Genomic DNA, 144,179 nt, shown 5'->3' with positions numbered 1-144,179 from the left:
AGCAAAAAGACAAAAAAAAAAAAAAGAAAGAAAAAAGTCCATCCATTTGGTGTTGTTGATACACATAACATGGATAAATCTCAAAAATATTATTCTGAGTGAAAGAAGCCAGATGAAAGAAAGTACACACACAAAAGATGATTGATTCCACTTATCTGAAATTCTAGAACAGGCACAACACATTTGCAGTGATGGAGAGCTGATGAATAGTTGTCTGAGGCAGCAGTGGGGGTAGAGAGAGGGGGGAATAACTGCAAAGGGGTATCTAGGAAATTTGGGGTAATGGCACAGATTTCTGTCTTGGTTGCAGCAGTGGTTACCCTGGTGGATCACCTGTGTTAACAACTGTCAACACTCGTAGTACTGTGCATTTATAAAATAGGTGCATTTTATTATATGTAAATGATACTTCATTCAAGTTGATTTTATTTTATTTATTATTTATTTATTTATTTATCCTTTTCAGGACCACACCTGAGGCATATGGAGGTTCCCAGGCTAGGGGTCTAATTGGAGCTGTAGCCACCGGCCTACATCATAGCCACAGCAACACAGGATCTGAGCCGTGTCTTTGACCTACACCACAGCTCACAGCAATGCTGGATTCTTAACCTACTGAGCGAGGCCAGAGATCGAACCTGCACCCCCATGGATCCTTGTTGGGTGTGTTAACCACTGAGCCAAGAAGGGAACTCCTTTAGTTGATTTTAAAAAATAAAGTGTACCAGTTTGGACAATAAATTGCATGGCTTCTGTAGCTATTTGTGGAGAGATTCGGCACTGCCATCTGATGCTGTGCCCCCCAGGAGCCCCCTCCTGCTCTCCTTGCCCTGCCTCCATCCCTTGGCGGGCACTTTGCAGTCCCTGGACACACATGCCTCCTGGTCCACACTCTGTAGTTGGTGGCCAGGGGACATGTGCAGGTGGTGGAGGCCCCCCCCCCCCCGCCGAATGATTGGGGGAAGATCATTGTCCTTGCGGCCAAAAGGGTCGAACTTAAGGGGGGTGGCCCTCCAAGGAGATCTATAGGCCAAGCTCTCCCCAGGAGTGACCAGCTCACGTGCTGTTGCTGCCCACTCACCTCAGGGCTGTGGGCATCACCATACCACTTTCTTCACACCATGGCCCGCTGGAGGCACGCCCACTAGAAAGCTCTGGCCTTGGGAATGTCACTATGCCAGTCCCTAAGGCTTACTCATGAGGCAGAAAGGAGGAAGATATTATGGAAAGGAAATAAACCAACATCCACTTCTGGCCCCAGAAAGAAGATAAAGAGTGGGAGGGGGAAGGAGGAGAGAAAGAACAGTCAGAAACATGGGTCTTAAGGAGTTCCTGTTGTGGCACAGCGGAAATGAATCTGACTAGGAACCATGAGGTTGCGGGTTCAATCCCTGGCCTCAATCAGTGGGTTAAGGATCCAGCGTTGCCATGAGCTCTGGTGTAGGTTGCAGATGCGGCTTGGATCTGGTGTGGCATAGGCTGTGGCGTAGGCTGGTGGCTGTAGCTTCAATTAGACCCCTAGCCTGGGAACCTCCATAAGCCGCAGGTGCAGCCCTAAAAAGACAAAAAGACAAAAAAAAAAAAAAGGTCTTGAGTCCCTTTTCTAGACTTTGGTTTAAAGCAATTGCCGGCACACTTTTCTTCCCTTTTTTTTTTTTTTTAAAAAAAATTATAGTTGATTGACAATGTTGTGCCAATTTCTACTGTATAGCAAAGTGACTCAGTCATACATTTATACACATTCTTTTTGAAAATATTATTTTCTATCATGGTCTATTTCAGGAGATGGGCTATAGTTCCCTGAGCTGTACAGTAGGACCTTATTGCTTATGCATTCTAAATTGAGTAGTTTGCATCTACTAACCCCAAACTCTCCACCTATCCCACTCCCTCTCCCTCAGCAACCACAAGTCTGTTCCCCCTGTTTGTGAGTCTGTTTCTGTTTTGTAGATAGGTTCATTTGTGCTATTTTTTTTTGTTTTTTTTTTAGGGTCCCACCTGCGGCATATGGATGTTTCCAGGATAGGGGTCTAATCGGAGCTACAGCTGCCAGCCTATGCCAGAGCCACAGCAACATGGGATCCGAGTCGCATCTGCAACCTACATCACAGCCCATGGCAATGCTGGATCCTTAACCCACTGAGCAAGGCTGGGGATTGAACCCGCAACCTCATGGTTCCTAGTCGGATTTGTTTCCACTGCGCCACGACCGGAATTCCATGTGCCATGTTTTAGATTCCACCTATAAGTGATATCATATGGTACTTGTCTCTCCTTTTGACTGACTTGACTTGGTGTGATAATCTTTAGCTGCACCAGCACACTTTGCTGTAAAGGGCTAGATGGTAAATGTTTTAGGCTTTCCGGTTGTCCCATTTCTGTTGCAGCTACTAAGCTCTGCATTGCAGTTCAAAAGCACCCATGGATAGGGAGTTCCCATCGTGGCTCAGTAGTTAACGAATCCAACTAGTAACCATAAGGTTGTGGCTTTGATCCCTGGACTTGCGCAGTGGGTTAACGATCCGGCGTTGCCGTGAGCTGTGGTGTAGGTCACAGACGGGCTCAGATCCTGCGTTGCTGTGGCTGTGGTATAGGCCGGTGGCTACAGCTCTGATTAGACCCCTAGCCTGGGCACTTCCATATGCCGCAGAAGTGGCCCTAGACATGGCAAAAAGACAAAAAAAAAAAAAAAAAGCATCCATGGACAATACAGAAGTGAATGACTCTAGTTGTATTCCAGTACAACTTTATCTGTGGATGCTGACTGCTGACATTTGAATTCACGTAATTTTCTTTTTCTTTTTCTTTTTTGTCTTTTTAGAGCCACACCTGTGGCATAAGGAGGTTCCCAGGCCAGGGGTTGAATTGGAGCTGTAGCTGCTGGCCCACACCACAGCCACAGTAATGTGGGATCTGAGCCTTGTCTATGACCTACACCACAGCTCATGGCAATGCCGGATCCTTAACTCACTGAGCAAGGCCGGGGATGGGACCTGCATCCTCATGAATACCAGTCGGATTTGTTAATCACTGAGCCATGATGGGAACTCCGAATTCATGTAATTTTCATGTGTCACAAAATATGATGCTTCTTGTGCTTTTTTCCAACCACTTAAAATGTAAAAAACATTCTTAGCTCACGGGGCCTTACAAAACAGACGGTGGGCTGGATTTGGCTGGTCAGGCACAGCTTGCCATCTGCTGATTTAGAGAGATGTGTTTATTGCGGGGTACTGAGGGTACAGGGCTTCTGGAAAGGGGTGGCCCTTGGTTGCAACATATTTAAAGAGGCCATGCATGACCTTTAGCTTTACCAAGATGTTTTCAGTTCCTGTTTGTTTTGCACGTAACTCAGAAATTCTCACTGCCCCTGAAGGAGCAAATATATTTTAACTTTGTTCCCCATCCGGAATATACAAATGTGTTATCTGACTTTCAGTCATTTGATTTTGACCTTCAAATAGGTCTTCAGAAATCATGTGGCATGACATATATAAAATAATAAAAGGGGGCCATGAATTGACATAAAAATGTGTTAAGAACCAAAGATTCTGAGTAACCAAATTCTCCTTTGTGGTCTATAAACAGGTGTGTATCTGATTGAATAAAGTCCAGAATGGGGCCCTCTTCAGGTACCATGGTAGGGAACTAATTCGACCCTGGACTGAGAGTCCATTGCAGTCACTCCCCCTGGTACTCAAAGCAGGCCGGTCAGGTACGCTGTGTCCCTGTGGGAAGGACTGGAAGAGGGCCTGTTTCTGGGCATGCGTGATGCCTGACACATGTGTGTCTTAGTTCAGCCTGCATTCAGGTGTGTCCACAGCCAACTCTGCTTTTTGCTTCCTGTCTCCTCCCTCTTGGGCCCCATGGCTCCCTCTCTTTCTGCACCCCTGGATCCTTTCTTCCCGTACTCCCTTCTCCTCCTCCTTGTCATACGCACAGTCATTTTGGTTTTGTTCTGGGGTATTTTTCTGACATCAGGAATTGGTCCCCCAGGGTGGTACTATGGCACACGTGTGGTCCTCCCGCCCTGCCCCTTGTTGGGGGCTCGCCTATGCTCACTAATTGTGAATTGAGCCGGGGATGTGGGGAAGTGGCAGGTTGGCTCAGGAATAGTGAAGCTGGCTAGCATCCCTGGCTCCCTTCATTTGCTCCCCAGTTGGAAGCCAGCCTTCTGATCTGCTCCCAGGATGGTGTGGCCATCAGAGGGCTGGCCGTCCTGACCTCTTCTCTGTTCCCTTCCCTCACTCTTTTGTTCTTTCCATCATGAGCTGTCTTCTCTGCATAGTCAACAGATCCTAATTGTGGGTTCTGAGGCCTGCCTCCCCTCAGGGGCTGTGTTGGGCTGTGCGAGTCCCTCCAGGACCTAGAACAGGGCCAAGTGCAGAGTGAGCCTTGATAATATTTATTGGCTGGAATTGAATCCACAGTTCACTTGTGGGATCTGTCCAGTCTGGTGGGAACCTGGGTGTTTTAGCCAGCCCCTGCTACCTGTCCTCAAGGGACCTCAGCCATTGAGGATGCCTGTGGGTTACTGTACCCCAGAACACCCTGCCATGACTACTAACAGGGCATCTGGGGTGAGGAATGCTGGGGACCCAGGAGGGGGCCCTGTAACACCACAGGTGGAGGGGGAAGGAGACGGGGATGGGGACAATGTCAGGGCCACACAAAGGGACTCCGGGAGTTCCTGTTGTGGCTCAGCAGTAATGAACCTGCCTAGTATCCATGAGAATGTGGGTTCGATCCCTGGCCTTGCTCAGTAGGTTGAGGATCCGGTGTTGCCGTGAGCTGTGGTTCAGGTGGCAGACGCAGCTTGGATCTGGCATTGCTGTGGCTGTGGCTCTGGCTGTGGTGCAGGCTGGCAGCTATAGCTCCAATTGGACCACTAGCCCAGGAACTTCCATATGCTGCAAGTGCAGCCCTAAAAAAGCAAAAAAAAAAAAAAGGTACTCTGGCAGGAACATTGCCATGGGGTAGGACAGAGAGAGTAACAAACAAAGTGGGAGGAGGCTGAAGGGTGGTGGTGGTGAGATCCGTGCCCTGGCCTTGGTCCTGGGTTTCCTGCTGGGGCCCTGCCCTGCTGGGGAGAGAAGCTGGGAACCTCTTTCCCAGGGAGAACCATGCTAAGCAGGCAGCAGCGGGAGAGCTCCCCCAGCATTTCTAGGGTCTAAGTATGGAGGCTGGAGACCCAGGCTCCCACCTCTTCTGGGATCTTACGGGAAGGAGTTTCAACACTCAGATTTCCTTTGCAGAGGGCTCCAGGGAATAATTGCTATGGGAAAGGGCAGTTTTGGGTGGCAGGAAGGGGATTTCTCTGAGGCCCAGTGTTTTGTGGATTGGGTGAGGCACCTGGGAGGTCTTGGAAGATTGGTGGGTGGAGCCACACAGCTTGGCCCACTGAGGTGGCAGGCACCATGCCAGCTTGCGTTGTGGCTGCTGCTTTCATCTTTCCTTCACAAAGGATGATAAAAGGAGACTTTCTGGCAGCAGGATCTCCATGGACACCAAGGGGAAGTTTCACGGCTAGAGTGTGGAAGGGGGTGGATGGGCTTGTCAAGCCATGTAGACTGTAAGAAAGAACTGCGCCAAACGACGAGGTGGGACTCAGGAGGGGGTGTCCAACTCGGCCTGGGGGTGGAGCTCTTGGGAACACCTTCTCAGAGCAAATGGCACTTTTGCAGAAATGGCTGGGAGGCAGGAGGATGGTAATTTCTTTTTCTTTTATTTTCTTCTTTTTTGGGCCTCACCTGAGGCATATGGAGTATGAGATAGAGGCTCAAACAAGGCCCCTGGGTGTGACCATTTTTGGAGTGGCCGCCCCCAGGGTCAGAGAGTCAGACTGTAGATGTCTGGTGGGTGCAGGCCATCCCGAAGGAATGTGGGGGGGCCGGCTCCCACTTAACACCTGTGTTTGCTCTGGACTCACAGCTTCTAAGACAGCAGTGTATTTACCAGTTTATGCCCTGGGAATCCTGGCCCCCGTTCAGGTGTCGGAGGAGATTAATAGCATCAAGATTTGACTTCCTTCTAGGAATGGATGATTTGGGGATGTTGGTTCCTGTGTCAGCAGAGTGGAGATTGGGTTTGTTGAAGTTGGTGTTTTTTTTTTGAGTAGTTTTTTTTTTTTTTTTCTTTTTAGGGCCACACCTGCAGCACATGGAGGTTCCTGGGCTAGGGGTCAAATCGGAGCTACAGCTGCCGACCTATACCACAGCCACAGCAATACCAGATCTGAGCCGCGTCTGCCACATACACCACAGCTCAGGGCAACGCTGGATCCTTAACCTACTGAGCGAGACCAGGGATCGAACCCGAAACCCTATGGTTCCTAGTCGGATTCACCTCCTCCACGCTACAACAGGAACTCCCTTGAGTAGTATTTTTTGTTTTATTTTATGGCCGCACCTGTGGCATATGGAAGTTCCCAGGCTAGGGGTCAAATCAGAGCTGCAGCTGCTGGCCTGCGCCACAGCCACAGCAATGCAGGATCCTAGCCATATCTACAACCTATGCCATAGCTTGTGACAATGCTGAATCTTTAACCTACTGAGTGAGGCTAGGGAGCGAACTCTCATCCTCATAGAGACTATGTCAGGTTCTTAACCCGCTGAGCACAATGGGAACTCCAGCTTTGAGAAATTTTAGAGAATGGTAGTAACTGGCAATCTTTTAAGAGTTCCTGTTCTGGACATCTCAAAGTGGGATGCATGATGCTGTGCTGAGGGTAAGTCAAGTTAGAACAACTATGGACCATCTTCCTAGAGCATCAATTTGATGTGGATTATTTGTGGGGAATACCACTCCCACTTATGTCTATGAAAACAAATATATGTATAGGAATAGTATGCAAAATTTGCAGAAATGTATAAGTGAAGAGGGAGCCCTGATAGAAATCTCAAATTTCAAAAGCATATTCGTGGAGTTCCTGTTGTGGCTCAGAGGAAACGAATCTAAGTAGTATCCATGAGGACGCAGGTTTGATCCCTGGTCTCACTAAATGGGTTAAAGATCCAGTATTTCATGAGCTGTGGTGTAGATCACAGATGCAGCTTGGATCTGGCCTTGCTGTGGCTGTGGCTGTGGCCAGCAGCTGTAGCTTCGATTCGACCCCTAGCCTGGGAATTTCCATATGCTGTGGATGAGGCCCTAAAAAGCAAAAACAAACAAACAAACAAAAACAAAAGAGCATATTCAGGCTGTCCTCCCAGACCCTTGAGATTTGCCTCTGCTCTGGGTGCTGTCACTCTCTCCACATTTTACAAAGGACGTTTTACAAACTAAGTCCAGAGAGGTGGGTCAGTGACTTGCCTAAGTGATAGCACAGAATGAGAAGTAGGGGTGGGGGAGTTCCCTTCGTGGCTCAGCCATTGACAAACCTGACTAGGATCCATGAGGACGAGGGTTTGATCCCTGGCCTTGCTCAGTTGTTTAAGGATCTGGTGTTGCCTTGAGCTGTGATGTAGGTCGCAGATGCAGCTCAGATCCCGCATTGCTGTGACTGTGGTGTAGGACGGCAGCTGTAGCTCCGATTTGACCCCTAGCCTGGGAACCTCCATATGTTGCAGATGTGGCTCTAAAAAGCTAAAAAAAAAAAAAAAAAAAGAAGAAGAAGAAGTAGGGGTGGGACTGGAATCCACGCAGCCAGACTCTGCATTTAGCACGCTGTGTGCTGCATGAAAGTCAATCTCCAGTGTCATGTTTTAGTATTTTGGTTTCGGTTGTACCATGGGAACCCCCAAATCCTACATGTCAAAGTAGCCTTTCAGCATGTTGGAGGGAATGTAGGGCAGTGGAAAGAAGCCAGGACTGCAAGTCAAGAATTTTATCCTCCAGCAGTTCTCTCAACAATTAAGCTCTGTGACTTTAGGAAAATTGTTCCACTCCCCGGTGCTTGGTCTTCCTTACCTGTAAAATGTGATGACTGTACAAGATACTCTCTAGCAACCTGGCCTTTCACGAAATGGGACACTGCTAGAGCAATGCCGCTGGGTTCTTCCTGGCCATTCTAGAGCCTCTGAGGGAGAGGCAGCTTGCAGCCTGGTTGGCCACTTCTGCCTCACAGTGACCAAGGAAAGCTGCGGATGGGGCTTGGACGGGGTCTGGAAACTCAATCTTCTATAGGATGTCCTCTACCTTCATCTGGGGAGCATGCAGCTGTCCTGGTAAAGGTGCTTGTGTGAGGGCTGGGCAGTCTCACAGTACAGGAGAGGAAGAACTAACTGCCTGGTGCTGGCTTTAGGCTGCCACCCTAAAGCTGTCCCCATATCCTGGTTCATTAGCATCTTTCATCTTTGCTGCTTTATCTCTTCTCATCTTGACTGGCTTCCTCTGCTGGCACACAGCCAGCCTGGCTGCCAGCCCAGCAGGGGTGCTACTCACAGTTCCTTGGTCTGTTCCAGAGAGAGAGAGCTATAAGCTTGGCTGGCTGCTGAGCTGGGGAGGGTGTCAGGAGCCTCACCAACCGGTATGCAAATTTTAGTCAACGCCCCTATTTCAGTCTAGCCTCACCTTTATCTTCCCCGTCCTGGGATCTCTCATCCATGAGTCTCTCTGTTTTTTCATTTCCCCATCCCGGGGATCTTATCCTCGAGTCTCTCTGTTGTTTTTTTTTTCTTTTTAGGGCCACACCTGCAGCATATGGAGGTTCCCAGCTAGGGGTCTATTGGAGCTACACATGCCAACCTATGCCACAGCCACAGCAATGCAGGATCCAAGCCGTGTCTGTAACCCACATCTCAGCTCACGGCAATGCCAGATCCCCAACCCAATGAGCCAGGTCAGGGATCGAACCCCGCAACCTCATGGTTCCTAGTCAGATTCGTTTCTGCTGTGCCACAACGGGAACTCCATCCTTGAGTCTCTCTGGATCAATTGTTGCCAGGACAAAAATCACATATTTCCCAGCAGGATGGCTTCCTGGCAGGGCAGGCTTAGGGAGGGGCTCTGGGAGAGCCTGGTCATCCTTTCTCCCTCTCTCCTCCCGTTTTCAACCCCATTTCTCACCTTGGCTCAAATTCAGGAGCCTTGCTAGGGTTCAGTGATTGGAACCAGCTTCCTTCGTCTTGGCACCCTCACCAACACCCCCCCCCCGCCCCCCCGTCTTTGCAGGCACTCTGGCTTCAGCTTTCCCTGCTTTGCTTAGTTAACATTATCCAGGTTCTTACCTCTTTCAAGGTTTTATTAACTTCTCTTGTCCTCCGTCACCTTCATGCCATTCTCTTTGTTCATGTGGGCTCATGATGTTTTGTTCCCTCTCTTTTACTTTAGCAGGTGTCAGGAGCTACATGTGTGTTTCAGCCACCTTCCCCCAACCCCCAAGCTTAATGGAAGTCCCAGTCACCATTCTAGACATTCTTTTTTTTTTTTTGGCTTTTTGTCTTTTTGTCTTTTCTAGGGCCGCACCCACGTCATACGGAGGTTCCCAGGCTAGAGGTCTAATTGGAGCTGTAGCCCCTGGCCTACACCACAGCCACAGCAACGTGGGATCCGAGCCACATCTACAACCCACACCACAGCTCACGGTGTTACAGCAGCTGCCCAGCAGCCCCACGCCACAGTGTATCAGCTCTAGTGACAGCCCTGCAGCTCTGTGGCTGCAGTGCATCAGCTCTTTTACCCGGCGAGAAACCAGTGAGCACTCAGAGAGTTGGAGAACTCAGATGTATTACGCAGGCGGGCTCAGAGGAGATCCCTCTTAGGAGTCTGAGCCCCGAAGAAGGGTTTCACAAGGTTTTTACGGGCTACCTCTTCCGGGTCCAAGCTTAGCTGGTCAGACCGGAGTGAGATCAGGCAAGGTAGTAGATGTGGGAGCAAGCTTACAGAAGCAGATGTGTGGGGGAGGGATGGTTAGGGGCAGTTGGCTGGACTTTGCTTAGTCTCATGGCCAGGGTCTCTCCTTTCTACCTTTTTATAGGGACATTTTCTCCTACATCGGCAACACAAGATCCTTAGCCCACTGAGCAAAGCCAGGGATAGAACCTGCAACCTCATGGTTCCTAGTTGGATTTGTTAACCACTGAGCCACAAAAGGAACTCCTTTTTCTTTTTTTCATTTTCATTCTAGACATTCTTTCATCTCCACCCATCCTCTGAAACTCTTCTTCTCAAGGACACACATTATTGCCAAGTCCAAAGGTCACTTCCTTGCCCTCGTAGTATTGTCTCTCAGCAGCATTCCACAAACGTGACCCCTCCCTTCTTCTTGAACAACTGGCTGCTTTTGACCTTCATGATAAGCCATTCTTCTGACTTGTCTGTTTCATTCCCTGGCTATCTTCATTTGCTTTTGCTAATTCTTCCTCTTCTGAGAATCCCCATGGACTCTTTCTTCAGTCCTCTCTTCTCTCCTACTCTTTCCCCAGTGGGTCTCATCTAGTCCTGGGGCTTTAAGTATCTCCTCAAAGCCAGTCCTCCTATCCCTATCTCCAGCTCCAGTATCCCCTGAACTCCAACTTAATGGACATCTCCCTTTGGAAGCCTCACAGGTATCAAACTAGAACTATTTATTTATTGCTTTTTAGGGATGCACCCGTGGCTTATGGAGGTTCCCAGGCTAGGGGTCTAATTGGAGTGACAGATGCCAGCCTACACCACAGCCACAGCAATACCAAATCTGAGCCGCATCTGTGACCTACACCATAGCTCACGGCAACGCTGGATCCTTAACCCACTGAGCGAGGCCATGGATTGAACCCGCAACTTCATGGTTCCTAGGCGGATTCGTTTACACTCTGCCACGATGGGAACTCCACAAACTAGAACTCTTGATGTTCCCCCAAACCTCTTCCTTCTCGATCTTCTCCGCCTGAGTAAATGACATGCCCACATTTTTTGAAGACCAAAACTCCAGATCATGCTTCACTCTGTCCTTTCTTCCTCTGCTCCCATTTACTACATCAGCAAGCCCTGTCAGTGCCTCCACAATGTACTTTTGTGTCCACTTCTTTCCAGCTCCACTGCAACTACCCTGTCAAGGCTGCCATCACGTCTTGCTTGGACTGTGCCAATTACCTCCTGATTGTTTTTCCTGCTTCCATCATTATTCCCCATGTCCCTTGAGTCACTTTCCGTACAGTAGCCAAAATGATTCCATTAAAAAATGTCTATCACTGGAGTTCCCATTGTGGCTCAGTGGAAACGAATCCCACAATATCCATGAGAACGCAGGTTTGATCCCTGGCCTCGATCAGTGGGTTAAGGATCTGGTGTTGCCGTGAGCTGTGGTGTAGGTCGCAGATGTGGCTCAGATCCCTCGTTGTTGTGGTGTAGGCTGGCAGCTAAAGCTCCAATTTGAGGCCTCGCCTGGGACCCTCCATATGCTGCAGGTTCAGCCCTAAAAAGATGAGACAACAACAACAACAACCAAAAGTCTATCAGGTCCTGAATCATGTAAAGCAGGAATTAAGAAAATACAGCCTGGCTAAACCGCTGGCTAAATCTGGCCTGCCACTTGTTTTTACATTAATCTTAAACCAAGACTGGTGCTAAAATCTTGCAAAAAAACCAAACAAACAACAACAACAACAACAAAAAATAAAAATCAAAGGAATAATAGTTTTTCATGTCACATTCAAATTGTATGAAATTCACATTTTAGTATTTATAACTGAAGTCATATTGGAACACAACTACAGGCAGTCATTTATGTATTATCTACAGCTGCCTCTGCACTACAAGGGCAGATTGTGATAGAGACCGTAAAGCCTCAAAGCCTGAAATATCTGGGTCTTTATGGAAAAAGTGTTCTGACTCCGACCCAATCACAAGCAGAGTTCAAAACTTTGAACATTTAAAATTTGGTGATGGGGAGTTCCTGTCATGGCTCAGCAGAAAACGAATCTGACTAGCATCCATGAGGACACAGGTTCTATCCTGGCCTCATTCAGTGGGTTAGGATCCAGTGTTTCCATGAGCTGTAGTGTAAGTCAGATCTCACATTGCTGTGGCTATGGCATAGGCCAGTGACTACAGCTCCAATTTGACCCCTAGCCTGGGAACCTCTATATGCCGAAAGTATGGCCCTAAAAAGACAAAAAAAAAAAAAAAAAAGAAAGAAAGAAAAAAGGTGATGGGAGTATATGAACAGCACACATTTTCCTTGTGAGAATTAAGGAATTATTCAAACTGTTTCATTAGGAGAAACTCCTTGGATTGGGCTAAATCTACAATAATTCTAAATAAAAAAGAAACCAGATTCTTTCATCTCATTTGAAATCTAAGAGCCAATATGCACTAATTACCAAAAGTTATTTAAAAGTTCCATCAAAACCAGACTTATTAAATGGATTGGAGTGAATAACTTCCTAACCTACCTTCTCTTTTCTTTCTTCCTTTCTTTCTTGCTACTTTTCTTCTTTCCTTCCTTCCTTCCTTCCTCTTTCTTTCTTTCTTTCTTTCTTTCTTTCTTTCTTTTTCTTTCTTTCTTTCTTTCTTTCTCTTTCTTTCTTTTCTTTCTTTTCTTTCTTTTCTTTCTTTTCTTTCTTTCCCTTGCTCGCATGCTTGCTTGCTTTTTAGGGCTACACTTGCGGCATAAGGAAGTTTCCAGGCTAGGGGTCTAATCAGAGATGCAGCTGCTGGCCTATACCACAGCCACAGCAACTCGGGATCCAAGCTGTGTCTGTGAGCTATACCACAGCTCATGGCAACACTGGATCTTTAACCCACTTAGTGAGGCCAGGGATAAAATCTGCATCCTCATGGATACTAGTCGGATTAGTTTCTGCTGCACCACAATAGGAGTTTACCTGTCTTGTAAGCACACTCTTAATTTAGAAATCAGCTGTACATTAGCAAATAAAATATGGAAGAGAGTTTGTACTAAAAAAAAAAAAAATGTCAGGTTATGCCATTGCCTTGTTTAAGGTTCTCCAGTGATTTCCCATTGCCTTTAACATAAAACCCAAGCTTCTGGAGTTCCTGTCGTGGCACAGTGGTTAACAAATCCGACTAGCATCCATGAAGATGCAGGCTCGATCCCTGGCCTCGCTCAGGGGGTTAAGGATCTGGCGTTGCCGTGAGCTGTGGTGTACGTCGAAGACGCGGCTTGGATCCCGAGTTGCTGTGACTGTGGTGTAGGCCCATGGCTATAGCTCTGATTAGACCCCTAGCCTGGGAACCTCCATATGCCGAGGGTGTGGCCCTAGAAAAGACAAACAAAACAAAACAAAACAAAAAAACCCCAAACCCCAAGCTTCTTACTGTGGCCTCTGCACTTCTGCAAACACCTTCTACCACCCTCGTTTTATAGGCTTCAGCCACATTGGCCTCTCTGTTGCTCTTTCATTTCTGCTCCAGGACCTTTACACTTGCTGTTCCTTCTGTCCAGGATGGTCATTGCAGCCACAACTCCTTCTTATTCACGTGTAAGCTCATATTTACATCTTCCTAATCTATTTTACCTAGAATAGGCAGCCTTTCTCCCATATCACTCTCTAGAACATCATTTTGTTTTGTTTGTGTTTGAAAAAACTCATAGCAAGTATAACTGGGTCACTTTGTTGTACAGCAGAAGTGATCACAACCTTGTAAATCAACTATACCTCAATAAAACTTTTAGAAATGAAAGAAAAATAAACTCATAGCAAGTATCATTATTCAAAATTATCTTCTTTACTTGTTTATTTTTTGTCTTTTGTCTTTTTAGGGCCTGACCTGCAACATATGTTTTTATTTTATTATTTTATTTTTTTTAATTTTTTTTTGGCCTTTTCTGGGGCTGCTCCCATGGCATATGGAGGCTCCCAGGCTAGGGGTCCAATCGGAGCCATAGCCGCCAATCTACGCCAGAGCTGCAGCAATGTGGGATCCGAGCCGTGTCTGCAAACTACACCACAGCTCATGGCACTGCTGGATCCTTAACCCACTGATCAAGGCCAGGGATTGAACCTGCAACCTCATGGTTCCTCGTCATTGGGGTTCGTTAACCACTGAACCCCAACGGGAACTCCTCACTTGCAACATACGGAGATTCCCAGGCTGCCGGCCTGCAACGCAGGATCCGAGCTGAATCTGTGACCTACACCACAGCTATTGGCAACTCCAGATCCTTAACCCCGTGAGTGAGGCCAGGGATTGAGCCTGCATGCTTATGGATCCTAGTTGGATTTGCTTCCACTGCACCATGATGGGAACTGCCCCCCTACCCCTTTTTGTATCTCCACTTATATGGTTTGAAATACAGGAGGTGCTCAATAAATAAAACCAAGCAGGGCCAGTTCCCAGAGAAGGAAATGCAGGCAGAACAGGTACCTCTAAACATGTCTTGAACATTTGCTTCCTTTTCTCACTCTAGACCAGAGTGTTACATGAAGTCTGGCAATGTTATAAGGAGTCAGCCAGCAGAACTGACAAGAAGGTGAGGAGGCGGGCTCAGTGGCACAGCTCTGCAAAGATCTGCAAAGATTTTGCTGTGTTCCTCCACCCCCAGCAGCTCAGTTTTCCTTGGTGACCTTCTGTAACTTTCCATGCAACTTTCTTTCGAAGCTTTTGGTGGGTAAATTTCCACATGGTTAGTCAGCTCCGTCAATTGCAACTGTGAGGAATGGGATGCAGAAAGGCTGAGGTGGTCCTGAGACTATGGGGGGACATATCATGGTGTTCGCACCTGAAACAGATTCCCAGTTGAACTTTGTGTAGGAGAGCTAGAAGTCTGATACACAGGATGCTTCTCTGCAGCCCTTTTTAAAAGGAATGGTTCAAAGAAGCCCCCCCCCCCGCCTTTTGATAGAATGTCATATTTTTATTAAAATTCAGATCTTTTGCCTCAATGTTAAAACTGCAGCTCGGAGGAGGTGTGGGGGCACAAATGCCCACCCCCTCCAAGAGTGTGTAGCCTGGGAAATTACTATTTAGAAGTTTCCTTTCCTGGGGAGTTCCGTCATGGCTCAGTGGAAATGAACCTGACTAGGATCCATGAGGATGCAGGCTCGATCCGCGGCCTCGCTCAGTGGGTTAAAGTGGCTCAGATCTGGTGTTGCTGTGGCTGTGGTGTAGGCCAACAGCTCTAGCTCCAATTCGACCCCTAGTCTGGGAACCTCCATATGCCGTGAGTGGGTCCCTGAGAAAAAAAAAAAGACAGAAAAAAAAAAGTTTCCTTTCCTTTGTGTTGCTGTACAGTTATTGATATTTTTGAATTTAGGGGGGCAAGCATAAAAATAGCAACAAATGTATTTATAAAAGAAGAGAGGGAGAGAGAACATTTTCACTTTTTGAAGAGGGCAAAGCGGGAACGAGAGCCTTGAGCGCGTTTCCTTTGTGAGTGACTTGAGGCTCTAGGGGCAGGGGTCCCAGCAGAAAGGCTGAGGTGGTCCTGAGGGGCACTTCTAGAACTAGGAAAGCAGTGGGTCTGACTTTTGGAAACTCTGCCCCCTCTTCTGCTGCCCACAGTCCAGGGCAGCCTCTACCCAAGGGGAGCTGAGGAGCAGCAGCTGCCCATGAGGGCTTCGCAGCCCTGAACATCCCCCCAAGGCCAGTCCATCTCCCACCCCTCCAACTCCCACCCCTGCCTCACCTGCTGTTCTGGGGCTGTGACCACGCTCCTTCAGGTACTCGGGGGAGAAGAATGCTCAGTCAGCTTGCAAGACCGGGCATCTCTCGGCAACACATTCTTATTGACTTAGCACAACTGCTGGCACGTTCCCTGGTCACATTCTCAGCGATCTGCATACTTGTCTGTTGGGCTCCTTCATGTCTGACCCAGTTCTCCATCCGGACCTTAATTAATTAATTTGTTAATTAATCCACGTGCTTGTGTAATAGCTGGCACACCCACATGGTGATGAGGCCTGTTCCGGCTTGTTCTGCAGGTATCTAAGGATGTAGATGGGGGAGGCGGGGAGAGCTGTTACCTGGTCTGTTTAATCTGAGTACCAGGACCTGAGCAGCTGACTACGTGTTGGAAGCTATCAGATCAAGGTGTCTTTCTGTGATGGTAGGTGTCTTATTACCATCCCCTGAGAAGGGCTTTCCTTGAAAGTCTAGAAAGACAATGATGACACAAATGTTATTCTGGAAGGACTGAACTGACATTAGGGATGAGAACTGTACAAGTGGACTGAAGCAAATGTCTAGACACAAGTAATCACACAGAAGATAAAGCATTGTTCAGTTATTGATGCTAGTTCCTCTTCACCACAGCCAGCTGGGGCTGAGGAATCAGCTCTGTCAGGATTCTGTCGACTTTCCTTTCTTTCTTTTTTTTTTTTTTCCTCCTGGTCTTTTTGTCCTTTTAGGGCCACACCTGCGGCATATGAAGGTTCCCAGGCTAGGGGTCTAATCGGAGCTACAGCTGCCAGCCTACACCACAGCCACAGCAATGCCAGATCTGAGCCACATCTGTGACCTACACCACAGCTCAGGGCAACACCGGATCCTTAACCCACTGAGCGAGGCCAGGGATTGAACCCGCAACCTCCTGGCTCCTAGTCAGATTCGTTCCCGCTGAGCCACGAAGGGAACTCTGGCTTTCCCTTTTTTTGTTGTTTTATCCCTGTGTTAGTTCTTAATCCTCTTCTTGGTCTCAAGCCGTCTGTGTCCCACATTGGCTATCCTGAAATGATTTATTTTCTTAGAATGTGGTTTAGTATCAACAGTGGAGAATTCCCAGTCTTTCCACCAGCAGTTGCTCCAAGTTCACAGTAAATGAGCTAATCTTCAGTCGCCATTCTTTCAAAGAGGTTTAATTTCATCCAGTGTGTCTGCCTGTGCATGGACTTCTTAAGATACTAGGGATGGCCTTTGGACCACAGGGTCAACATGACATTAAAACAGGCTCTAGGAGTTCCCATTGTGGCACAGAGGAAACGAATCTGACTAGGAACCACGAGGTTTTGGGTTTGATCCCCGGCCTTGTTCAGTGGGTTAAGGATCTGGTGTTGCCGTGAGCTGTGGTGTAGGTCGCAGACTTGGCTTGGTTCCTGAGTTGCTGTGGCTGGCAGCTGTAGCTCTGATTTGACCCCTAGCCTGGGAACGTCCATATGCCTTGGGCGTGGCCCTAAAAAGACAAAAAACAAAACAAAACAAAACAAAAAACTCAGAAAACAGGCTCTAATGTCCTCTGGTTTACAACTTATTTTTTTGGTGGTGGTTGTTTTTTTGTTTTTTAGCAGTCACACCTGCAGCATATGGACGTTCCTGGGCTCAGGGTTGAATCAGAGCCACAGCAACACCAGATCCCAGCTGCATTTGTGACGTACACTGCAGCTTGCAGGAACACTGGATCCTTAATCTACATCCTTATGGACACTATGTTGGGTTCTTACCTGCTGAACCACCTCGGGTTGACAACTGTCACCTGGTTGACAACTTTGGATCTTAACCCCTTCTGATAGCCCCACACACTGTGTTCTAGCTTGCCCTTGATCCCTCCTGTTCCTGACCTGGCATTTTTTTCATCTTTAAATGCACGTTGTCTTTTGTATCTGATATTTGGTCCATACTGCTGGCTCCACTCTGCCTATAGCCACCTGGGTAAAATCTCTTTCTGGTCTTGCTCCCGAAGTTCCTCCCTGGCTCAGACCTGTCTAGGCAGCTTCTGTCGGCCTTGTCCCGTTGAAAAGCAGCAACTAGAAACATCTGAGGGTCTTTGCCAGCTTCATCTGTGCCTCATGTTGGGCCAGGCCTTGAGCATGGGCTGTTGACAATGGTGGATGCTGACTTACAAAAGGCTCCTTAGTGCCCAGTCATGGAATCCCACCTCCTGGTCTCCTACCATTAAACATCTTCCATCTGCAGCCACTCGGGGTTTTAGTGTTTAACCACATATATGGGCCACAAATTTATATTATCCCCCCGAGAGTACCCTTTTAGTAATGAATAGTACTTACATTTGTTCAAGTATTTAATCTTTTTTGTTTATTTTATTTTTTATTAAAATATAGTTGATTTACAGTGTTGTGCCAATTTCTGCTACACAGCAAAGTGACTCAGTGATATATATATATATATATATATATATATATACCCTTCTCTCCCTTCCTCCGTCCTTCCTTCTTTCCTTCTTCCTTCCTTCCTTCCTTCCTTCCTTCCTTCCTTCCTTCCTTCCTTCCTTCCTTCCTTTCTTTCTTTCTTTCTTTCTTTCTCTCTTTCTCTCTTTCTTTCTATTTCTTTATTTTACTTTCTTTGCTTTTTGGGCCATGCCCGTGGCATATGGAAGTTCCCAGGCTAGGGGTCAAATTGGCGCTGCAGCTGCTGGCCTATGCCACAGTCATAGCAATGTGAGATCCAAGCTGGGACTGCAGCCTATACCACAGCCCACGGTGATGCCGGATACCCGACCCACCAAGTGAGGCCAGGGATCGAACCCTCATCCTCGTGGATCCTAGTTGGATTTGTTACCACTGAGCCAAGACGGGAACTCCCACACATTCTTTTGAAGTATAGTATCCCAGGAGACTATACAGTATATAGTAGGATCCCTGCTCTATACAGTAGGACCTCATTGCTTATCTATGCTAAATGTAATAGTTTTTCTGCTAACACCAAACTCCCAGTCCATCCCGCTTCCACCCACTCCTTGCCAACCATAAGTCTGTTCTCTATGTCTGTGAGTCTGTTTCTGTTTTATTTATTTTTATTTTTTATTTTTATTTTTTGTCTTTTTGCTATTTCTTGGGCCGCTCCCGCGGCATATGGAGATTCCCAGGCTAGGGGTCTAATCAGAGCTGCAGCCACCGGCCCACGCCAAAGCCACAGCAATGCAGGATCCAAGCTGAGTCTGCAACCTACACCACAGCTTACAGCAACGCCGGATCGTCAACCCACTGAGCAAGGGCAGGGACCGAACCTGCAACCTCATGGTTCCTAGTCGGATTCGTTAACCACTGCACCACAACAGGAACTCCTGTTTCTGTTTTATAGATAGATTCATTTGTGGCATATATTAGATTCCATATGTAACAGATATCATATGGTATTTGTCTTTCTCTGTATGATTTATTTCACTTAGTATGATAATCTCTAAGCCATCCATGTTGCTACAAATGGCATTATTTCATTCTTTTTTATGGCTGAGTAATATTCTACTGTATATATGCACTATATTTTCTTTATCCATTCATCATTTGATGGACACTTGGATTGTTACTATGTCTTGGCTTTTGTAAAAAAGTGGTGCAGTGAACTTTGAGGCACATATATCTTTTTGAGTTTTTATCTTTTCTGGATATATGCCCAAGAGTAGGGTTGCTGGATCACATAGGAACTCTATTTTTAGTTTTTAAGGGAACCTCCATACTGTTTTTCATAATGGCTGCACCAGACTTGTGGCTCACAACATAGTGGCTGCACCAATTTACATTCCCACTAGCGGTGTAGGAGAGTTCCCTTTACTCCACACTGTCTCTAGCATTTAGTATTTGTAGACTTTTTAGTGATGGCCGCCATTCTGACTGGCGTGAGGCGATACCTCATTGTAGTTTGATTTGCATTTCTCTCTTAATTAGTGATGTTGAGCATCTTTTCATGTGCTTATTGGCCATCTATAATATCTTCTTTGGAGAAATATCTGTTTAGGTCTTCCGCCCAATTTTTTTTTTTTTTTTGGTCTTTTTGCCTTTTCTAGGGCTGCTCCTGTGGCATATGGAGGTTCCCAGGCTAGAGGTCTAATCAGAGCTGTAGCCACTGGCCTACACCAGAGCCACAGCAATGCGGGATCCAAGCCACGACTGCAACCTACACCACAGCTCACCGCAACGCCGGATCCTTAACCCACTGAGCAAGGCCAGGGATCGAACCCGAAACCTCATGGTTCCCAGTCAGATTCGTTAACCACTGCGCCACAACAGGAACTCCCTTCTGCCCATTTTTGATTGCATTTTAAAAAAATATTATAGCTCCTCTTTTATAAATACTAAATGCTACAAATTATGGAGCACTTCCCATATACTAGCACTATACATATTATCTCATAAAAATTCTGTGAGGTGCTGTGATTATTGAGGTTCTTTAGACTGTAAACAGCAGAAACCAATCCTGCTAGCTAAGTAAAGAAGAGATATATTGAAAGGATAATAGGGTATCTCATGGGATAGGAAGGGGCTTGAATAATCAAAATTTGAAAGGGTAGAAATCCATTCTTGCTTAGTTTTATAGGCTCCTTAGAAGGTAGATTTGGGCATAAATCTGGGCAGGCCTAGTGGCTCCTAATTCCTGCTATTTCTTTGTTCAAAATACCACATGCCTTTGAGGGAGAATCTGATTGGGTCAGGCATTTATTCCTGGGCCAATCAGGTTGAAGGGCACAACCACTGGGGGCCCTCAACTTTTTCTAAGTGCTGTTCTCAGAGAAGGGGAATCACTGTGAACCAGTTAGCTAGCTACGCATCGCAAACACAGTTGAATCAGACAAGATCTTGGCACTCAAAAGTGAGTAACTTGGAGTTCCCGTTGTGGCTCAGTGGTTAGTGAATCTGACTAGGAACCACGAGGTTGCGGGTTCGATCCCTGGCCTCGCTCAGTGGGTTAAGGATCCGGCGTTGCCATGAGCTGTGGTGTAGGTTGCAGACGCGCTGGGACCCCACGTTGCTGTGGCTCTGGCGTAGGCCGGTGGCTACAGCTCCGATTAGACCCCTAGTCTGGGAATCTCCGTATGCTGAGGGAGCGGCCCAAGAAATTGCAAAAAGACAAAAAACAAAACAAAACAAAAAAACAAAAGTGAGCAACTGAAGAGCATGAATAAGGGGATTAAATGGGGAGAGTTTAAGGAAAGGCATGTTAGAGTATCTTGGGGCTCATGGCAGTGGGCCGTGCCAGGCCTGAAGAGGAAAGAGGAAGTAGTGGGGATTTTTTGTGTTTTTTGTTTGTTTGTTTTTTTTTCTTTTTTAGGGCCGCACCTGTGGCATATGGAGGTTCCCAGGCTAGGGGTCTAATCAGAGCTACAGCTGCTGGCCTACACCATAGCTCATGGCAACGCCGGACCTTAACCCACTGAGTGAGGCCAGGGATCAAACCTGCAACCTCATGGTTCCTTGTCAGATTCATTTCTGCTGCGCCACGATGGGAAATCCAGAGGAAGTAGTAGTTTTTGAAACCCCTGGAGAAAGCTATAAGAAGATTGTCTGAAAAGTAACTGCGGTTTTTTGGAGAGGGTCAACAGCTGACCCTTAATGGCCCAGCAGTGTGGGGTCTATGGAAATAAATTCCAAGATTTTGTTCTTCTCCTACCTGCCCATTTCTTGGACACTACTGGAAGCCAGAGAGCGATGGAGTCCATTGATTATGGTTCTTAGAGGCCAGTCTCCCAGGACTCTGGCCCGAGCATGTAGGGAAGGCTGGAGAGTAGACATGGAAGGGCAGAGAGAAGACAGCCAACACAATAATATCAATTTCAGCTCATAGATGAAGACTCTCAGGTTGGGGAGTTAGTGACTGGTTTAGAATCACACAGTTCTCGGAGTTCCCATTGTGGTGCAACAGAAACGAATCCGACTAGGAACCATGAGGTTGTGGGTTCGATCCCTGGCCTCGTTCAGTGGGGTTAAGGATCTGGCGTTGCCGTGAGCCATGGTGTATGTTGCAGACTCGGCTCGGATCTGGAGTTGCTGTGGCTGTGGTGTAGTCTGGCAGCAACAGCTCCGATTAGACCCCCAGCCTGGGAACCTCCATATTCTGCGAGTGCGGCCCTAAAAAGACAAAAATAAAATAAAATAAAATAAAAAATCACACAGTTCATTCAAGGTCAGAGTTGGGGTTTGAACTCAATCAGTCTGACTCCAGAACCTGTGCTTTTAACCACAGGGCTCTCAGACGAAGATCCTGAATTCAAACGCCAGACAGACCACACATAGCTCAGGTGAGGCCTTTATCTCTCTGGTCTCCTTGCAACATCGCCCCTCAGCTGCAACCACAAGAGCCCATGGTTCAGCCCCCAGAGTGGTGGTGACAGATGCCCACTTGCTGGTTTCCCTGCAGTCCTTCCTCCTGGGCTTTGCAGAACCCTGTGGTTTGGAATATCAGAGGCAGGCAAAGTCAAGTCCAAGTTTCTTGACCCCATGCAGGCAGCTCCACTCTCCTGTGGGTAGGAGTATGATCAGGCTGTAAATCACACTCCAATTAAGGCTCTTTTCCTCCTCTCTAAGTCCTCAGGGGAGCATTCTCAGGCTCGGACCATGCACTTTCGAGAGCTAATACCGTTATCAGATGCCCATTTCGCTCCTATAAATAGGCCCATTAGCACCTCTTCTGTCCGGCCTTGCACTTTTCTGCCACTTCTTAGACTCCCCACCCACCAAGACAATCACATATCCAATCAGGCATGCAGAGGAAAATATCATTAATGGCAATAAGATTCGCTGTATGGTTTCATTTCCCTTCCCATTATTTTCTAGCTCTTTAAGAAGAGGTAACATCTGCTATACCCTTGCCATGACAGGCACTGTGCTGTTTTTACATGGATTGTCTCATTTTATCTTGAATCTAAACCTAGGAGCTAGCTAGGTACTACTTAATCCCAACTTTAGGATGAGGAACTAAAACTTACAGGGGTGAAATATGGAGCTGGAGGTGACAGAATAATTACTAAGTAGTAGATCCAAGATTTGAACCCAGGCAGCCTGGCTCCAGAGCCCATTGCACTTTAATCATGTTGCTTCCTCCTGTTCTGAATGGCCTGTATTCATAAAATAGTGGACTCTAATCCTCCTTTTCCAACTTTAGAGGTGGAATTCTAGAATGTTTAGGGGACAGAGATGTGGTGGAGATTACTAGTGACTGCCAAATATCAATGTGTTCCTACAAAGTTTCTATGTTGCAGTTGAGTTGGAGACCTGTGACTAAGTGTGGCCCTTTAGGTATGGCAGGAGTGGCGTATGCCATTTTCAAACCTGGCAATATACCCCTTGCATTATCAGCTACTCTCTTTCTTATCAGTTGTTCCAGAGGTTAAGAACTTCGAGAGAGCTAAATTGCCATAGGTAAGGAACTTCTGCTTGGAGAGGGCAGTGCAGAAGAGTTGCCGAGGTGGACAGTGACATAGTGAGAAATAAACCTCTGCTGGGTTAGACACTTAAGAGTTTGGGGTTTATTTATTGCCACAGTACAGCTTATCATACTCTGATTAATATAAATTTCATATTTCTACAGATATTGGTACCTCTAAGTATGGCATTGCCCTAACAGCTTAATTATCTGGTGGCATGCTAAGCAGAAAACTAATGTTGGAGAATAGACATACCTCAGTGTTGTAGTGCTGAAATAGTATTAATTTATCTAACTTGGGAGGTAGAACCCATGTTCATTTATGTGATATCTCTAGAACACTAGTAATGTATGTTGGCTACTGTTGGCTGCGGTTGTCAAGATATTACAAGAAAAAGATGAGCTCAGATTAGAATTGGCCAGAGATTGGCAGAATGAATAAAAACCGATCAAACAAAGAAACAAATATCCATGACCCAACTATATGCTGTCTGCAAGAGACATATGTTAGATTCAAAGACAGATATAGGTTGAAAGTAAAAGGACAGAAGAAGATATATCATGCAAATAGTAACCAACAGAAACTGGAATGGCTATACTAATATCAGACAAAATAGTCTTTAAGACAAAAATTGTTTCTGGAAACAGAGAAGAATATTTTCATTTCTTTTATTATTAGAAAAGAATCAATCCATCGAGAAGATATAGCGTTATAGACACATATGCCTCTGACAAAAGAGCCCCAAAATACATGATGCAAAAAATGAGAATTGTAGACAGAAACAGACAGTTTAACAGGAAAAGTTGAAGACTTCAGTATCTTACTTTCGGTAATACATGGAACACACAGATAATACTGGACAGACAGATGATCAATAGGAAAATAGAGATTTGAACAACAATGTAAGAAAACTAGACCTAACAGAGAGCAGTAGAACTCTGCACTTAACAATGGCAGAATATATATTCTTCTCAAGTGCACATGGGACATTCTCTAGGATGGACCATATGTCAAGCTATAAAGCAAATCTCAAAAAATTTAAGAAGTTTATAATAATATATGTTCTCTGACCACAATAGAATGAAACTTGAAAGCTGTAACAGAAAGAAATTCACAAACATGTTGAAACAAAACATATATCTTCCAAATAACCAATGGATCAATGAAGGAATCCCAAGGGAAATTAGAAAATAATTTGAGGTGAATGAAAATGAAAAATGGGCAAAGGCTCTGATAGACATTTCTCCAAATAAGATGTATAAATGGCTAATAAGCACAAAAGGATGTTCAACATTATTAGTCATTAGGGAAATGCAAATAAAACCATGAGATACAGCTCCCCTCCCACTAACTTGGCTATAATCAAATAGAGGCAAACAAGTGATGGTGGGGATATGGAGAAATTGGAACCCTCATGCATTGCTGGTGAGAATGTCACATGGGATGGCCTTTTTGGAAAAGCATTTGACAGTCTCTCAAAGTCTTAAACATAGAGCTCCTGTATGACCCACATATTCCACCCTAGATATCCAAGAGGAATGAAAACATCCATCCACCCAAAACCTTGTTCACAGTGTTCATGGCAGCATTATCCATAATAGCTCCAAAGTGGAAACAGTCCACACACACAAACAGATGAATAGATAAACAAAATATAGTATATCTATTCAAGGGAATATTATTCGGCCATAAAAAATGAAATACTGATTCATATACATTGTGGATGAACCTGGAAAACATTTTGCTAAGTGAAAGAAACCAGACACAAAAGACCAGATATTGTATGATTCCATTTACCTGAGATATCCAGGATAGGCAAACCTAGCACATCAGAAAGCAGATGAACGGTTTCTATGGGATAGAGGGAACAGGAAATGGGGAGGGACTGCTAACAGTTACAGGGTTCTTTTTGGATGATGAAAATATTCTGAAATTAGACAGTGGTGATGGTTGTACAACTTTGCGGTTTGCACAACCAAAAAACACTGAATTGTGTATCTTAAAAGGGTGACTGTTATGCTGTGAAAATGATGTATCAATTTAGACTAAAAAAGCAAGCGATTGGCTATTTTGCCAATTTACTTAAATAGAATAGACAAATCCAGAATAGTGAAGCCTGCAGAATTAGAAAATCTGAGTGCTTCTAGTTCCCAAATAGTAAAGGATGGGAGTTTAAAAGGCTGTGTGCTTCTAAGGTCCAAGAAAATGTCTCAGGTGATTTAAGTGAATTGTGGAAAATATCTGAATAAAGGGGTGTTCTTTGATTTCAGCTAGCTTTAAGGAAATAACTCTCACATTGAAGGGAATGTGTGTGCGTGTGTGTGTGTGTGTGTGTGTGTTGTGTGCGCGTGTGTTGGGGTCCGTGGGATGGAGGGGGGTGGGGAGCCCAAGAAGGCAAAAGAATAAAACAAACTTGAAAACCATGTCTTCCAAAAGGAACACTGAGTGTGAATATTGGCAAATGGATGGGTCTGGATGCAAATAGGTTAGAAACTTAACAAATGTTTGAGGAAACTGCATTGTCAAAGAAACCACAAGCCTGTGTAAAAAGCTTAAGTCTTTTAGTTAAGCCTTAAAACAACCTCTGGCAGGAAGTTGCCTAGCCCCTAAGGGAGCACTCCTCACAACTTCCTCTTTAGATGTGGCCAAAGAGAATAAGGGTCTAGGAGGAAGAGTTCAGGAGGTGGTGGCTACGATCACAAAGAACTGTGGAGGGGAGAGTTCCTGCCCCAGGCTAGGAACCACCCATACTCATGCCTGTCCATTGGTACTTCAGCATTATAATACCAGGTACTCAGCAGTGTTATACCAGTGGATTCAGCAGGGTCATACCAGTGCATCTGTGGCACAGACTACAGTGGGTCTCTCAGTCTTCCCTTTTCTGAATGGGAAAAGTTATCCTGATGTTATCCTCTTCCTGCTGCATCACTGCATGTTTGTATATTGGTGTGGGTCTGAGACAGACATCTTGCCTTTTTAGCTCATGGTCTAGAAGAAGTCACATTTATTCCTGATGGAGAAGATTATCAAATGCAATGACAGATTGGATTTTGCATTGTTGTCCACGAGGAGCAGTTGAAGGTGTTCTATTTGTGGGAAGAAGGGAACAAGGGATATTTAATGACCAGAAGAGGACACTGTGGTGGAGACTGTTATTGTTTATCACATAGGCTTGCCATGTGCTCCTCTAAATTTTTCAGCCCATGATGATGGCCAGTAATCTTTCTTTCTTGTAATATCTTTCTATACCCAGGTATCAAAGTTTTGAAAGTCTTACCAAATGAGTCTGGATGTTTCTCCTCTTCTATTCTCTGGATGCATTTGTTTAGATCAGTATTATTTATACCTTAAACTTTTGTGACTCTGTTTGGGCTTGCAGTTTTCTTTGTGGAAGAGTTTTTTGTTTGTTTTGTTTTGTTTTCAGGGCTGCACTTGTGGAGTATGGAAGTTCCTGGCTAGGGGTCTAAACAGAGCTACAGCTGCTGGCCTACACCCCAGCCACAGCAATGTGGGGTCCCAGCCACATCTGTGACCTACAACACAGCTCATGGCAACACCAGAAACTTAAACCACTGGGCGAGGCCAGGGATTGAGCCTGCAACCTCCTGGATACTAGTCTGGTTTGTTTCTGCTGAGCCACCATGGGAACTCCTGTGGAAGAATTTTAATGTCAGATTCAATTTCTTTGATAGATATAGGACGATTTGTATTTTCTATTTCTTCTTGTGGCAATTTTGGTGAATTGTATTTTAATGAACTTGACTATTTCACCTAAAATTTCCAATTTATTGGTGTAAATATGGGTACATAGAAGGCCAATTTTTTGGCATAAAGTTGTTATAATAGTTTCTCATTATCCTTTTGATGTATGTAAGATCTGTGTGCTGTCCCATTTTTTATACCTGATTTTGGTATTTGTATTCTCTCTCTCTCTCGTTTTTTCCCCTCTCTAGGTCTGCCTTGACGGAGGTTTATTAATTGTATCACTCTATTCAAAGAATGCATTTTGACTGTTGATTTGATCTATTGCATGTCTTTTTTCTAGTTTGTTGATTTCTGCTCTTATTTTTATTCCTCCCTTCTATTTTTTTTTGGGGGGGGCGGTTAATTTGCTGTTTTTTTCCTAAAAATTTTGAGTTGAACACTTAGATCATTGGTGTTCAACCATTCTTATTTTTAAACATATGCATGTAATGGTATAGGTTTTCTTCTAGGCATAGCTTCAGTAGTGCTATTGGCCACACTTGACCTTCCACACATGAAGTAGTGAAAGACTCCTAGATGGTCAAAGTGGTGGGTGGAAGCTACATGAATCTCTGAGTCACTATTTGGAGGAAAGCCATGCAGGAGAGCTGCCTGATCTGCACTGGCTGTGATGTAAGCAAGACACATAACTTTTGGGAGTTCCTGTTGTGGCACAGTGGAAACAAATCTGACTAGTATCCACGAGCATGTGGGTTTGACCCCTGCCCTCGCCCAGTGGGTCAGGGATCTGGCTTGCTGTAGCTGTGGTATATTGTAGATGTGGCTTGGATCCTGCATTGTTGTGGCTGTGATGTAGGCCGGCAACTGTAGCTCTGATTAGACCCCTAGCCTGGGAACTTCCACATGCTTGAGGGCAACCCTATAAAGCAAAAAGGAAAAAAAAAAAAAGAAAAAAAATAAACAGAACTTTAATGTGTTGAACTTCTGAGTTTTGCTTGTTTGTTTTGAGTAGGCCTGCCACAGCCTAACTTAACTAGGACAAGAGGGCTTGTCTTACCTCAGGTCCTGTATTGACCTATATGGCTAAAGACCTCTTCTCCCTTATTTTCCCAAATATCAATATTTTGAGATTATTGTTATAAGAGGTTTTAACTGAAGATATGAGGGTAATTGAGGGGTAGTACATCACTGCACAGGAAAACAACTTTACATTGAATATGCCTTCCCCTCATCCCATAGGAAAATTTTCTTTTTCTTTTTCCTTGTTTCTTTCTTTCTTTCTTTCTTTCTTTCTTTCTTTCTTTCTTTCTTTCTTTCTTTCTTTCTTTCTTTCTTTTTTGGCCTTTTTAGAGCCATACCTGTGGCATATGGAGGTTCCCAGGCTAGGGGTTAAATCAGAGCTGCAGCCACTGGCCTATGCTGCAGAAACAGCAACACCAGATCTCAGCCACATCTGTGACCTACATCCCAGCTCATGGTAACGCTGGATCCTTAATCCACTGAGTGAGGCCAGGGATCGAACTTGCATCCTTATGGATTCTAGTCAGATTCATTTCCACTGAGCCACAATGGGAACTCCTCCATAGAAAATTTTTCATTGCTTCCCTTTTGGGTTTGCTCCTGCCCCACAGCTAAGTTTTTGGGTTTCCTTCTCTGTTTAAACTCTTCCCTCACAGTTCATATTTGCTTTTCTCCCCATTGCTTATATCCCAGAGCACTTCAGAATTCTCCAGCTTTTACATATTGATTTTCTTTACCTTGGATAAAATCAAATTCCTAGTCATGGTGTCTTTGCTACGGGCCAAATCACACCCCAACGTCTGATGCAGAAATGGGGCTGTGGGCAGCCTATTGGAGAATCCATGTGTGCCTTCCAAGCTAAGAGGTTTTTCCCAGAACCTAGAGTTGTATTTAAAATTTTTTTCCTGCCACTTTTTTTTTCTATGCTCGAGTTTTATTTCTTATATGTCTCACACAGTGGAAAGTATGTTCTGTGTCATACTTTTCTATCATAAGCATTTACCATATTACTGTATGATCTTGGTAAGCATCTTTGGACATGCACATCTTCTTCCTATTTAAAAACACAATGATCGATCCCAAGGTATATAAGCAGCTCAAGCTGCTCCCCGAAATCCTACCCCCTGGACAGAGAGCATCCAATACTTTGGGTTGCATGACTTCAGCTGCTGACGGCTGGACTGAAAGAAGAATATCTGGAAAGTCTGTGCACAGACTGCTTGGACAGAGCTGTCCCTTATCAAACTGTAACAGAGCCATGGTCCTGGTGGGTCAGCCCGGTGTCCTGGAAATCAGGACAGCCAGGCTCAGATGCATCTGGGTGTGTCTGGAGTGTTTGTGGCGAGGGGGTCCGGCAGCAGTCTGCTCTCCAAACCATCCAGGAACCTCTTGGGGAAGGGTCCAGCTTGCACACATTGCTCGTGTTGCTCTGGCCCATCCGCAGAAGGTGGGGCTCTAATGGAAAGTGAATAACAACAGGGCCATTTCACTGATTTCTGTGGAAGTATTGGGCCACCTTGCTTTGTGTTCCCTGTAATAGTGACCTACGAAGGACAGGAAGGGGATGGTGGGAGGGACCCTTCCCTCTGGTGGTAGGTAACCCTGGGAACAGAATGGATACAGCTGCCTTAGCTGTTGTGGACCAAACTACGTTGGTCTGGAAAAGGAGCGTTGGAAGACCTCCATGTCAGGGGGCCATAACAATTGGCCATGACTTCAGTGTTCAGCCTGACTGGGTATGAGTCATCAGCTAACAAAAAGGCCAGAGGTCAGAAGGATGGCAGAAGGCCAAGACAGTGACTTGTAGCACTGTTCTCAGATCCTCAGCTGAGGAAGAGAGAGAAGCTAGAGGGCCAGGTGGGCAGACAGGTGCCTGCAGCCATTGGGTTCTGTGGGCCAGGTTAGAGATGGGAAAACCCTATGCAGAAGGGTAACCCCTGCATAGGGGCTTAGTGAGGGGTCTGGTGATATAGGCTGAACCTGTGAGGAAAAGGGCCTACAAGGACCAAAAGAGTTGGCTGGGGAATAGGAGACAAGGAAGATTGCTGGAATCTGGCATTACTGGAAGCCTGTAGTAAAAAAGAGCAATGTAGGAGTTCCCGTCATGGCGCAGTGGTTAACAAATCCGACTAGGAACCATGAGGTTGCGGGTTCGATCCCTGCCCTTGCTCAGTGGGTTAAGGACCTGGCATTGCCATGAGCTGTGGTGTAGGTCGCAGATGCGGCTTGGATCTGGCGTTGCTATGGCTCTGGTGCAGGCCTGTGGCTACAACTCCAATTCGACCCCTAGCCTGGGAACCTCCATATGCCACGGGAGCAGCCCTAGAAAAGGCAAAAAGACCAAAAAAAAAAAAGCAATGTAGATGCTCTTTTGCCTTTTTCTCCTTTGGGCCCCAGGAGGTGACACCCTGATGCTACTAGCACTTGAGTATCATTATAGATCCTGGTGGCTCTCAACATTCTTCCCACATCTTTGTAAATAGTCCCTCTATTAAGTTATCTATTCAGTCAATGATCTCAGCCTGTCCTTCTATTAAATTATCTACTATTATCTATGTCCCTAATAGTCCCTCTATTAAGTTATCTGTTAAATCAGTTATCCTAGGAGTTCCTATTGTGGCACAGTGGAAATGAACCTCACTACTATCCATCAGGATGTGGGTTCGATTCCTGGCTTCACTTAGTGGGTTAAGGATCTGACATTGCTGTGAGCTCTGGTATAGGTGGCAGACATGATTTGGATCCCGTGTTGCTGTGGCTGTGGTGTAGGCCGGCAGCTGCAGTTCTGATTCAACCTCTAGCATGGGAACTTCCATATGCCGCAGGCACGGCCCTAAAAAAAGATAAATAAATAAATAAATAATCCTAATATGGGTGTAGCATCTGTTTGGTTCTGGGACCCTCCCTACTGATACAGAAGCCATTCTGTTGCTGGCTCTGGGGAGGCACCCTAGAACTCTGGCTCTCAGCCACCAGTTCTGGAGATGAAAGATACAGTCAGGGGTTTAAATGGTGGAAGCCTGCAGGGAAAGTGTGTGAGGAAAAGCACAAAAGGACATAGACTGACTTCTGGACATACTCCAGAGATTCCTGGTAAGAATGGAATTTGGCTGTGCCTGTAGACCTAACTCCTAGGAATGGGTAGCAATCAGACAGACCTGATTTGAAGCGAGGGCTGGGATGGTGGTTTTAGGAGGCAGGACTGTCAATATCACCCATATCTGTGTGTGTGTGTGTGTGTGTGTGTGTGTGTCTTGTTAGTGCTGTGTTCTGTTAAATTATGAGCAGCATATGGAAGTTCCCAGGCTAGAGGTCGAATTGGAGCGACAGTGCCGGCCAACGCCACAGCTACAGCAACTCAGGATCTGAGCCACGTCTGTGACCTACAGCACAGCTCACGGAAATGCTGGCTCCTTAACCCGCTGAGCAAGGCCAGGGATCGAACCGGCATCCTTGTGGATCCTAGTCGGGTTCATTAACTGCTGAGCCATGAAGGGAACTCTTAGTATCACCCATATCTTATTCCACTTTCTCATTAGAGAAGGGCTGAGCAGAAGTCCAGACACTTGGAGGAGAATGAATGGTTAAAGTAAGAGCCCCCTGAAGCAGGAGCAAGGTTGGGAGGGCCAGGCCATGGCCCTGGAGTGCCCGGACAGGGTCTGGCCCCTCGGGAACTTTTGGCAGAAGGAATAAAGATGCTTACAAAACAGCGTGAAGAGGACATTCCTCTCCAGTGACTTCCAGGCTATACTCACATGGAAGGAATGTTTGAGAGAGACAGAACTGGACACATTCAGAAAACACGAGGGTTTGGGGAGGGTGGGCATGAGGGATTTTCAAACAGGTTTATTGTAAATTTAATAAATGCTGGAAAAGTGACAGGCTTTTGGAAAAGTTAATTTGAAAACATCACCACTCTGGAGCACTAAATCTGGTTTTACTTAGCCAGGCCATGCGGCACTTCCTTGAGTAAAATTAGGAATTTCTACACATTGGACATTGTGTTTTTCTTGTGTAAACTTAACAGAATGTCCAATCAGGAATATGTGACAAAAATAAAATGGGGGAGAAAATGACTCAGATATTGTTCCCCTAAATTCTCCCAGGGCTCTGCACATGCTGTTTCCAAGGTCAGAACCTTCTTCTCCTTCCTCATACTTGGAAGGGGGTCAGGCTTCCTCACTATGTTCTGATACAGCTGTACTCTTCCTTCCAGCCCTGTTGAAGTAATGTGTTCGGGTGGTCATCTGATTAATGGCCTGTCTTCCTAAATGGCTGTCACCTCCATGAAGGCTAGAAACTGTTCTGCTGACCCCTGTTGCTCTAGGACCTATGCCTGACCCGTGCTAGATACTCAATAGCTATTTCATGAGTATGGCCACCTGGAAGACTTTTAGAGCATGTCTAGCCTGGCTTCCCAAGTAAGGGAGGGTGAATCACAGTATATAATTCTGCTAATCTTGGATCTCTATTGCCTGCATTGCTCTGTAAAGACCCTTTTTCTGACACCACACTAGCAGGGTGGGCACGTGGTACCAGGTACCTGCTCACATTGGGACTTCACGAGGAAGGGTAGTGAAGACCCAAGTCAGATAGAATCCTGCCCTCCCATCATGAAAGACACACAACTGCTTTGATTTCCCTGAAATTGCCACAAGGTTTAGCCTTAACCGAGAGGTTTTGGATCTCAGGAGTGGTTGCTGCGACTATGCAAATACCACAGTGCACCGACCCTGACTTGGAGAAGTTGGGAGGTGTGAGGATATCGAAACTGCACTGTGTTGTAGTTTCCCCTGCTTTCTTAGAGGTGAGATTTTTAGGTCTGGTGTAATCAGGTGAATCACAAAATCTATGGCAGTTATATTTGGAAGTTACAGAGCTGCTCAGTGGGGCCAGTGGAAGATAAGTGGTGATATGATATGGCAGCTTCGTTAAAAGACATTTGGGACCTACTGTATAGCCCAGGGTACTGTATTCAATATCTTGTAATAACCTATAATGGAAAAGAGTCTGAAATGTATATATATATTCTTATATATATGTATATCTGAATCACTTTGCTGTACACCTGAAATTAACTCAGCATTGTAAATAAACTATATCTTAAAAAAATTGTGTATGGAAAAAAAGTTTTTTAATTTAATATGTTGTATAAAAGAAGACATTTAGGAGTTCCCGTTGTGGCACAGGGAAACAAATCTGACTAGGAATCATGAGGTTGCGGGTTCGACCCCTGACCTTGCTCAGTGAATTAAGGATCTGGCATTGCCGTGAGCTGTGGCGTAGGTTGCAGACGCAGCTCGGATCTGGTGTTGCTGTGGCTCTTGAGAAGGCTGGCAGCAACAGCTCCTATTAAACCCCTAGCCTGGGAACCTCCATATGCTGCAGGTGGGGCCCTAAAAAGACAAAAAAAAAAAGGCATTTAGCATATGGCCCTCTCCCTTTTAGTCTTCATTCCTTCCTTTCTTTTGTCCTTTTTTTGGGTTCTAAGAACAGTTAACATGAGATCTCCCCTCCTAACTGACTTTTTTTTTTTTTGTCTTTTTGTCTTTTCTAGGGCCTCTCCCGCGGTATATGGAGGTTCCCAGGCTAGGGGTCGAATCGGAGCCGTAGTCGCCGGCCTGTGCCAGAGCCACAGCAACACGGGATCCGAGCTGCGTCTGCGACCTACACCACAGCTCATGGCAACGCCGGGTCCTTAACCCACTGAGCAAAGCCAGGGATCAAACCCACAACCTCATGGTTCCTAACCATGCGCCACAATGGGAACTCCCTCCTGACTTTTAAGTATGTAAAACGGTATTGTTATCTGGGGAACAATGTTGAAGAGCAGATCCCTAGAACTTACTCATCTTGCATAACTGAAGTTTTACCTTTATTGATGAGCAACTTCTCATTTCCCCCTCTCCCCAGCCCCTGGCGACACCATTCTATTCTTTGCTTCTGTGAGTTTGACTATTTTAGATAACTTGTATAAGAGGAATGAAAGGAGTAATGGTCCTTCTGTGACTGGCTGACTTTGCTTAGCATCATGTCCTAAGGTTCATCCATGTTTTCATATATTGCAGGGTTTCCTGATTTTTTAAGGCTGAATGGGATTCCTTGAATGGATGTTTAACATTTTCTTTGTTCATCTATCAATGAACATGTGGGCGGCATTCCCATCTTGGCTGCCGTGAATAGCGCTGCGGTGAACACAGAGTGCTAATACCTCTGAGATCCTGATTTCAGTTCTTTTGGATAACTACACAGAAGTGGAGTTGCTAGATCATATGATAATACACCTCACTAACAAAAAAACAAAAACAGAAACACCAAACGAACCAACCCTAATAACTCGATTTAAAAATGGCCTAAAGGAGTTTCTGTTGAGGCTTAGCAGGTTACGAATCCGACTAGTATTCATGAGGATGTGGGTTTGGTCCCCGGCCTTGCCCTGTGGGTTAAAGGATCTGGCATTGCCATAATGAGCTGTGGTGTAGGTTGAAGACGCGGCTTGGATTTGGTGTTGCTGTGGCTGTGGTGAAGGCTGGCAGCTGCGGCTCCAATTCAACCCCTAGTCCAGGAACTTCCATATGCTGCAGGTGCAACCTTGGAAAAAAGGAAAAAAAAAGAAAAAAGAGAGAAAGAAAGAAAAATGGTGTAAAGACTTGAATAGACACTTCTTTAAAGAAGATATACATATGGCCAACAGGTATGTGAAAAGATGCTCAATATCACTGATTATCAGGGAAATGCAAGTCAAAACCACAGTGAGATATTATTTCACAAGGCTACTCTCATGTCTGTCCATTAAAAAGATAACGCAGCAAGTTGCAGCTAGTATCCTGGAGCATAAATCACAGCACACTGAGTTATGCCTTCATCAACTCAAGTTTCATCGTTGAATGAGCAGCGCTTTGGAAATGAAGTCATTTACTATACGAATGCTCTTTCGTATAACCTTAAAGACAACAGGTGTCATAAAGATGTGGAGAAATTAGAACCCCTCTATACACTGTTAGGGGTACAGCAAAATGAGCATCTGTTGTAAAAAATAGTATGGAGGTTCCTCTAAAAATCAAAAATAGAAGTACCTTCTAGTCTTTCTCCTTGCTTCCTTCATGAAACATGTAATGACTGAAGATCTCGCTATAGGCTTTTTTTTTTTTTTTTTTTTTCCCAAAGGAAAGGGGATGGCCAATTCCCACAAGGATGAGGGCAGGTAGGGTGGTAGCTGGAAGGAGTTAGAGGGTTGGTGAAGGACCTGTGGTTCCCAACTCTAGATTATTTACTGGAAGAAAGAGAAAGACATTTTTCTCTTATTGGTCTCATTGTTATTTTACGTCTCTCTTACCCTCAGCTGACTCTAATTCTGACTAATACATTTGAGAATATTAAGTTATTGGTAAACCACAAGCTTTTGCTATGTTTATTTAGAAAGGATCTGCCACATGTCACTGGAAATTGATCTGGCTCAGTGGGGGTTGTCTGGAATGTGACTGTAGATAGGAACTATGTAGATGGGCCAGGGACAGGGGGTTTCCTTTTGGGGACAGTTGGATGGATACCAGGTGATGGATACCAGTGACTTCCAACTGATTAGTTTCTCTTTCTCAAAAACTTACCCTTTAGACACCTCGTGAGCTGTGGGGACTTTTACCCACCCTGAGCTGTTTGGGGCTCATCCAGTGATCTCTCTAAGATATCTGAGGATTCCTAGGTGGAGCTTCTGCATCATAGTGACCTTGGGATGCTCATTCCTTGTTCTGTGCCGATCCCCCTCCTCTGGCAGCAGATCTCCTTTCTCTCCTGGGTCCTTCCTGCATGGAACATGACCCTTCTTTGTTCCCTCAGAGCACCTCTTAAACCACTTTGCCTGAAGGTTTGGAGGGAGTTAGATACTTGACAAAGAGCCATTTGCCCTGGGCTTCACACTTAATGGTGCAAAGAAACGGTGGAATTGTGAAATAACAGGTTTTAAAAAAAATCAATTTTTTAGTTCTTTTTAACAATGTTCTAACGTATAGAATGTAAAAAAAAAATTTTTTTTTGGTCTTTTTAGGGCAACACCTGCGGCTAGGGGTCCAATTGGAGCTACAGCTGCCGGCCTATGCCACAGCCACAGCAACTCCAGATCCAAGCTGCGTCTGCGACCTACACCACAGCTCATGGCAACTCCAGATCCTTAACCCACTGAGCGAGGCCAGGGATTGAACCCTCAACTTCATGGTTCCTAGTTGGATTTGTTTCCACTGCACCACGACGAGAACTCCTAGTGAAGTAGAATTGATTTACAGTGTTAATTTCTGCTGTACAGCAAAGTGATTCAGTTATACATATATATATACATTCTTTTTCATATTCTTTTCCTTTATGGTTTGTCATAGGATATTGAATATAGTATCCTGTGCTCAACAGTAGGACTTTGTTGTTAATCCACTCTGTATATAACAGTTTACATCTGCTAATTCCAAACTCCTGATTCTTCTCTCCCCCACTCCCCTCCCCCTTGGCAACCACAAGTCTGTTCTCTATGTCTGTGAGTCTGTTTCTATCTCATATATTCATTTGTGTTGTATTTTAGATTCCATGTTTAAGTGATATCACATGGTATTTGTCTTTCTCTTTCTGACTTAAATTCACTTGGTATGAGAATCTCTAGGTTCATCCATGCTGCTGCAAATGGCATTATTTCATTCTCTTTATGGCTGAGTAATATTTCATTGCATATATGTACCATATCTTCTTTATCCAGTCATCTGTCCATGGACATTTAGGTTGTTCCCATGTCTTGGGTGTTGTGAATAGTGCTGGCATGAACATAGGGATGCATGTTTTTGTTTTTGTTTTTTTGTTTTGTTTTGTTTTGTTTTGTTTTTGTTTTTTTGTTTTTTTGTTTTTGCTGTTTAAGGGTGAACCCATGGCATGAGGAAGTTCCCAGGCTAGGGTTAAATTGGAGCTGTAGCTGCCGGCCTATGCCACAGCCACAGCAATTTTAGATCTGAGCCATGTCTCCAACCTATACCACAGCTCATGGCAATGCCCGATCCTTGACCCACTGAGAGAAGCCAGGGATCAAACCCACATCCTCATGGATACTAGTCAGGTTTGTAAACTGCTGAACCACAACAGGAACTCCTGGGTGCATGTATCTTTTTGATTTTGAGTTTTCTCTGGATATAGAGTGGGATAGCTGAATCATACAGCAACTCTATTTTTAGTTTTTTAAGGAACTTCCATATTGTTCTCCATAGTGGTTGTACCAATTTACATTCCCACCAACAGTGCAGGAGAGTTCCCTTTGTCCACATCCTCTCCAGCATTTGTTATTTGGAATCTTTTTAATGCTAGCCATTCTGACTGGTGTGAGGTGATACCTTATTTTAGTTTGATTTGCATTTCTCTAATAATTAGCGATGATGAGCATCTTTTCATATGTCTGTTGGTCATCCATATGCCTTTTTTTTTTGAGAAATGTCTATTTAGATCTTCTGCCCATTTTTCACCAAATCAAAGTCTTATTCAGAGTCCTCCTTCCACCCAGACATGTCATTATCCTCAGTGAGATCATAGTTAGGCTCTTTCTTAAATAGTAGGAATTCAGGAACTGGAAAAGTGCCTCTGTTTCTCTCTGATACAATCTAAGCTGCTCCCACTCCTCCACATGTCCCCAGCAGAATCCACAGAGCCCAGATGTCCCCAGTAGAATCCACAGTGCTGAGCATGGATTGGGTGTTGACAATACTGCCAGGACTGATGACAGCCAGCCTTCTAGAGTCTGACATTCATCTGGGAAGCAGACACTGAGACAGGACAGCTGCAGGCTCTTGTTTCTGTTTCAGCCTTTGACCTTATTGTTCATTGAATGGTTGGGTGGGCATTTTTTTTTTTTTTCTTTTTAGGGCCTTACCTGCAGCATATGGAAATTCCCAGGCTAGAGGTCAAATTGGAGCTACAGCTGCCAGCTTATGCCACAGCCACAGCAATGTGGGATCCGAGCCATATCTGCGACCTACACCACAGCTCACAGCAATGCCGGATCCCCGACCTGCTGAGCAAGGCCAGGGATCAAACCTGCATCCTCATGGAAACTAGTGGGGTTTGTTTCTGCTGCACCACAACAGGCATTCCTGGGTGAGTGATTCTGAATCAGGAATTGGGAAGAGGATGGCCTGGGATTGGGAATACTAAGAGCTGCACTCTGGAGGGATCTCGGATATGAGTATGGCTTAAGGTGTGTGTGTGTGTGTGTGTATGTGTGTGTGTGTGTAGGGGGAAACAGGGGAAGACTGCATCTCTAGGACACTAGGAGACAGAGATCACAACCTCATTTGAGGGTCTACTCTCCCCACCTCCCTGCCCCCCTCCCAAATAATTCTGGAAGGCTACACTTACGCTAGAATTTGCCATCTGAATTTCAAGTTATAAAGTGAGAGATGAAGGAAGTTGGGGACAGATGATTTGGGGGTGTTCGGATAGTGAGTTCACTGGGCCAAGCATTTGAGGCTGTGATTCCATCTCCAGCTGCAGAGTCTCAACAGATGGTATGATGATTAGGCTGATGGTAGTGTTTGGAGAGTATGAAAAACACACACGGGGGAATGAGCTGGGGGTAAGACTGGAGCAATAGCTGAGCCTTGTCTTGTACCGCATCCTGGGGGGAAGGCAGGGACAACAGGCCATTCTCAGGTGGGGCAGAGGGCTGCCAGTTCCCAGACTTCAATTTAGTTACAGAGACGGTGTCCCCAACAGCAGGCAGGCATGTCCTGAGAGGGTGTTCTGTGTTCACGTGCTGTGGGTCCCAAGTCTGGAATACCCACCTATCAACCCTCTTCACTCCAGTCCAGAGAGGAGTGACCGAGGGACTCTAAGCCCCAGGTCCCCAGTCACCCCAAGACTCTAAACCAGTCCCACTCCTGAGCTCTCTCCCACTCCAGGCCTGGGCACATGGACCAGACATCCCCCACTTGCTGTCCCAACAGCTCCATTTCCAATCCTGAGTGTGCATGCTATGGGTTGTGGGCCTAGCTCTCACTCATGCTTATTTGCAAATTGCTCAGGGTTGTCTCTCTTCTTTCTAGAAACCATTTCAGGAAGAATGAACTGGCTGTCAGCTCTAAGGGGGCCCATTGTTGGGCTTTAGCTTGCTTAGGGCTGGTTGACCACACAGAAGTTTAAAATTCCTGGGGAGGGAATTGAACCTCCAGCTGGAGTGGAGAGGCAGGTGTGGAGAGAGGGCGGAGGGGGGTAACCCCATTATCTTGCAGCATCAGTGGGAGGCACGATACCCTTCCATACCCAAAGCCAGGAACACTGCACTCTTCTTCCAGACCCCAGGCACTCCTGATTTTGCCCCATTGTCAGACCATATGCCAGGACTTCGGTCCACTCAATTAGTAGAAGGCCCCAGAACACTTTGGTTTGAAAACAGGATGTATTGGCTGAGGCTCTGCTAAAGCACTCTCAGAAGCCGAGCCCTTCTTTCTTTGTCTCCTGGGGGCAGATCTTGGCTCAGAAGACAGTAAAAGAAGACAGAATGGATTAGCAATGAGGTCCTGCTGTGTAGCCCTGAGAACTCATGATGGAGCATGATAATTGGAGAAAAAAGAATGTATACATGTATGTATCACTGGAACACCATGCTGTACAGTAGAAAAAAATTGTTTTTGGGAAATAACAATAAAAAAATAAAAAAAGAAATAAAAAAAAGAGAGAAATTGGAGGCTGCCACACCCCTATCTCGGATGTGCTTGCATGCACGCGTGCAAGCGCATTGTGAGACACTTACCCAGAGAAGAGTGTTAGTAGAGAAATGGAGTACAGAACCCAGACCTCCCTGGGCTTCCAAAAATACTTAAAAAACCCCTATCCCCCAGGGATATTAGGAGTCAGAGAGCTCTTGGAGGTAACTGGTGGCTCATGCTCTCCCAAGTGTTCAGGTCTGAATGACTGGAGGGAAGAGCAGGTTGGAGGAGAGGAGGAGAGGACTCAGGATGTCCACTCCTGACGGCAGAAGTCTGGAGAAGAGACAAGTGCGGCTGCTGGGGGATGGGGTTGGGGGATGGGGGGGTGTGTTGGCAGAAACTAGTTGGTATATACATTAAACTGAAGCGATGGGAGGGATGAATTAAATTAGTGGCCTTCCAAGTGGGGTGTGTAGGATGGATGATCCACTGGGATATAAAAGAAAAATTTAGGAGTTCCTGTAGTGGCTCAGTGGTTAACGAATCCGACTGGTATCTATGAGGGTGTGGGTTCAATCCCTGGCCTCACTCAATAGGTTAAGAATCCAGAGTTGCCATGAGCTGTGGTGTAGGTCACAGACAGGCTCGGATCCGGCATTGCTGTGGATGCGGTATAGGCAGGCAGCTACAGCTCCATTTTGACCCCTAGCCTGGGAACCTCCATATGCGGCAGGTGCGGCCCTAAAAAAGTCATGTTTGTACCGTGCTCAATTAGGTGTGCAAGAGCATGATGTTCAAAAAAAATGTACATACCTCAATTAAAAAAATATGAAACGAAACATTACAACCGTAACATCAACTGATAGCAGAACACTGTTCCAAATATATTAATGAAAAAGTTTGAAATATCTGGAGAATTACCAAAATGTGTTGGAGACAGGAAGTGAGCAAATGCTGTTGGAAAAATGGCACCAGAAGACTTGCCCAATGCAGGATTGCCACAAATTATCAATTTGTAAAAAATGCAATATTTGCTAAGTGCACTGATGGGAAGCACAATAAAATAAGGTATGTCTGTGTTTACGTTTTAAAAGTTAAGAATCACCAGTATTTATGGTGTGTTTTGATGAGGCACCCTTTCTCAATGCTTTTGTCAGGTCTCCATGTTATGCGTCATAGTGGTGGTGCCTTCAGGGAAGAGAGTGGTTTCTCCCACACAGTGATAGTGGCACCTTCACTGGTCCAGTTACTTTCAAGGGGATTGTAAGGTACGATGAATTGCTTGTATCCCAGGCGGTAGATAGATATATTATCTGTTCATTTAACTAATTCTCATAAAAAGTACAAGTGGCTTGAAACAACTCCTGCAGAGAAGTTCACAGATCGAAAATACAACTGGCTTTCTGAATCTGTGGATTCTGCACCAGCCAATTCAACCAACTGCAGATGGAAACTATTTTGTAAACATTTCCAGAAAGTTCCAAAAAGCAGAATGTGAATTTTCAGTGTGCCTGGCAACTATTTATACAGCATTTCTATTGTATTAGGCGTTATGCATAATCTAGAGATGATTTAAAGTGAAAGGGAAGATGTGTATAGGTTATACACAGACACTATATGTATATAAGTTTTCTATAAGGGACTTGAGCATCCGTAGATTTTAGTATCTGCAGGGGTCCTGGAAAAGACACTGTGATATGAATAGTGCCAGCAAACACAAACTCAAAAACGGCAGAGCCAACAATTTCCTACTATTCAAATGAGATCCATTATGATGATATCTCTGACATGAAATTCTACCAGAAAAAAAGTTCAAATTGATAAAAGAGACCAGTCAAAATATGGACTTACATCACTATAGTTAACAATCAACCTAAGGCTCATATTGGGTCTTGACGTGTTAGCTAATAATGATATAAACATGGGATCACAATTAGTAAGACATGTACATTCCACATGGCCAGAGCACGCAGACAAACCTCTGCAGTTTTTCCAAGTTACACAATACTTAGCTGTGTGTTTTTATGAACCATTATTGAATGTAATAAACATGTTTTTGAAATCTCTTTTGAGTCAAATCTTTTACTTAATAGTAAAAGGCAAAATGTCTATCAATATCATTGGAAAAAACATGCTGTTCTCTTTGCTGTGGTTAAAGTGACTGAACTGGTGCAAGAGAGAAGATGACCCCATATAAAAAAAAATGCATTCTGTTGAAAGACACACAGACAACCTTGTCAAAAACTTGAAAATATTTTAGAACACGTGTTGTGTTGTAGAGGTTGGCTATATGGTTGAATGCCAGTTGCCATATTTTTCAATGATGGCATTCATAAAGAAGTACTTGTGATCTACTACGGAAAAGATGTGTTTATTTCAAAAATTTTTATTGAGGTATAGTTGATTTACAATGTTGTATTAGCTTCAGATTTACAGCAAAGTGAATCAGTTATACATATACATATATCCATTCTTTTTTTCCCATATAGGTTATTACAGAATATTGAGTAGAATTCCCTGTGCTGAACAGTCGATCCTTGTTAGCCACCTATTTTATATATAGTATTATATATATACTCTCATCCTCCCAATTTATCTCTCTGCTCAACAGTTTCCCCTTTGGTAACCCTAAGTTTGATTTCAAAATCTGTTAAGTTTGTTTCTGTTTTATAAAGAAGATCTTTTGCATCACTCTAAAAATTATATTTCAGAGTTCCCATCATGGCTCAGCAGAAACGAATTCGACTAGTATCCATGAGGATGTGGATTCAATCCCTGGCCTCACTTAGTGGGTTAAGCATCCAGCATTGTTGTGGCTGTGGTGTAGGCCAGCAGCTGCAGCCCTGATTTGACCCCCTAGCCTAGGAACCTCCATGTGCCAAGGGTGTGGCCCTGAAAAGCAATAAAATAAAATAATAAAAAAGAAAAATTATATTCTACATATGGGAGATCATGTGATACTTGTTTGTCTGACTTACTTAATATGATCATCTCTAGGTCCATCAAGAAAAGATGTGTTTATAATGTGAATGATATATTTAGTACAACAAATTGTGGTTTTTATGTGTGGTTTCCACACACTGATGGAGTGGCTGCTCAGACTGGAATGCAAGGCTGGGAGCTGAGGGAAGGAGGGACTCCATATGAAACTCATCAATTGCTTCATTCGCAAATTACAACAACGAAGAAATTGAAGTTAGAAGGGCACAAAATGTTACAGGATGTGAATAATATGGTTAATCTGAAAAAAATCAAATGGAATCTTCACAATAATTTGCAATAAGATGTGGAATGAGACCATGAAAATCGTTTGTCTTACTCAAGGTTTACTGATTATCTCTAGGCAAAAAATTTAAAAAGTTGTGGCATTTAAAGATGTATTTCTTTAACAAAAGGACAAAGACTTCTTTTTGTGAACATGGATCTTTTATTTTTTTATTAAAGTATAGTTGATTAACAATGTTGGGCCATTCTACTGTACAGCAAAGTGACCCAGTCATATATATATATATATATATATATATACACACACACACACACACATATATACACATATATATGTAATTCCCTTTCTATATTCCTTCATGGTCTATCCCAAGAGATTGGACATAGTTCCCTGTGCTATACAGTAGGACCTCGATGCATATTCATTGTAAATGTAATAGTTTGCATCTACTAACACCAAACTCCCAGTCCATCCTACACCCTCCCGCTTCCCCTTTGGCAGCCACAAGTCTGTTCTCTATGTCTGTGAGAAAAGGACAAGTATTTCAAATTTACTGACTTCTCATGTGCTGGCTTGTGACTATCCACTGTATCCTTTCTGGTAAAAGTGATATTTTAGCAATGAATATAACTGTGCCTTAAAATAATCATGTTATTGGGAAAGCACTTTGGAAAATTGATGTTTGGAACTGTCTCCCTGATCATGCAATTTTAATGCCAAAATGAAGTGTGTCGTTGTCAACTATATAGACTGTCATATCCATAGTCTTCAAAATTAAGAAGTATACTTTTAACCCATTTTATGTTCTTCCAAAAGAGGAGTTTCTGGAGTTTAAAAAAAAAGAAAATTCCGTTGTTAAAAATATCCACAGGAACAAGTGATGAAAATGAAACAGCTCATAAAATACTGACCAACTTCAACTGGTTTTGCTTCCTTAAATAGGTTGTTGAAACAGCACCAGCTGAAACTGGTTTTGCCTCCTTAAATAGGCTGATTGATCATACCTTTGAGTTATTTTCCAGAGACAGCAGTGCACATGTGCAAGATGGGAAACCATGTCTCCAGGATGACCCCCAACCAAGAATTTTCAGTCTATGGAACTCAAGGAGTCTTTGGAGACCTTAATGAAGGGAAAGGTGAAGTCCTTCTATAAGGAAAATCTGGCTTCCAGTAGCATGAATAGGCTATATAGTCTCTTTCGAAACCAGCCAATCGGAAGTTCCCATTGTGGCTCAGCAGAAGTGAATCTGGCTAGCATCCATGAGGATGCAGGTTTGATCCCTGGCCTCAATCAGTGGGTTAAGGATCTGGTTAATTTTGCCATGAGCTGTGGTGGAGGTCGCAGATGCCGCTTGGATCTGGTGTGGCTGTGGTGTAGGCCAGCGGCTACAGCTCGGATTCGACCGCTAGCCTGGGAACCTCCATATGCTGCAGGGGCGGCCCTAAAAAGCCAAAAAAAAAAAAAAAAAGAAGACCAGCCAATCAGCCTCCAGGTTTGGAACTCCCCTAACCCCTTAAATTTCACCCCAACCCTGGATCGAGGAGACAGATTTGAGAGCTTTGTCTCATGTCTCTTTGCTGGTCAACCTTGCAATCAAGCTCTTTCTTTTTCACAAAACTGGTGCCATAGTATTGGCTTCTATGGACATTAGGCTCCAGCCCTTGCTTGTTAACAAAAACATGAGAAACATGGGCTTCATGGACAAAGAAGAGTTGTCTGGGGGAATTTCACATCTACGAAACTGGTAGATGGGATCGAAGTGGTGAGAACTGTGGTTTAATGAATGTGGTCAAAAATAGAATTTTTTTTTGCAAAGAAAATTCTTCTATTTGGGTCTATTTTGTGATTTTTTTTTTTGCAATAACAGCCATTAGGACTATTGACATTCACCGACCTTAAAAGCCTACTTTCTAGTCCCATAAAATGTTAAACTAAGAATTATTAAAACCGTATTTAATCATGTTGCTCTCACTAAACTGATTTTTGCTAATAACTTTAAAATGAAAAACAGTATAATGTACTATTCATTAAAAATGGAGTAATTTAAAGTTTCATCTTTACCAAATCCTTTAACGGCTTTTAGTGTCCTTGATACAGTTTATTTATACAGTTACATGTGCATATAACTTATAAGTAAAATTTTTTTTTTTTTGGTCTTTTTAGGGCCGCACCCGTGGCATGTGGAGGTTCCCAGGCTAAGGGTCTAAGCGGAGCTACAGCTGCTGGTCTACGCCACAGCCACAGCAATGCAGGATCCGAGCTGCGTCTGCAACCTACACCACAGCTCACAGCAATGCTGATCGTTAACCCACTGAGCGAGGCCAGGGATTGAACTTGTAACCTCATGGTTCTTGTCAAATTCGTTTCCGCTGTGCCACGACGGGAAATCCTATAAGTAAGTTGTAAACATCAGGCTAAGATATACAGAAAGGATAAAACTTGGTGCATGAATGAGACCATGTGAAAGCAGTTGGCACTGTCAAGACCCTAATGAATAGTTTCATTTCCCCCTTAACGATTAACTTGGTGTGAGAGATGAAAAGGAGAAAGACTTGAGCGTGGCTCCAAGGAGGTGGTGGGGCTATTGCCCAGAAGACTGGAAATATTACTCAACCAAACTTGGGTCCACTAGCCAATCTACTGACGCGGGGTTGTGGTGAAAGGAAGTGCCACGTTTTTAGCAGGATGCCAAGCAAGGAGTAGCCATGGCCACAGAAAGCGCTAAAGACCTGAACTCCCCAAATGGATTTCAGGGAAGGGTTTTTAAAGATGGAGAGCGTCACAGGGCGCCTGATCAGCTCGTGGACATTGTTCTGACTGGTTGGTGGTGAGGTAATTGGGAGTCAAAATCTGGTTTCAATTGTCTGGGGTCTGCATGCACCTGGTGGGGGTTTCATTCCCTGTGAAATAGCTCACGGATCTTGCTCAAAGTATCATCTCTAGCCCTTGAGGAGAAACTAAAGATCCCTGATTTTGTTTTCTAGCTAAACTATTATTACTTTTGTCATATTTGACTGTTTTGGTTCTGCATTTTCCTCACTTCTCTGATTAAATTTCTTCTTTGGAACTCAAGAAAGGCCTAGGAGGCTAAAATTTTTCTATAAACAAGAGGCAGGTGGAGGACATGGTGGGGGAGGTGTGTCCTAGGAAGGCCCCAGAGGGTCTGTGCTCCTTATAGAAACACAGGAACAAGAGCAGGTTTTGGTACATTCCAGAAGGAAGTTCGGAGTTGGAGTTCCAACACGTTTCCTGGGCCGCTAGTGGAGATGTGTCCAGGAAGTTGGATAGACCAACTGCAGCTCTGAGCATTCTGGGATGGAAAGGAGGTTCAAGCCATGGCAGTGGGTGAGATGCCCAGAGGAGGCAGGCAGAATGAGAAAAGAGGCAAGCAGCCCAGCTGTGGAATCCCAGGGAACAACACCGTTAAGCAAAGCCAGGCCCTGGAAGCCAAGAAGCTGCAGTCATTAAGGTATGTAGAAAATTTGGAGAGAGAGAGGGGGGCGGCTGGCGCCAACTCTGGAAACTCCGTACCCCAAGGGTTCCAGCAAGGAAGGTGTGGTCAGCAGGTTCAAACGCTGGGGAGAGGTGAATAAGGGGGAGGCTACAAGGCACCTACTCTCTTTCGGCAACTAGGAGGTCAGTCCGGACTTGGAGGGGCGGGTGTATAAGCCAGAGCAGAGGGTTGGAGGAGGGAGAGTGTGTGTGCGCGCGTGTATTGGGAGGAGCAGGAAGGTGACCCAGGAGCCCAGACGGACGCCTGGGAGAAAACCAATGCTTGCGGGTCTGTTCAGCTCCAGGGAGTAAGTCACCTGTTTAGGGGCCGTGACCCCAGAATCTCTCCTTGGGACACGTCCTGGCGGGGGAAGAGGTTCAGGAAGATCCGAACACTGTGGGGAGTGCCCTCTCGGGGCCGGAGGATTGGCCGCGGAGGCGAGGTCCGAGGAGCCGGGGTGAACCTGACCCCCGGCTGAAGCCGGCGCGCTTCCGGCCGAGGACACGGCGGCCGCCGCGTCCCTGGCGCTCGCAAGTTTCCTGCTGGCCGAGCGGCCGGAGCTTCAGGTAGCCGCGGCCGGGCCTGGTGGGCAGGCGTTGGGCAGGACAGACCTGCGCGGCGGCGGCGGCGGCGGCCCGCGCCCCTCTGCTGTCGGATCCTCTCCTCTCTGCGCTGCGCCCAGGTAGGGCACCGGCTGAGGCGGCGCGCGGCCCTCTTTCTCCTCCTCCCGCCGGGCGGGCCCAGGAGCTCCGGGCTGCGACGCCGCAGCACCGCGCCCTGGGAGCGCTGGTCCCCGCCCTTGCGGCGGGGCGCACAGCGGGCTCCCGCCCAGCGCCCGCCAGGGGCAAGGCCCGGCCCCGGGCGGGCGCGGGCCGGCGGCAGTGCGGGGCAGCCCTTCCGCGGTGCTTGCCTTGCGCTCTGCCCCGCACCGCCACCTGCGCTCCAGCCTGCGGGCCGCCCCTTTTGGCCCACGGCATGGCCCTGTCCCCTGAACCCGGTGAGTGAGTGCGATGCGGTGCTGCTGACCTTGGACCCATGCCCCGCGGCCCCTGGGTGGCCCAGGAGGGGAGTCGCAGCGCCCCGGGTCAGAACCTCGGCCCTGGGCTTCCCTGCCCTCTGAGGCAGCAGCTCTGACCCCAGGCTCCTTCCCTGCCTGGGCCTTGGCCTGTGCCTGTCCAAGTCCCTGTAGTGGCCTGGGCTCCAGAGGCCTCAGGTGAGCTCGTCGCATCTCAGCTCCCTGGCGACCTGCCTTGGATTTGAAAGGCTTAGAGAAATGAAGGCACCTGGGACTTGCTGCCACTTAAGCGCCCAGACTGGTTTCTGGGTGCTTGAGAACTGGCGGGGTGCCAGTGGCTGAGGTGGACTTCCACCTGGAGGCAGGGTGATGGACAGGATGGTAGGGTGATGGGGTCACTGGAGGCCTTCATCTTTACCTCTCTGGCTCTTTGCCACCAAGGGAGGTAGGTGTATTGCCTCTGGCAGTCTGTTCTCTGCCCTTGAACTTCCTGGTAGCTGCTTTGCCAGTGGAGCAGCTTTGCCAGTGGAGCAGCTAAATGGCTCCAGTTGGCTGGCAGAGGCCTCCAGGGTGAGTTTTGAGAAGCCATGGAGTAAGAGAGGCTTGCTAACTAGAGTGTCATTTTCCCTGTTAGGTCCTTGTATGTGGCTGGAAGCTTGGTGATGACAAATTAGCAAAGGAGCTGGATGAAGAAAGCTGGACTCACTAGGAGGAGTTTTAGTGTAGTCCTGGGCCCTTGTTGGTTATCCCTCTGGATGTGGTGACCAACATTTGGCCATCTTTAAGGGGGCAATTGGCTGCAGCTGGAACCCTCAGAGGAACAATTCCACCCCTGGCTGTGAAGCATCAATGCTGAGTGGCAGTCAAGCTGCAGAGCCAGGTAGAAGAGCCCCTCTCAGTGCTCACCTTCCAGAGTGTTGACTGCAGGTTTGGGGTAGTTAGCCTGACTGGGCTGCAATGCTGGCAGCAAATCTGAGGGGTTGGCTTGCTCTGAAGATGCTGGTACAGGGCTGCCCTGAGAATCATGGGACTTGCATGGGTGGGTTGCTGGGAGACTCTTGGACCTCTGAGTCACCACCACCTCCTCCTCCTGAGATCCTCAATAAGGAGTGAGGGGCTCTGTTTACCTTGTCTTCACACTAGGTGAATCACTCTTCAGGTAGCTTTGAAATCAACCCCAGGTCTTGAAAATATCATGGACAGATAAAATGTAGCCTTAGGGTTAAGCAGGGAGAATATCTTTTCTCCCTGAAAGATACTCATTGGCCTTTGCAGGTTCTTTATATATATATAAAATGTATATAAAAATATATTTTTAAATTCTCAGTTATGATTTATTTTTTCCGCTGTACAGCATGGGGACCAAGTTACACATACAGGTATACATACTTTTTCCTTCCATTGTTGTCTTGCGATGTAAATATCTAGACATAGTTCTCAATGCTACACAGCAGGATCTCATTGTAAATCCATTCCAAGAGCAATAGTTTGCGTCTGTTAACCCCAAGCTCCCGATCCCTCCCACTCCCTTCCCTGCCCCCCCCCAACCCTGGGCAGCCACAAGTCTATTCTCCAAGTCCATGATTTTCTTTTCTGTGGAAAGGTTCATTTGTGCTGTATATTAGATTCCAGTTGTAAGTGATATCATATGGTATTTGTCTTTCTCTTTCTGACTTATTTCACTCAGTATGAGAGTCTCTAGTTCCATCCATGTTGCTGCAAATGGCATTATGTCATTCTTTTTTATGGCTGAATAGTATTCTTCCCCCCAAATATTAATCTTTTGTTTCATTTGTGTGCTGGCTGCACGTCTAGGACGGAAGACCATGGCTTTGAGCTTGGATCTAGGAGGGGTTAGGGCCTGAGAGGATGGACTCATGGCTGGAGTGCTGGCCATGCAAAGTCAGCATCGAGGCTATTTTTCCTGATCTGGGGTTCACATTTGAACATGGTTTCCTTCTCCTTGCCCCCAAATAGGAGTTGAAAGAGTTCTTGGAACATAATAGTGCTCAGTAAATAATGCTGAATGGAAGGATTTGGTGTCTTGAATGAGATGTCATGTTCATTTTCCCAGATGGACTTTCTCGTACCTGGTATCAGGATGACGATGATGTTAAGACATAATACTTATAAAGCATATATTTATTAGTGCTTAGAATTAGTGCTATTCTAAGCACTAATTATAATATGCATACTATAATAAGCATGCATGCTAATTTAATTGTCATGGCAACCAGTGAAGTCAATACTGTTACCATCCACATTTTATAGGGAATAAAACTGAGCCAGTGAAATTAATGACTTGCCCAAGGCCATTCAACTTAGTGGTGGGACAGGATTCAAACCTGGGTAGTCTGGCTTGAGTCCATATTCTTAACCACACACTGTACTGGCTCTTGACATTGATGTAGGTAGATTCATCCCTTAGCTCATCCACTCATGCATTATGTTATGCATTCATTCATTTAAGAAATATTTCTTGGAGTTCCTATTGTGGCTTAGCAGTGAAGAACCCGACTAGTATCCGTGAGGTTGCGGGTTCGATCCCTGGCCTTGCTCAGTGGGTTAGGGATCCGGCATTGCCATGAGCTGTGCTGTAGGTTGCACACGAGACTCGGATCTGGCGTTGCTGTGGCTGTTGTGTAGTCCGTCAGCTATAGCTCTGATTTGACCCCTAGCCTGGGAACTTACATATGCTGCAGGTGTGGCCCCCCGCCAAAAGACAAAAATAAAAGCCACAGAAAAACCCAAATATTTCCTGGTGCCCAGTATATTCTGGGCATGGGGATACAATAGTGAATGAGATGGGCAAAGTGTGTCATGGGAGTGGTATTTAGTAGGCAAAGCCTCTGTGCCCAGCCCCTCTGAGTCATGCACTCCTCAGAAATGAGAAACAAAGTGGACCCCTATAGGAAAGCCCACAGGATCCTTTTGGGGAGGGAAGAGTGGTATCTTTTTAGATGAGATGTAATTTGATTCCAGCCTTTCCTGTTTGTTGGGGTTTTGTAAGGGAGTCTTAAGTGATCAAAGTGGATGAGGATGAAGTCTGGTTTTCTGGGCAGGAGATGCAGGCCTGGGCCTGGTTATCATAGATTGTCTGTTTTTAAGTCTATTTTAAAAAATTGAGATATAGTTGATGTGCAGTATTATATAAGTTACAGGTGTACAACATAGTGATTCCCAATTTTTAAAGGTTATACTCCATTTATAGTTATTATAAAATATTGGCTATATTCCCTGTGTTGTACAATACGTCCTTGTAGCTTTTTTATATTATACATAATAGTTTGTACCTCTTAATCTCCTACTCATATCTTGTCCCTCCTCCTTCCTGTTCTCCCCTGGTAACCACCAATCTGCCCTCTCTATCTGTGGGTGTTTTTCCCTTTTGTTATATTCATTAGTTTGTTGCATTTTTAAGATTCCACATGTAAGTGATATTGTACAGAATTTGTCTTTCCCTATCTTATTCCACTTATTCCTACCCTCCAATTCCACCCAGGTTGTTGTAACTGGCAAAATTTCATTTTATTTTTTATTTTTGTCCTTCTAGGGTGCACCCGCAGCATATGGAGATTCCCAGGCTAGGGGTCCAATAGGAGCTGTTGCCACTGGCCTACACCATAGCCACAGCAATGCAGGATCCCAGCCACGTCTGTGACCTACACCACAGCTCACGGCCACGCCGGATCCTTAACCCACTGGGTGAGGCCAGGGATCGAACCTGCGTCCTCATGGATACTAGTTGAGTTCGTTAACCACTGAGCCATGAGGGAACTCCTCATTCTTTTTTGACTGAGTAGTCCTCCATTGTGTGTATATGGAGTGTACATACACACTGGATAGCTTCTTCATTCATTCCTCTGTTGGTAGACACTTAGATTGCTTCTGTAGCTTGGCAATTATAAATAATGCTGTTATGAACATTGAGGTGCATGTATCTTTCTGAATTAGTGTTTTCGTTTCTTTCCGATATATACCCAGAGTGTTGGGTCGTATGGTAGTTCTACTTTTAGCTTTTTGAGAAACTGCCGTACCATTTTCCACACTGGCTGCACCAATTTACATTCCCACCAACAGTGCACAAGGGTTCCTTTTTCTCCACATCATCACCAACATTTGTTATTTGTGGTCTTTTTGGTGACAGCCATTCTGACAAGTGTGAGGTGATATCTCATTGTGGTTTTAATTTGGATTTCTCTGATAATGATGTTGAGTGTCTTTTCATGTGCCTGTTGGCCATTTGTATGTCTTCTTTGGACAAATATCTATTCAGGTCTATTCAGACTTTTTTTTTGGGGGGGGGGTCTTTTTAGGGCTGCACCCATGGCATATGGAGGTTCTCAGGGTAGGGGTCGAATCAGAGCTGTAGCCGCTGGCCTACACCACAGCCACGGCAGCGTGAGGTCTGAGCCGTGTCTGTGACCTGCACCTCAGCTCAGGGCAAGGCTGGATCCTTAACCCACTGATCGAGGCCAGGGATCAAACCTGTGTCCTTGTGGATGCTGGTCAGATTCGTTTCCGCTGAGCCACAATGGGAACTCCTCCACACCCATTTTTAAATTGAGTTGTTTGTTTTTGATGTTGAGTTGTATGAGCTGTTTATATATTTAGGATATTAGCCCCTTATTGGTCATATCATTAGCAACTATTTTCTTCCATTCAGTGGAATCATAGATTGTCTTAATGCTTCTCCAAAAGGGAAATAAGGCTTTGCGTCTGAGACGAGTGTTCCTCAGTCCAAGAAGACATTTAAGCCATATGTAGGTGCCAAGTGGAGCTGTTAGGTCCTGAGCAAAGTTTGCCCCCCCAGGTCAGAGCTACAGTTGCCTTCTAAGTGGCTACTGTCCTGGAGGGTCTCGCAACTCTCCAGGGGGACCCTTGGCCACTGTCCCAACCTGTGTCATCTTAGTGGGGCTGCTGTCCATCTCTGTCTGGAGTGGATCTCACACCCAGAGCTGGGCCCCAGGAGGGCAGCTTTCTCCAAGCTGGAAAATGAAGTCTCAAAGTGGAAGGCATTTTCCAAAGCCTATGCCACAGGATATTAATAGGTCTTTTTTCTTATGGCGGCAGTGGTGGGAGGGTCACATCAATGTGTTGGGTTAAACAAAGTCAGGCAGCTTTCCTGACTGGAGGACTTCTCAGATGTCTAGAACCTGCTAATAGGATTGTGTGTGAAGCCTCATAAAGGACTCTGGCATGCAGTGTTGTCCAAGCCTTCTGACGTTTCAGGTTCTACAGCCTACACTTTGGAAATACTTGTTTAGATCAAGGCTTTCCATGGTCTGTTTAAAGGTGCAGAATAAGATTCCCTGATGCGTGGGAGTTCCCTTCATGGCTCAGCAGTGAACCCCACTAGGATCCATGAGGATTCGGGTTCAATCGCTGGCCTTGCTCAGTAGGTCGGAGATCCAGCGTTGCTGTGGCTATGGTGTAGCCTGGCAGCTATAGCTTCGATTGGACCCCTAGCCTGGGAACTTCCATGTGCCATGGGTGTAGCTCTAAAAATCAGAAAAAAAAAAAAAAAGACTCCCTGATATGCTGGGTCCAAGTTGGTTCTTGGATGGGCTAGCATGCTCACACTGCAGCCTCATCATAGCTCCTCCACTTCCCACCCCCCCAACCCCCCGCTAGCAGAGGGAATAAGTTGCCTCTCTTCCCTTTGGCAGCATTGTACTAAGCACTCAGATTTTTTTTTCCCTCTGTTTTAAGGCCGTTTAATTATTTAATGAATACACATTACCATCCCTCTAGGTTGCCTGTAGTCTGCTGGTCACACTGTTTATGAAACAGCTGTGAGGACAGGTGGGTCGTAATCTCTGGGTAGCTAAAGCCCAGCAGCGGCTGGAGGATCGTGTGTCAACCCTGTAATCCTGCTCTGTGGGCACAGGAATTATTATGTGGGCTCAGGAAGGCACAACCTCACGATTGGATGTGAGGAGGTGACTCAGGCCCAAGTCAGGGCTGGAGCTGGCCTCCTGGTAAACAACTGGCCCCATCCTTTCTGGGCGCTTCTCCCCCGGATTTCAACAGCACCACAGAAATAGCCCTGTTGCTCAGGGTTATTTCCCAGACCCACGCCGCTGGTCTAAGTCCCTGGGAGGCCGTGCGTCTGCTGTGAACTTCCCCACAAAGGACCGTCCTTCTCCTAAAGGGCAGATGAAGAGTGGAGCTTTGTGCCCTGTGATGCTGTCGTGATCACCCTGACTGCGCTGTGGGTTCCTTGAGGCAGGGAGAGCGGCAGCTGCTGGTGGCAGGGGTGGCCGCGTCCAGCCAGCTTTCAGGGAGCTTCTCTGTCCGAGCTGGAGGCCCACGTGGGAGCCGTGGGAGCCGTGGGAGCCGGGACTGACAGTAAGGAGGGGAGGCTGGGGTGGGTAGGCGGGTCAGGTGGGAGGCACCTCTTTTCCTGGGGGTGGGTGGGCAAGTGGGCACGCGTGCTCTGGCAGAACTGGTCCGGCTGCCCTGTCACTTGTGATGTGCAGCTCCTTTCAGGAAAGAAAGGAAGGAATGGGGCAGGGTGTGCCAGCTCCTCATCCTCATTTGCCCCTGTGCTGAGCCCTCCCTGCCGCTGAGGTTCTGTCCCTTCCAGTTCAGAGGCCCTCCTTCTTTTAGATGTGGGGGGAGGGGCTCGTGTTGGCTACTGGCCCAGAGGTGCCCAGCCAGCCCTGGGGTGCCCTCGGGAGGATTGCTTTGGGGGCTCTCTGAGGAGACCTGGGCAGGCTGTGTGTGTATAGACGAATCCCCCTGGTGAGAAGAGCCCAGTCACTGAGCTGAGCTTGAAGTGCCGTTCAACATAGAAGCAGCACGGGTGATGGTATCACAGTTACTATTCAGCTTTCAGGAGAGGTCTAGACGATCGAGGGAGGCCGTGGCTTATCGTCTGTGGTTGGTCAGGAAGGCTGAATGCACTGTGGCATTGGGCAGCAGCAGCTTCGGTTTCCTGCTCCGAAGAGGGCTGTGAATGGGGCCAGGACGCTGCCTTCTGGACACAGCAGCTGTGATAACTGGCATTACCTGGGCCCTTTTGCACTGTTGGAAATTTTCCACTTCCATTTCACATTCATGAAAGAATTTCCAGCCCAGACTCTTCCTGCTCTTGCTCAGGGCTGCTCACAGATATGCAAAATAGAGACCTCCCACCTCTGCAGCAGCTGCAGACAGGACCCAGCTAGCTGCACTTAGACTGACTCAGCGCAGCTCCCTGGCAGCACGCACACCTGGCATGAGTGCATCGCCTGGGTGGCATCCTCAGGATCAGCCATGGAGACACCAGCGCCAGGCTCAGGTCTGTGTCGTGGGTTCTGATCGTGGGAGTCTGGTGAGGAGAAGAATGGCTTCATTTGTGTAAGGAAGGAATTTAAGAGGCCCCCTGTGTTCCCTTTCTGGAGGGGCCGTGATGCCATAAGAAAGTTCCTGTTTGTTGAAATTGGTGGCATTTTTACAGCTCTCTAACTTGGGGACACTTTTCCTCCAAGCTCACTGGAGGGTATTAGATATAACAACAGCATAAGCTGTATTCCCAGCCAGTGCCGGCAGAGTCACAGTGAAGCCTCCCAAGCGTGCTGGCTTCAGTGACAAGTGGTTGAAAGCCAGGCCCGAACAGGCAGGACAAGAGCTAATGCAGAAATGGCCTTTGCATTCTCTTTGGACTGGCCCCTCTCTCTCTGGTGTGGGTTAGATGGGAGAGGACGCTTACTGCCAAAATCTAGAAGGTAGAGGTTTGATTAGTTTTCCTTTTTTTCTCTTTTTATAACTTCAGTCTAATTCATTTTCTTCCTACCATCTTTGTTTTTTGTCTTTTTTTTTGTCTTTTTGTCTTTTTTGCCTTTTCTAGGGCTGCTCCCATGCATATGGGGGTTCCCAGGCTAGGGGTCGCATCGGAGCTGTAGCTGCTGGCCTATGCCAGAGCCACAGCAATGCCAGTTCTGAGCCACATCTTCGACCTACACTACAGCTCACGGCAACGCTGGATCCTTAACCTACTGAGCAAGGCCAGGGATTGAACCCGCAACCTCATGGTTCCTAGTGGGATTCGATAACCACTGAGCCATAGACAGGATCTCCTTGTCTTTTTTTTTTTTTTTTTTTAAGGGTCGCACCAGTGGCATATAGGTGTTCTCAGGCTCGGGGTCCAATTGGAGCTGTAGCTGTTGGCCTCCACCACAGCCACAGCAACTAGGGATCCAAGCCGAGTCTGTGACCGACACCACAGCTCATGGCAATGCTAGATCCTTAACTCACTGATCGAGACCGGGGATCGAACCTGTGTCCTCATGGATGTTAGTCAGATACGTTTCCCCTGACCCATGACAGGAACGCCCTCATCTTTTGTTTTTTTGTGCAAATGACATTATGATAGCATTAATGATCAGATGTTGCCTCTTACACACGCAGTCCTGCCATCTGGTCATTTGAGTGTGTGTCTCCTGCAGCCCTCACCCATAAGGGGGTGCAAATGTGTATCAAATGCGTATCATTATAATCAAGTCTTGGGTACAGTTTCACGTATTAGTTTTTTTTCACTTTTATTTCACAATATATTTTTTATGTGATTGCACTGTCCTCGTAAGTATAATTTTGGTTGCTTAATTTTTTTTTTTCAAGTGAGTATATTCTCATTTGGACATTTTACTGCTATTTATATAAACAGTGCAGGGAAACACCTTTGCACTTTTCCTTCCTTCAGATTTTTTTCTGAGAAGCATTTTCTAGCAGTGGGTTTACTCTCTGAGATGCCCGAATGTTATGGGATGTGCTGCTCCTTGCCTGGGGCCTGTTGGGAGTCTACTTCGGAAATGCAATGTGAGATTTTGAGGTTGTACTTGACCATGGCCTTAGAGCTGGCGGGGGGTGGTGGGTTGGGTCCAGTTTTGTTTTTTCCTTATGGCTCCTCTTGGGTCTTGTTCTTTGTCTTTCTCTCCATGTCTTTCCCCTGTCCCCTTCTTCTCTGGCCTCTGCTCTGATGGTTTCCAGCTTCCCTTTCTCTCTGTTATCAGGATGTGGAAATCTCCACAGTCAGCTCTTCCTCTTCATCTTTGCAAGACAGGCCTTTGCTGTCTTGGTCTCCGCTACCACTGACCAGCACTGTTGCGTGCAGGGCTGTCTCTCTCCTCCCAGCTCCCTCCCACTCAAGCCCCTGAGGGTGGGGCGGGGAGAGGGGGAGGAGAGGAAATTGGTTTCACAGTCTAGGGCCCCACAGGGGTACTTTGCCTGCCTGCTTTCCTCCTTCCTGGCTGTGTCATGGGCTGCAGAGAAGACCAGAGCAGCAAGTCTCCCCAGGCACCAGAAACCTCTGGTGGTTATGGTGGAATTATGGTGGATAGAACTGAGAGGGCCTTGGAGACCCCTTAGTCCAATCGCTTTGTCTCAAAGGCAAGAATATTGTGAGGTGCAGAGAATGGCTGTCCCAAGGTTGCCCAGGGAGTCCTGCCTCCCCTGTAACTGTTTCCTCTTCCTGCCAGATGGCAGCTGGGCACTGTCTCACCTTCATCCTCCTCTATCAGGCTGACCAAACTGCTTTTCTCTTTATTTAAAAAATTTTTTGTCTTTTTGTCCTTTTAGGGCCGCACCTGCGGCATATGGAGGTTCCCAGGCTAGGGGTCCAATCGGAGCTGTAGCTGCTGGTCGACACCACAGCCACAGCAACACCAGATCTGGGCCACGTCTGCAACCCACACCACAGCTCACGGCAAACCTGGATCCTTAACCCACTGAGCGAGGCCAGGGATCGAACCTGCAACCTCATGGTTCCTAGTCAGATTCGTTAACCACTGACTGAGCCACGATGGGAACTCCCACTTTTCTCTTTAAACCCTGCTGAAAGAAACCATGGTAATGGACTGTCAGGAAACTCCTCTTCCAGAGCCATTTCTGGGGAAGACGGCTTGTGGAAAGGATGCTGTATTGGTTCTTTCCATAAGTGTGATGCTGGGGACAATGAGGAGACCTGCCCTAATTCTCAAATGGGCAAAGAGAAGCAGCACAATATAGCAATTCAGAGGACAGATGTGGGAACCAGGTGCCTGCATTGACCCTGTGCAAGTTATCTTTCTGTGCCTTCATTTTCTTACCTGTAAAATGGGAATAGTGGGGTTAACTGAGTTAATATTGTTGACTGAAAAAAAATGCACAACCTGATGGAGTTCCCATCGTGGCTCAGCAGTTAATGAATCCGACTAGTATCCATGAGGACACAGGGTTGATCCCTGGCCTCGCTCAGTGGGTTAAGGATCCAACGTTGCTGTGAGCTGTGGTGTAGGTCACAGACACAGCTTGGATCCTGAGTCACTTTGGCTGTGGCATAGGCTGACAGCTGCAGCTCTGACTCTACCCCTAGCCTGGGAACCTCCATATGCCGTGGGTGAGGCCCTAAAAAAAAAGACAAAAGACAAAAAAAAAAGAAAAGCACAACCTGAAAGTTGGGACTTAAGTTTTATTTGGGACAAAATTAGGACTTACGCCTGGGAGACAGCATCTCAGGTAGCCTTAAAAAACTGCTCTGAAGAGGCCAGGGGGTTAGCTAGGATATATAGGAGGTTTTGCAACAAAAGGCACCTAGTAGGAACAAAAGAGGCCTGGGCTCCCGGAAATCATTCCTTTGATATGCACCTCGCTATCAAGGCCAGAATCCTGAGTTTCACAGCCTGTAAGACTCACCTGTTCTCAGGCTCTCGCCCTTGGAGGTGACCCTTGGAGGTGACCGCATTCACAGAGGACCATGACGTTCTTTGTTTTATCCTTAACTACTGCCCGGGCTGTAATAGATCTGAAATACTGCCCCAAGGTGGAAAAGGGGGAATCTCAGGATATGATAAAGGTGAGGGGGAGGTGTGTGCAGCCAGGCACATATATTACCAAAGTTTGCCACTGGTCTCACAAAGGTTACTACTAGTCACAAGGAGCAGACATCACCATGAAGGATGATAGTGTTTTTCTAGATAGGAGAAAATGCAAAAATTGGGCACATAAAATCTTCACCTAAGAATATCTATCTGAAGACCCGTTCTTCCAGTTTCCCCAGAGCACAGAGTGCTCCACGCCTGATTTTCACCCTGAGCTCCGAGCAGGAGGTGCTGTGGGTCCACAGCTGCAGCGATTCATGATTTAATCCATGTAGAGGCTGATGGCAAGTGCCAGACTTCAGTTCACAGTAAAAAGGGCTTGGCAGAGAGTACTTACTATGTGCTATGTAAGTGTTGAAAGAAAGACAGAAAAGAAAGGAACCAACCAGTTGATTGAGGGCCACTCCCGATAGTGAGGAACCAGGGTACAGAGGAGGCTAAGGGCAAGCTTCTTAGAGGGAGTGAGTTTTCAGCTGGGCTCTGAGTGGTGAAAAGTCCTGTCCCCAAGCCTTTATTTTATTTGCTGCCTTGATAGAAGTTCCAGAGGGTTTGGGAGGTGGTGGCACTGATGTCTTTTCTGCAAAAGGCCTTTTTTTTTTTTTTTTGGTCTTTTGCCATTTTAGGGCCGCATTTGCGGCGTATGGAGGTTCCCAGGCAGGGGTCCAATCAGAGCTGTAGCTGCTGGTCTATGCCAGAGCCACAGCAACTCCAGATCCAAGCTGCAGCTGTGACCTACACCACAGTTCAGGGCAACACTGGATCCTTAACCCACTGAGCAAGGCCAGGGATTGAACCCGAAACCTCATGGTTCCTAGGTGGATTCGTTTCCACTGTGCCATGCCGGGAATTCCAAAAGGCCTCCTTTTATGTGGTGAGGGATGCAGCTGTGGAGTCCCCAGGGCTCTGCTGTCATTTTGTCAGACCTTATGCCAATCATTAAACCCTTTGGGCTTTGGTCTCCCCCCTGTGTAGTGGGGGAGCAGCCCCAGCATGGCTTCCTCACAGTCTGCAGGAAGGGGCTCTGGATGTTGTTCCCCCAGCTCCATCACCAGAGCCAAGGTAGGGGGTTGGCAGGGCTACCCCTGTGCTGAGGACCCCTGGCTTGGCAAAAACGGAAGCCCACTTAGGTGGTTGACTCTTTCACTTCTGGATGCTGGGTTTCTCATGAAACCTAACTGGGCCCACACCCTTCATATGTGGTTACTTCTGGAGCTAGTTTGAAAAATTTGCATGCTGGGTTTGGTTTGGGGTCTTTCCAAGTAGATTGCTGCCTTTATTTTGGTACTTTTTCCTACCGTGCTCCAGCGACTACATCATGAGGGCTCACGCTGCTTCTTTCTCTGCTAGCCGAGATGCCGCGCCAGTTCCCCAAGCTGAACATCTCCGAGGTGGACGAGCAAGTCCGGCTCCTGGCTGAGAAGGTGTTTGCCAAAGTGCTCCGAGAAGAGGACAGCAAAGATGCCCTGTCCCTCTTCACCGTCCCCGAGGACTGCCCCATTGGGCAGAAGGAGGCCAAGGAGAGGGAGCTGCAGAAGGAGCTGGCGGAGCAGAAGTCCGTGGAGACTGCGAAAAGGTTTGTTCCCCTGACTTGTGTGTGGCTGTGCAGACCCAGGCAGGCTGTAGGTGCCTGTTCTGTGCTGAGGCGTCTTGTGTGAATTTGACTGTCCTGGGTGCTGAGTTGATTTCTTTCTTTCTTTATCTTTTTTTTTTTTTTGTATTTTTGCCTTTTCTAGGGCAAAAATGCTCCTGTGGCATATGGAGGTTCCCAGGCTAGGGGTCTAATTGGAGCTGTGAGCACTGGCCAGAGCCACGGCAACGCAGGATCCAAGCCACGACTGCAACCTACACCACAGCTCACGGCAATGCCGGATCCTTAACCCACTGAGCAAGACCAGGGATCGAACCCGCAACCTCATGGTTGCTAGTTGGATTCGTTAACCACTGCGCCACGATGGGAACTCCTGAGTTGATTTCTTAACCAGGGCTACTTAACTCACCACTTATTCACTGAAGCCGGTTTTATTGCCTTTGGTTGAGAATATCAGAACCCACTTTCTCGATTACTGCTTTTTTGTTTTCTTTTGTTTTGTCTTTTTAGGACTACACCCTCGGCATATGGAGGTTCCCAGGCTAGGGGTCAAATTGGAGCTGCAGCTGCCGCTCTATGCCACAGCAACGCAGGATCTGATCCGCATTTTCGACCTACACCACAGCTCATGACACTGCCGCATCCTTAACCCCCTGAGTGAGGCCAGGGATTGAACCTGCATCCTTATGGATCCTAGTTGGGTTCGTTACTGATGAGCCACAACGGGAACTCCTCTACGGCTGCTTTGATAACAAATCATGTGCACAAACACACGAGTGCCATTTCCATTTTCTTTCTGGAAATGTGAGGCTTTCTTGGGAAACACCAATTTTGCTTCTTTCCTTCACTTGACGCATACTTTGCATGATTAATTACCTCAGCTCGCCATTTGCCAGGTGCTGTGCTGGGCACAGGGGACGCATTCATGAACACGATAGATAAGTCCTTGTCCTGTAAAGATTATTGTTGGTCTAGACAATAATTAAGTGACTGGATAAATTAATTTAAAAAAATGACAGGCTATGATAAGTGCTGTATCAGTCAGGGTCTACCCAGAAAAACAGAATCTACTTGAGTGTTGGAAATGGGATTTTAATGCAAGGAGTTGATTACAAAGGTGGTAGAGAACCGCGGGAGGCAAGCAGAGGGGGAGAGAGGCAGCCCAGAGACACCGTAGGAAGCTGCTACCACCCCAGGCTGGAGAGACAGTGGAGAGAAGTGGTGTTGCTGGAGCCCAGGGTGGAGAAGCTGGAACTGCGGTGGCTTTTCCAATGGAAACTGGAGTCTAGAGGGAGAGGCAATAGCTGCAGAGATGGCTCCCAAGGGAGAGATGGAGGCAGGAGATACTAGCTAAATCTTTCTGGCATGTTCCAGTTGTCCTCAGTAGTCGCCATTGGCCAAACCTAGCCAGAAGCCAGCCGACACATGAAGAGTCCTTTTCCTTTTTCTTTTTAAACAGTGCATTTTTATTTTTTATTTTTTGGCTTTTTAGGGCCTCACCTGCAGCATATGGAGGCTCCCGGGCTAGGGGTCCAATCAGAGCTGGAGCTGCCGGCCTACACCACAGCCACAGCAACGCCAGATCTGAGCTGTGTCTGTGGCCTCCACCACAGCTCACGGCAATGCTGGATCCTTAACCCACTGAGCAAGGCCAGGGATCGACCCTGTGTCCTCATGGATGCTTGTCGGGTTCACTAATCGCCAAGTCATGACGGGAACTCCTGGAAGCCTTCTTACATAAGTCCAAACAGCGCTCTATGCTTTCCAGAAATTCCTCTGCAAGCTACACTCCAGAAACGCTATTCTTCCCCTACTTATTAGGTTGTGGTGGTCTTGGTTTGCATCTACCTGCCCGCTTCAACTGGAAGCCCTTTAAGGACTGTATCTGGCTCCCACTCTATGCCCAGGATACAGCCCAGCACTTAGCCTGTGTTGGTGAGCAGTGGACGTGTGGCAGAGGAAAGATGTCCTGTATCTCCACTGCTGCCACTGATGCTACCTCAGTGTGGCTACAGCTCCCTGGACCCCGCTGTATTCTGCCACTCACTAGTATGTTGTGTGACCTTGAGTCCATTAGGAGCCCTCTCTGTGCACCAGTTTCTTCATCTGTAAAGCAGTGATGGTAAGAAGCTTCTTTCCATCCTCACTAGGGTGTGGTATTGAATGAGGGAATTGTAAAAGGCTCAGGGCAGTGCTTGGAGCACTGTAAGCCCCATGGAAATATTAATTATTTGTCCAACTTCCTGTGGCAGAGATGGGCAGCAGTGGCAGCTACTGCTTACTGTGGGCTAAGCACTGGGCTGTGCAGTCGACTTTCATTCTTTAATACCCACATTAAGCTTCTCAAGTAGATAGTCTTGTCTTGATTTTGCAGATTAGGAAACTAAAGCTCAGGGAGTTCCTGTTGTGGCTCAGCGGTAATGAACCCGACTGGTATCCATGAGGACAAGGGTTTGATCCCTGGTCTCCTCACTCAGTGGGCTAAGGACCCAGCATTTCTATGAGCTGTGGTATATAGGTTGCAGATGCTGCTCAGATCCTGTGTGGCTATGACTGTGGTGTAGGCTGGCAGATTTGACCCCTAGTCTGGGAACTTCCATTTGCTGTGAGTGCAGCCCTGAAAAAAGCAAAAAAAAAAAAAAAGGAAACTAAGCCTCACAAGTTAAATTGCACAAGGACACATAGCCAATAAGTGACAGGGCAGAGACTAAAACCCACATCTTTTGAATGTAGAACCCCACACTTTAATCACGAGGCTGTCCACCTCCAGTCAGAGCCAGGGTCTTTGGTTCCATGTGGAGACACTGGAGTGACAGTAGGTGCAGCTCTGCAGGGTATAAATTTCAGGCATCTGAATGAACCGAAGGGAAAAGCTGGACAACAGCTCCCTGCTAACCAGCGGTGGCTTTTCTGCCAAAGGACAGCCTGGCCTCTAGACTACCTGTCAGACGTCCCAGTGTCCTCTGGAGCTGTGCACCCCCAATTTTTTCTTTCAGACTCACTGCTCAGTAGAGGCGCTGCTATGCAAATATTCAGATGTGAACTGTTTGAGGGAGGAGCCCTCTCCACAGCTTCCTCTTTATCTCTGGCTGCTCCCTGACATTCTGGAATGTAATTGGTAATATGCAGCCCTCTTGCAAGGAACCCCGGGCTTAGAGCCAGAAGCAGGTCTCCAGATACCCAGAGTCTGTGGGTTTGTGTTTCAAACTGTGACATGAGATGGGCCTTCCTGTTTGGCAAAAGCTCTCTCTCGCCCTGGCTCCTCTGATAAGCCTGAGTGTTTCTGGTGTTTAGAGAAGGCTTTTCTTTACAAACATTTTCTTTTTATCTTATTGAAAAAGAAAAGGAGTTCCTGTTGTGGCTCAGTGGGTTAAGGACTCAACAGAGTCTCCATAAGGATGCGGGTTTGATCCCTGGCCTCACTCAGTGGGTTAAGGATCTGGCAATGCTGCAAGCCATGGTGTAGGCCTCAGCTGCAGCTCTGATTTGACCCCTAGCCCAAGAACTTCCATATGGCACAAGTGAGGTCATAAAAAGAAAAAAAAAAAAACGATAAGAGCTAAAGGGATTTCCGTTGTGGCGCAGCAGAAATGAATCTGACTAGTAACCATGAGGTTGAGGGTTTGAAACCTGGCCATGCTCAGTGGGTTAAGGATCCGGTGTTGCCATGAGCTGTGGTGTAGGTTGCAGATTAGGCTCAGATCCAGCATTGCTGTGGCTGTGGTGTAGGCCAGCAGCTGTAACTCTGATTAGACCCCTAGCCTGGGAACCTCCATATGCCCTGGGTGCGGCTCTAAAAAGCAAAGCAAAAAAAAGCTAAGAGCTAAAGTCTAATATAAAGGCACTAGCTAAAACTTGAAATTAAAAGCAGCTTCTTACGAAAAGAATGAAAAGCTTGGGTTGTGTGTAAGGAAGATGAGCACCTAAAACATGGAGGCTTGGAAGTTCCCTTTTTGGCTCAGCAGTAATGAGCCCGACTAGTATCCATGAGAATGTGGGTTTGATCCCTGGGCTCGCTCAGTGGGTTAAAGGATCCGGCATTGCTGTGAGCTATGGTGTAGGCAGGCAGCTACAGCTTTGACTTGATACCTAGCCAGGGAACTTCCCTATGCTGCAAGTGTGGCCCTTAAAAGCATAAACAAAACAAAACAAACAAACAAACAAAAAACCATGGAGGCTGCCATTAGGATTCTAGCAGCTGCAGGAGCTGAGCTGGGTCGGATAGAACCCTTCAAGGACTAGGGGCCAAATCTAGGGAGCCAGCACCCCAGGCTGCTCAGAGAGGTGCTTGTTTTGCAGGCCAGATTGGGAGGTCAGCAAAAGATGACATTGGCCAGGTCTCCGTTGAGTCTCCCGTGAGTCAGGGTGAATGGGAGGGGTAGACTGTGCATGGAATCAAAGTTAGAAGGCGAAGACAGGAAAGCCCCGCTGGTACCCAGCAGTCATCTGCTGTTCACTTGAAATCTCACCATGGGTACCTGGCCAGAATTCATCCACCCTGTGAATGGACATTGTTGGCATGCAGCCAGCATGGATGACATGAAGAATGTCTGATGGGCAACCAGAATGCACAGTAGGGCTCCTCTGACTTTCCTGTTTCCTCTTCTCCTTTTTAGGCAACTTTATTAAGACAAACTCCACATAACATACAATCCAGCCATTTAAAGTATACGATTTAGTGGTTTAGCATGTTTGCGGTTGGTGCAACCATCATCACAATTAATTTTAGCACATTTTTATCACCCCCCCCCAAAAGAAACCCTGTACCCTTTTGCTGTGACCCCCCCCATAGTCTCACCTCATCGTCTATTCTTTCTTTTTTTAAAATATAATGACTTTTATTTTTTCCCACTATAGCTGGTTTACAGTGTTCTGTCAATTTTCTACTGTACAGCATGGTGACCCAGTTACACATACATGTACACATTCCTTTTTCTCACATTATCATGTTCCATCACAAGTGACTAGACATAGTTCCTGGTGCCACACAGCAGGATCTCATTGCTTATCCGTTCCAACATCATCTATTCTTTCTCGCTGCCTTGTGGCATATGGAGTTGAATCAGTGCTGCAGCTGCTGGCCTATGCCTCAGCTCACGACAAAGCCAGATTCTTAACCCACTGAGCGAGGCCAAGGATCGAACCTATGTCCTAATGGATGCTAGTCACATTCGTTTCTGCTGAGCCATGACCGGAACGCCTATTCTTTCTTTACACAGAGTCCTAATAAGCTTGGTTATTTTGTTTCTAATCCTGTGACAGATTGAAGGAAGCAAATTAGAAATAGCGAGAGGGACTTTTATAGGCAGAGTCACGTATGTGCGGCATGGTGGCTGTGAGCTCAGACTGACTGGTTCAAATGACAGCCCATCTCTTACTATTGAGTGGCCTCGGGCAAGGATCTTAAGTTCTGGAGCAGCCTGTTTCCTGATCTGCAAAATGAGGATAATAGAAGGGCCTTCCTTGTGAGAATGAAAGGAGCTAATGAAGATGATTGCTTTGCACAGTGCTTAGACATCATCAGTGTTCCTGCTTTTGTTGTTATTATGTGACAGTCAGCAGTGAGGGAGGAAACAGAGTAATTAGGAAAAGCAGTCACAAGAATTCAAAGCACAACAGTCTCAGGACAAAAACGCCTCTAAAGATGATGACTGAATAATGCAATGATGACCCTGAGTCACAGAGCAAAGTTTAACTTATGTTCTGATTCAGATACAGGAATTATACATTTCCTTTTTCTTTCTTTCTTTTTTGATTTTTCAGGCCACACTCATGGCATATGGAGGTTCCCAGGCTGGGGGTCAAATTGGAGCTACAGTCACTGGCCTTCGCCACAGCAACTCGGGATCTGAGCCGTGTCTGAGACCTACACCACAGCTCGCGGCAATGCCGGATCCATAACCCACTGAGTGAGGCCAGGGATCGAACCCACATCCTCATGGATCCTAGTCTGGTTCATAACCTCTGAGCCACGAAGGGAACTCCTGTATTTCATTTTTAAAAGCCACACTGAAGTTGCTTTTTTTTTTTAATTAGGGTATAAAGGGGATAGATTTTATCTGAAAAATTTAGCTGTCCAGAACAGCTACTTCCCTGTAAAACAGATAAACAGATGTTTATTATGAATTGAGCATAGCACAGCTAAATCATTTTGTTTTAGGAAACTTCTTAAACTGAGGGTAGGTCCCTTTTTAAATTCAGGGCCATTGACAAAAGTTTCATATGAAACAGTTTAATTCATAGGTTTTTAAAGTTAAGAATAGAGTTTGACTTAATTTACCAGGTAGTAGAGATGGTACTTCGTCTTGCTCTCGGGAAGAAGGGCACCTGGGAGGGACTGGGGAAAGGGAGGAAGGGAAGAGGGGTCAGTGGAGACCTGCACTTGGTCAGGGATCGGGGCAGGGCAGTGACAGGTGACGGGGGGTTATCAGAGCGAAGTGAAGGGAGAAGTAACTGAGGTTGTCTTTATACCAGATGAGCTTCAAGTGTGCAAATCAAAGCTGCACCCATGTGGTCAGGCCACTGGTCCTTGGCTGTGCACTCAGTAGGGCTCTGGGCCCACTGCACACCCCTCTTGTAGTACCTACCAGGCAGCACGCATCATAGGCAGCGGTTTCTACCTTCTCCTTTTTGGATAGGCTGTGACCAATGGTCTCAGTCAGAGCAGGTGCCAGCCCTTCAGGCGCTCCCTCCGTAGACCAGGGTCCTTACTTCCCTGTGAATCAGGGCAGTAACAGTGGGGACAGTGGACATGGAGAATGCCAGCCTCACTAATGACATCAGATTCAAATTTTTTTTTTTTTTTTTTGCTTTTTTAGGGCTGCACCCATGGCATGTGGAGGTTCCCAGGCTAGGGGTTGAATTGGAGCTGTGGCTGCCGGCCTACACCACAGCCACAGCAACGTCAGATCTGAGCTGCATCTGCAACCTACACCACAGCTCATAGCAACGCCAGATCTTTAACCCACTGAGCAAGACCAGGGATCAAACCTTCATCCTCAGGGATCCTAGTCAGAGTTGTTTCTGCTATGTCATGATAGGAACTCCAGATTCAAATTGTTAATGAACCCTCATGCTGGTTTGTGACCCCTGCCTTGAATCTTTAGAATGGTAGCTCTTACCTGGAGGGTAGGCACTGCCAGAATGGTCTGAGTGTGTGTGTGGGAGGGATTCAAACAAGTTGTCCCGTTCCAGAATGTTCCCTTCCCCCTCTGAGAAGGAGGCAGGGAGTCTTTCCTGACCCCCCCTGCTCCACAGTTCCCACCCCCAGACTGGATTAGGTGTCTCCTCTGGGATCCCAAATTAGCCAGGCATCTCGTCATACCAGCCATGCTGTATGATGATGGTCTATTGAAATGTTTGGCCACTGACACCAGCACATCTCAGCCTCTGGAGTCAGCGGAATACTTTACTGCTCTGCCCTCCGGGAGCTGACACATGGTTATTTATCGAATAAAGTGGAGTTCATTGTGATCTCCTGGCTGTGCATAGTTGAGAGCCTTCAGTAAAAGGGCAGTGGGCAGCAGGCCCCTTGGAGGAAGCTCCTCTTTGGGAGGAAGGTCCTATGGTTTTTTTTTTTTTTTTTAAAGGTCTTTTTAGGGCCACACTTGCGGCATATGGAAGTTCCCAGGCTAGGGGTCCAATCGGAGCTACAGCCACAGCAACGCCAGATCCAGGCAGTATCTGCAGCCTACTCCACAGCTCATGGCAATGCTGGATCCTTAACCCACTGAGTGAGGCCATGGTTCCTAGGTGGGTTTGTTTCCGCTGAGCCACAACAGGAACTCTGGCCCCAGGGTTCTTGACTAAGGTGTCTAGGAGCTGAGAAGGGCTGGGGAGAGGGGTGGGGTATGGGTGGGGACACAGAATGGCAGACAAGGGTGCCATAGCACGAGTGGGGACAGCAGACAGGTGCTGAGAGATGCCATAATCACAGCCCAAAGGAGCAGGGCATGTCCTTGGGTTGAGGGCCTGGTTGGGCAGGAAGGTTCTTGTGGCCCAGGAGGGAGGGTAAAGCTGTTCTCTGGCCCTTTGGGCCCCTGGGCTTGGCCTGGAGCTGGTGCTTGCATGGCCCACACCCTGCCAGGTCTTTGGCAGAAGTGAGTTTCTGCCAGATGGACATGTGGGTGGGGGAAGGAAGGGGCGGGCCAGCTGTGGCAGAGCGAGCTGGCTTACTCTGTGTCCCAAGAGCTAACATGAGGTGCAACAGGTGGAACTGTGGACAGACAGATCTTGGCCCATCACAAGGAAGTGCTTTCTAACAGTGGCAACAGCTCATGTTTTGTTCACCTTGTATTTACGTGCTTAGCACTGGCCTGGCCCAGAGTAGGTGCTTGGTAAATGGTTTTTGAATAAATGATTGACAGCGGATGTTTTACTCAGAAATGGAGTGAGCTCACTGTCGCTTGAGGTATTCAAGCAAAGGCTGCCTTAGTGAGAGGATTGGGGCGTGTGATCTGTAAAGCCCTTTCTAGCCAGGACACTTCATGGTTCTATAATTCAGAAAAAAGCTTATGATAACTTCTTCATTCTCGTGACACACGTGGAGCTCCAGCAGCTTTGGGAGAGAAAGAAGGACAGATGTGTGGACATACACACGCATATCTGCAAATTCTTGGTCACTCAGTTGCCCCTTTGTGGCTGAGCCTCAGCAGTACCGAATGGATACTAGATATGGGTGGTTGACAGAACTTCTAAAATGTCCCCCAAGAGGTGTCTTTCCCTAATCTCCAGACCCTTTAATAGGATGAGACATCGATCCTGTGATTACGCTGTGGTGTGTGACTCTGGACCTGAAGATGGGGAGGTTATGAATGGGCCTGATCTGATCGCTCGCACCCTTAGTGCAAGAGAGCTTTCTCAGCAGTAGTGAGGGAGGATTCCAAGCACCAGCGCCAGGCTCTGAAGACAGAGGGCGCTATGTGTGAGAAGCAGAGGCCTACTCTTGCCCAGTAGCCAGTGGGGAACCTGGGCCAGTCTAGGGCCATGTGGAACTGAATTCTGCTAAACACCTGCATGAGCTTGGATGTGGACGCTTCTCCAGGATCTTCTGTTAAGAGCCCAGTGTGGATAACCCCTTGATTTTGGCCTTTTGATACCTTGGGCATAGAGTTCAGCCACGCTCACTTGGATATCTCACCTCCTGAGCTGTGAGCCAGCAACTGGGGGCTTGAAGTCACCAGGCTTCTGGCATGCGTAGCACAGCCGCAGAAGATAAGCACAGGGCCCTTTCCTGGAGCTCCATTCTTCTTTTCTCCTTCCTTCCTTCCTTCCTATCTCTCTCTCTCCTTCCCTTCCTCTCCCTCTGTCTCTCTCTTTCTCTCTTGCTTTGCTTTGCTTTTTAGGGCCACATGTGCGGCATATGGAAGTTCCCGGGCTAGGGGTTGCATCAGAGCTGCAGCTGCCCTCCTACACCACAGCCACAGCAACTTGGGATCCAAGCTGCACCTGCGACGACCACCACAGCTCACAGTAACGCAGGATCCTTAACCCACTGAGTGAGGCCTGGCATCGAACCCACATCCTCATGGATACTAGTTGGGTTTGTAACCTGCTGAGCCACAATGGGAACTCCCTCCATTTAGCTTTTCTAGTTTTCGTGGAGACAAGTTTGGTGGTTAATGCTGGTTTATTGCAAGCCCTTGCCCATGGTTGATGAGGAGTTGACCCATCTGTTGTCAAACCTGTCCATTGTCCCTGCAGAGTCAGAGCTCCCAGCCCATGGATGTCCACATGTGACCTTCTGGGGCTCACCTCAAGTCCAAGGCTGGAGCCATAATGGGTGTCTTTAAGAAGGTGAACTTGGGGACACAGCTGGTGGGTACTGGTGTCTTCTCTGTGGCAGAGGAATATGGATGTTTCTTGGACAAGCCTGGTGGGCTCTTGGCTTAGGCAGCCTTCCAGCTTTCTGATCATGGTTGGGTTATTATTATTTGTCTTTTTAGGGCCACACTCCATGGCATATGGAGGTTCCCAGGCTAGGGGTCAAATCAGAGCTGCAGCTGCTGGCCTACACCACGGCCACAGCAATGTGGGATCTGAGCCATGTCTGTGACCTATACCACAGCTTGCGGCAATGCTGAATCCTTAACCCATTGAGCAGGGCCAGGGATTGAACCTGAGTCCTCATGGATCCTAGTTGGGCTCGTTACCACTGAGCCACGATGGGAACTCCTGAGTTATTATTTTTTAAAGCCTTTTTAACCTGTTGTTCACCTTAGATGTTACCTGGGTTCTTTCCTTATCAGGACTGGTCCTTAGGCAGCATTGGCTGAGGCTTGTGGGGGTTAAGTTGGCATGGAGATAAAGATAGTGACCTAGCAGGCATGTGAGTGACACAGGAGTCAGGGTCTCATGGGGCCTGTCAGAACATGAGAGGGAGCCCAACGTAATGGCTTTTCCTCTAGGTGTGACCATCCCAAAGATGCCAAAGTGGGAACCTCATTACTCAAGGTGAGCCTGCCTCTGAGGAACGATTGAAAGGCATCAGTTGGCCTCTTTCTTGGGACAAGATGCTTGACTCAGCTCCATGTGATAGATGGAGGGCAGGCTGGGGAAAACCTGGGCTGGAGGTTCCTGGAGTTCAGCCTGGGTTTCCTGAATAACCTAGTATTTAAGGGCAGGGCAAAGACAGACTTCTGATAAAGGGGCTGCCTCCATTTTCCAGGTAGAAACAGCCTTGTCCTCAAAGAGGTGATAACACACGTGGGTGGATAGTGACCAGAGAGCCATGGCAAACATTGGGTGTAGAGAGAGGTCAGGGAACTGTAGTTCCTGTAAATTGGCCATGGATCAGTGAGGAGAGACCTGGCCAAGAGCCAGGAGGAAGATAGCTGGTTTCGGGTGAGTCATGAGGTCCGTTTGGAGATAACCAATTTCTCCACACCCTGTAGATGTCACTGGTGCCTGGAGAAGAGGAGGGGATTTTTTGGGCTTTGGGGGCAGGGAGTGGTCACAGTTGCTCTTGAATTCTTGGCTGGAGGCTGGAGGTTGGAGGCTCTGGTTGTGCCGGGCTAGTTGGCCCACTGCTGGGCCCTCTGGTCAGCTGGTTTCTGGCATTGCTGGGGGGCTGGGTTCCCTCAGAGGCAGAAAAAGACATGGGAGAGGAAGTGCTGAGGTCCTCACCTCCCGCTTGCCTGACTTTCTTCCTGGGGATCCTAGGACTTGGGGTGGTGTCGTTTGAAACATTACTAATTAGTTAACCAGGAAGATGAATGTTCCTAAGTCAGCATTGCAGATAAGCATGAGCTTGTGGCATTTGAAACCAACCTTGCACCTGCTTCCCCAGGAGTTTGTGAAATCAGCCTTTGGTGCCAAGGTGACCAGTTGAGAGGACTGGAATTGATGCTGATCAGTTCCTTTCCCATAGCAGATCTGTGCCTGCCCAGAGCAGCCAGGAAGGCACATGTCAGGCTGCAGGAAGGAGCAGCCAGGGTGACAGGCTGCCAGGGAGGTGGGGTGTGAAGGGCTAGCTGCCACCTGGCCATGACTTTGTAGAATTTGTTTCCCATCCCTGGTCCCCTGAGTCCTCCTTATGAAAACAGGAGGTGGGACGGGTTGATGGCATGAGCTTTTCTGGCTCCAGTGCCCCCGTTTTCTAACTCTGTGAAATGCACGGTGATTATCTGAGACTCTGTGTACTGGGACTCAGGGTCTGGCTTTATCTGAAGACAGCATGCTGGTTGATTTGACATGGTCCTCACCTCGTCTGCCCTCAGAGTTAGACCCCCACAGATCAGTCTTCCCTCTGTCTCCTGAGACATTTGCCTACTCTGATGCTCCACGCACCCTTCAAACACAGCCCACAGCAGTTCTTAGTGACCACAGGGTGCCTAGAGTATTGCATGCAAGGAGAGGAAGGCATGAATAATTAGAAACTATTTTGGGGGTGGTGGTTGTACCCTTGGCATATGGAGGTTCCCAGGCTAGGGGTCAAATTGGAGCTGCAGCCTCCAGCCTATGCCACAGCCACAGCAACACAACATCCAAGCCTTGGTCTGTGGCCTACACCGAAGCTCATGGCAAAGCCAGATCCTTAACCCACTGAGCAAGGCCAGGGATCGAACCTACGTCCTCATGGATGCTAGTCAGAGTTGAGAAATTTTTTTTTTTTTTTAAAGGGCTGCTTCCATGGCCCTAAAAAAAGTTGCTGGGCTTGGGGTTGAATCAGAGCTGCAGCTGCCAGCCTACACCACAGCCATAGTCACACCAGATCTGAGTTGCGTCTATGACCTACATCGCAACTCACGGCCATGCTGGATCCTTAACCCACTGAGGGAGGCCAGGGATCAAACCCTCATCCTCATGGCTACTAGTCGGGGTCGTTACCTCTGAGCCACAACAGGAACTCCTAGAAACTTCTTAATAATGGGTCCAGCACTAGTGATTAATCAGAGTCAAATTGTCCTGCCAAGTCCAGAACAAAGACTCTTTATCACTCCCCCCAAATTACCTGCTTCTATCTCTCACATTTCCTTGCCCTTGACTTTTAGAAAGAAAAGTTTTAAGATGATTCGGTCCCAGTCTCTGTCTCTGCAAATGCCGACGCAGCAAGATTGGAAGGGACCCCCAACAGCCAGTCCGGCCATGTCTCCTGCAACCCCTGTGCTCCCCGGAATCACTTCCCAGCCCACGCCTGCACTGTATGCCATGCCCGAGTTCCAGCGGGTCACCATCAGCGGAGATTACTGTGCTGGGGTAAGGCGACTCCCGCTCTCTGAGGGCTCTGTGCTCCAGCTGGTACCTCCCTCTGCTGCATCGCTCATCCCCTCTTATAAACAACTGTCTGTGTAGCTGCTTGTCTCCCTGAGCATGTTCAGGTTTCTGCCACACGCGCTTTTCCCAGCAGACCAAGATTGATGAGCCCCCTGGAAGGGGGTAATTTATCTCATTCATTTCTGAGACGAGGCCGCTCTGGGAAAACAGAGCATCCTTGGACTTTGGAAATCAATCAGATCAGAGTCTGAAGTTTGACTTTGTCACTTCCTGTGATTTATTCTCTCTGGGTCTCCGTTCACCCAGGTGCGAAAGAGCTTGCAGTGAGGACCAAATGAAATCTATGGCCAGGGTCTGTCCCATAACAGATAAGCGCTTGTGGACGGGGTGAACTGGGGCGATTGCCAGTGGAGTCAGAAGCCTGGGGTTGGCAAAGTGGCAGACTGAGCACACAGAAGTTTTGGTCTTTCCTTCTGAAGGACCCAGGTATTTTCTTAGCTGAAAATGATGATGCTCACCCTCATCAGGGATGCGGTCCAGGCTTTGCCACTTCATTTGCTGGGTGCAGTAGCAGCTGCCTTGAGGTTCAGTCTGCAGCACTGAGGCTGGCCCGGGGTGTGCAGGCTGGAACACCTACCTCCGTTTCATTGGCCCATCCCTCCTCCTTTGTTGGGGTCCCCCAAACCACCTCTGGGTTCCATGATTTGCCAAGAGGACTCCTAGGACTCAGCGCATGGCTATACTCATGACTAGGATCTGTTGCTGTGCAAGGATGCAGAGCCAGGGGAGCCAAGGGAAGAAGTGGGTGAGAGTCTGGAGGAGGCTAATGTCAAGCTTCCCAGGAACCCCTCCCAGTGGAGTGGCCAGAGCACAATCAGTTCCCTCTGCATTAAAGTGTGACAGCATGTGTGAAACTCGTCTACCATGAAAGCGCATAGAGACCCAGCGCCTGAGGTTTTACTGGGGCTGGCTGCACATCTGCAGAGCACACCCCTGCATTCCAGGTTCCTAAAAGGAATTGGGTGTCCAGCATCCACTGTACAGACCACTTAAGCACAGGGAACCACTGTGCCCACTGTGGTGGGAATGCCTGCCCCCCAAGCCCAAGTTCCGAGCTGCCAGCCAAGGGCCGACCTTGTGGTAGATCTTGGTAGGATGGTGGTCTCAGGCCTGCTGTGGGAACCCTTTTCTGCAGATCACTGTGGAGGACTATGAGCAGGCTGCCAAGAGCCTGGCCAAGGCTCTGATGATCCGGGAGAAGTATGCCCGGCTCGCCTACCACCGCTTTCCACGGACCACAGCCCAGTACCTGAGTCATCGGCGAGCAGACGCTGCACCTCCAGAAGAGGGGCTCCCAGGTATGGCGCTGTGGCTGCAGGTGGGATTCCAAGTGGTGCACAGCATGGGAGTTGGTCAGGACTTTTCCCTGGTTGGATATGTTTCCCCCTGATGGTGTTTTAAGGGCAGAGCCCTGGTATTGGCTTCTCCTACACTGATTTTTTTTTTCTTTTTAGGGCTGTACCTGAGGCATATGGAGGTTCCCAGGCTAGGGGTCCAATCGGAACTACAGCTGCAAGCCTACACCACAGCCACAGCAACACGGGATCCAAGCTGTGTCTGGGACCTACATCACAGCTCACGGCAATGCCGGATCCTCAACCCACTGAGCAAGGCTGGGGATTAAACCCTCAACCTCATGGTTCCTAGTCAGATTCGTTTCCACTGCACCATGACAGGAACTCCCTACACTGATTTTTTTATTTGCTGGCTCCCCCCAGGATGGATTCTGGGTACATTGTGTGTCTTGCCCTGCGTTGAGCTGAGCTGTAGCATTTAAGAGACAGAGAAGTGAAAGACAGTCCCTGATCTTGGGAATCCTCTAGGGAGACAGGCAGGCTCCTGCTGGAGTTTAAACACATGCAGTAAATGCCACGCTGCTGGTGGGGTAGGTGGAGTGGGGGTTAGAGGAGAGAAGAAGTTCCAGGGCAGGGGAGTCTGGAGTCAAACACACCTGCCTGCTGATCTAAGCTCCACACTTTCTTGGGCAAAGAAGGTATTTCTCCAGACTTCAGTTAGCTCGCTCCTTCCTTCCTTCCTTCTTTCCCTCCTTCCCTCCTTTCCTCCTTCCCTCCTTCCTTCCTCTCTTTCTCTCTTTCGTTCATTTTTTAGGGCCGCACCCTTGGCATATGGAGGTTCCCAGGCTAGGGGTCAAATCCAAGCTGTAGCTGCCGGCCTATGCCAGAGCCACAGCAACGTGGGATGCGAGCCGAGTCTGCGACCTACACCACAGCTCACAGCAACACCAGATCCTTAACCCACTGAGTGAGGCCAGGGATCGAACCTGCAACCTCCTGGTTCCTAGTCGGATTCATTTCCACTGTGCCATGATGGGAACTCCCAGACCTCAGTTTCTTGATCTGTAAAATGGGAATACTAATAATATGTATCCCTTGGGCCTGTTGGGAGGATGAGATGAGAGAATGTGAAGTAGTGAGTGTGGTCCTGGCACCTAGTGTTTGATAAATGGTAGCTATGTTGATGCCGTGGAGTTTGGGGAAGGAGGGTTTGGAGAAGGCAGGAAGGCTTCTGGTGGAGTCTGTTTGGCTGGTGATGGACCCAGGAGCAGCAGAGGCTGTAATAGGAATGAAAAGAACAGGAAACCTTGATCTTGAAAGTTGGTGGTTGAGGGGATCAGATGAGGGCCCTGTGGTCTGTGCCAGCTCCCAGGACCCTGGCGGCCCCCCTGGGTGCTGGTTGGTGCTAAGATGCTCCTGTCTCTGACTGCCTTGAAGCTCTGGACCTGGACTTTGGGTATCTCTTACCTGCTAGGGCCCTGGGTAAATTGCAGCCTCCTGGGACCATTTCCTAGACTATCCGAGGACAGTTGGTCCCATCAGCCCCACTGTTGGCAAGAGCAGGCAGGAATGACCATCAAAGGTGTGCTTTATTTTATTTTATTTTTTTTTGTCTTTTTAGGGCCGCATCCACAGCATATGGAGGTTCCCAGTCTAGGCATCTAATTGGAGCTGTAGCTGCCGGCCTACGCCAGAGCCACAGCAATGCCAAATCCGAGCTGCATCTGCAACCCACACCACAGGTCACAGCAACCCAGGATCCTCAACCCACTGAGCCAGGCCAGGGATCGAACCCGCAACCTCTTGGTTCCTAGTCGGACTCGTTTCCACTGCGCCACAACGGGAACTCCAAAGGTGTGCTTTACACAAACCAGAGTACCCAGTGATCCTGGGCGTGAATGTGCTGAGATGAAGGTCGTGATTTCCCCCAAGTGCTAGCACATGTCAGGGACTCTCTGCAGCCATGCCTGATGGGGTAATGTCAGTTCCCAGCTGTCTGTTGCCTCAGCCCCTGTGACTCTCACATCTGTTCCAAGAATACTGACGGGGGATGCCCAGGCCATCACCCCGCCTTCGTTCCTTCCTTTGATGAGGATTCCAGGGTTTCCTGCTGCCTAGGCTAGACCCTAATGGGGCTGGCAGATGTGCAGAGCTGAAGCCCCCTGGTTCCACTGCAGTTTAGCGTAGCCTGGTCCTTGGCCAGAACAGAGCTTTTCGAGAGTCAGGAAAACCCACTCAGAGAGTAATGCGATAATGCCTAGGATGTATTACTGTTTACAGAGCATTTTTCTTTACCTGCTACTGCAGCCTTCACAGCAGCCCATTAAAGCAGTGGTGTCAAGCTCAGCTGAGCAGACAGGAGCAGGAGACAAAGTGGTTTGCTCCAAGTCTCGTGACTAGGAAATAGCCAGGAGGCCTTTTCTGCCTCCTGTGGGCTCACAGCCTGGGGACAGACAGCTCTGTCACTGGGGGAGACAAGCTCCCTATTCTGTGATTATTGGCGGGGTGGGAGGGGGAGGTGGCTTATGCATCTAGGCCCTTGGCCACCCTGGACTCAGGAAGATATAGAAGCTCAGGGACAGTTATTCCCACTGGGCAGTCCCAGGTCCTCTCTGTACTCTAATTAGGAGAAAACACAGCCACCCTTTTTAATAAGCCTGTGTCCTGGAAGTACCCAGGAGGCTGAGGCTTATTTCAGTTAAATTAAAAAACTGTCTTGTTGTTTCCGCTATGGCACAGCAGGTTAGGGATCTGGTGTTGTCTCCATTGCTGTGCAGGTTCAATCCTTGGCCCGGCCCTGTGGCTCAGATTCAGTCCCTGGCCTGGGAACTTTCACATGCTGTGGGTGCAGCAAAAAAAAAAAAAAAAAAAAAAAGTCTTGAAGTGCCAGCCTTGTGCCAGGGACTGTTCTAGGAAATGGGGATACCAATGAACAATATACTACCCAAGATAAAGAAGAGAATTTGGGAGTTCCCTTGGTGGCTCAGTGGTTAACAAACCCGGCTAGGATTCACGAGGATTCGGGTTTGATCTATGGCCTCGCTCAGTGGGTTAAGGATCTGGTGTTGCCAATGAGCTGTGGTGTAGGTCAGCAGCTATAGCTTCGATTCCACTAGCCTGGGAACTTCCATAGGCTGTGGGTGCAGCTCTAAAAAGCAAAAGAAGTTATTTTACATAGTGGTAAGTGCTAAGCAGACAAAATAAGGCAGGGAAGGGAATATGAGATGTCAGGGCAGGTGGGGTGGTTGGGTTTTAGACCAGAGGGACCAGGACAGGCCTCACCAGAAACATGACTTTTGAGCTCCTGAGGTCAAGCAAGACACTTGGCCCTCACTCAGTGCTGTTTTGCAGACTTCCACCCACCCCCGCTGCCCCAGGAAGACCCTTACTGCCTGGATGATGCTCCCCCGAACCTGGGCTACCTGGTCCGCATGCAGGGGGGCATCCTCTTTGTGTACGATAACAAGAAGATGCTGGAGCGCCAGGAGCCCCACAGCCTGCCCTACCCCGACCTGGAGACCTACACAGTGGACATGAGCCACATTCTGGCTCTCATCACTGATGGCCCCACGTAAGCCAGCTTTCCCCCGAGTCCACATCTCTTTTTAGGGGTGCTATTCTGGGAAGGGACTGAGAACGGCCTTTCGCTCTGGGCTTTCCTTCAGCTGAACAATCCCAGAAAGAGAGGGGTGTCTCCTCTCCCCTGTGCGTTGTGGGTTTCTGCATCAATTTTCCACCACGGGCTGGCTTATTCTTAGAGTTGGTATTACCTTCCCCCTTCTGCATGCACAGGTGTTAAGCTTCTGCTTGCCAGTGGCCACCTGTGCACCTTAAATTGGTGTCACCAACCCCACCCCACCCACCCAAGCTGCCTGCAGACTTGTGGAGAGTCACAGCCTAGAGTGTTATCGGAGGTGGTAGAGGAGCAATGAAGACCATTGCTTCTGGTGTTGCATTTTTCTATGTTTCTGGAGGGGAGAGTTCAGGGAGCCTGGGAACTTTGCGCCACGACCCCATGATGCTCATGGGCTTGGTTTGAACTAACCTGGCAGGGAGCTGCCTTCTTGAACTTGGGTAAGCACCTAAGCTAATTAGTGATGGAGGCTCTGCTGGTTGGGCCCCGAGCCTCCGAGAGGCTGTGCCATGAGTGCCCAGCCAGGACTGGGAGTCCCGGGGAGGGAGAGGTGCTTGGCATGGCTGAGGCACGTCTCTCTTGCCTGTCTTTGGGGTTTTGCTGCGAATGGGGTCTCACCAGTTTCTAAGGGAAAAAGAGTAGGCCCGGGAGGTGGGTGGCGTGGGTCTTGGTCCTCGGGGATCAGAAGGCAGAGCCAAGACCTGGCAGAGAGAAGGGCAGTTCTGGGAGCACATCGCCACCAATGTGAGCAGCTTTTAGGGGAAGCCTTGGGGATGGGGACTATTCCAGGAGATGTATGAGCAGGGGATGTCCTGTCTAGGAGGCTGTCAGGGTGAGTGCTCCAGGGAAGAGACTGGGTGAGATGACCTTGGGAATGAATCCCTTCCAACTCAGCCTCTGCTACACTCTGCTCTGGGGTTCATCGTGGCAGACAGATGCTGGTGCTGGCCCAGGGTTGGCAGCTGCTCTTTATGAAAGTCTGAGTGACTGGATGCCAAGGGGGCTCTGTATATCTGGGGACCCACAAGGGAGCAGGGTGGCCTGAATCAGGGCCGAAGGTTCTGTGCGGCTGTGGGCACAAGGCACGTGGCCAGGCACCTGGGCTGGGTATGGGCTGGCAGTTGGCCGAGGACAGCGAGTGCTCCCATCCCCTGTGGCCTTTGCCACTGGTGGGGACATCAGTCCTTGCAGAGATTTCTGTCCTGGTGACAACCATTCCTATGTTCCTCAAATGCCCGTGATACACAACATCTTCCTCTCTGAAATTGCAGAGTTGAGAAGCGTGTTCAGGTCTCGGGGTGTGGGGAGGGGGGATGGCATCCAGTCACAGGGTGGGTTTCTGCAGTCAAGGTGGGCAAGGCACGCCTTAGGTTTTGACTTAGTCCCGATCTTTTGGGCGGAAGTGAAACTCCTTTCAAGGAATTAAAAGTGGCTGAGGATAGATGAAAGGGCTGAGGAAGGAAACTTTCATCGAGCCTCCGCTGTGCTCAGAGTTGGGCCCTTCATGCACAGAAGCCAGCTTAACCCTTGCTTCAGTCCTGGGTACTGTCACTTCCATACTTGTTCACGCAAGGCCAAAGCTTGAGATTAATTGCCTAAGCCCATAAAGCCAGAAGTTGCACCTGTATGAGCTTGTAGAGGCAGCTCTCTACTGCCCCCTATCGACTCTCCACACATTTCCTAGAGCACCTGGCTGCACCCTTGGGCCGGGTCTGCAAAAACTGGCCCCTCCTCACCCCTCCCGCTCTGGCTCTGTCCTCACCTTCCATCCGAGGGTGGGTCAGTCCCCACAGACACAGGACGTCTCCATATTGGAGCGCTTGAGATGTGACTTCTCCTCAATGGTGGTTTCTCCCCCTTCCCAACCCGCAGGAAAACATATTGTCATCGGCGACTGAACTTTCTGGAATCCAAGTTCAGCCTTCACGAGATGTTAAATGAAATGTCTGAGTTCAAAGAGTTGAAGAGTAACCCCCACCGAGACTTCTATAATGTGAGAAAGGTGCGTTGGCTGGGCCAGTGCTCAGAGCCCCCCTCCCGGACCCCCCTGGCAACCCACTGGGGTGCCCTGTGCCAGTCTGGGGCTGGTCCCCCACGTGGCCTTTCGTGGCCAGAGGTGTGTGATGTGTACATGCAGGAGGAAGACTGGCCAGTTGCTTCCCCTGCATGGGGCCAGGCCTCAGATGGTGCTTGGTATGACTCTAGGTGGAAATTTTTGCCCATGTTGTATATCTTTTGGAATGTGTTCTCTTCCTGGAAAAATAGGGCATTGTCTATTAATTGATTATAAAAGTTGAGACCAGCCTACTTTTAAGGTAGAAAATATATTATTATTATTATTTTTTGGTTTTTTAGGGCTGCACCTGTGGCATATGAAAGTTGCCAGGTTAGGGGTCCAATGGGAGCTACAGCTGCCAGCCTACACCACAGCCACAGCAATGCCAGATCCAAGCCACATCTTCGACCTACAGCACAGCTCACAGCAACGCCGGATCCTTAACCCACTGAGCAAGGCCAGGGATGGAACCTGCAACCTCACGGTTCCTGGTTGGATTTGTTTCCACTGTGCCACGACGGGAACTCCTGAGAATATATTAAATTTATCCTGGGTCCAAAAAAGCTATCAAGACCTCTTTGGACTTCGGAGTTTGTGGTTCTCCCTCCTCCTGGATATGCTGTATTTGAGGAAGAGCATCAGACGTGCTCCCCTCTCTGGCCCTCCCCTAGAGTGCTTGAGCCGCCTGGGCTCAGGTGCCTGCAGGGGCTTCAGTTGCGGCAGGTGCATATGTTAAACGATCACCAGCTTTTCCATTTTCTTCCATATAACTAATATACTGCAAGCCTGGGATCTGTGCCAAGCATGGGGCATTTGATGTTAAATAAGAGTCACTTCCGGTGCACGTCCAGTTCCCAGCCTGTTGTTATTGGTGTGATGCGTGTGTGGTAGGGTGTCTTGCAGGAAGAGGCTGGGAGTTGACTGAGCTGACTTAGAAGGAGTAGGGGAGTTCCTGTCAGGCTGCAGTGGAAATGAATCAGACTAGGAACCATGAGGTTGCAGGTTTGATCCCCGGCCTTGCTCAGTGGGTTAAGGATCTGGCGTCACCTGAGCTGTGGTATAGGTCGCAGACTCGAGGCTCGGATTTGGCATTGCTATGGCTCTGGCGTAGGCCAGCAGCAACAGCACCAATTAGACTCCTAGCCTGGGAACCTCCATATGCCGCGGGAGTGGCCCTAGAAAAGGCAAAAAGGCAAAAAAATAAAAGACAAAAAAAAAGTGGGGTCGGTGGATGGGGGATGGGGGAGTGATAGCTCAAGGGGGCAGCAGGTACAAATGGTGGGAGGGAACAAGCCTGAGACAGGAGAGACCTGAGGTCCTGGGCTCAGGGGGGAAGGGAGAAGGTAGCAGAGAGCTGTGGGGAGTGAACCCTCAGATGTGTGTGAGGTTCTGGATCATGCAGGGGCCCTTGGTTATCGGAGGCAGGCAGGGCCACGGCAGTGTCCAAAGCTTACCAGGAAGGGTGGGGGTTTGGCTTTGCCTGGAGGAGGAAGGGCCAAACCCCAGCTGCGTCACCATGGGGCCTTATCACTGCATGGGGCTCTATTCTGGATGCCACTCCTTGAGGACTGCCCCTCCCTGGAGTCAGCTTTGTCAAAGTGGCCAGAGGAGGTTGCGTCTCCTCTGGGGAGCCCAGCTCAGGCCTCCCTGACTACCTGCCTGGGAGCACTCAGCCAAGCTACACAGAGGGCCTCCTCCAGGGAGGCCCCCAGATCACCTCTGCTATTGTCATGGGGTCCAGGGTGGACTCTTACTTGGATGGGAGCAAGAGCCTTATAAGTGTGTTAAGCTTCAGCTCCTGGGCTCTGAGGCTCGTGGTGGAGGATTTCTTGGCAGAGATGAAAGGACGTGTGTCAGACACCACCTACGTGCCATTTTCACCTTCCAGCACCATCTGTTTCTTCTCTGCGATCCTCAGGTGCTCAGACAGGTGGGTGCCTGTCACTGGGCCAGCTCCTCTCAGCCCTGCCCAAATGCACCTACACCCCCAAATGGGTGTCCCAGGGAACTCCTTGGCCTGCCCCGTGCAGCCCAGCCCTCTGCACACATGGGTGCTCTGGGCCTGACTGCTTCCTGCTGTGGGGGGCGGAATCCTCCCTGACTGCAGTGGCTCTGACACTGTTTGCTTCTGGGCTGCGGCCGCAGGGGGTGTTCCTGGGCTAACCAGTGGCCCATGATGTGGGCGAGAGTTCTGGGGTGGACATATTATAGTTGATCCTTGGGGTTACCTGTCACTCTGGGCGTTCATGCGCTCTCTGGAGAGATGGCCTTGAGCCCTGTGCTGTGACATAGTGGCCTGTTCTCTGGCGCCACAGCAGACCATAAACACGGGCCCAGGTCTGTTCCAGGTCAGGCTGTAGCTGCCCCTCCCTGCCCCCTGCCCCCTGGCTGCTTCCTCTTACTCCGGGAGCCTCTGTTAGTGGAAGACGGCTGACTTTCTGAAATCCAGAATGGGCTGGAAGGTGGCCTCCACACTTCCAAGTGGCTGTCAGTGTTGTGCGGGCCGGCCCTGATCATGCTCTGAGGCATGGGCTGTGTGTGGTCATGGGTTGGTGGGGGCGGTATTTGTGCAGATCCCCTGCAGCATCACAGAAGGTCATGGGTTATGGCCCTAGAAGTCCCAACCAGCAGGGTTGTGTAACTGAGACGGTTGTTTTCTGCTCAGAGCTGAGAACCAGGGGCTGAGTGTGTTTGGTGCTTGAGAGTTGGGGAAGATTAGGCCTTTCCCAGTTTAGTTTCAGTGTCATATCAGGGATAGGAAAATAGGTTTTGGATTTCCCATCGTGGCGCAGCAGAAACAAATCTGACTAGGAACCATGATGTTGTGGGCTCCATCCCTGACCTTGCTCAGTGGGTTGAGGATCCGGCATTGCCATGAGCTGTGGTGTAGGTCGCAGATGTGGCTCTGATCCTGCATTGCTATGGCTGTGGCGTAGGCCAGCAGCTAGAGCTCCCATTCAACCCCTAGCCTGGGACCCTCCATATGCCCCCCGCCCCCCAAAAAAGACAAAAGACAAAAATAGGTTTCATCTTCTGTGCTAAACATGACCCCTGGGACTGACCCCCTGAGGCTACTCCCCAAGCTTAGTGAAGCATGTTCTAATTGGCTGCTGTCTGCCATGGGTGTGCAAACAGTCAGTGTTGGCTTAGGGGCCAGGTACTGGCCAGCCCTGTTTCGAAACTGTTTGTTTAGCCCTGGATATTAGGTGAAAGCGAGGGACGCTCTTGGATCTTCTGGCGAATTGAAAATGCTGACCTCCAACGACAGGCTCTTTCACTTGGGCCTAAAATAATCACCTTGGTCATCTTAAAGTTGGGATCAGATGCTTCCTGGATTGGCTGCGTGTTTTCCTCCCTCATCTTGTGACTCATGGGGGTAGGGACAGGCTGCACCCCCTGCGGTGTGTCATTGGTCTGCTGGAGGACGGCAAGAAAGCCCAGAACATGCTAAGTCATGCTGGGCAATAGAGTCCAGCTGTGTCCAGCCGAGCTAAGCCTGGCCAACCTTCCCTGGTGGATCCCACCTGAGCCCAGCCCATCCCTGAGGTGCCTGAATCTGTGTGCTGTGCTTTGGGCGATGTTTTAACCTTTGTTACTTCCCTTCTCCGATGCCCAGTGGTCTGCCTTTCCGGAGGAGTGGCAGGATTCAGGGCAGGAAGGGCCCCAATGAGTGAGTGATGCGGCCAGGGACATGAGCTGGCTGGTAGAAAAGCTCACAGAGGTTCAGTGGATCAAATGTCTGGTTTGGCCTGAATCGGAGATGCCTGGCCAGCTGTGGACAGCGTTCCCTGGCCTGAGGTCAGCCGCCTCCTCGTCCTGGCCCTGGCGGAGTGCCCAATTGGCTGCAGCAAGAGCTGCGCAGTGCGGGCTGGCGGCTGGCCATGCGCTGGTCTGCGAGGCCGCTGCCACCTTCCCCGGGGACCTTGCTCAGGCCCCTTGGGCTCATGGTAGGGGTCAGGATGCTCTCACTGTGACTTCAGACCATCCCTCAGCTCAGCTAGGGCTCTATTTCTTTAGGGCTGGTGGCTAAGGGAATGAAGGTGCTGTGTGTTCCAAGAGAGGCCAGTGGGAGGATTGGGATTTTGTGGAGCATTTGGTGGGCTAGAACCAAGCTATTAGAATCTCCCACCCCTGGCCCATTTCTTTTTTTTTCTTTTTTTTTTTTTGTCTTTTTGCTATTTCTTTGGGCCGCTCCTGCGGCATATGGAGGTTCCCAGGCTAGGGGTCTAATCGGAGCTGTAGCCACCAGCCTACACCAGAGCCACAGCAACGCGGGATCCGAGCCGTGTCTGCAACCTACACCACAGCTCACGGCAACACCGGATCCTTAACCCACTGAGCAAGGGCAGGGACCGAACCCGCAACCTCATGGTTCCTAGTCGAATTCGTTAACCACTGTGCCACGACGGGAACTCCCTTTGGCCCATTTCTTGATCCATGGATTCAATGTCATAGCAGGCTCTGGGGTAGGTGCTGGAGACTTAGATCCATCCATTGTGGTCCCTGCTCTTGAGAGCTGAGTTCCCCATCTAGTGACAAAGGAGACAGACAGTTACAACCATGGATTGGAGGACATATATGGTGACAAGAATGTCCATGCTAGGGTCCCAGGTTGGATAAGGGAAAAACTGATCCATTGTACTTGGGGATCAGGACGGGCTTCTCAATGGAGGAGATCTTAGGAAATTACCAGGTAGATGAGACTGGTGAGGAGGAAGGCAGGCATGCCAGGCTGAGAACACTCGGAGTGGACTAGCACAGTGCCTTGGGGACCTCTAAGTGGGGTGTCCTGGCTGGAGCAGAGAGCCAGGCAGTGGCAAGGGAGACCTAGGTTTGAAGTAAGCCTTGAATCCCAGGCTAAGGAGCTTGAGCTTTATCTCGAAGACTTGGCAGGGCCGGGGGGTGGCGTGGGTGATTTGTTAACAGGAGTGGGATCCATCTCTTGATGCTGTAAGGAGGGGGACTGGGCAGAGGAGCTAGAGGGAGGAAGACCCATTCCAAAGTCGAGACGAGAAATGGGGCAGGAGCTCCAGCATCAGTGGAGATGCTGAGGCTCTGCGCTCTGGACTGAGGCCCCAGCATCCTGATTCATGTTGCCAGAGACATGGCTCAGCTCACGTGCTGGTGCGGGGCTGGGGGGACTGTGTCGCAGGTGGACACACACATCCATGCGGCTGCCTGCATGAACCAGAAGCACCTGCTGCGCTTCATCAAGCACACGTACCAGACGGAGCCCGACCGGACAGTGGCCGAGAAGCGGGGCCGGAAGATCACCCTGCGGCAGGTGTTTGACAGCCTGCACATGGACCCGTACGACCTCACTGTGGACTCGCTGGATGTCCATGCGGTGAGTGACCTTGGCTCCAGGGCCTTACAGTCCTGGTTGGGGGCTTAGCCCCCTGGGAAACAGCCACAGTTGGGCTTGAAGAGGAGCTGGCTCTGAAGGCATCTTTCTCTTCTGGCCATGGGGACAGTGAGAGGTTGTTTGGCCTCACAGAGTAGCAGGGCTGGGAGCAGCTCTGGGACAGGGGAAAGTATGTGACTTGGAGTCAGACAAGTCCCCATTGGGTGATTCCACTTCTGCCCTTAGGCAACTTGTTTAAGTGTTTATTTCCTTGCTTATAAAATGGTGACTGCCACATGTCTTACTGACATTCCAAAGTTATTAAAATACCAAATGAGGTGGGAAGTGGCTATAGAAAACAGTATGGCATTTCCTTTAAAAGTTAAATGTGAAATTACCATATATGCCAGCAGTTCCACCCCTAGGTATGTGCCCCAGATAAGTGAAAGCAGGGACTAAAACACATGCTTGCACATTAGAGCTTTTAGCTGCATTATTCACGGTGGCCAAAAGGTGGACAAAATGCGAGTATCCATCAACAGCTGAATGGATAAACAAAATGCAGACACATTGGAATGTTAGCCCTAAAAAGGAATACAGTGCTGATACCTGCCACAATATGGATGAACCTTAGAAACCTTATGCCAAGTGAAAGAAGCCAGACACAAAAGGACAAACACTGTGTAATCCACTTGTCTGAGGCACCTGGAATAGGCAACTCATAGAGACAGAAAGGAGAATGGTGGTTCCCAGGGGTGGGGAGGAGGGGGTCATGGGGAATGAATGTTTAATGGGTATAGCTTCAGTTTTACAAGATGAAAAGAGTTCTAGAGATGGATGTCAGTGACAGTTGTACAACAAGGCAATATATTTTATAGCACTGAAATACATAAAAATACATTTTTAATTTATACACTTAAAAATAGTTAAGACCATGAGGTTGCCGGTTTGATCCCTGCCGTCATTCAGTGGGTTAAGGATCTGGCGTTGCCGTGAGCTGTGGTGTAGGTTGCAGATGGACTCGAATCTCATGTTGCTGTGGCTCTGGCATAGGCCGGCAGCTACAACTCTGATTAGACCCCTAGCCTGGGAACCTCCACATGCCACAGGCATGGCCCTAAAAAGACAAAAATAATAAAAAAAAATAAGATGGTGGAGTTCCCTTGTGGTGCAGTGGTTTAAGGATCTGGCGTTGTCACTGCAGGGGCTTTGGGTCATTGGTGTGGCGTGGGTTTGATCCCAGGCATGGGAATTTCCATGTGCCGTGGGTGCGGCCAAAAAAATTAGTTAAGATGGTAACTTCTGTGTTATGTAAATTACACCACAATGAAAAAGATCTTAAACCAGGTACTGAAAGAGGCAATGTGGAGAAAGCGCCTTCTGAAGTCTCAGCAGTAGTAGAACACTGGTTATTACTGATGGCTCACTGTCCTCTTCTTACCTTGGTCAGCCCTGCTCCTGGGAGCATGAGGGCCTTCCATCCTCCTTCACAGAGGGCCTCACCAAAGGACCCCAGGCCTGACCACGTGAGGATGCCTGGTCTTGGTCCTGGAACTTTCCAAGCTTTCCTGCAAGAACTGACCCAGGAGGTGTTTTTCAGCATGGCTCATGTCAGGCCTCTTGTGAAGGCCTGAAGCAGGTGGGTGTGTGTGCAGTGGCTGCAGAACAACCTGATCAGCTGGCTGGTGTCTTCGCTCTCCAGGGCCGGCAGACGTTCCACCGCTTTGACAAGTTCAACTCCAAATACAACCCAGTAGGGGCCAGTGAGCTGCGTGACCTGTATTTGAAAACTGAAAACTACCTGGGAGGAGAGTACTTTGCTCGGATGGTCAAGGTAAGTGAGCCCTGGGCCTCTTCCCAGCCTTCTTTGGATTCCTAACAGCATCTGCCCTCGGGGTGGGGGCCCTGCAGGGCTTCCTGTCCTCTTCTTCTTTTTTTTTTTTTTTCTTTTTTAGAGCTGCACCCGAAGCATATGGAGGTTCCCAGACTAGGGGTCGAATCTGAGCTGTAGTCCCTGGCCTACACCACAGCCACAGCCATGCGGGATCCAAGCCACGTCTGCAACCTACACCACAGCTTATGGCAATGGTGGATCCTTAACCCAATGAGCGAGGCCAGGGATCAAATCCGCATCCTTCATGGATACTAGTTGGGTTTGTTAACGCTGAGCCATGATGGGAACGCCTCCTGTCCTCCTCTTCTCCTTGAATCCCCTCCCATTCACCAGCCAGCAGCTCCCACAGCTCCGGCTGTGCTATGTGTGGACAGTGCCAACTACAGGCAAAAAGGAGAGGGTGTCCAGCCCTAGCCGCACTCACGGCATCCAGACTTGCCACTCTGTGTATTTGCTGCCTTCACTGGTATAGGTTAGCCCCATCTGGAGATGCTTTGGCTGCTGGCCTGGCCACCCATGTAACTGTGCAGGCCCAAGACCTCCTCTCCAGGGAGGTGGAGTGAATGCTGACTCACACTGGCCTGAGTGAGTTATTAGTGAGGCTCCCATCTCATCTGGCAGGGGCTGGGGGTATAGTGAAAGGAAGCCCATAGTAATCCATTGGCAGCTGTGACTGCAGCATCTGGAGCTTGTGGTAGCCATAAATCAGGTAGGCAGGGAGCAGTCCTCTGGAGCCCACGAGGTACTGGTCGTACAGCAGAGAAGGCACATCCTGGGGCAAGTTGGGGTGGGGGGCAGATCAGCGAGAGGATGCAGATCAGATCTTCTGAGGCCAGAAGCAGGTGGCTGAGGGAGGGAGCTGCAGGTTCTAGCAGCTGGGGTGCTCTGGGCTGACCTGAGCTCTTCTTGGTGTCAGGAGGTGGCCCGGGAGCTGGAGGAGAGCAAGTACCAGTACTCAGAGCCGAGGCTCTCCATCTATGGCCGCAGCCCTGAGGAGTGGCCCAACCTGGCTCGCTGGTTCATCCAACACAAGGTCTACTCCCCCAACATGCGCTGGATCATTCAGGTGCCCCGGATCTAGTAAGTGAGGCAGTTGCTGTCTGCCTGTGTCCTCTGGGGATGCCAACCCCTCCTGTCCTGCAGGAGCTGCTGAGTCCATGCGATTGTGTGTGTGTGTGTGTAAGTGGCGGTGTGGTGGCTGCTCTGGTGCCAGCCTAGCCTCTCCTCCCCAGGGATTTTCTGCCCTTGGTGGTTGGCAAAGATGTCCTTGTGACACTTAGACTCTGTTCCTTTTTTTTTTTTTGGCTATTTTAGAGCCACACCTGTGGCAAATGGAGGTTCCCAGGCTAGCGGTCCAATCGGAGCTATAGCTGTTGGCCTACGCCACAGCCACAGCAACGCAGGATCTGAGCTGTGTCTGCGACCTACACCACAGTTCATGGCAATGCCAGATCCTTAACCCACTGAGCGAGGCCAGGGATCGAACCCTCATCCTCCTGGATCCTAGTCAGGTTTGTTAACCACTGAGCCACGAAGGGAACTCCTAGACTCTGTTCTTTGAAGAATGTATATGTGCAGATGCCTGGTGGGACGACTGCCCCTCTTCTCACTGTGGTTTAGGATGAACCATCCTTTTGGGTGAGGCCTGGGATATGAATGACCTAGGGGGACCTACATTGCTGACCCTCTGTCTGGATATGACACAGACTACCACTGTCTGCTCCAGTTTGGCAAATGTGGAGCCCCTGGATGGGCTAGGATGTGTGGTTTAGGGGAAGTGAGCTGAGTGGTACAGAGTTGGAGCCCAGCTTACCCTCCAGCTGGAGAAAAGCTCTGTGATGAGCATGGGTAGGTGTTGAGTGTGCAAACCAATCCTTAGTGTTGCAGAACCTGCCAGGAGTTGGGGGTGGGGGCAGGATCTGTGTTGGAATCCCACCTCTGACTCTACTCTGGGTCTTTATTTTTCTATTTATGTCTTTATAGGGCCACACATGCGGCATGTGGAGGTTCGCAGGCTAAGGGTCAAATTGGAGCTAGAGCTGCCAGCCTACACCACAGCCACAGCAACACGGGATCTGACCCGTGTCTGTGACCTACACAACAGCTCTCAGCAATGCCAGATCCTTAACCCGCTGACTGAAGCCAGGGATCAAATCTGCATCCTCATGGATGCCAGTCAGATTCTTTTCCTCTGAGCCACAGTGGGAACTCCTACTCTGGGTCTTTAATGGGGACCCTCTCAGCCTGAGGAAGGGGCTGGGGCAGGTCTCTGATAGGGCAAGGGTCCACCTTAATCACTGAGTCTTTGCCTTCCTCCAGTGACATATTTAGGTCAAAAAAACTGCTGCCAAGCTTTGGGAAGATGCTGGAGAACATCTTCCTGCCCCTTTTTGAGGCCACAATCAACCCCCAAGATCACCGAGAGCTTCACCTCTTCCTCAAATATGTAAGCGTGGGTGGCACCCAGGCGATGTGCCTAGTTGGGTGAGGGTGAGGGAGGAGAGGATTCTAGTTGGGTTGGGTCAGCCTTCTCTTCTTTTTCTTTTTTGGTCTTTTTTTAGGGCCGCCCTCTCAACATATGGAAGTTCCCAGGCTAGGGGTCAGTTGGGAGCTACAGCTGCCAGCCTACACTCCAGCCACAGCAATGCCAGATCCGAGCCACGTCTGCAACCTACACTGCAGTTCACAGAAATGCCAGATCCTTAATCCACTGAGTGAGGCCAGGGATCAAACCTGGGTCCTTATGGATACTAATCAGATTCATTTCCACTGAGCCATGACAGGAACTCCCCAGCCTTCTCGTCTAAGATCCTGTGACTCATGTGCTGTCACTCATGTTCCCAAGATGTGGGGTAGTCTGCCCCAAGAAGCTGGATTTGTAGAATAATGAGCTTGCCATAGGGAGGGGAATTTCCCTTCTCCTCAGGGGTGGCCCTGTGGCTGTGGGTGGGGTACTGGGAAGGCTTGAGGGCCAGTTCTGGGCCTTGCCTGGTGGGACGTAGAGTCAGGAGAGGCGCTATTACCGCCGTGCCAGGCCCTGAGAGTTCAGATGCATTATGGAGCTGGTGAGCACAGAGCAGAATTAAGGTCCCCTGCACCCCAGCCCCCAGACCCATACAGGCCATACTGAGAGCTACACTAGGAACCCAGTCCTGAGCGGCTCTGGCCCGGCTCAGCGGGTGGTTCCCAGGAGCCACGGCTCAGCCTTCCAAGAGGCCCTCTTACGTGGCGCCCACCTCGGCCTGTTTGTGAGGCATCCCAGCTGGTTTCTCATGGCCACACCTGGGACATGCCCTCAGGTGTCCTCCACCTGTAGCCCCAAAGGCTGCAGACCCTGAACTCATTTAGGCTCAGAGCTGGTTGTCTCACATGGGCACACTCCTTACCTGGCCCTGCTTCACTCTCCCTGCCAAGCCCTCCCTCCCAGGGTCACCAAGTGTTAAATCAGCTGATGGGTGGTAAGTGCTTCAAGTGGAGTCTGGCATACAGTGGGGCCATGGGAAATGCTTGTCTCCTTCATCCTCACAGCCGTTGTCACTCTCACTGATGGCAGTGGCCACTGGCCATCCTGCAGCACTGGGTTCCTCCTTGGCGCAGCAGAAGGATGGATGGTGGGTACGGTTGCCTCACCCTTCACTGGGCCTGGCCTGAGTTTCCCTCCACTGTTGCTGCCACACAGGGGCTTGACACTCTCCAGTCTGACTTCCTAGGTATCTCTGCAAGCCCTGGAGGGACAGACTGGGGCCCTGTGCCCACTCCCCATCCCTGGGAAGAAGGTGGCTCAGACAGGCCATGGGGTCCCCTGCTGAGGTTTCACATCTGAGAGGCCTGGCTCCAAGGCCTTGGCTTGATGCAGGACCCCTCCGCCTGCCCAGGTGACAGGGTTTGACAGCGTGGACGATGAGTCCAAGCACAGCGACCACATGTTCTCCGACAAGAGCCCCAGCCCGGACATCTGGACCAGCGAGCAGAACCCGCCCTACAGCTACTACCTGTATTACATGTACGCCAACATCATGGTGCTCAATAACCTGCGCAGGTGGGTGAGCCGGCCCCTGCGCACGTGTCACGCTGGGGATGCTCCCAGGCCCACTGACAGGGCGCATGCCCATAGGGCCACGCCCACAGCAGGCACTCCTACCGCTACAGACACCATCACACCTACAGGGCATGTCTGTGCACACACTTGTCAACACCTACACGTGTGCGTGTCTGGCCCTGATATGACAGATGTAGGACCTGCTGACATGTTCACTCTCCTCCACATCAGCAGTGTTCACACGTGCATCTCTCCCTTCCACAAATCCTGGCACCTGCCAGGTGAAGGCACTGTTCTGATCACAGGACACATGATAGGGAACCAAACAGAGCCCATCCATGCGCCCTCAGAGCTTCCATCCAGTGGTCATGCACGCCCAGGCTCCCCTAGCATGTGCACGCAGACACAGCCCACACGGCAGGACACTGGGCATCTTCCTGCCTCTGCTGGGCCTCCGGGCCTCAGACCTCAGCCTTGGCTGGCACTAGTTTGTGGGTGTGGAGGTTTGAGAGGGACCGTGATTGAAAGGAGATGGCTGAGGTTGGAGTGGGGAGTCCTGGGCTGAACTTTTGGAGATGAGGGCTCAGGTTCAAGCTCCCCTGCTGGCCTGCTCAGTGGTTTCTGACATCTGACTCCACTCTCTGCTTTTGCCCATGTTTATAACAGAGGCTAGACTCAGTGGCTTCTTGTGGCCCCTCCTGCTCTGAAGGTCTATGAATTTGGGCTCCCAGGCCCTGGGGAAGGGGAGGGAGGGGGGTATAGAGGATTAGGCCCTCTCTCTGTTCCCTAGAGAGGGTGCCCTTTGGTTCCGAGGAGCTCTGGGCCTGGGCCTCTGCATGTGGGGAGAAGCAGTTCCCAGGGCATCCTGGGTCAGTGGTACCAAGCCTGCCGTGGGTGACTGTCTCCACTGGGGTGGGCCCTGAGCTAGCAGCGCAGACCCACGGGGCCCAGGGCAGGTGGGCCAGGGGTTCTATTTCACCCCAAGCCTCACTCTGCAGGGAACGGGGCCTGAGCACGTTCCTGTTCCGGCCTCACTGCGGGGAGGCCGGCTCCATTACCCACCTGGTGTCTGCTTTCCTGACCGCCGACAACATTTCCCATGGGCTGCTCCTCAAGAAGGTAAGCAGGACCCTCCCAGCTACCTCCCCTGGGGAGGTGCAGGTGCCTGGGCTCCTACCTGCCCCCTGGGAGGTCCTGGCCAGTGATGCAGTAAGGCCAGGTCTTTTTCTGGGCTGTGTGGTCTGAAGTCTCCTGGTTTCATATTTAATTAGGAAATAATAGAAATATATCACAATTTACATTTTTGAAAAAATGGAGAAATGGGAAAAAAATGCTTATTGCTATTACTTTAATAGCAACAGCATGATTAGCTTCTTAGTATTTCCAATTCCCATCTTTCTTCCAGAGCCTATCTCTAGTATACTCACTAGCATAATGAACACAGATTTTTATTATTTTTTTTTAAGTTTTTATTATTATTTCCCCCAACACAGTTTTTTCCCCCCACTGTACAGCATGGGGACCCAGTTACACATACATGTGTACATACGTTTTCCTCCCATTGTTGTGCTGTGCCGTAAGCATCTAGACATAGTTCTCAGTACTACACAGCAGGATCTCATTGTAAATCCATTTCAAGAGCAATAGTTTGCATCGGTTAACCCCAAGCTCCCAATCCCTCCCACTCCTTCCCCCAGGGCAACCATAAGTCTATTTTCCAAGTCCATGATTTTCTTTTCTGAACACAGATTTTTGATTCCTTCTTTGTTCCTTAACTTTGCAAGCGTTTTTCTGTGCTGCAACATGACATCTGTGCTGCTCGTTCCAGTGCTACTGGAAGGACCACCACCCCTCAGGTGGGCTGTGACTGACTCAGCCAGTCTCCCACTGTTGCACAGAGCCCGTCTGCCTCTTCCTTTGTCAGTAATGCTACTGTGAACTCTATGCATTCTGTCTTCTCCGTAGTTTGAATCACTTTCATAGGAACGATATTTGCTCAAACTCCTCTCCCTCCCTGTTCCCAGGGAAGGTCTAACCACATCATTTCAGGGTTCTGTGTGGGGTGGGTTGCTGCATCAGAAAACCTGTCCAGCCTGGTCAGGTCTGCCCCTTCCCACTCTGGAGGAGCTGCAGTGTTTATGGTCTCAACCTGAATGTTTGTGATCAAAGCAAGAAAACAACAAAAGTGGGGCATTTCCAGGACTGACTTTTTGGGGTCAGTGCCTGTAGGAAGGGAGCCAAGGACATAGGTTAGGGTCAGTCCTGGGCCTTACAGGTGCCCTTCCTGCCCTGTGCTGTGTCTCAGTCTGGAGCCAAGAGGGAGCGCTTCCCACAGAGCACAGAAGAGCCAGTCCCAGGGTGTGAGATGAACATAGAGGGTGGGGTCTGGGTGTCCTGGCATCGGGGGCTCGGGTTGACTGGGGCTTGCAGGGACGCTGCCCAGACCCCTGGCTTCCCCTGGTGAATGCTTCCCCCAAACCCTCCCTCCCCTTGTTGGCTCTCATCCCGAGTTTGGTGCTTCTTTTGCAGAGTCCGGTGCTGCAGTATCTCTACTACCTTGCTCAGATCCCCATCGCCATGTCTCCACTTAGCAACAACAGCCTGTTCCTTGAATATTCCAAAAACCCTCTGAGGGAGTTCCTGCACAAGGGACTGCATGTGTCCCTCTCCACTGATGACCCCATGCAGTTCCACTACACCAAGGTAAGGACTGTAGGTGCCTTGGCAGGTGTCTGGTTCCCACTACATGCACCTGGGCCCATGGCTTAGTTCTGCCCTCGGGGTGGTGTTGGTGGCCAGTGAAGACCAGAGGTAAGCTCCTGGTGAGGAAGGAGTGTTCTAGCCAGAAGCCCTCTTTCGGGGTTCTCGAATCCTTGAGGGCGCAGTCTCATTTCTTTGCCTTTCTATTTTCCCTGATACTCACTAGTTCTGTGATGTTGGTAGTTACTTGACCTCCGTATCTTACTCCTCTTCAAGTGTAAAACAGGGATAAACCTATCTCTCTGGCCACCTCTACCAGTTTATTGTGAGGATTCATCAAGATAATCAAAGCGTCTAAGACAGTGTTTTTATAGCGCATTCAAAATGTTAGCTACCATTTTTTCCCCATTTTTAAAAATTATTTTTATTTTTTCCATTACAGTTGGTTTACAGTGTTCTGTCAATTTTCTACTGTACAGAAAAGTGACCCAGTCACACACACACACATACATACATATATATACTTTTTCCTCACATGATCCTCCATCATGTTTCATTACAAGTGACTAGATAGAGTTCCCAGTATTAGACAGCAGGATCTCAGGCTTATCCACTCCAAATGCAATAGTTTGCATCTATTAACCCCAGACTCCCAGTCCATCCCACTCCTTCCCCCTCCCCCTTTGGCAACCACAAATTTGTTCTCCAAGTCCGAGTTTCTTTTCTGTGGAAAGGTTCATTGGTGCCATATATTAGATTCCAGATTTAAGTGATATCATATGGTATTTGTCTTTTTCTTTACTTCACTTAGTATGAGTTTCTAGTTTCATCCATGTTGCTGCAAATGACATTATTTTGTTCATTTTTGTGGCTGAGTAGTATTCCATTGTGTATATATTACCACATCTTCTTAATCCATTCATCTGTTGGTAGGCATGTAGGGTGTTTCCATGTCTTGGCTATTGTGAATAGAGCTGCAATGAACACACGGGTACATGTGTCTTTTTCAAGGAAAGTTTTGTCCAGATATATGCTCAAGAGTGGGATTGCTGAGTCATATGGTAGTTCTATATTTTTCTGAGGTACCTCCATACTGTTTTCCATAGTGGTTGTACCAATTTACATCCCCACCAACAGTGTAGGTGGGTTCCTTTTCTCCACACCCTCTCCAGAATCTGTTATTTGTGGACTCATTAATGATGGCCATTCTGACAGGTGTGAGGTGGTACCTCATTGTAGTTTTGATTTGCATTTCTCTAATAATCAGTGATGTTGAGCATTTTTGCATGTGCTTGTTGGCCGTCTGTGTATCTTCTTTGGAGAAATGACTATTCAGGTCTTTTGCCCATTTTTCAATCATTGGCTTTTTTGCTGTTGAGTTGTGTGAACTGTTCGTATATTTTAGCAATTAAGCCCTTGGCAGTTGCATCATTTGAAACTGTTTTCTCCTGTTCCATAGGTTGTCTTTTTGGTTTTTTTATGGTTTCCTTTGCTGTGTAAGCTACCATTTTGTTACCACAGTTATTACTAGTACGCTGAGTGTAACTCTGGGGAAAAGAAGGGGAGGTTAAAGGAGATGCTGTGCATGGGGACCAGCCACTGATGTAGCAGCACGTTTGGGTTGTACTGATGAGACCAGCCACTGATTAGTAAAAATAGAAGAGCCTGGGTCTTCTAAGATAGGCTGCAAGCTTCTGGTCTCAGGACCCCTTTATATTCTGAAGAGGCCCTCAGAGAGGGTGGGTGATGTGCCTTGTATCTACTGACATTTAACTATGTGTAAAACTATGGGAAATTGAAAAATATTAAGTCAGGTAAGAATGGCACGAATAAGCCATTAAATGTTAACACGGCAATTTTATAAGAAAGAACCATATTTCCACAAACTACAATAACAAGAATGGCATTGCTTTACATTTTTGCACATCTAAGGTCTGGCTTAATGGAAGACAGCAGGATTCTCATCTCTGCTTCTGCAGTCCATCTGCTGTAATAAATTGTTTTTATCAACGTATATGAAGAAAACATTGCCTCACAAAATACATAGTTAGAAAGGGGAGGGCCTTTCAAAAGGTCATGGGGGACCCTCAAGGATGCTGATGCCATGTTTTTAGAACCAGTGCTCTAGGATACAGAGGCAGTGAGGTGGCAAAGAGGTGACGGAAGGGCTTGTGTTAACTGTCAGACGTTTCACATCCCGGAAGACAAAGCGAAAGCACAGCTCAAACCCAAATCCTCCTGGGCTCACGCTCTCACTTCTGATCCCTGACCACTTCTCGTTGTTATCCAATGTTCCATCTCTGTTCCTGTACTTTACTGAGATTAACTTTTATTTGGACAATGCTAAGAAAATGTGTTCCATACAAAGCAAGGCTGTAGAGTAGTTACTAAAAGGTGCCCAACAGGAGATGGGCATAGGTCTGACTGCTGGTGTCCCCAGTCACCACCACAGGGCTTTGAACACGTGCTGGTCAACAGATAACTGCCTAGGGGTTGTCTGTCTTTGGTAATCTGAGCTTTCACACAAAAAAGATCTCGAGAGTTTGTAACTTAAGGGGGAGAGGGGGTGTTGACTGTCCAGGGGCCAGTCATGAAAGAAAAATGAAATCTGCCGTGTCTGATGTTTCTAGCTTAGGAAATACACGTGAAGCATTGAAACGGAGAGTCTCCCATATAATAATGCATTTACTTTGGGGGGAATCTAGGAAGCACTGATGGAAGAATATGCGATTGCAGCTCAAGTGTGGAAGCTGAGCACATGTGACCTGTGCGAGATCGCCAGGAACAGCGTGCTGCAGAGCGGCCTCTCGCATCAGGTACTCTGTGGGGCGGAACCGCCTGTCCCTCCCATTCTTTCGACGCACATACAATGAATGCCTGCTTTGTGCCATGTGCTTTCTCGGCCCTGGGATCAGGAAAGAATGGAACAAGAGGGTCTCTGTCACACTGAAAACTCATATTCTAGGGGAGACCCCTGAGGAAACGCCTAAATTTTCTGTCACCTTTACAGATGGCTGCTCAAATGTCACCTCTTCAGAGAGGCCTTCCCTGATCACCCATTCTACAGTAGCCACACACTTGCCCTCATTCTCTATCCTTTTAATCTGTTTTTCTTCATAACCTTACTACTGACATTGCAATATGTAGTCATGTGTTTTTCTGCCTTTCCTTCCAGAATGTAAGTTCATATTATATTCGTAGGGCCTAGAATAGACCCAGGTGAATAGTATCTAGATCAAACTCTAGGGATGGGACCCAAACACCATTTTTTCTTCCTTCCTTCCTCCCCCGTTCCCCCGCCCCCTGCCCCAGCTCCCTTAGGTGATTGTGATGGGGAGCCAGGGTTGAGAACCATTGCTCTAGCTGAGGTCTTAGGTCCCTGGGCACCTCCCATGGGGGTGTCACCGGTACAGCAAGAGGGCTGCGTTGGGTTGCTCCTTTTGGATGCTGACGCAGACAAGTTAAAATAAGGCTCAGGGTTCCCGGTGTGGCGCAGTGGAAACGAATCTAAGAACCATGAGGTTGCGGGTTCGATCCCTGGCCTCGCTCAGTGGGTTAAGTGGGTTGCTGTGAGCTGTGGTGTAGGTCACAGAGGCGGCTCGGATCTGGTGTTGCTGAGGCTGTGGTGAAGGCCGGCAGCTGCAGCTCCAATTCGACTCCTAGCCTGGGAACCTCCATGTGCCATGGGTGCAGCCCTAAAAAGACAAATAAATAGGGCTCAAGATTCATTGTGTGGGACTTGGTTCCTAGGATGGGCCCTCCCTAGAATCCCTGTCTGCCCTGGTCGGCTCTTGGGAGGGACCACACCGTCACCTTGCTTCTTTATCACCAGCAGTTCTTGCAGTTGTCTTGCCTCTCTGATCAAGGAAAACACAATCAGAAGTGAAGAGAATGACTGTGGTTGTCAGAGGCCTGGAGGAATTTCCCCTGTGGGGAAAGATGTTTTGATGGAGGAACTGTGTTGGGGACTAGCCTGATTTGGTGTAACTCATGTCAGAGCTGCCAGGTGGATAAAGAAAGTGACTCCAAGGCATGTTGTTTCATTTGCATTTCTTTTGGTCTACAGGAAAAGCAAAAATTTCTGGGACAAAATTATTATAAAGAAGGCCCTGAAGGAAATGATATTCGAAAGACAAATGTGGCTCAGATCCGGATGGCGTTCCGATATGAGACCTTGTGCAATGAGCTCAGCTTCTTGTCTGATGCCATGAAATCGGAAGAGATCACAGCCCTGACCTAAGAGGTCCAGCACTGGACATGCATTTTAACTTTTTGGTTTAATTTCAAGTCTGCTGTGGTTAACAGTGGTCAAGATACCAAACTAGGACTTTCCTCCATCAAGAGGATGATGCCTCTGAAGAACTTTAAAAAACTAGTGATTTTGGTTGCACTGTTCACTTTAAGGTCTAATATATGCCCACTTGTATTAATATTTTTGAGTAAAAGATGGTGACTCCTCCTTGGGGATCTTGGAGCTGGACACTTGTCTGTGCTCATTCCTAATTTTCCAAATGTTTCTCTTGAAAGTGCTATTGTTTGCATTGTTGGAGCCAGGATCTTACATGGTCCAGTGCCCAGTGATAGACATGAGGTCTGAGGGGCGGTCTGCCATAGTCCTCTCTGTAGGCCCTACAGGCTCGTTGGTAGTTGTTTGTTTCAGCCTCTGATTGGCTGGCTGCCTTAAAACCTTCTACTTCAAAGCTCTTTTTCATAAAGGAACCACTTGAAGAGAATTAGAAAACATTCTTTTTGATTGTTTTTTAAATGAATTTTAAAACTGTTTTATTTAGCCCTCCTCCCTTTCTATTTAGGAAACCAAACGTTCACACTGAAACCATCACTCCTATTCCGCGTCTCAGTTTCCTCATCTGAAAGGTGAGGGTTTAGACTAGGTGAGTGGTTGGTTTTCAAGTCCCCCCTCCTGGACCACTTCAGGGCAGGGATGGACAGTGGCGGCGGAGGGAGGCTCCAGGGTTGCTGCTCTTATTTCTTCAAGGTGACTCTGCTTTCATCAGTTTTACATTGGAGCTTCTACATATTTACATTTGAACTAAGGACTGTGAAAAAAGCACAGGACTAGATGATTTCTAGTCCTTTTGGCTCCAATATTCTGGGATTATAGCCCAATTATTTTACTTATGAAGACTTAGGGTCAGAGAAGTGAAATTTGCTTAAGGCCACACAGCTCTATTAAGTACTAGGACTAGAACTGGCTTTCCCTGATCCTAATCCAGTCCTTTCCCCACTATTCCATCAGGCCTCAGAAATTTAATTTTTTTTTTTTTTTTGTCTTTTTAGGGCTGCACCCACGGCATATGGAGGTTCCCAGGCCAGGAGTCTAATTGGAGCTACAGCTGCCAGTCTCTGCCACAGCCACAGCAATGCAGGATGCGAGCTGCGTCTGTGATCTACACCACGGCAATGCTGGATCCTTAACCCACGTGAGTGAGGCCAGGGATTGAACCCGCAACCTCATGGTTCCTAGTAGGATTCCTTTCCACCACTGTGCCACGACTGGAACTCCAGATTTTTTTTTTAACCATTGTAACCTGGTGCATTCTCCCCCCGCCCTGCCGGTGAAATCTCCTTAACCAATACACAGACTTCTCAGAAGATCTAAGTGGTCTCAGGGGCCAGGTAGAAAGCATTTTTAAAGGCCAGTGTGAAGTCAAGCTTTACCAAGGTACTCTTCGTGTGTGTTACTAGTGCCTGGTACATAGTAGGTGCTCAATAAACGTTATTAAATAACTGAATGGATTTCCTCTTCTGGCAACTTTTTGAGAATTTGTGCTCCTAGTACTCAACAAGCTGCTCAAGGACTTTCCATTTCTGTGGGCAAACACAGACTATGGGAAGCCCTTTTGAATCGTTCAGAGTTGGAAGAAATTTTTGCCTGTGAAAATGCTTACCTGATGTTATTGTCTTCTCCTGTTACTGTATAATACTTGTCTCCTCCACCGGTCAACTCAGCATAGAGGACATAAATTCAGTCTTTTTATTAGGCAAACATATGCTATCTTACAGCTAATCATGAAACTGAATTTATCTTAGGCATTATTTTTGAAAAGCCCCCATTTGTATACATTTGCCCTAATATAGCCAAGTATTGTACAGTTTTTCATTGTCATTTTATCTGTATGAAGTATTTGGTTTTAGTTTTTAAATAAAGTCTGTTAGGACCATGGATCAATAATTTAAAACTATTTTAAGTTAATACTATTTAAAGCAAATCTTTTAAGTTTTTATTTTTATTTTTGGCTGCCCCATGGCATATGTAGTTCCTGGGTCAGACACCAGCAACATGGGATCCTTAACCCTGTGCTGGGTTGAGGATCAAATCTGGGTCCCAGCGCTCCAGAGATGCTGCCAATCTCACTGGGACACAGCAGGCACGCCTTTAAGTTTTTAAGATGGGCATCATGAAAATCAGCTATCAGTAATAAGTACTAATTTATCTTTTCTAAGACTCGCACAGTCACTATGGATGACACTCACTAGGAAAACTCAAGATTCTGAACTGAAGCACACTAGATCCAGAAGGTAAACCTTTGCTCTTTTTCTCTAACTTCTGCTGTTACAGTTCATGAGCAAAGCCTCATGCAGTCATGTTCATTTCCCTGGATATAACTTCAGTCTGTTCAGCCAACACCTACTGGATTTTCCTTGTCCTGTAAGCTTTTTCAGACACCATTTTCTATAGCCCTTTGCACTCTTATTACATCATTATACCTAACTGGCTTTTTTGGGTGAATCTCTACTTTGTTTTGTGATCACAGTTGGAATCAAAGCCAATTATATACTAGCCCACGTTAAAAAAACGTTTTTGAGGCAGGTGTTATCCCTTGCCTCAAAAGCTCAAGTTCATGTTATGTCACTTCGACATGCATTGTTGAAATGACCAGTGTTATTATTATTTTTTTTTTTTGCCTCATGGAAACAAATCACAGCTCCAGGATTGGTCCTTACCAAGGCCTGTCCTGGGCCTTGACTTTCTTACCCTTGATAAAGCCATGTTGAAAGCACATCCTTCTAGGTTTTCTCTGGGTTCTGAGTGCTGTGTTGGTGAAATATTCATCTTTTTCTGGGTTTGCAGACACAACTGAGGTGTTATGCTGGTAATATACCCAGGTATTCTCAACCTGATCTATGACTGTTATAAAGAACAAGCATAAATAAGTACCTGCAGTAAAAGGAACACTAACCAGACACAGTTCCTTGAAAATTTTTGTACCTTCAACCTCTAAAGAAATACCTTATTAGAAAGATAGAGGATGCCAGAGAGTTAGACTATAAATAGCAAGATTTTATCAGTAATTTTTACTGTCCAATAGAGTAAAAAAAAAACAAAAAAAACATGAAAACAAAGTCTGTTGCCAGCTGTCTATATTGTCATTGTGTTGCCCATTATAAATGTGAGTGATCAGCTGATTAATCTCTAAGGAGCTTTCTTATTCCTAGATAAAGTAAGCTGGACTTAATTTAAAAAAAAGTTAAAATGCAAATTCTTTGGACTGCCTTTTAATGAATCCAACTTCCCAATGTTAAATCACTGAACCGAAAGATATTGTCAAGCAACCTTATTACCCAGATACATTATATTATGAAATTGAGCCTAATTTAAATGAGTTTTCAAACAGCATAAAACATCACAACCCCCCCAGAGTACAATACAAAACAATCCTCTAAGGAATATAAACACTTAGTATATAAGAGTGTGAAACTACATGATAAGAAAAAAACCCTCTTCAATTAGCTAAAATTTACTTACTAAAGATTATTTATTGCACAATAGGTCAGTTTGCCCTAAGAATAAAACAGATATTATCCTCAACTTCTAAATTAGGTACACAGTCAAATCCATTTTCTCAAACTAAAGTTCTACAATATTATGAGTAAACACTTTGTTATTGAGTTAGGATAGGGAAACTTTATAACTTATAAAACAAACTTCTTAGAGTTCATGAAACCACTTCATAAATCCTAGAAGGCACCCATATTTCCTATCATAGTAAGTGCATATAAGTAGTTCATATTTATAAAAGACAAGCTGTACAGAATACAAAAAGTATACATTTCATCCATTTAACAAATTTACAACTTTTATGATTAGTTATTACAGTAGAACCTAACATTCACATCTATGGAATTATCACCCAGTTTAATGGAGTGAGCAAAAACCTGTGCTCATTTATTTGATAAGGCTAGTAAAAACATATTTCACAGTAGATCAGTTAGTACCTTGGAGCTTATTACTAGAAAAGGAAGAGGTCTGGGTATTATCAAGTCATTAGGCTCGCTGTTTATTTCCTTGAAAGGTGAAGGATGCTGGGGGATAAAGTCATTGGCTATACCTGGAAAGATCAAAAAATCTATACAACTTTGCTCATTTTCAGAAACATTCTTAAAGTGAGCATTCTAAATTAGACTCAGCCAGTCTAATCCAAAAAGGCAATTTAAAATCTTACAGCTAGAAAAGACCTCAGAAGATTATCTATCTCAAGGCTTTCAAAATATGTCCTTTATTAAAATGTGGAGTACCAAGAATCCATCGAGGAAATTCAGAGTTCTGCAATTCTGACTTAAAATTTTTTCAAAAAAAACCCTACAAAACAAATCCCAACATGCCACTGTGTTACTCGTCAAATTCCAATATACCAGATATCACCAGTGCATTGTTACATGTTTTTGTAGGTTGACTTCATAAATATTTAGTTATATGGTATATAAAGTTTATATAAGGAAATTTGTAATAATAAAATGACATACATTGTAGGGTAGGGTGTGTGTGTGTGTATAGGGGTTCTAAGATTTTTACTTGGGGGAAAAAAGGTTCTACTGCTGAATTAAAGTGTGAAAACAATAGATAAAGCCTGTTCTAAAATAAGAACCTACAAACTAGAGGACAGGGCTTTCTCTAGGTCATACAACCATCAAATGCTTTGCCAGGTTGACAGGATAGAGTCCCCAGTACTCCGCCTGCACACATCCATAGCAAATGTTTATCTATTTGGTACTGAGCTGCCTTCACCATGAATGTCAACCATTTCATCATCAGTATTTGGGGGTAAAATCAAGCTACTTTTGGTCAGATATTTTTCCTAAAAATGAATTACTTAATTTGCATGCATAGTAAAATCCTAGTATCTGAAAATTTTGCCAAACAATAAGCAGCAACTTAGATTGTATATTTTGGTACTTTGAAAAATAGCAGTATTTGCTACAAGTCAGAAAAGGTCATCAGACCGTAGTTTATTATATGCTGAAATGTTAATGCTTAGCAGAAAATAAAAACTTATAAGTAAAAGTATTTATAAGTACCTACTTATTTTGCCTATTGGCAAAATTTTTAAAAAATGGTTCAAGTGCCACTGAACATTATAATTCCATTATAACTATTTTATAGAGTATTTCAAATAAAATACACTGAAACAGTAAAAGAGTCGATCTCCTAATTTTCATTGGTGTTTTATGTACGTATGCTTAAAAGGCTATTATACTCTATTTTCTCTTCATCCAAGAAATTTGAAGACTTTGGGACCTCAGATGCCTTCAAGTTAAGAGAAAAAAAAAAGCACCATAAACCAATATTTAATGATTTACTATAATTTGGACATAAAATTTAGGGTCTGTGATGAAGAAAAATTTCCATCTAAAGCTAGAACAGTTTCCCAGCTTTGGGAAAGCATTTCCAGAACAGCCAAGAAGATTCCCCAGCAGAAATCTATTTACAAGGCAAAGACATGCCCAAATTTATAGTTCTCACGCAAATTATATGGCATGGGGGAGGGGGAAAGACTTTTAAATTAAAAAAGTGTAGTTCCAAAACACTGTTAAAGTTATGAAACAACTGCGGATGATTTCAAGTAAAAAATTATGAAAGGAGCAATAGTTAACCACAAGGGGGCATACATACTCCTTGGATTCCAGCAGAAAGACTAATTTAAGTAGTAACATGCACTTGGACAGAGTCTACATTTTCAGTCATTTTGGATTTTTCTCTCAGATGGCTACAACTTCTTAACATTCAAGGTTTATTTTAAACCTAACTAACTAGATTCCAGAATACTCTTGCCCTGAAAATCAGTCATGTTTCAGAAGCCCCTGGAAATGTTGCTGTTACCTCAGCAAAGGATTCAAGAGCAATTAGTCCTAATATATATTAGAACAGGTAAATAGGAAAAATTGGCCTAAAACAGTAGCAAATTATAGTCTACCACAAATGGAAGACATGGAAACTTTATCAAAAGCAATGAGACAAAGTGTTAGAATAGCGAAAATAAGAAAGTAGGGAAAAAATGATTTCTACCTGTGTCTGTGCTACAGCAACCCTGCATTCTTCCCCCGTGACCAAAGTGTTTATAGCCCACAATAGCAACAGAACACTTTACCCCAAGGTCACGGCCTGTGAGGCTGGCCTGCCTCATCAGCCATGTTGAGAATATAGTTAGCCATATCGTCTTCAGTGGGTGCATCTGACACCACCCAAGATTCATTTGCTCCAGTCATCTGTAGGCGACAAATAGGGCAATTCCTGTGTCGATCACTCCTATAGAGAGGTCAAATAAAGAATAGTTTGTTTTCTTTTTCTTTTTAAAAAATTGATTTGAAACATACTATATGATTTTTTTTTAAAGTACACAGCATAAAAAGCATACAGTGAAAAACATATCTCTCCCTCCTATCCTGATCTTTAGTTTTTACCCCCAGAAGCAAGTACTGCGAAGTTTCTTAAATATTCTTCGAGAGAGACTAGGCATGATCAAGTTGTGTGTATCTATACATCCTACTCTTTTCACTTGTCAATATATCTTGTAGGCTGTTAGGTATCAGCCCATGTTAGAGCTGTCTATTCTTTTTAAACATACACTGTTTGAATAGGCCTTTTCATTTAACCTGTCTTCCATAAAAGGATATTTAGGTTTTTTCCTATCTTTTGTTGCTACAAACAGTGAAATGGAAGCATTCAAGATTTAAAATACAAAATGAGATTTATATGCAGAATGATTTTAGGGGGGGAGGAAAGAACTTTATATAATCACTTAAATAAGATTATGTTTTCCAAAGGGATTTTTTTTTTGTCTTGTCAAATATTATTTTGGAAATTTCAAAAATAACATACTTGAGCCAGAAACATGTCATACAGGGAAAATGTTTTTTCTCTATCCCTCAGTGAAGTCTGAAACCAAAGTAATTAAATTATATCAATTGCTCCTTGGCTTTTGTGCAAAAAGTTAGAAATCTGTTCCCAAAACCAAATGTGCAAAGTAGAGCTGGCATATATTATTCAGACTAATTTCTGGTTTCTCAGAGATGTTTTTCAAGATAATTATGTGTGTTCATCTGTGCACAAAAACCACGATTTTAAAACAGTCAACTTCTGCTTCTGGCCAATTGGGACCAAATTTATCTTCCCACTTAAAACAATTAAAACACAGGACAAAATACATGAAATAATGGTTGTCAACACTAGACATGAGATGACAAAGGAGTATAACCTGGAGAGATGGGAAGCAAAAGAAGGTAAGCCCAATAATCGCCCCAGCTTACTGCCTTGAGAGTTTCCAGGCCACAGAGGACACTGAAAAGACCTGAGAATGGCAGGAAGCCAAGACAGCTAGAGTTCATATGACAGAGTCCTGGAGAGGGAAAGCTACACATCGAGAATCCCAGGGTCTACTGAAGGTCTCCGGAGAGTATATTCAGTAGAGGAATGATGAGTGTGTGCTTGTAAAGAAACTACTCAAGGCTGAGGAATCACCTGAAAGGATGTGAAGGAGCAGCACCCAAAGCTCGCTCGGGGCCTGGGACATTGTCTGTTCCCACCAGCCAGAGTGGGAACCTCATAATTCATGGAGTGCTGGGCAGAATACGCTGAAGGCTTCCCTCATTCGGGGCGCATAATTAGCTTTAAACTAAACATCACTCTGGTCTGGCCTGACAAACCATAAAAGCAAGACTTGAAAGGATCACACTGTTTCCAAGTAACTATATTTCAGAACAAAACTCAAGAATATTTACAGGAATACAAAAAATATCCAGTACCCCAAAAGGTAAAAAATCACAGTGTCTGGTACCCAGTTAGCAACTACCAGTCACACAAAGAGGCATAAATCCATCAAAAAGAACCCAGAACTGATACGGATATAAGAATTAGCAGTGAGAAAATGAAAGGTTATGGTAGCTATATTCCATATATTAAAAAGCTACAGGAAAAGACTAAACATATTAAGCAGAGACATGGAAGATATTAAAAAACTCAAACTTCTAGATTAAACTAATTATAATATCTGAAGAAAAAAACACACTGACTGGGATTAATGGCAAGTGAGACACTGAAGGGGAAAAAAGGATGAGTGAATTTGAAAAGATACAGCAACATTAACTTTCCAAACTGAAATACAGAAAAAAAAAATGACTCAAAAAAGAAGGAAAATAGCATCACTGAGCTGTGGGACAACCTCAAGTGATATAATACATGTGTAACTGGATTCCCAGGAGAGGGGACAAGAGAGAACAGAAAAAAACATTTGAGAAAAAACTGGCTGGAAAATTTCCAAAACTGATGATACTGTAGAAAAACTAAGACACATCATAATCAAAATGATTGCTCAAAATCAGTGATAAAGGGGAAAAAAAAAAACCTTACAAGCAGCCAGAGGAAAAAAGGCATGTTGTTACCTACAGGGGTAAAAACATGAGGGTGACAGCAGATTTCTCACAGGAAACGACGTAAAAAAGAAGCTAGAGCAACATCATTAAAGTACTGACAGAAAAAACACTATCAGTCTAGAATTCTACATGCAGAAAAAATATCTTTCAAACATACTGTTCAGACACTCAATAAAATCCTATGGAATCTACTAAAAAGCTGTCAGAGCTAACAAATAAATTAGTAAGGTTGCAGGATACAAGACTGATACACAAAAATCTACTGTATTTCTATACACTAGCAATACACAAAAATCTACTGTATTTCTATACACTAGCAATAAACAATCAGAATTAAAATTTAGACTTGTGGTTGCCAAGGGGGAAGGGGAGAGAGTGGGAGGGACTGGGAGCTTGGGGTAAATAGAAGCAGAATATTGCCTTCGGGATGGATTAGCAATGGGATCCTGCTGTGTAGCACTGGGAACTCTGTCTAATCACTTATGATGGAACATGTAATGTGAGAAAAAAGAATGTATACATGTAAGTGTAACTGGGTCACCATGCTGTACAGTAGAAAAAATATAAATAAATGATAAAAAATACCATTTAAAGTAGTATAAAAATTATAAAATATTTAGGGATATATCTGTCAAAGATATGTCCACTGAAAACTATAAAAATTCATCATGGAAATTAAAGAAGACCTAAATAAATGAGAAATATACTGTGATGTGAGGTGGAAGACTCAATATTGTTAAGAAGTCTGCACTCTCCAAATTATTTAACACAATCCCAATCAAAATTCTTAGGGCTCTTTTTTTGTAGAAAATGACAAATGGATTCTAAAATTCACACTGATATGTACAAGATCTAGAAAAACCAAAACAACATTGAAAAAAAAGGACAAAGAGGACTAACACTCCCTGAATTTTAGACTTACAAAGCTATACTAATCAAGGTAGTATAGTATTGGTGTGAAACAGAAACCAGATCAATGGAATAGAGCCCAGAGAGACTCACACGTATTTTAACAACTGATTTGCAACAAAGGTGCAGAGGCGATTTAGTGAAGAGAGATAGTTTTTTTTTTTTTTTTTTTTTGGCTTTTGTTAAGGCCACACCTGTAGCATATGAAATTCCCAGGCTAGGGGTCAAATCGGAGCTGTGGCCACAGCAATGCCAGATCCGAGCTGTGTCCACAAACTACACCACAGAACATGGCAACGCAGGGTCCTCAACCCACTAAGCGAGGCCAGGGATCAAACACACACCCTCATAGATACTGGTCAGGTTCGTAACCCACTGAGCCACGATCTAGTCTTTTCAATAAATTGTGCTGGAACAACTGGAAAGCCATATAGGATTAAAAAAAAAAAAAAGACTTTTGATCTATACCTCACATCATATACCAAACTTAACTCAAAATGGATCACAGACCTAAATGTAAAACCTGAAACAGTAAAACTTTTGGAAGAAAAAAATAGAAGAAAATCTTTGCAACCTTGGGTAACACAAAGATTTCTTAGATATAACAGTAAAAAATAATTTTCTATTAATCACAAACTGAGAAACTGGACCTCATCGAAATTGAAAACTTCTAGAGTTTGAAAGGCATTCTTAAGAGAATGAAAAGACAAATTAACAGAGAAAATATCTGCAAATCATATTTGATGAAGGACGTGTGTCCATAATATATAAAGAATTCTCAAAACTTAATACAAAAACAATCCAATAAAGAAATGGGCAAAGGATTTGAATGAATACTTCATCAAAGATGAAATACACAGTGAATAAATTAGGATATGAGAAGATGCTCAACATCATCAGTCAGCAAGGAACGGCAAATTAAAACCACAATGAGATACCACTACACATCTATTAGAATGGCTGAAATCAAAAGGACTGACCATACCAAGTATTGGCAAAGTCGGGGAGCAACTGGAACTTTCATACACTGCTGGTGCGAGTATAAAATGGTGCAACCACTTCGGAAAGCAGTTGGCAGTTTCTTAAACATATCCCTACCATATGATCTAGCCATTTCACTTCTAGGTATTTATCCATGAAAAAAAACAAAATGTATATCTATAAAAACAACTAGCCACAAAAATATACCAAGCTTTATTTATAATAGCCACAATGTCCATCAATGGGTGAATGGATAAATAAGCGGTGGTATATCCACACAATGCATACTACTCAGCAATGAAAAGGAATGATCCTATTTATAAAAATCCTAGAAAGTCCAAATTATTTTATAGTGACTGAAAGCATATTAGTAGTTGTCTGGGGACCAGAAGGAGAGGCGAGGGTGAAGGAAACCTTACAAAGGGGCATGAGGTAGCTTTTGAGGGTGATGAATTTGTTCATTATCTAGACTGTGATGACGTTTTTTATGGATATATATCTATATAAAAAATATCAAATTGTACTTCAAGTACATGTAGTTTATTATGTATTAATTATAATTCTCCCAAATGCTGGAATCTTACATACTTTGTAAAATAATAAGCTTGACTAGATGTTCTCTGAAGTTCTCTCCATGTCTGGAGTTCCTGTCGTGGCTCAGCTGTTAATGAATCTGACCAGCATCCATGAGGACATGGGCTCGATCCCCGGCCTTGCTCAGTGGGTTAAGGATCCAGCATTGCTGTGAGCTGTGGTGTAGGCCGCAGACGCAGCTCAGATCCCGAGTTGCTGTGGCTGTGGTATAGGCTGGCAGCTGTAGCTCCAATTAGACCCCTAGCCTGGGAATCTCCATGTGCTATGGGTGCAGCACTAAAAAGAAAAAGAAAAAGAAAAAAAAAAGAATAAAATCCCTTATACTTAACTACAATATTTTTGCATTCTTGGAAGTTTATTCATACACTCTCCCATTTGACCTTTGCCTACCCCGTGAAGAAAGCAGATTACTTACCACTTGTCAATGCACTTCTGACAAAAGCTGTGCGTACAAGGCAGGATGAGGTCAGCTCGACCATCCATACAGATACAGCACTCCTCCTCGTCAGTCAGCTGCTTGACCCTGCAATGTGAAAACTGAGCTGGAGCAATGATGTCACTGTGCTGTAAACTTTCTTTCCAATGCCTTAAAAACAATTCCCAAGCATCTATGTCCCCTCAACATAAAGCACAGTATGATTCATACAATATCAGAGTAAATTAACTTATTTTTTAGGGATGGCAAATGTATTGGGGAAGGAGAACTAGAGGGGCAAATTTCATAAAGACTGGATAAAAGATAAATCCTGTGATAGTTAAAAAGAAAATGTGGATCTAAACTGGAAATATTCAGGTCTTTCTGGAAATAACTTGGCCCATTTTAATCACATGAATTTTCACAAATAAAATCAACCAATACGATTTATTCACCATGCTGGATACAAAACTCTCTAAAATATGAACTTTGCAATCAGGGTCTGGTTATGCTGCTACTGCTAATGTGAATATAAGTGAAAGATGGCTTAGTCTTAAGGATCAGGTGCTATATGAAATGCAAAAGAGATAGAAAGCAAAGTATTTGTCCTCAAGGAGCTCTTTCATCTTGGGAAGAAAAAGAGATGTTGAACCTTCTACTCCAGCCACAATTTAGAAAGCCCCTGAAAGAGCCAAAGGCCTTTGTATACAGTGTTTTTCTTCCCTGGAATACCCTCGTCAGTTTGGTAAATGCCAACCTCAGTAATGTGGCTCAAAATATCATCTTCTCTCTGTTCTCAAAACCAGCATTTCCCTCAACTAAAGAACTTAAATACTGCATTTTAATTGGCTGTTTATTGGTTGGTCTGTCCACTAAACCGTAAGCTCTTCGAACATAAGGAGTTTGTTGTAGGCTGTCAAAACATGTTTCTTAAAAGTCATTTTATCTTATTTTATTTTTTTGTCTTTTTAGGGCCACACCCGAGGCATATGGCGGTTTCCCAGGCTAGGGGTCAAATCGGATGCAGCTGCTGGCCTTCATCACAGCCACAACAATGCCAGATCTGAGCCACATCTGTGACCTGTGATCTGTGACCTATGGCTCATGGCAACGCTGGATCCTTAACCCACTGATCGACGCCAGGGATCAAACCTGTATCTTCGTGGATGCTAGTCAGATTCACTTCTGCTGAGCCACAACGGGAACTCCTTAAAGTGATTTTAATTTGCTTTTAATTTTTGTGCTATTCTGTAATTTTTAAGTTTTCTTAATTAAGCATTTATTACTTTTATAATTATACAAAAATTAAATGTTTAAAAGTATAGACTATAAGCTTCTTAAGGGCAGAACTATCCCTGAATGTCATTCCCTGCTGTGCTCATACCACTGTCTACAAGACAGTGATACAGTACTTTAAAATCTGTCAATTTGCATGTAGAATATAAGCAAAGGCAAACATACATTACATGTAGTAGGTGTTAAGAAGGAAGAAATGAGTATATTTCAACATTGTTGGAAAGATGAGGTAGAAAAACGATAGGATTCTGACAGGCAGAGGACATTCTATATGCATAAACAAAGCTACAGAGGTAGGGGAAAAAAACAAAACGAAACAAAATTCTGTGTATATGTGTAACCAGGAGGCTGGCGTGATGCTCTGGAGAGAAAACTAAAAGATTGCTTAAATATTGCAGAGATAATCTGATCCTTCTATGTCCAAACAGTAAGTTTAAACTTGTTCTGACAGAGTTTAATCAAGGGGAAAGTGAACATCCACTGGAAATAATGCTTCAGCAGATTAAGTAACTGGGAGAGCACTAAAAGAGATTGTCTAGAGGGAGGAACACCAACTAGATCCTTAGTTCAGCAATTCACCTGGGAGATAATTAGGGTCTGGTCCAAGGGGCATTACAAAAGACAAATCATCAGGATGTGGTAACAGGTTAAATGTTTTGCTTCAGCAATGTGTAAAAGAGGGCAGTCCCTGAACCAAAATGGGGAATCTGAATAAAAACCTAGACAGATGCGGATCTAACAGATTTGATTTTTTTCTCCATCTATTCAGTTCAACATTTAAATGCCTTTTAGGTGCCCTATACTATGCCAGACCCCAAAGAACTGGGGCCTCTGCTTTTGAGGAGCTTACAATCTATGTCTAAGGATATGGACTTGGGTGTCAGTAGCAGAGAATATAACTGAATTTACAGAGTGACAGAGTTCTGAAGGTTAGACTTTAAAGTGAGGGGTAGAAAGTTGTGAAGAAAAGCATTCTAGATGGAGGTGAAAGAAAGAACAGGAGACACTGATGCAGCCAGTGGAACCTGTACTATGCTCATTTGATTTTTTTCACTACCTTCCTAGAGTACAGTGACCAGAAGAAGGAAGGAGAAAGTTTTGCTCTGTTTGTCCCTGTCAGATTATTTATTGAGTGGAGAATTCAGTTCTCTGCTCCCTACCCTGAAAGATAAACTGACAGATAAAAGACCTAGGAAAAGCCTCCAGGATGTAGAAAAGACCCATATAAACAAAGGCTGGAGGAACTGGGAAGCTTATCCAGCAGAACAGAGGCTCAGCGATTACTGCTTTTAAGTCTTTGAAGGGCTGAAAGAGAAAACATACTTTGGGGGAATTCCAGAAGCCACTGTCACTGAATTAAGTAGAAATAAGTATTAATTTAATAATAATGTTAACTCCTACAGACATTTCTTAATGGGCCATGCACTGTTTTAAGCATTTTACATATATTAACTCACTTAACTCTCTCAAGTATTTCTTATTATCATCCTCTTTTATGTATTTATTCTTCTTGTCTTTTTAGGGCTGCATCTGCATCATATAGAAGTTCCCAAGCTAGGGGTCAAATAGGAGCTGCAGCCACAGGCCTACACCACAGCCACGCCATATCTGAGCCACGTCTATGACCCACACCACAGCCTGTGGCAACACCAGATCCCTAATTCACTGACTGAGGTCAAGGATCGAACCTACAACCTCATGGGCACTAGCTGGGTTCCCAATGAGCCACAATGGGAACTCCTATCATCCTCTTTTAAAAGATGAGGAAACTGAGGAAAGAGTTTAATAACTTGCTCAAAGTGACACAGCTAGGAATAGAGCCAGGATTTGAACACAAGCAATTTGGTTCTCAAAGCTGTGGTGGCTCAGGAGAGCCAGATTTCGGCTTGTGGGATATCATGCAAAAGGGAAAACTGCATAGTAATTAAAGCCATTTGTGTCTTATAAGGCTTTCTGAGGCAGTGAGTCCCATACAACTGCAGGTGTTCAAATACAAGCTGGTCTACCACCTGGTTAAGTGTGGTAAGTAGAGTCTCACTACTCAGAGTGCTATCTGTGGATAAGCAGTAGTGACAACACCTGGAAGCTTGACAGACTCTCAAACCCCTTCCTCCTCAAAACCAAGAATATCCAGGTTTAAGCAGCACTGCAGCACAGGACCTTTGTGTACCAGAGAGTACTAAAGCAGAGGCTAGGAGGATGGCTGTACTGCCAGACAGGGCTGACTGGGAATCTCACCTAGGCCAATATCTAGCCATGTCGCTTTTTTACTAAATCTTAGTTTCTGTATCTGTAATAAGCCAGTTGTATTCCTATGGGGTTGTTGCGAAGATTTAATGAGCTTATGCCTATAAATCACTCATCACAAAGCCTAATACCCTGTAAGGACTTTATAAATGTAAACCACTAATAGAAATATGCATCAGATATAAGGCTGAACCAAATAAAATACCTCTTAAGATCCCTCTCAACCCGAAAAGGCTATTTTTCTATGAACTAAGTATATCAGGGTGTAACAAAAGACCAAAAAACATACAAAGGCAAGAAGCAGCACTAACCTACCAACCAGGCATTGAGTTTCCCAGCCTCAAGCGCACATGAAAAGGTAATAACCTTACCTCCTTCATTAAAATGACGGCAACAAGAAAAAAAGTGTTATATTAATTTCATTTGCTACCATAGAGCTTAGTGAATATTATTCTTGACTTTCACAATGCTTTAAAAAAAAAAATCATTCTGAAGAAGGAGAGGAAGAAAAAGAGAAAATCAGATGTCTGTCTTTGAAAGATTAACTTTACAAAATATAGTAAAAATATGCTTAAATGCTGCTAAAATACTCTTAACACTCATTTGGCATTTCATCAGTAACACCTGACAGCTCAAACCTAGAAAACCAAAAACCCTATTAAAGATAAATAGGAAATGAAAAGATACAGTTTTATTGTAACATAGTACTGGGAAACTAGTTGGTTAAGAATGGATTAGGAAATGCACCTGTAAAAAGAGCAAGAAAAAAGAAGTTCCTGTTAAGCATATTCTTAACTAAAAGAATATGCTGCCAAGGAGTTTCCATTGTGGTGCAGCAGAAATGAATCTGACTAGGAACCATGAGGTTGCAGGTTCAATCCCTGGCCTTACCCAGTGAGTTGGGGATCTGTCATTGCCGTGAGCTGTGGTGTGGGTCAGACGCACCTCGGATTCTGCATTGCTGTTGCTGTGGTGTAGGCCGGCAGCTGTAGCTCCAATTGGACCCCTAGCCTGGAAATCTCCATATGCCGTGGGTGAGGCCCTAAAAAGCAAAAAAAAAAAAAAAAAAAAAAAAAAAGAAAGAAATTCCACTGTCAATACAGATTTGTGCTGTCTCCCCCGGCAGGATGTCAACATCTCTGGACCCACGTAAGCCTTTTTCCAATGAGGCATTTACAAATTTCAATTATGGTCATAGTTGTCAAATGGCAACAGGTGGGAGCTTTCACATGCCAAAAGCATTATAGAGAAGGAAAAGAAAGTTTAGATACAGCAATAATATATTAGGCCTGAGTAAACAAGCACCATCACAGAAAATGCTGGCTGACTTCATTTCCTTCTGATAACTCGGTACAAGCAACATGTGAACCAACTACTTGTTCATTCCTGAATGACTGCCAGGTCCTGGAGCCGATATTTACAATGTTCATGCTCCTATCAGATACCTTTATGACAAACTGGGATGGTTTTGCCAGATTCTTGGACCTAATTCCCTCAATCCCCTTTGGGTTTCTAAGATCCTCAACACCTATTTTAAGAGGGGTATTAACTATATCCTTTGTCATTAAATGTGAGCAGGGAGAGCAGAGAGGATTCATGGAAACTTGGTTGACAAAAAACATTACCTGCTGTGAGTCCCTTTAAGTATTATTTAATTTGGCGCTCTATCACTGTCCTGAAGCGTGGAATAATCCAAAAGCTTTAACTGTGATATAGTATCAACTAAGACAAAAAGCAATGTGATTTAAGACATCATGGAGAACACCAGCAAAAATATTAATGTGACTTCAGTAGTTTGCAAGTTGGAAAATAAGAGAAACATGGTCTTTATGCACTGTATACCTTCCCATCCAAAAACTAGCCTGACAAGATGTTAGAGATGATGAGTTTTCATCAGGGTCTTCAGAGGTGGTGGAGCTCTGTGCCAATACTCCTGCTGCTTGACTTGTGATGTCTTTATAAAGCTGAATAAACTGGTACAAATTCATGATCCGTGATGCTTCCACAATGCCACTGCTTTTGTTAATCTAAACACAAAGTAAATGAAAAAAAAAAAAAAAAGGTAATTTTTCTGATTGATTTTTCCCCAAAAGGGAAGCAAATATTTAGTCAAACCTCCTAGGAAACAGAAGTTTTCAAAGTCTGCAAATTACCTAACAACAGAACAAGAGTCTGAGCAAATGAACAATACCATGTCCCCTACATTTGTGGGGTTCAAATACACAAAATTATCTCATGTGATACTCAAAGTAACCTGTAGGGTTGATGTGGCATCATCCTGTTTAGAAGGTGTTGAGGTCAGGCAACTTGCCCAAACTTAAGAAATGAATTTTAGAGATCAGTATTGACAATTCTTTTCATTTTCATTTACTTAAAGAATTTCTTAATTAAAGATTTATTTGAGGGAGTACCCTTCATGACTCAGCAGTTAATGATCCTGACTAGGATCCATGGGGGTGCGGGTTTGATCCTTGTCCTCCCTTAATGGGTTAAGGATCCCGAGTTGTTGTGGCTGTGGTGTAGGCCAGCAGCTGTAGCTCTGATTCAGCCCCTACTTGGGAACGTCCATATGCTGTGAGTGTGGGCCTTTTAAGCAAAAAAAAAAAAAAAAAAAAAAAAGATTTGAGTCCAATGACCACATGCCATTCTACCATAACTGAAACACCAGACTGCTTTCTTGAATATATATGTATATATATTTATATATATTTTATCTTTTTAGGGCCACACTCTTGGCATATGGAGGTTCCCAGGCTAGGGGTAAAATTGGAGCTACAGCTGCCAGCCTACACCATAGCCATAGCCACTCAGGATCAGAGCTGAGTCTATGACCTACACCACAGCTCACAGCACTGATCGAGGCCAGGGATCAAACCTGTGTCCTCAGAGATGCTAGTCAGATTCACTTCCATTGAGCTCCTGAGTATCTTACGTTCTATATAATAGATAATATTGCCTTCATACATCTTGGGAAGTCAAGCAGTAGGGCATATATTCTCTTTTAAAATGACCAAAGCTAGGAAAGCTGATGGCACAATATTCTTGGATGAAGAACTTGAAGTAATCAGAAACAGACTAGAGATGTGAAAGACTTCCTTTCAGCACAGGAGATGATAGGGAAGACTGTGGGAACGGAAGTAAGCAATGAAATCTATTAAGTACACAGGAAAATAAATGGAACAAACAACATAAAATACTCAGAAAGAAATCAAGAATGGAGGGAGAGATACGAAGAGGGGCTTAAAACTGCAAATGAAGTAGGTTTTTAAATGTGCTGATGGAATTGGGATGCGAGAAAGTGAAATAGGTTACATATTTAAAACACACGATGGAGTTCCCGTTGTGGCGCAGTGGTTAACGAATCCGACTAGGAACCATGAGGTTGCGGGTTCGGTCCCTGCCCTTGCTCAGTGGGTTAACGATCTGGCGTTGCCATGAGCTGTGGTGTAGGTTGCAGATGCGGCTCGGATCTCGCGTTGCTGTGGCTCTGGCGTAGGCCAGTGGCTACAGCTCTGATTCGACCCCTAGCCTGGGAACCTCCATATGCCGCGGGAGCGGCCCAAAGAAATAGCAAAAAAATAATAATAATAATAAAAAAATAAATAAATAAAACACACGATTGTAGCAACATTTCAATATTTGGGATAAAATAACAGTTGTGAATAACATTTGTTACTTGTTTATTTTCTGCTTTTTCTTTTTTTTTAATGGCTGCAGCTGCAGCATATGGAAGTTCCCAGGTTAGGGGTCGAATCAGAGCTGCTGTTGCTGCTGGCCTATGCCACAACCACATCAACACAAGATCCCTGACCCACTGAGTAAGGCCAGGGATGGAATCCGCATCTTCATGGATGCTAATCAAGTTCGTTTCTGCTGTGCCACAAAGGGAACTCCCTACTAATTTTTTATTATTTGAGAAGGCAGTAAGAGAAAAAACTGAGAATCAAGTAGGAATCAAGATTCTTTATTGTGAAAACGGTAGAACCATCTCTAATCATCAAAAAATTGATTAAATGTGAAGATCCACGAGATATGCAAATATGTAAGATTCTTTGTAATAAAAGACTATATATAGGATAAGGAACATATAAATAGAATTAAAGGTGATAGGGATATACATAGCCTTACAAAAGAAGACTTTCAGAGCTGAGCAAACTGGGCCAGTCTTCCTTCAGAAGAAATTCAGGAAAATAGCAAAAGTTAATCAAGCTGCAATTTTTTAACTTAAGTTCAGTCAGTATACAATTATATAAGTTACATGCGTACAATACAGTAATTCCTAATTTTTAACGGTTATACTCTATTTACAGTTATTACAAAATATTAGCTCTATTTCCTATGTTCTACAATATATCCTTGTAGCTTATTTTATACCTAATAGTTTGTACCTCTTAATTCCCTACCCTTATATTCCCCCCTCCCCGCTCCATCTCCTCCCTGGTAACCACTAGCTGGTTCTCTGTATCTGTAAGTCTGCTTCTTTTTTGTTCTATTCAACACAAACTGTAATTATTATAATTGCAGGATTCACCCAACAAATATTTATATAGTACCCATCATGTGGATGTTCTAGGTACTATGTGCTCTGCTCTAGGCACTGGTGACATGGTGTGTAAAAAGCAGACAAAAACTCCTGCCCTCATGGTGGTTACACTATAGGCAGGAGTGACAGACAAATGAAACAGGTTAGATGAAATGGAAATAAGTGCTATGGAGAACATTAAACTGAGGAGAAGAAAGGCTACAAGGAAGGCCTCACAGAGGAGGTGACATTTAGGAACTAGGGAGGTGCAAGAATGAGTCATATGGATATCTGGGGGAAGGAGTATTCCAGCCTGAGAGATAGGAAGTGCAAGGCAGAAGTGAACCTGTCAAGGAGCAGAGTCCAGCAAGGAGCCCAGGGAGGCTGCAACAGGATGAGAGACGGAAGATAAGGTTAGGGAGTGAGGTAGGGAGAGAACACATAGGACTTTGCTGATCTTAGTAAAGGGCTTTGGCTTTTATTCCAAGTGGATGGCAAATCACTGGAGGGTTTGGAGTCAAAGAGTATTAAGATATGATTCCAGGAGTTCCCTTTCTGGCTCAGCAGTTAACGAACACAACTAGGATCCATGAGGATGTGGGTTTGATTCCTGGCCACGCTCAGTGGGTTAAGGATCTGGCATTGCCATGAACTGTGGTGCTGGTCGCAGAGGTGGCTCGGATCTGGCATTGCTGTGGCTGTGGCATAAGCCAGTGGCTCCAATTCAACCCCTAGCCAGGGGAACCTCCATATGCCATGGGTGTGGCCTTAAAAAGGCAAAAAGAAAAAAAAAAGATTTCATTTCAGATTATGAGTGGAATAGATTGGTGGTTGTGCTAATACTAGACAGAATGGGGACAAGGGCAGAAAGAAAGAGAACAGTTAGGAGGCTACTGGAATAATCCTGGTGAGAGATGACGGTCGGTAGGAATAAGGTGATAGCAATGATTTTGGTTAGAGATGGTCACATTCTAAGTATATTTTGAAGAAAAAACTGACAGGATTCACTTATGCACTGATTGTGGGGTATAAGAGAAAAAGAGAAGGATGACTCCAAGATTCTGGTCTAAGTAACAAGATGGATAAAAATATAATTCATGAAGTTTCTTAACAGCCAACTTTGTCCATAATTTTAATTAACCCATTAATTTTTCTACTATCATTCCCACAAAACATTCCATTTAAACATTGTTTAGGGTTTTTTTTTAAATAGTGTTTGAATATAACCATCACAGCAGATAGCCAAGATAAGGTCTTATTGAAAATTGTTTTTTAGTTGCTTAAGATTAAGAAGTATGAAATTTCAGTCTGCTATCATTTTTTTTCTTTACAATGGACTTCAGTTCTTTTTTTCTAATGTAAACACTGATTTCTCACAGATTCTTTCAAAAAGAAACTAAGAAATGCACGTAAAACATTTCTTTGGAGTAGACCTAAAATCGAGAAAAATTACACAAATGAAAGATCTGATTGCCTAGTTCTTCAATACTTTTGTTTTTCTAACTTAGAATCTTATTTTCAGGATAATGTTTAATTACCATACAGATGTAAAGATTAGAGATACTGAGGCAAAACAATTTTTTTTGACTAATAATAAAATTAAACATTAATTCTGTGTTTGAAAAATGGAGCAAGAGAAAACTACAGGATCAGAAATCTGCTACATTTATATTCCTACATCTTTCTAAAATTCATACCAGCCCCTCTGATATAAGTGGAATACTTAATAAAACAAAGACAGAGAATGTAATTTAGGTACTATATTGTATCAATAAACAAGGAAAGCAACAAATGGTACCTAATCAAAATTATAAGCTTTAGAACAGCAAAGGAAACCACACACAAAATGAAAAGACAACCTACAAATTGGGAAAAAATATCTGCAAATGATGCAACCAAGAAGGGATTAATTTCCAAAATACACAAACAGCTCATACAATGCAATAACAAAAAGATCAAACAACCCAATTAAATAAAGGGGGGTGCAGAAGACCTAAATAGACATTTCTCCAAAGAAGACACACAGCCAATAAGCACATGAAAAGATGCTCATCACTGCTAAGTATTAATAAAAGGAAATCAAAACTACAATGAGATAACATCTCACACCAATCGAAATGGCCACCATTAAAAAGTCTACAAATAATAAATGCTGTGAGCCACACGGGAAGTCCATCATGCTACTAAAAAACCAATGGGTCAATGAGGAAATCAAGAAGGAAATTAAAAAATACCTCGAGACAAATGACTGAAGACACAACCACTCAAACTCTATGGGATGCTGCAAAAGCAGTGTTCAGAGGGAAGTTCACAGCAATACAGGCCTTCCTCAAAAAAGAAGAAAAATCTCAAATCGACAACCCACCACCTAAATGAATTAGAAAAAGAAGAACAAGCAAAATCTAAAGTCAAGAGAAGGAAGGAAATCATAAAGATCAGAGAGCAAATCAATAAAGTAGAGATTCAAAAAACAACAGACAAAATCAATCAAACCAAGAGCTGGTTTTTTGAAAAGGTAAACAAAATAGACAAACCTCTGGCTAGACTCACCGAGAAGAGAAAAAACCCAAATAAACAAAATAAGAAATGAAAAAGGAGAAGTCACAATGGAGACCACAGAAATACAAAAAACCATAAGAGAATACTATCAACAATTATATGCCAACAAATTCGACAACCTAGAAGAAATGGACATCTTTCTAGAGACCTACAGCCTGCCAAAACTGAATCAAGAAGAAATCGATCAACTGAACAGACTGATCACTAGAAATGAAATTGAATATGTCATAAAAACACTCCCTACACATAAAAGTCCAGAACCAGATGGCTTCACAGGAGAATTCTACTAAGCATACAAAGAGGAACTTATACCCATCCTCCTTAAACTTTTTCAAAAGGTTGAAGAAGAAGGAATACTCCCAAAGACAGTCTATGATGCCACCATCACCCTAATTCCAAAACCAGACAAAGATACCACCAAAAAAAGAAAACTATCAGCTAATATCTTTGATGAATTTAGATGCAAAAATTCTCAACAAAATTTTAGCCAACCGAATCCAACAACATATCAAAAAGATCATACACCACGACCAGGTGGGATTCATCCCAGGTTCATAAGGATGGTTCAACATAAATAAATCAATCAACATCATACACATTAACAAAAGAAAAGTCAAAAACCACATGATCATCTCAACAGATGTGGAAAAAGTATTTGACAAAGTCCAACATCGCTTCATGATAAAAAATCTTACCAAAGTGGGTATAGAGGGAATATTCCTTAACATAATCAAAGCTATTTATGACAAAACCACAGCAAATACTCAATGGAGAAAAGCTGAAAGCCTTCCCACTAAAATCTGGAACAAGACAAGGATGCCCACTCTCACCACTACTATTCACCATAGTTTTGGAAGTTCTAGCCACAGCAATTAGACAAACAAAAGAAATTAAAGGCATCCAAACAGGAAAAGAGGTAAAACTGTCACTCTATATAGATGACATGATACTATATATAGAAAACTCTAAGGACTCAACCAAAAACTACTTGAACTGATCAACAAATTCAACAAAGTAGTGGGATATAAGATTAACATTCAGAAATCAGTCACATTTCTGTATACTAACAACGAAACTTTAGAAAAGGAATACAGAAATACAATACCTTTTAAAATTGCACCCCCAAAAATCAAATACCTGGGAATACACCTGACCAAGGAGGTAAAGGAGTTATATGCCAAGAACTATAAAACATTAATCAAGGAAATTAAAGAAGATGTAAAGAAATGGAAAGATATTCCGTGCTCATGGGTTAGAAAAATTAATAGTGTAAAAATGGCCATACTACCCAAAGCAATCTACAGATTCAATGCAATCCCTATCAAATTACCCAGGACATTATTCACAGAACTAGAACAAACAATCCAAACATTTACATGGACCCACAAAAGACCCAGAATTGCCTAAGCAATTCTGAAGAACAAAAACCAAGCAGGAGGCCTCTCTCTCCCAGACTTCAGGCAATATTACAAAGCCACAGTCATCAAGACAGTGTGGTACTGGTACCAAAACAGACAAACAGAGCCATGGAACAGAATAGAGAACCCAGAAATAAACCCAGACACCTATGGACAATTAATCTTTGACAAAGGAGGCAAGAACATAAAATGGGAAAAAGAAAGTCTATTCAGCAAGAATTACTGGGAAACCTGGACAGCTGCATGCAAATCAATGAAACGAGAACACACCTTCACACCAGGCACGAAAATAAACTCAAAATGGCTGAAAGATTTAAATATAAGGCAAGACACCATCAAACTCCTGGAAGAGAACATAAGCAAAACATTCTCTGACATCAACCTTACAAATGTTTTCTCAGGTCAGTCTCCCAAAGCAACAGATATAAAAGCAAAAATAAACCATTGGGACCTAATCAAACTGACAAGCTTTTGCACATCAAAGGAAACCCAAAAGAAAACAAAAAGACAACTTACAGAATGGGAGAAAATAGTTTCAGGCAATGAAACTGACAAGGGCTTAACCTCTAGAATATACAAGCAACTTATACAATTCAACAGCAAAAAAGCCAACAACCCAACGGAAAAATGGGCAAAGGACCTGAATAGACATTTCTCCAAGGAAGATATGCAGATGGCCAACAAGCAGGTGAAACGATGCTCAACATCCCTGATTATTAGAGAAATGCCAATCAAAACTACCATGAGGTACCACCTCACACCAGTCAGAATGGCCATCATTAGTAAGTCCACAAGTAAGAAATGCTGGAGGGGGTATGGAGAAAAGGGAACCCTCCTGCACTGCTGGTGGGAATGTAAGCTGATACAACCACTATGGAGAACAGTATGGAGGTATCTTAGAAATGTATACATAGAACTACCATATGACCCAGCAATCCCACTCTTGGGCATATATCCAGACAAAACTCTACTTAAAAAAAGACACATGGACTCTCATGTTCATTGCAGCACTATTCACAATAGCCAAGACATGGAATCAATACAAATGTCCACTGATAGATGATTGGATTAGGAAGATGTGGTATATATACACAATGGAATACTACTTAGCCATAAAAAAGAACGACATAATGCCATTTGCAGCAACATGGATGGAACTAGAGACTCTCATCCTGAGTGAAGTAAGTCAGAAAAAGAAAGACAAATACCATATAATATCACATATCTGGAATCTAATATATGGCACAAAGGAACTTTTCATTAGGAAAGAAAACCATGGACTTGGAAAACAGAGTTGTGGTTGTGAAGGGGGAAGGAAGGGCGTGGGAGGGACTGGGAGCTTGGGGTAAATAGATGCAGAATGTTGCCTTTGGGATGGATTAGCAATGGGATCCTGCTGTGTGGCACTGGGAACTCTGTCTAGTCACTTATGATGGAACACGTAATGTGAGAAAAAAGAATGTATACATGCATGTGTAACTGGGTCACCATGCTGTATAGTAGAAAAAAAATATATAAATAAAAAAAATAATAAATGCTAGAGAGGATGTGGAGAAAAGACACCCTCTTACATGGTTGATGAGAAAGTAAATTTGGTGCAGCCACCATGGAAAACAGTATGGAAGTTCCTCAAAAACTAAAAATAGAACTTGCCACATATTCCAGCAATCCCACTCCTAGGCATACTTCTGGAGAAAACTCTAATTCAAAAAGATACATGCACCTCTGTGTTCATAGCAACACTTCTTTTTTAGGGCCATACTTAATGACATATGGAAGTTCTCAGGCTAGGGGTCAAATCAGAACTACAGCTGCTGGCTTATGCCACAGCCAGAGAAACACCACATTCAAGCCGCATCTACAACCTACACCACAGCTCACGGCAACACTGGAACCTTAACCCACGAAGCGAAGCCAAGGATTGAACCCATGTCCTCATGGATCCTAGTTGGATTCGTTACTGCTGAGCCACAATGGGAACTTCCTTAGCAACACTATTTACAACAGCCAAGACATGGAAACAACCCAAATGTCCATGGATGGATGAATGGATAAAGAAGATCTGGTACATATATACAATGGAATATGAGTCATAAAAAAGAATGAAATAATGCTATTTGCAGCAACATGAATGTTCATAGAGATTCTCATACTAAGCAAAGTAAGTCAGAAAGAGAAAGATTAAGTACCACATATCACTTTATAGGTGGAATCTAAAATATGACACAATTTGACATATCTTTGAAACAAAAACAGACCCATGGATAGAGAACAGCCAAGGGGGAAGAGAGGTGGGGAAGGAAATGATTGGGAGTTTGGGATTAGCAGAGGCAAGCTATCATATATAAGACAGATAAACAACAAGGTCCTACTGTATAGCATAGGGAACCATGTTCAATATCCTGTGATAAACCATAATGGAAAAGAATATGAAAAAGAATATTTATGTATAACCGAATCACTCTGCTGTACAGAATTTAACACAATATTGATTTATACTTCAATTAAACTTTAAAAATAATAAATAAGGAAAGCTTCAACCTATTCCATTTAAAATGAGAATATTTCTTCAATAGATTTTTGTTCACTCAATATATACTGAATTCTTGGAGTTCCTATCGTGGCTTAGGGGAAATGAATCTGACTAGCATTCATGAGGACCCAAGTTTGATCCCTGGCCTTGCTCAGTGGGTTAAGGATGTGGCATTGCCGTGAGCTGTGGTGTAGGTCGCAGTCACAGCTTGGATCTGGCATTGCTGTGGCTGTGGCATAGGCCATCATCTAGAGCTCTGATTCGACCTCCAGCCTGAGAACCTCCATATGCTGTGGGAGCGGCCCTAAAAAAAGCAAAAAAAAAAAAAAACCCAAAACAAAACAAACAAAAAACATATACTGAATTCTTACTAAGTACAAAGCACTACAGGCTGTAAGATATTCAAGGATGAATCTAGACAGAGTTCCTGCCCTTGGGAGCTTACTATCTACCAGGTGAACTAAGAACCTAAATAAATAATTCTATTCTTTTTTGTTTGTTTGTTTGTCTTTTTGCCTTTTCGAGGGCCGCTTCCCGCGGCATATGGAGGTTCCCAGGCTAGGGGTCGAATCGGAGCCATAGTCACCGGCCTACGCCAGAGCCACAGCAATGCGGGATCCGAGCCGCATCTGCAACCTACACCACAGTTCACGGCAATGCTGGATCCTTAACCCGCTGAACAAGGCCAGGGATTGAACCCGCAACCTCACGGTTCCTAGTCGGATGCATTAACCACTGTGCCATGACGGGAACTCCAATAATTCTATTCTTAATGTAGGATTTAATCATGAAGTATAAACAAAGTGTTGATGGAGTTTAGAAGAACCAAGAGAATTTGTTAGGGATGACTTTACAGATGAGATAGTATTTGAGGTGGACTTTTAAAGAGACATCAAGTTTAGACATTCAGAAATAAATGATGGGCCAAAAACTGATTTTTCATATGCCATTCCTACTTTTCATTGCCAGTAGAGTCCTAATTTTGTTTTGGTGCCTAACACTCCCTGAAATGATTCAGGAATCAATCCTGGTTAGTCTAATCTAAACCAATCACAGGAGTCACATCCTCTGCCAGCATAGTTATAAGAAGATGTGAGCTAATACTGATCCAATACTGATGGATCTGCTAGGTCTCTGAATTAGCCAGTCCAGAAGATACTTTATATTAGGATTTCTTGTCAAGTGAGGAAATAAATGTGTTTTTGTTTAAAATGGTGGGACAGGGGTTTTCTGTGACTTACAGCTGATGGCAATTTAAATGACAAAGGAATGGATATTCAGGTGAGGGAACTCAATGAGCAGAAGCACCAAGATGGGAAAGTAACAGCTATACAGTCTTAAATTAGTTAAACCTGGTGAGACTAATAGATTGCAAAAGGGGATAGTGGTAAAACAGAAAAGATAGTTTGGAGCCATATTATAAAGGGCCTCAAATGAAGAGTTGGGACTATTTTGAGGCCAAAGAACTGTTGAGGAATTTTAAGCAGAAAAGCTGCCTGATAAGAGCTGTGCTTTAGAAAGGTTATTTAGAAAGGTTATTCTCACAGCGTGGTAAATTAGAATTAGGAGAAAAGTCTTAAGGTGTGGAGATTAACCACAGAATCTAAGGCAATCTGGATGAGAAAAGAGGGGCCTTAGCATTAATTATAGTCTCCTTTAGAGTGTGAAACTTTGTCTTACAAACAAACTCCAGTGAAACTTGGTAGAGGTAAAACTGGCAAGATCAGCTGGCTAGTTACTGAGGAGAGAGCAAGAAAAGGAAAAAAAAAAGCGTGTTTTTCAGAAACAACCTTTGTCATTAGAGTTCTTATAAATTCACCCATGTGTCCTCTGAAGTTGACTTTCAAATAGTCCCAAAAGTCTATGTCTAGTGTAAACTTGCATATGGTGTTCCTAGGCTAGGGGTCGAATCCAAGCCACGGCTGCCATCCTACACCACAGCCACAGCAACGCAGGATCCCCCCGACCTACAGCACTGCTCACAGCAAGGCCAGATCCTTAACCCACTGAGTGAAGCCAGGAATCAAACCTGCATCCTCAAGGATGCTAGTCAGATTCGTTTCCACTGAGCCACAACAGGAACTCCAGATTTTGCATGTTTTAAGCCCAACTGGTCATTTCTTCTTTACCTTATTCCTTTGCAAAGTCAAAAGTTTCATATCCCCAAAATTCTTTTGGGAGTATGCATATTTGTAACACTATAAAAACCTCTAATTAAATATAAATAAAATATAAATATAAATATATATTAATATTTATTTATAAATATAGATATTAACAAACCCACTAACAGAAACAAAGAAAACAGAAAATGGAAAAATGTATAATTGGTATACAATTTTTGAGCCCAGGAATTGAAGTATAGATAACAAAATATGATCCAAGTTGTCAATATTTCCGTGTGTACTGTGTTATGATTTGTAACTGCTACCCATACTAGAATCACATTAGCTACCTCTGTGATGAATAATGCAAAAAATTTTGGTTCTCTGGCAGCTATTACAATGCTCTTTAATATTTGGATTATTTAAAAAAAATAAGCAAATGTCAGATGTGGACAGATTCAGCTGAATGGTATTAAACTATACTGCATATTTTCTCTTAATCAACTGTAAACTTTAACAGGCTCCATTCAATTTCAGGTACTTGGCCAAGTCTGAAATTAAGATTTTTGCTCCTCTAATCCTTTTTAAAGTTCTTTTACTGCTTAAATTGATTACCTTTCAAGTTTGATCAACTAAACACAATCAATCCTACCATACTCATAGCACAGTAGTAGCAAACATCCTCTGGGAAAATGCAGCATTTTATTTCGGTAACTTCAGAGTCCATAATACAAAAGAAGAAAAATCTCCTTATCCAGAAGTTCATTATGGATTGATGAGGAGTAGAATTAAGGGCATTCATGAATGACCAACTTGCTGTTTATATGCATATGGATGATTTTAGAGTAGGGGTTGGGACAGGAAGAAGCTTAATAAAATCCATTCCTTCATTTTCACCCAAAGTTCTGTGGCCTTGAAAAGGTTAAGAACCAGCTATTCTAATCTACCCATTAGTGGAAGAGCCTTCCTTATTCTCTACGATAGCTTTTATTATATTTCTTTTTTAGCACAGTTGATATATTCAATTACCTAAAATTTAAAGATGAACTGAGACAGCGCATTTTTGATGAAAAATCCATTCAATAACTAAAAATTACTAAAAAAAATCCAAAAAACTCACAATCCATTCTATAATTAAAAGTCAGCTTGTAAAAACCTTCCAAAAAACCGAAACTTTCTAATGAATTTTTAAATTATCATTTAATGAATAAAACCTAGTATTCTTTAAAAGAAACGATCTCCTAAGATAACTAAATTTTGAAAGAGTCATCCTAGAACTAAGTGAGGTGTCACCTTAGGATTCCACAGTCAGTTGAAATCCAAAAAGTGAGGTAGAAGGTAAGGATGAGCGTTTACTACCATCTTTCTTGATTATAAAAATTTCTGCTATACGGCAATTATACAACTAGTGAGATTCAAACAGTTAACTTGGTAGGCAAAAATAGTATCAAAACTTCTACGTAGTTATATAAATAAATGTTAATAACAACCAAATTATAAACATTTATTTCCACTACATTGTATTACACTACTAAATGTGGTTCTAACCACCACAGTAGTATAAGCTCGAAGTTGGAAGTCTCTATCACTCTCACCTTGGTACAGACTACCCGTACAACCACTTTCCAAAAGGCAGAGGAATCAGACCCAGGTTGTACCTCGAAAAGAAGATGCTTTTCCTGACCAGAAGCAACTTTAGCAGTCCTGAAAAGAGACAAACACATTTGTTAATTTTACGAAAAGCTATATAAAATAATGGAGCTATGAAACCAGGTTCAGGAAAGTTTAAAACAGAGAAGGAATATGAAGAAAACACACAAAGACAAATAACAATGACTGTAATAATTAGATTCTTAAAACACTGGGGTATACAGAATGTTTGACTATAAACATACAATTTAATTTCCAAGGTCAACAACATAAGGGAATGGTATTTCCAAATCTCTTTTTGTCATATCTATATCTCAATGGTCTTTAAATTTCTAACAAAGACAGCTAGGAGAAACATGTGCAAGGAATCAGATACTTAAAAAAGTTAGCTGGTTGCATTTATCCAAATTTTGACTATTGCCTTGGGTATACATAAAGCAGGAAAAAGTCGTGCTCTTGGTTAAGTCTTTCCTTAAACAACAACATTTACATACCTCTTTGAAGAAAAGTTTTAGATAATTTGAAACTGTCAATGAAGCAAATGATTTTGAGATGTTTATATAACTTTACTGTCTTCCCCTAGCAGAGTAATTCAAATTTAGAAAGTGACAGGATACTAACATAAAAATATAACACTTTTTAGGATAATTCAATATTGTGCTTCAATGCCAATTTACATCAATTCAAAGACATAATTAAGTACTGCAGCTCCCTTTTATCATTATTCACATTTCTCTCTGAGCACCAGTGGGGATATCACACTCAGAACTAAGGGACTTATAGCTAAATAAATTGAGGTCACTGAAAATTAAGCAACCAGCCCTAGGTAACAAAGTCTGCCAGTGAAAAGTAGTACTGCCAGTTTCCAGTTCTGTTTTCTAGATACCAAGCCAGGCTTCTTTTGTGTAGGTTTAACTTTACAGTTCTCAGACACCACTGAACTTGGGGAGTTGGTTTTAAGAAACAAATCCAGTCAGAAACATTCTGTGCTAAATAAATAAAAGAATAAATAAAAGGGAGATACTCTTTGCCATCACCTCTGTAATATGCAGTGAGCTGAGCTTGTGGATGCTTTCAAAGGACACGATTTATCCAGTATCTTTAGGCCAGAAAAAAAAATTTCACAGAGTAGACTAGGTGGACTGTACATAAGTTGTAAGACTCTAACAGGATGGTAAATGTCATTGATTAATCTTCAAAAAAGTTGAAACAACAAACATAAAAAAGTATTACAACCTTATGATACAACTAAATTCTCAATATAATTTTATTCCTTAAGAATATGGTCTCAAAAGTAATGCCCCAAATGTTACCACTTGGATGATCCTTTAAAAAAAGAAAGGAAAAAAAGGGAACAAAGTAAAATGCTAGTTTTAAAAACCCATGACCACATTTTTATTATAAAAGATCAGACAATACACATTATACACAGTTAAATATAAAACCTTCCTTCACTGCTCCCTGACTTCTATCAACTCCCCTGAGACTCAGTGTGCATCCTTCTAGTCCACTTTTTATGCATTTACATATACATCCATACAGGATCTATCCACATACCCATACAGGGTTTTCTGGAGGGTTTTGTTTTCTGATTTTTTTTTTTTTAATGAGTGAAATCCAGTGTTCCTAAAAAAAAAAATGATCATCTAAGACTAAGAGTTAAGACTGCTTTTATTCTTCATGACTGGCTTATAACAGGATATTCCAGCCATGTCCATAAAAAGGCTGTATTTCTCTCTTTATCTAGTGTGTTCTAGATAGCCAAGTACGTCTCTTACCCAACAGAGCTATCACAAAGCTTAGGGAGTACACCTGTGTATTTTACTCTAAACCATTAATAACAATTATAATATAAATTTATATACACTAAGTGGCCCCAGACTGCTAGGTGATTTTGTTTGGCCTTTTTGGGGTATAAGGAAAGGTAATTTGTGATAGTAGGAAGAACTTCAGGCTTAGGGAAAGCTGGATCTGTCATTAATACTTGGATTAACCACTTTAGGCAGAGTGCCTTACATATACTCTGTGATCAGTGAATGTTAGCTAAATTGAATAGACCAAAGAGAGAATCTTTAAGATCTCACTTATGCCAGTAAGTTATAACTATAACTCCAGGGAGAATGAAGATACATAGACATAGAAAGGTGGATATGGGTGCTGCTAAAGGAAGACTTAACAGAGAGAAGTGACATCTGCACTCCTGTCACTAGGGAAGAACACAGAAACAAAAATGGAATATTTAAAAGTGTGACAATCTGGGGTTATTCAGGGAAAAAGAGCCCTATGTATTTTAATAATTTCTATAGAGATCAATTTAAAAATTGCTTTAACAAAGAATAACTCACAAAGAGAAAGCTAAACTAAATTCTACTAGGTGTGCTCTTTAAGGAGGTAGAGAAGTTTATATTCCATTTAGAAATCTATTCAAAATTTTAAGTAGAGGGATTTCCTTGGTGGCACAGTGGGTTCAGGACCGAGCATTGTCATTGCTGTGGCTAGGGTCCCAACTGTGGCTCAGGTTCGATCCCTGGCTAGGGAACTTACACGTTAACACAGGTGCAGCCAAAAGCAACAACAACAAAAAACTAACAAAAAAAGTTAAGTAGAGATTTAAAGATGTTAGCTAATTAGAAAATACTTATAAACAAAATGTCTTAGTGATGACAAATCAATTATTACCATATATATATATCTGGCAAAATAATGATTCAGCGAACAAGTAGAAGATTTATTAACTAGATGAACTGGTTGATGTACAGAAACCTGAGTGCTCTTCAACTGTCCTAGGAGCCTTTCTCTACAGTGACTAACTGGTATATTCACTTCTGATATGCACTTCCTTTAGTGCTTTCAATCAAGGGTCAATTTATATGTTTGTGTTCAAACTGAAGTTCCCTCCATTCTTTTGGTCCTATGACATTTTTTAAAATAGCCACATAGAAGCTTTATTTTCTGCTATTGAAAACATTGTCTTACCAATCAATACTTCCAGTTACCTCTCAGATAGTCACAACATCGGGGCACACATCAGAGGGGAAAATAAAATGAAAAAAGAGCAAGCCTTACACATCATTAAGTTCAGCTACTCTCCCAAGAAATTCTTCATAAGTTAAGGAGCCACTTTCTCGAACCAATGTGACATGTTTTGCTACTTTTTCTGGTAACTTGTTAAGAACCAACTGAGTCTGATCCGAAATTTGCTGTCCCATGATGAAGTGACGTCTTATGAAATCCAGAAAGAATATTGCTTCACATAGTTTCTATTCCTTCGAGAAAATGAAGAAAAATAGGAATATCTTTAAGTGAGATGTCAACAGACTTACATAAGCCTAAGGTGGAATATATTTAAACAACTATATTTTAAGTAGAGATTTACAGTTTTATTTTTTAAGATTATATAGTTAAATGAGAAAAGAGGACTCATTTACCTTACTGGGAGGGCAATGAACCTCTAATTCCTGTAATTTTGCCAAGTCAAAACCATCACACACACACATTTAAGTGACTGTATTTAATAGGGAGCTTGTTTATCTTATATAATTTTCCTAAGAACATTTCCTGACTGCTTACCACATGTCAGGTTCCAAACTAAGGGCTTTCCATATATTATCTCCTTTATTTCTCCCAACAACCCTAAGAGGTAGGCATTATTATAATCCTATTTTACAGATAAGGAAATAGAGCTGAGTAAAAGTTAAACAGTTGGTAAATGGCTTGAGTGAACTTTGAACTCATGTTTTTCAAATTCTACTGCTCATAAACACTGATATACTATGTATACATGCTATAAATGATATAATCATGATAAAATAGGCTAGCTAAAATTTTTGTTTACTTTTATAAATGTACAACTTAATTGTAAAATATATGTAAATTAAGGAGTTCCTGTTGTGGCTCAGCAGTAACAAACCCAACTAGTATCCATGAGGATTTGGTTCAATCCCTGGCTTCGCTCAGTGGGTTAAGGATCAGTGTCACTGTGAGCTGTGGTGTAGGTCAAAGACACAGCTCCAATCCAGTGTTGCTGTGGCTGTGGCCTAGGCTGGCAGCTGTAGCTCCAATTCAACCCCTAGCCTGGGAACTTCTATATGGCACAGGTGTGGCCCTAAAAAGCAAAACAACAACAACAGGAGTTCCCGTCGTGGCGCAGTGGTTAACGAATCCAACTAGGAACCATGAGGTTGCGGGTTCGATTCCTGTCCTTGCTCAGTGGGTTAACGATCCAGCATTGCTGTGAGCTGTAGTGTAGGTCGCAGATGCGGCTTGGATCCTGCGTTGCTATGGCTCTGGCGTAGGCTGGCAGCTACAGCTCCGATTAGACCCCTAGCCTGGGAACCTCCATATGCCTCGGGAGCAGCCCAAGAAATAGCAAAAAGACAAGACAAAAACAACAACAACAACAACAAAATATATATATATATGTAAATTAAAGACTTTTATTTGAAAAATCTAAGGAAATTAAAATGTTAGCTTATTTGGAGTTCCTGTCATGGCTCAGTGGTTAACGAACCCAACCAGTAACCATGAGGTTGTGGGTTTGATCCCTGGCCTCGCTCAGTGGGTTGAGAATCTGGCATTGCCATGAGATGTGATGTAGGTCACAGACGCAGCTCAGTTCTGATGTTGCTGTGGCTGTGGTGTAGGCCAGCAGCTACAGCTCCAATTCGACCCCTAGCCCGGGAACCTCCATATGCTGCATATACCTAAAAAGATTAAAAAAAAAAAAAAAGTTAGCTTATTCAACTACCTTACATTTTCCAATTAGAAAAAAAAAAAATCACCTTTTGCTTTTCAACTCCTTTAGGTTTTGTTTGTTTTCGCTTTTTGTTGTTGTTGATTAGGGCCGCACCTGTGGCATATGGAAGTTCCTGGGCTCAGGGTCTAATTGGAGCTGCATCTACTTGTCTACACCACAGCCACAGCAATGCCAGATCTAAGCCATGTCTGACCTACAACAGAGCTCATGACAACACCAGAGCCCCAAATGAGCAAGGCCAGGGATCAAACCTACATCCTCAGGGATACTAGTCAGATTCATTTCCATTGTGCTATGATGGGAACTCCTCCTTTTGGTATTTTTAACCTAAAATTTATCTAATTTTTTTCCTAAACATGAAGGTGATATTTTAGTTACAAGTCTGCATCACTACTTTAATAATCTACTATCAGCGTAAATCAGTAATTTACAGAACTGGCTTTAAATTTAATCATGAAACATTTAATCATCACTTATTCTAAAGTCTTGAAAGACATAATTCTATGTACTATGGCTAGAGAAGAGTTCAATGTTCTTATTCTAGACAGTTTTTTTTCCCTTTTGGTAAATAATGATTTATCAGAATATCAAGCACTGAGATATGGTTAAAACAGAAAATAATTTTTTTTTTTGTCTTTTTGCCATTTCTTGGGCCGCTCCCACGGCATATGGAGGTTCCCAGGCTAGGGGTCTAATCGGAGCTGTAGCTGCCAGCCTACGCCAGAGCCACAGCAACTCGGGATCCGAGCCACATCTGTGACCTACACCACAGCTCACGGCAACGCCGGATCGTTAACCCACTGAGCAAGGCCAGGGACCAAACCCGCAACCTCATGGTTCCTAGTCAGATTCGTTAACCACTGTGCCACAACGGGAACTCCTATAATTTTTTTTTTTTTGGTATTTATATATCATGATATATTCTATAACTAAGATAGAAATCCTAATTCAATAAGAATACCATTAATAATAGTAAAATTAACTAATACCCATTGACCACTTCCATTGTGTAACACAATCTTCTAAGAACTTTACATGTACTCAGGAATTCAATCACTTAAATCCCCATGATAACCATTTTATAGATGAAGAAACAGGATGGTTAAGGAAATAAGTGCAGAGGTTAAAATAACAAAGTCACAAAGCTAATAGTAAAGTTAAAAAATAAAGTTAGAAAAAGAAAAAAGCATTACAATTTAAAAAAATCTGATACCCCCTCCTCCAAGAAATTCCATCTTATTTACCTATCAAAGACTATCATTTTCTGGCTATGTATGGCACAGAGAAATCTACTCAACATTCTGTGATAAACTAGATGGGGAGAAACATGTGTATATGTATCAGTGAATCACTCTGCTGTACAGCAGAAAGTAACATAATATTGTAAACCATTACACTTCAATAAAATTTTTAAAAAGACTATCATTTTACTTTACCTGAATTAACACTCATATCATGTAACGCAGGTAAAACATTAACAATTTATACCAAAAAGTTTGTCAGGAAATCTGCTTTATCATTTAATCAAAAAATTAAAAGTTACAACACTAAAATATAAAGTACATAACTTTAAAATATAAAATAATTTATAAGAGTTCTCAGTAACCATAAATACACAGCTTTTCCTTTTGGTATTCAAATTTAATGTATTATATTTGAGGTTTAGTATTTTAAGTCATATTAAATACAGAAAAGTACAACTGTACTAAAAAGAAAAACTCAACAATTACTGTTTTGAATCTGAGCCTACTTGGCAATGATATATGTGTGTATTACAGAGACAAATGAAGGGAAATTGCTGAGGATGATCCAGGCTACTAAAAAGTATCTCTGAAGGCAAAACTTACATATTTTAAATATAGCCAAGTGGATTCACAGCAACTACCATTTGTGTTGATGACCCAAAGACAAGAGTGCATGCCTGCCCAATCTGTGGATGACTAAAACTGGAATGAATAACGTACACTGAATACCAGAATCAAGACGGAAATGGAGGAGTTCCCACTGTGATGCAGTGGAAATGAATCCAACTAGTATCCATGAAGATGTGGGTTCAATCCCTGGCCTTGCTAGGAGGGTCAGGGATCTGGCATTGCCATGAGCTGTGGTGTAGGTGGCAGATGCAGCTCAGATCCCATGTTGCTATGGCTGTGGTGCAGACTAGCAGATGTAGCTCCGATTCGACCTCTAGCCTGGGAATCTCCATATGTCTTGGGTGCAACCCTAAAATGCCAAAAAAAAAAAAAAAGACAGAAGTGGATACTGATTGTCTGAAACAGAATAAATTATGTCAAATATGACTAAAAGTTAAATTTTGAATATATTTTGAAAGGTACATAAAGCACATAGGTAAGACATGTGTAAAAACAATTAAATTATAAAAAAAAGTGTGAGAGTTCCAGTCAAAATAAGTCAACAGTAAATAGGGATAAGAAAGATGCTAAAATAATCCTAAACTCTTGCTAGAAGTAGATACCCAGAGCAAGAGCCTAGGCCCACTGTGCTCTGAAATGGTTCCGACACATTCAAGTTCTGTGATCAGCTCTAAGCAGTCACTTTTATTAAAGGGCACTACTCCTTGGGACATATTTGGGAGAGCACACAAGATATTATGAATCAAGGAAAAGAAATACAGCAGTTTATTCTAGATAATCATAGTTCAGTAACAACATGGAGCAGCATAATAGGTCTATTCAAATACTTGAAGATCTTTCATGTGCAAGAGGAAGTAGCATTTATTTTATATAATTACAGAGACCAGAATGGCCAATAGGTATAAATTAGGCTGATTTCAAGTCAATATAAGAATTTCTGGAGTTCCCATCACAGCTCAGTGGAAACAAATCTCACGAGTATCCGTGAGGACACAGGTTTGATCCCTGGCCTCGCTCAGTGGGTTAAGGATCCGGCGTTACAGCGAGCTGGGATGTAGGTTGCAGAGGTGGCTTGGATCCCTTGTTCCTGTGGCTGCGGCATAGACTTGCAGCTAGAGTTCCGATAGGACCTCTAGCCTGGGAACCTCCATATCCTTAGGGAGAAGCCCAAATACACACACACACACACACACACAGAATTTCCTATCATCCATATTACATACACACACACACACACACACAGAATCTCCTATCATCCATATTTATTCAGAAGGTTTAAGGCATGCCAGCTTACTTTCATTGGACATGTGGGGATGTTTAAACAAAGCTAAGAAGCTCATCTAATTGGTGTTTTAGAAAAGATTTTTGCTTGAGGGAAAAGTGAAGAAGGAGATATCTAACCTAATATATCACTCCCAAAGCGAAACTCTAGCAATCCTGTACTAATCCATCAAAATGCATTAAAATATTCTAATCAACCAGAATGAAAACTTTAATATAATTCTTTTTTTCCATTTTTCAGGATGAGTATAAAAACTAAAATTAGAGAATATAAAAATGATGAATGTTCCTACATAAGGGAAATATATAAGCCCTTGATTTTATTGAAACTGTGGAACTAGTGGATCTTGTAAACTGAAGTTCAATGCACTGTGCAAAGCGCAGTTTTTAAAAACTTTTTTTTATTAGAGTTGACTTACAAAATTCTGTCAATTTCTCCTGTATAGCAAAGTGACCCAGTTATACACACACACACACACACACATTCTTTTTCTCACATTATCCTCCATCACTGTGATTGGATATAGTTCCCTGTGTTATACAGCAGGACCTCATTGCTTATCCATAGCAAATGCAACAGTTTGCATCTACTAACCCCAAAATCCCAATCCATCCACACTCCCCTCATTCCCCCTCCCCCCAGAAAACACAAGTTTGCCCTCCATGTTCATGATCTATTTCTGTTTTGTAGGTAGATCATCTATGCCATATTTTAGAACCTACATATAAGTGATATCACATGGTGTCTGTCTTCCTTTCTGACTTACTTCACTCCATATGAGTTTCTAGTTCCATCCATGTTATTGCAAATGGCATTATATATTGCCCTTTTTTTCTGGATGAGTAGTATTCCATTGTATATGTGTACCACATCCAGGATGAAAACTTTAAATTATACCTAGAATTCTTTTTTTGCGGGGGGGCTTTTTAGGGTCACACCTGTGGCATATGGAAGTTCCCAGGCTAGGGGTCAATTCGGAGCTGCAGTTGCCACCACAGCACAGCCACGTCAATGCCAGATCTGAGCCACATCTTTGACCTATGTGACAGCTTGCAGCAATGCCAGATCCTTAATCCTCTAAGTAAGGCCAGGGATCAAACCCACGTCCTCATGGATCCCAGTTGGGTTTGTTACCACTGAGTCACAATGGGAACTCCCATATACCTATAACCTTTAACATAGAAAAAATTAAATTTCTGAAATATACATTCTTAAGATTCCATGTAAAACATATAGTAATTTAATCAATATGCCTGCCAAACAGACATTAAAAAAATTTAGTTGTTTATTGAGTTAGAAAGTGGTTCCTTTTAAAAGGTAAAATTCTAATTATATGCAAATAGCATGACAAAATATATAGAAACCATGAGGTTGCGGGTTCGGTCCCTGCCCTTGCTCAGTGGGTTAATGATCCGGCGTTGCCGTGAGCTGTGGTGTAGGTTGCAGACGCGGCTCGGATCCCGCGCTGCTGTGGCTCTGGCATAGGCCTGTGGCTACAGCCCCGATTCGACCCCTAGCCTGGGAACCTCCATATGCCATGGGAGTGGCCCAAGAAATAGCAAAAAGACCAAAAAAAAAAAAAAAATAGAAAACCCTAAAGACTTCACACAGACTACTAGAACTGATAAATTCAGCAAGAGAGTAGGATACAACATACAGAAATCTGTTTCATTTCTTTATACTAACAACGAAATACCAGAAAAGGAAAAAAAAAATCCCTTTTAAAATCACATTAAAAAACATACTTAGTAATAAACCTGACTTATACACTAGAATTTTCCTGATAAAGGAAATTGAAGATGATTCAAAGAAACGGAAAGATAACCCATGCTCTTGGATTGAAAAAATTAACAATGTTAAATGGCCATACTAGTCAAAGTAATCTACAGACTTAAATTAATCCCTATCAAATTACTCATGACATTTTTCACAGAACTAGAACAAATAATCCTAAAATTTATATGGTACCATAAAAAACCCAGAGTTGCCAAAACAATCCTGAGGGAAAAAAACAAAGACGAGGCATATCCCTCCCAGACTTCAGACAATACTACAAAACTACAGTAATCAAAACAGCATGGTATTGGCCCCAAAACAGACATATGGATCAATGGAACAGAGAACACAGAAATAAACACACATACCTACAGTCAATTAATCTTTGACAAAAGAGGCCAGAACATACAATGGAGAAAAGAGAGTCTCTTCAGCAAGTGATGTTGGGAAGGTTGGTGGCCACATGTAAATCAATTAAGTTAGAACATTCCCTCACATCATACATGAAAATAAATTGCAAATGGCTTAGACTTAAACGTGACACCATAAAACTCATAGTTCTCAAGAGAACATAGGCAAAACATTCTATGACATAAATCATACCAATGTTTTCTTAGGTCAGTCATCCAAGATAATGAAAATAAAAGCAAAAATAAATGGGATCTAATCAAACTTACAAGCTTTTGAACAGCAAAGGAAACCATAAGCAAAACCAAAAGAACCTAGAGAATGGGAGAAAATATTTGCAAAAGATGCAACCAACAAGAGCAACCAACCAGCAAATGCAACCAACATTAATGTCCAAAAAAAAAAAAAAAAAAATATATATATATATATATATATCTCATACACACACACACAGCTCATACAACTCAATTAAAAAAAAAAAAAGCTGGAGTTACTGTCGTGGCTCAGTGATTAACGAATCTGACTAGGAACCACGAGGTTGCAGGTTCGATCCCTGGCCTTGCTCAGTGGGTTAAGGATCTGTCGTTGCTGTGAGCTGTGGTGTAGGTCACAGATGTGGCTCAGATCCTGAGTTGCTGCTGTGGCTGTGGCGTAGGCCTGTGGCTACAGCTCAGATTGGACCCCTAGCCTGGGAACCTCCCTATGCTGCAGGAGTGGCCCTCAAAAGCAAAAAGACAAAAAGACAAAAAAAAAAGCCAGCCCAATAAAAAAATAGGCAGAAGACCTAAATAGACACTTCTCTAAAGAAGACATACAGATGGCCAACAGGCAGGAAAGATGCTCAACATCACTAATTACCAGAGAAATGAAAATCAAAACTACAATGAGGTATCCCCACACACCAGTCAGAAAGGCCACTGTTAAGAAGACTACAAATAATACTGGACAGGGTGTGGAGTGAAGGAAACCTCCTACACTGTTGGTGGGAAGGTAAACTGGTGCAGCCACTGTGGAAAATAGTATGGAGGTTCCTCACAAAACTAAAAATTCAGCTACCTTATGATCCAGCAATTCCACATCTGGGCATATATCTGGAAAAAACTAATTCATAAAGATACATGCACCTCCATATTCAAAACAGCACTATTTACAATAGCTAAGACATGGAAACAACCTAAATGTCCATGACAGATGAATGGATAAAGAAGATGTGATCTGTGTGTTTATTTATATAAATATATATATATATATAAAACAATTGAATATTTTGCCATCTGCAACAACATAGATGGACTTGGAGGGTATTATGCTTAGTAAAATAATTCAGACAAAGAAAGACAAATACTGTATGATATCACTTACCTGTAGAAACTAAAAAATAAAACAAACTAGTGAGTATAATAAAACAAAGAAACATTCACGGATATAAAGAACAAACTTGTAGATGTCAGTGGGGAGAGGGAAGTGGGGCAGGCAAGACAGGGATAGGGCATTAAGAGGTACAAACAACTGTGTATAAATAAGCTATAAGGATATATTGTACAATACAGTGAATATGGCCAATATTTTGTAACTATAAATTGAATACCTTTAAAAATTGTGAATCACTATGTTGCATATCCAAAACTCATATAATACTGTACATCAATTATACCTCAATAAAAATGTTCCCAGAGCTCCCATTGTGACTCAGTGGATTAAGAATCTGACTGCAGTGGTTTACTAGGTTGCTGCAAAGGTGAGGGTTTGATCCCTGGCCCAGCACAGTGGGTTGCCACAGTTGGCAGCTGTGGCTTGGTCAATGCCTGGCCCTGGAATTTTTATATGCAGCTGGTGTGGCCATAAAAAAAAAAAGCCTCCCCCCAACGCTAAAATAAAATAGTACCTTTTGTTTCTGCATTGTTTTGATCTGATGTCCTAACTTTGACTAAGGTTTAAAATTTGAGGTCACATATTAACTTGTTATCTTATAATTGCACTTAGTATCTGGGAAATGTGATCATTAACTCCTCAGATTAAAAGGGAACAGGGAGTTCCCGTTGTGGCGCAGTGGTTAACGAATCCGACTAGGAACCATGAGGTTTCGGGTTCGATCCCTGCCCTTGCTCCATGGGTTAACGATCCGGCGTTGCCGTGAGCTGTGGTGTAGGCTGCAGACACGGCTCAGATCCCACGTTGCTGTGGCTCTGGCATAGGCCAGTGGCTACAGCTCCGATTAGATCCCTAGCCTGGGAACCTCCATATGCCACGGGAGTGGCCCAAGAAATAGCAAAAAAAAAAAAAAAAGACAAAAAAAAAGGGAACAGTATTGGGGTTCCCGTTGTGGCTCAGAGGAAATGAATCTGACTAGTATCCATGAGGACACAGGTTTGATCCCTGGCCTCACTCAGTGGGTTAAGGATCCTGCTTTGCCATGAGCTGTGGTGTAGGTTGCAGACATGGCTTGGATCTGGCATTGCTGTGGCTGTGGTCTAGGCCAGCGGCTAGGGCTCCCAATTGACCCCTAGCCTGGGAATCTCCATATGCTGCGGTGTCCCACACCACAGCTCACAGCAACACTAGATCATTCAACCCAGCAAACAAGGCCAGGGATTGAACCGGCATCCTCATAGATGCTAGTTGGTTTTGTTACCAGAGCCATGATGGGAACTCCTCACTGTTCTTTATTTCAATGTTCTTTTTAAAAGATATTTTATTACAGTTGATTTACAATGTTCTGTCAATTTCTTCTGTCCAGCAAAGTGACCCAGTTATACATATATATATGTACATTTTTTTCTCACATTATTTTCCATCATGTTCCATCACAAGTGACTGGATACAGTTCACTGTTCACTTTATATACAGCAAGATCTCATTGCTTATCCACTCCAAATGAGATGATCACTGTTCTTAAAAACAGTGGTTCTCAACCTGGTTCAGTGGAAAGGGCCTGAGATTTACAGTTCATTTTGAATACTATAAACTGATAAATATTAATGTCCATCATGAGCATAAAAAATGCCTCTGTGATCTATATGCAATAAAATCACAATCAAGTGTGCAAGCATGCTCACAAAACAATCTGCTGAGGCCACCCTCTAGTCACCCGCCCCAGGTTTTTCAAAGTCCCTCTCTGGTGACTCGGCACATTCTTCTATCACAGCACATGTCATCAGTGAGGTCACTTAAACATCCCCCTCTATGAGGGTAGAAGCTGTGTTCTTTCTCCTAGCAGATACATAAGCACACCATAAATGTTTACGAATGGATATGGTAAATACTGTCAACAGTTTTTTTTTATTATTAATTTAGTATTCTGACGTTTGTTAACCTGTTCAGTCACCTACTAGTTGGAGAGATGCTGAAATTACAAAAAATACATGCGGGAGTTCGCGTCGTGGTGCAGTGGTTAACGAATCCAACTAGGAACCATGAGGTTGCGGGTTCGATTCCTGCCCTTGCTCAGTGGGTTAACGATCCGGCGTTGCCATGAGCTGTGGTGTAGGTTGCAGATGCGGCTCGGATCCTGTGTTGCTGTGGCTCCAGCGTAGGCTGGCAGCTACAGCTCTGATTAGACCCCTAGCCTGGGAACCTCCATATGCCTCGGGAGCGGCCCAAGAAATGGCAAAAAGACAAACAAAAACAAAAACAAACAAACAAAATACATGGAAGACAAAATATAAAAATTGTAAAAAAGTTATCATTAATGTTTATTATGTAAATTGACAAATGTTCATTATTTGCTATGAGCAGAATATTTCCCTCTGTATCATGAAACAGTAGTACTGAATAGGAGTTAATTTGCAAACCACTGGCATAGAATTCATCAAGACAAATCTCTGGTTAAGATTTCTCAAAGGACTGGCAGCTCTCACACTATTGTGCCACCTATAATTTAGTCCTTTCAAGCAGGATAACAATGTGCTTTCAGAAAATATTTGAAGGATTTTCTAAATAAAGAATACTGTTATTTTGAAACTCATAAGAATGTCAGGGATTCCAAAAATGCCACATTCTCTGATGGGTGGTAACATACACTCAGTCACTTATTTTTCTAACAAATGAACTGTTGTGATTCAAATATTCTTTAGAAAGATATGAAAATCACATCATGGGTAGCTAGGGAAAAAAAAAATCTCCATGAAAATTTAAACCATATCCATTCATAAAAGGATTAAAGCAAAGATGAAAAGCCTGGAAGTGCAATATGACTGGTTCACAAACACTGTAGTACTGAGAAAACCCTCTGAAACCTGTTCTCCATGAAATTTTGTATCAACTTCTTTACTTACCAGATATTTATAGTCCAAATAATCATCAACTAATTTCACTAAGTCTGCTTTAGTATCAGTGCTAAGCACAAAAAACTAGGTTCCTAAAGATAGCTTCTCATTCCTTACCCAGACTCTAGATCTATAAACAGATTATCCAGGGTCTTTCAAGACAAGAAATTAACAGCAGTTATAACAACTAGTCAGAAGCACTATGGAGTCTGGAATACTTGTTCTGGGCTCGAAGATCTTAATCAGACAAAAATTTTACAGAAAGAAAAACTATAAAAGGACAGTACTTTAAGACCGAAACAGATTTCTGATATCACCAGTGTGTTTACTAGATAAATTTCATATTTGGAAAAATGCACTAACTAGACTTGTAAGAATTTTCTCTGGATCTTCTCTGCCTTTTGGGGAGGAGAAGGGGACAGGAAGTGTGTCAAGACTTCAGATGTGAAAAGAAGGATCAGGCTACAGACACCAAATATAAAGTTCACTTATACCAAATGGTTATTTTGGAAACATATAACCATATCCTGGAAGAAAACATCTAGAAACTGCGGGCAGGCAGCATCAAAGGAAAGGAGAAAAATTCCCACTATTTTTGAGTTTTAAATTCAGAAAGTAACACTTTTTAGTGGAGTGATTTCAATACAGAGGTGAAAATTCAGAATCATTTGTCCGGGGCACTTCATGTTCCAGAAGAAATTCAGAACTGGAAGCTCATTTTATAATAAAAAAAAAATGGGCGGAAGGTGGTGGAAAAGAATTATTTCATGCACAAGAGCTAAGAATTATAAACCATAGGGGAATTCGCGTCCTGTCTCAGTGGTTAACCCTGCTAGCATACATGAGGGCATGGTTGGATCCCTGGCCTCCCTCAGCGGGTTAAGGATCCGGCCTTGCTGTGAGCTGCGGTGTAGGTCTTAGACATAGCTCAGATCCGGCGATGCTGTGGCATAGGCCGACAGCTACAGCTCACATTATACCCCTAGCTTGGGAACCTCCATATCTGCTAGTGGGGCCCTAAAAAGGCAAAAGACAAAAAAAAAAAAAAAGAAAGAAAGAAAAAAGAAAAAAAAAGAATTATAAACCATAGGAAGTGTCAAGGCCTCTTTAAAAATACGCCAGAGATAATAACTGAATCATTTGGCACTGTGAAACAGGACAGGGTCAGAATATGGTTTGTACACTACAATTTTAATGGGACTGGGGATAAACTTGAACAATAACAATAAACCTACATTCTGTAACATAATAAAAATAACTGAAATAAATCATTTCAAAAACGAAGACAGAAAGTTTCCTTTCCAGGAATTAGTACCACCATTAACAAGCAAACTTCGGGTCTCACAGCAGCTGGTTCGACAAGGCCAGACCTTTGGGAAGAAGAGTAGTCTAAGCTAATTTAGAAAGGGAAGGCAGGTTAAGCAGACCGAGCCCAGGCAAGGCTTTCTAATACCTGGTGTCCAGTGCGCTGTGGGCTCAGAGTTTCCAGCCCCACCAGGGCGTTTACTAAACACAACCACCACCCTCCCACCACCACCCTTCCTCAAGCGCACCTGCGCTACGACCAACAGTTGCCTCCACTGGCGGACAGACTGCACCGGCGCCAATATTCAAAAGCGGGTCCTCGCTGGAGGAGGAAAAGCTCTCTCCCGCCCCCGCCCCTCCAACGCCACCACCCGCCCCCTCACAACAGGAAAAGCCACCTCCACACCCAGCTACTACAAACAAAGTGAGAGAGACTGCGCCAGTCCTAAGCCGAGGCCTAGAAAAGGCGACGGGGTGGGGTTTGTTTCCCTACAGAAGCCCGGAGCGGCACTCAAAGCCTGGCCTATGTTTCTACTCCCGTACCGAGAGTGATAGGCTGGGAAAAGAAGCAGCGACAGGCGGAGCTCACCCCAGGTTCAAGGCATCCCGCTTCCGGCAGTTGCGGCACCGCCCCAGCCAGCGGCTCAGCCCCTCGGGCGGCGGGGCTGCTGGGTCCACTACTTGGTCGCACTTCAGTGACGCACAAGCCCCGCCTCCAGCGCGTTGCTTGGAAACAGTGTTCAACCTTCCTCCCCAAAGTTCGGCTCAGGATCTCTGGCTTCCCTTCTTCTGAACACCTTCCAGGCCAGGCCCAGAGGCCATCCGAGAGGGAGGGGTGGCGGCGAAAGGCAAGAAGGGTGCCATGACCTAGTGGCGGCGGGAGAGGCCTTGCCTGGCAGGCTCCCCGTGGCTAAGGCTCCATGAGGCGGCCATGGCTGCCGCCTGGCCGATTGCTGCCTCTCCTGGCCCCATCTCCCTAGCAAAAGCCCAGCTGGTGACAAAGGCACTGCGAGCTCCAGTTTGGTCGAGGGTTGTAGTGCAAGCCACTACTTAGGCTTCCAACCTCCCACTGGTATAGCTACACATATATCGTCTCGTTTCTTTATCATGAAAAGGGACCATATGCTCACCTACCTAGGTTAAGAAGTGTGAAAGAGAATACAAAGTACAGGTTCAAAATTGTAAGCCTAATACATGGCAACTATTATTATCATGAACTTATGTTGGCCAAATCTTGGCGTTTCAGAACATTTGTAGGTAATAATTACTCTCTATTAAGCATCTATTGTGTACTAAATACTATACTAGACACTTTACAGGCATTGCTTTTGTTTAAATAGTTCACTCCGTATATAAACAGCAAGGCAAAGGTTTAAACCCAGGAAGTGGTATTGACCCTGTTTCCTGTA

General features: G+C 44.9%; 2 protein-coding genes across 9 annotated transcripts; one reads left to right on the top strand and one right to left on the bottom strand.

Annotated features, from left to right (window-relative positions):
- The first annotated feature begins 46,243 nt into the window (after positions 1 to 46,243).
- On the top strand, positions 46,244 to 98,959 carry AMPD3 (adenosine monophosphate deaminase 3). Of its 6 annotated transcripts, none has more exons than XM_047776304.1 (15): positions 46,244 to 46,333; positions 59,230 to 59,455; positions 71,962 to 72,166; positions 73,380 to 73,542; positions 76,891 to 77,110; positions 79,046 to 79,175; positions 84,382 to 84,576; positions 86,276 to 86,407; positions 87,384 to 87,547; positions 88,787 to 88,913; positions 90,343 to 90,506; positions 91,505 to 91,625; positions 93,036 to 93,209; positions 95,912 to 96,022; positions 97,273 to 98,959. In XM_047776304.1, the coding sequence occupies exons 2-15, from the start codon at positions 59,235 to 59,237 to the stop codon at positions 97,444 to 97,446; spliced, it is 2,301 nt and encodes a 766-aa protein (XP_047632260.1). In that variant the 5' UTR covers positions 46,244 to 46,333; positions 59,230 to 59,234; the 3' UTR covers positions 97,447 to 98,959. The 6 variants fall into 6 exon arrangements, with proteins under 6 accessions (XP_047632260.1, XP_047632259.1, XP_047632257.1 ...); XM_047776303.1 differs by lacking the exon at positions 46,244 to 46,333 and adding an exon at positions 46,340 to 46,708; XM_047776301.1 differs by lacking the exon at positions 46,244 to 46,333 and adding an exon at positions 46,874 to 47,023.
- Positions 98,960 to 100,708: 1,749 nt separating this feature from the next.
- Positions 100,709 to 143,467, bottom strand: RNF141 (ring finger protein 141). 3 transcript variants are annotated; one of them, XM_047776305.1, is made up of 6 exons: positions 143,360 to 143,467; positions 130,171 to 130,370; positions 127,050 to 127,158; positions 114,160 to 114,344; positions 108,775 to 108,882; positions 100,709 to 103,752 (listed from the first exon to the last, which is right to left on the bottom strand). In XM_047776305.1, the coding sequence occupies exons 2-6, from the start codon at positions 130,311 to 130,313 to the stop codon at positions 103,602 to 103,604; spliced, it is 696 nt and encodes a 231-aa protein (XP_047632261.1). In that variant the 5' UTR covers positions 130,314 to 130,370; positions 143,360 to 143,467; the 3' UTR covers positions 100,709 to 103,601. The 3 variants fall into 3 exon arrangements, with proteins under 3 accessions (XP_047632261.1, XP_047632262.1, XP_047632263.1); XM_047776306.1 differs by having other exon boundaries at positions 143,314 to 143,452; XM_047776307.1 differs by lacking the exon at positions 143,360 to 143,467 and adding an exon at positions 143,019 to 143,115.
- Positions 143,468 to 144,179: the final 712 nt, after the last annotated feature.

The sequence above is a fragment of the Phacochoerus africanus genome, chromosome 4, assembly GCF_016906955.1.
Source record: "Phacochoerus africanus isolate WHEZ1 chromosome 4, ROS_Pafr_v1, whole genome shotgun sequence".
Taxonomy (NCBI): domain Eukaryota; kingdom Metazoa; phylum Chordata; class Mammalia; order Artiodactyla; family Suidae; genus Phacochoerus; species Phacochoerus africanus.
Note: the sequence above shows the minus strand (reverse complement) of the source record. Positions and strands in the feature narration are given on the sequence as shown.

Bases quoted from the DNA above. Each gene is read 5' to 3' on its own strand.
- RNF141 (XM_047776305.1), bottom strand. From the start codon at position 130,313: ATGGGACAGCAAATTTCGGATCAGACTCAGTTGGTTCTTAACAAGTTA. The intron at 114,345-127,049 runs GTGAGAGTGATA...CTTTGTGTTTAG, and splicing joins TACGGGTAGTCTGTACCAAG to ATTAACAAAAGCAGTGGCAT. The intron at 103,753-108,774 runs GTAAGTAATCTG...ACCTCTCTATAG, and splicing joins CAGAAGTGCATTGACAAGTG to GAGTGATCGACACAGGAATT.
- AMPD3 (XM_047776299.1), top strand. From the start codon at position 47,891: ATGCTGAGTGGCAGTCAAGCTGCAGAGCCAG. The intron at 84,577-86,275 runs GTGAGTGACCTT...TTCGCTCTCCAG, and splicing joins ACTCGCTGGATGTCCATGCG to GGCCGGCAGACGTTCCACCG. The intron at 96,023-97,272 runs GTACTCTGTGGG...TTTGGTCTACAG, and splicing joins AGAGCGGCCTCTCGCATCAG to GAAAAGCAAAAATTTCTGGG.